Source organism: Muntiacus reevesi, chromosome 10 (assembly GCF_963930625.1).
Source record: "Muntiacus reevesi chromosome 10, mMunRee1.1, whole genome shotgun sequence".
NCBI classification, from domain to species: Eukaryota; Metazoa; Chordata; class Mammalia; order Artiodactyla; family Cervidae; genus Muntiacus; species Muntiacus reevesi.
In genome coordinates this window covers 75,771,996-75,916,174 of record NC_089258.1, presented here as the reverse complement: position 1 = coordinate 75,916,174, position 144,179 = coordinate 75,771,996, and the positions used below count along the sequence as shown (strand labels likewise).

The window sequence follows — 144,179 nt, the reverse complement described above, 5'->3', positions numbered from 1 at the left end:
CCTCAGAGCTATGTAAGTGGCTTGGGCTTAAATCCTCAGAAAGTCTGCCTAATAAAACATAATTCTCAACTTTTAGGTTGTGATTTTTTTTTTTTTACCAGTTGACAGAAGTATTCCTCATATTCTCATCAGCTTTGGGGATCCTTCTGTGCAAAATTTCGAGAGGTATTAGCCTAAGAGTAGAGGACAGACTCCCAGACACCGAAAACTGTGAATAAGGCGGTCTCAATATTCCTCTTGGAATTTTCTCCGCTACCCTTCTGAGTGAAATCTGATCACCAGCCGGCCATCCACCCGCTCACTGGATGTCACGTCATGCTCTACACATGCCTCGATCAGCGTTCTTCCCAGGACTCTCTTTCTTCTTCTTCACTTCAGGTTCTCCCAGTTCAGCCCCATTCCCTGGTGGCTCAGCGGTAAAGAATCTGCCTGCCGATGCAGGAGACACGCGTTCGATCCCTGGATTGGTAAGATAACCCTGGAGAATAAAATGGCAGCCCACTCTGATATTCTTGCCTGGGAAGTCCCATGGACAGAGGAGCCTGGTGGGGCTACAGTCCATGGAGCCACAGAGAGTCAGACAGGTAGTGATGAAAGTTGTTGCTGAACGATAAGACGCCAGGATTCTTGACCTCCAGAGGAGACAAATTCAATCCAGGGTCAGAGACGAGGCTGGATCGCTCAGAGCTTTTGTGTAATAAAGTTTTATTAAAGTATAAAGGAGATAGAGAAAGCTTCTGACATAGGCATCAGAAGGGGGCCGAAAGAGTACCCCTCTGCTAGTCTTCAGCTGTATGTTATATAGTCACTAGCAGTCTGTTAATGAAAAGAAAGGAATATCTTAAAATTCAGAATGGCACCAGGCCCCTCATCCATAAGATGCATTTTATGATAATTTTGGCACCAGATAATTCTTCCCAGGCCATAAAATGATTGACTAGAATCTTGTAGAAGGGCAGGTTACCACACAAATAGTTTCATTTACATAGATTAGGGGAACAATATCTGAGTATAACACACTGGTTTGTCAAGTAGTTTGAGCCATTTGGAGGAACTTAGAGTCTGGGGTAAATGCATAGCACATTAACATAGCTTTAAGACAAACATTTCCATAAGAAAAATGTTTTGGTTAAGTCAAGGTTTGAGAATAGTTAGCTTCAGGTGAAACCAGGTGTCATGGCAACACAGCATTTTAAGAGAAACCTCCTTTTAAATTTGTATAGAGAAGGAAAAAAAAATCTCTAGTTTGTTTCTTCCTGCCGCTTAAGAGAGATAAAAATGTCTGGCACTTGCAGCCTATTTCTTCTGTTTGGAGACCCCTGGCCTTCCTGCCTGTTACCCTCTCATTGACTAAACAGCAGCTCACAATCTCTTGGTTATCCTCTCTTCTACCCCGTGTTTATCTCTTGGTTATCCTCTCTTCTACCCCGTGTTTATGTACTTTTTTCCCCACATCATTTACCATTAGTGGCAAAATACGTTACCTAGGTAAAATACACACAGCTTCTCATTTTCATCCTATTTACTGTCTTCCCAGTTTAGCCTGAATATCCCCAGAGGGGAGGACTTTTAATATTCTTCCTGACTCCTGACACACCATCAAGCACTTTGGAACTTTGATGACAATACGTGGATAACATTTTAGGAATCATTAAACTGAGCTTCTCCTTTTATAGATTAGAAAATAGAGACCAAAGGTAGAGACAGATGAGAAGATCTGGAGGGTAAGATAGAAGAGTGATTTTCATTGAATGTTTCTCCTTTACTTCTGGTAGAGATTACTTTTACATGAAGTCCTATTACAACTGAGAGAAAGAGAGCGAGGTTTCACTACAGTCTGTGGCATATAGGTTAGGTCAGAAATATGGAATTTTGTCTAATAGAAAGATTGTCTCATTTTGGCCCCTGGGGACCTTTCCTGTAGCTCTGAAAGAAGTTCTGGTATTTCCTGAAAGCAGGAGGCACTGCATTCTTCACTCATCTCTCCCAAGCACTAGTCTGGCCTTTCATTTTTAGCATGGATTTATATCTGTCTGGAGTTCTACCTGTTCCAATGCAATACCATAAACCTCACACCCATCCTTTGAAACTTTCTCCACACTCATTTTCCGAGAGCCTTACATCACCACTAACTGTTTGTTCAGGTGTGCCAAGCCTCTTTAGTTAGGGTGATGTCATTTGAGAGGTCAGCGGAGGGTGAGCTTTGAGAGAAGTGAAGATGTTGGAGACTGGAAATGAGACCTGTAGTTACTGGTGCGCAGTTTGAGAGAGGGGGCAGGTGAAACGAGGGGAAAGAATTCCTTCCTCATTCTCTTTAGAAGAATAATTAGCATTGGTGTGCTATATTGGTGTATATAATAATAGCATTGGTATACATGCATATTAGTATATGCACCCTGTATTCTTCAGCTCATTGAATCCTCATAACAATTCTATGAGAGAAAAACTGGGGCCCAGAAAGGTTAGGACTCACCAAAGTAAGCCAGAGGAATAGCTGTCATCACCTGTATTTGGGTCCAGGAAGTCTGGACCTATGCTTCCATCCTTGATACTGTTCATGGTAAATCTGAGGTTCTTTCTTTATCATGAAGACATAAATAACATGAATAAATATAATCAATTTAGAAGTTTAAGATGTAAGAAAATTTGTAGTCAGTGAAGCTTAAAGTGGTAAAGGAAAACTTTTATTACTGATTTAAATTATTTCTGTGCTCTGAACTGGTCAACTTTGGAGAACTTTTGGAGAAGAAATTCATCAGCCAAAGCAATTCACAGTTGAAGCATTTACCCAAGTCAAAATTTGAATATCCCTGGCTCACCTAAGTAGACAGTATAAGAACCTTGTGGAAAGATAGACTATTCATCAATAAAAGAAGCCTCAGATGAAGGCTCATGAGTGAAGTTCCACCTGTACCGAACATCAAATATAAACTATACTCCTTAAATGACCCAGACTCACATACCGTGAGTTTACATTTCCTGCAAGAAAGAGATTCTCCAGGAAGGAGGAGCGGGAAACCTGATGAAAGTTGATGTTTTCTGACCTGTAAGATGGATAGGATGTGAGTGAGGCCAAGAACTAGAGAAGGAACAGCCCAGCAGAAGGCACTGCCAGGAATCCAGGGAAGACCTGGCGCTCAGAATAGATGGGAAAAAACACGGCCATGAAAGACTCATCGGAAATCTAGCACTGACCAGAAGTGAAAGTTGAAAAAAGGAGAAGTGGAAAATGACCCCAAGTTGGCAGCCAGGGATAGAGTGTCAGTGACAGGAATAAGCCAGCGTGGGGGTGCATGGACTGTGGGAGCTCTGAGGCTTGGAACTGTGACCAAGTGATCTTTGTATCCCAGTTCCCATCACTTAGTGACTTCCCAGTAAACACCGAGTATAAGAACCAAAGAATGAACTTGAAGTTTTCTTTCTTGAGAAAGAGGAATCACTTTTAGGGGAAGGTGATGTGCTCAGCTTCGTGAAACGACTTTGAGGCAAGAAGGATGTATTTCAGGCTTCAGCATATTTCAGGCTAAAGTACCACAGACTAGGCAGCTAAAAGGACAGACATCAATTTTCTTACAGTTCTCGAAGGCAGAACTCCAAGAGTCAGGCGTTGACAGGTTTGGTTTCTTCGGAAGCCTCTGTCCTTGGGTTCAGAGGGTCATCTTCTCTGTGTCTTCGCAAGGTCTTCCCTCTGTGTTAGTCTGTGTCCTAATTTCCTCTTTTTAAAGAATATCAGTCATACAGTATTAGAAAAACATCCACATGTGTAAGGACACCACCCTTAGGACTTCATTTTACCTTAATTATCACTTTAAATGCCCTGTCTCTAAATGCAGTCATATATTCTGAACGTATTTGATGTTAAGACTTTAACCTATGAATTTAGAGGGAGGCACAGTTCTGCCTATGGGAGATGGCTATCCCAACACATATTCCACAAGAATTTGGGAATTTAAGATTATAGTCTGGGGAAGAGGACCAAGCTGAAGAGTGATTTGAAGAACATAAGAGTGGGTTAATATATACAACGGAACACTACTCAGCCATGAAATAAAATGAAATAATGCCATTTGCAGCGATGTGGATGGACCCAGAGATTATTTATACCAAGTGATGTAAGTCAAAGAAAAATATAATATGACATCACTTACATATGGAATCTAAAAAATAAATGATACAAATGATTTTGTTACATGATAGAAAGGGTTTTATAATATAAATAAAATGTAATAATAAAGCTTATTTTATGTTTTACAAAACTGTCTATGATTTATGGACTTTAAAAGCATCTTTTTTCCTGCTATGCTGTGTAGCGTGAAGGATCTTAGTTCCCTGACCAGGGAGTGAACCTACTTTCACTGCAGTGGAAGCATGGAGCCCTAACCACTGGATATCCAAGTGAAAGTCACTCAGTAGTGTCTGACTCTTTGCGAAACCATGAACTATACAGTCCTTGGTATTCTCCCGGCCAGGATACTGGAGTGGGTAGCCTTTCCCTTCTCCAGGGGATCTTCCCAACCCAGGGATTGACCCCAGGTATCCCACATTGCAGGTGGATTCTTTACCAGCTAAGCCACAAAGGAAGCCCAAGAATACTGGAGAGGGTAGCCTATCCCTTCTCCAGTGTATCTTCCAGACCCAGGAATTGAACCGGGGTCTCCTGCATTGCAGGCAGATTCTTTACCAGCTGAGCTACCAGGGAAACCCAAGGAAGTCCCCAAACCATCTTTAAATCCATTTCTAGTTGCATTTTATTATAATCAGAAAAAATTTTCCACATGATGTTCTTTGAAATTCGTTGAGATTTTTCTTAAAGATAACATTATCTTCTTTTGTGAATGTTCTATATACTCTATAGCTTTGACTTGTAGTATTATAACCATGACAACTTCATCAGGTTTGCTAGTCATACTATTCAAATTTTCCATATGCTCACTGAACTTTTTCTTTTGCAGATTAATCAGTTACTGATAAAGTTATGTTTAACTTTCTAGCTATATTTAAAAAAGGGTGGATGACACCATGAGACGTATAGTCTTACATAGCAACATGCTTGTAATAGAAAATATATGTGTGTGTGTGTGTATAAATAAACATAGGAGTTTCTCAGATAAGATTTGGGATCCAGTGAATCTAGGTGGGTCCAGGAAATAACTCAGAGAATGAGCTAAGTCATTAGTAAACCCTCAATTTAAACAGCATCTATCAGAGGAGTTCCCAGCCTCTGCCCCACTGTGTGGGCTTCAGGACCATTACTCAATCAAGCTACACCATGTTTCCAGGAAAAGACTCATAAAGCAAACGGATGTGGTGAGTTCCTGGAGTACAAGAGAGATGTTAGGCATGTGACTGTCACCTGAAATCTTAGTGGAACAAGACTGGCACTACTTTCTCCTAAGACAGATGTGTGGGATTGTTGCATCTTGGAATCAAAGGCTTCCCAGGTTGTGCGAGTGGTAAAGAATCCATCTGCCAATACAGAAGACGTAGGAGATGCAGGTTCAATCTCTGGGTCTAGAAGGTGCCCTGGAGTAGAAAATGGCAACCCACTCCACTATTCTCACCTGGAAAATTCCATGGACAGAGGAACCTGGCAGGTTATGGTCCGCACAGTCACAAAGAGTCAGACTGAGTGACTGAGCACGCACATACACACAAAATCAAAGGAAGCTTGTAGTCGCTTCCATTCTGATATCTTTCACTCTCCTCTCTGTTCTAATATGGCATTTGCAGAATGCAATCTGGTAGAATTGTCCTAGCAGTGTTCTCCCAGCAACTAGCTCTCAGATTTGTGTCAGTCATGGCTATTATTATGATGCCAGTGTTACAAAGTTTAGTTCAGTGATTTCTAGATTGGCTTAGTGATGAGGAAGAAAGGGAAAAAAAGAAAAACAATAATGGCATGCTGCTACCAGGAGAAGTGATAATGTTGATTTTCCTGTTTGAAGCAGTGCTGTTCCTTGCTCATGGTCTCAGGAAGGTGTAGGAATTAAATGTAAAATAAATACTCTGTAAAGTCTTCTCCTTACACAAGAGACCTTAAACAAAGACCTACAGACATGGCTTTTGTTTTTTTTGTTGCATAATTTGGCCCTTGCTGACCTCTCCTGGACACCCCTGGTCTCTCAGCCCTAAATAGAGACGCTCCTGTCATCACCTGTCCCCCACCCCAGCCCATCCCATCTCACCAATTTCTATCATTCTGGATATTTCAGCTCCAATATGATGTCACATATACTATGAACTGAGTCCTTGGGAAAGACCCTGATTCTGGCAAAGATTGAAGGCAGGAGGAGAATGGGACGGCAGAGGATGAGATGGTTTGATGGCATCACTGACTCAATGCACATGAGTTTGAGCAAGCTCCAGGTGTTGGTGACGGACAGGGAGGCCTGTTGTGCTGCAGTCCATGGGGTTGCACAGTGTCAGATACAACTGAGCGACTGAACTGAATTGATGATGCCACAATTGAAAGTTATACCAAGTAAGGTCCTTCTGTTTATATCCTTTTAGAACCCAATGTTAATTTTCCTTCTTCAGTTCAGTTCAGTTCAGTCACTCAGTGATTCTTTGTGACCCCATGAATCACAGCACGCCAGGCCTCCCTGTCCATCACAAACTCCTGGAGCTTACTCAAACTCATGTCCATCGAGTCGGTGATGCCATCCAGCCATCTCATCCTCTGTTGTCCCCTTCTCCTCCTGCCCTCAATCCATCCCAGCATCAGGGTCTTTTCCAATGAGTCAATTCTTCACATGAGGTAGCCAAAGGATTGGAGTTTCAGCTTCAGCATCAGTCCTTCCAATGAACACCCAGGACTGATCTCCTTTAGGATGGACTGGTTGGATCTCCTTGCAGTCTAAGGAACTCTCAGAGTCTTCTCCAACACCACAGTTCAAAAGCATCAATTTTTTGGTGCTCAGCTTTCTTCACAGTCCAACTCTCACATCCATACATGACCACTGGAAAAACCATAGCCTTGACCAGACAGATCTTTGTTGGCAAAGTAATGTCTCTGCTTTTTAATATGCTATCTAGATTGATCATAACTTTCCTTCCAAGGAGTAAGTGTTTTTTAATTTCGTGGCTGCAGTCACCATCTACAGTGATTTTGGAAACCAGAAAAATAAAATCTGACACTGTTTCCACTGTCTCCTCATCTATTTCCCATGAGGTGATGGGACCAGATGCCATGATCTTAGTTTTCTGAATGTTAAGCTTTAAGTCAACTTTTTCACTCTCCTCTTTCACTTTCATCAAGAGGCTTCTTAGTTCCTCTTCACTTTCTGCCATTAGGGTGGTGTCATCTGCATATGTGAGGTTATTGATATTTCTCCTGGCAACCTTGATTCCAGCTTGTGCTTCTTCCAGCCCAGCGTTTCTCATGATGTACTCTGCATAGAAGTTAAATAAGCAGGGTGACAATACACAGCCTTGATGTACTCCTTTTCCTATTTGGAACCAGTCTGTTGTTCCATGTCCAGTTCTAACTGTTGCTTCCTGACCTGCATTAGCGCTTGTTAAATATGACTGTTTGTTTAATACTTAGCAACTTCACAAGACCAGAAGCTCCACAAAGGACAGACATCTACACTCCTGACCAATCTCTGCCCAGTGTCTAGATCATTGCAGAATCTAATGACCATGGAATAAACACATAATTAGTGCAACTATTTCTATGCCTGTAGGTATTTGACTTGTCTTTTTAGCATCTCAGGTTTGTGTATTTTAATAGAAAGTAGCATGGAATGGTGGAAAGACCACAGGCTATGGAACTAGACACACAAGTTTATATTGAAAAACTATATTTTATTTGTCTAGATTCAGATGAAAGAGATACCAGTAGTTGATAATCAGTTCTCATTCTCTTTGACCTTTTTGTTTTTTTAAAAAATGCAGTCTATTTTTAAAGAGCCATATACATACTTTTTAAAAGCATTCTGTTTTTTTTTCTAAGTCTTTATTGAATTTATTACAGTACTGCTTCTGTTTTATGTTTTTGGTTTTTTTGACCACGAGACTTGGGACATCTTAATCCCCCAACCAGGGATCGAACCCACATCGTCTGCATTGGAAGGTGACAGCTTAACCACTGGACCACAAGGGAAGGCCCTGATCTTTTGATTGAGCATTCACTTTTACTTGAAACTATCCCCTTGGCTTTGTGGTCTCACTGTCTTATATTCTCCTCCTAAATATCTAAAACATCCTCAGTTTTCTTTCTTTTGTCCCCAGAATTCCATTCTGTGTTGTCTTCACACTGGGCACCCTTTATACAGAGATCTCATTTTCCCTTGTAGTTTTAACATCCCTAATGTGAAATTTTCAGCTTCCTCATTGATACCTTCATGAGAACACAGTAGAAAATATTGCAGTTAACCCCAGAACAATGCTATATAGATATTTGCCCATCACTTGTAATTCTGGATAGTTTGAAGCTTTAGGTAATCTTTTAGTGAATTACTTGTAGTTTATTCCTAATTGCTATGGAAAATGCATTTTGCACAGTACTAGTTCAGGCTCACTTACTTTGTAACAAGAACAATTCCTGTGTGTTCAATGTAAAACATCTATTACAAAAAGAAACATCTGATGTTTTGCTGAATTATCTCAGAGATCACAGATTTCTTCTAAACCATCCATAGGACTTCTTCAGTGTAAATACTCTTCAATCGCATAGTTAGACAACTTTTCAGGGCACTCAAATCCATAGGGAGGGAGGGATGTATTCTAAAAATAACTCCAATATAAGAAATGTCATCTGGACATATTTATGTGTTACAGAAGACATCCCCAAACTTACTAAACTCTCTGAAATGGAATAGCCTTTTGTGATGGGGAGGATAAAGAATTGGCTGATAATGATCCAGCAAAAATCAAATATGCCATTCATCAAAGAGAAATGATTTTTATTTTGTTTGAATAACTTCTGCTAAGTCAAAGCATTTTCTTTGATAAAAAATGTGTTAGCTACACTTTGAGCTTCACATTGCAAGCTTTGCAGTGAGCCGCAAGTTATAAATAAATGTTTTTAAGTTATTCTATAGTCCTAGAGAGCAAGACAGACAACAAATAAGCAGGCCAGTGCTGTGGGGAGCACAGCTGGATATCTCAGGCATGGAGACTCGGCATCCAAGGTACTCTGTGTTCTGCTGTACTTGGTCGATCAGTCATGTCCGACTCTTTGTGACTCTATGGACTGTAGTCTGCCAAGCTCCTCTGTCCATGGGGACTCTCCAGACAAGAATACTGGAGAGGGTTGCCATGCCCTCCTGCAGGTGATCTTCCCAACCCAGGCCTCCCACATTGCAGGTGGATTTTTTTTTTACCATCAGAGCACCACCGAAGCCCAAGAATACTAGAATGGGTAGCCCATCCCTTCTCCAGATGAACTTCCTGACCCGGGAATCGAACAGGGGTCTCCTGCATAGCAGGTGGGTTCTTTACCAAGCTGAGCTATCAGGGAAGCCCCCAAGGTACCTGGCCCAACAATTTTCCCCTGTCATCTCTAAGATCAGCTGCATGGAGACACCCGGAGACCAGGTAAATAAGGAGGTAAAATTTTCACTGTGGCTCTTCTAACACCCACCCACCTAAAGGCATCAGACTAGACTTAGGCTAGACATATACTAGACAAGCAGCTGTCTTCAAGGTTAAAACCTAACTTTTTTTCTAAATAGAAAAAAAAAAGAAGGAAGGAAAAGAAAAGAGAGAAAGAAATACTGAAAACAAGTTATACTTAACACTATCCCAAGTCAGAAATCAGTTGTCCAACATAGTTACATGCTGAGAACTTGGAAGTAAAGCTCCTATGTAACTGTAAAGAATGGTGCCTCCACTGAGATTTAACCACTTGACTTGTACACAATTTACACAAAACTTTTGGGCATTTATTTAAGCCTATTTATTGTTATTTTATACCATATTAGATACATTTTCATATTTGAAAGCTGAGCCAATATCAGCTTAAAATACAGACCTTAGGATAAAGTCATGCCCCAGTTTCCACAATGACATAACTCATTTGAACCTATTTGACAGACAAAGGGAAAAACTACACAAATCAGTAGTATCTCAAATAACACAGAACATGTGATATTGGGCGACAGACAGGGATCTTATCCAGAAATATGGATGCTGAGGGAACAATGTGTTATAAATAGTATAAAACCCTGCCCATCATTAGGGAGGTCTGGCATAGTGCAGTTCATGGAGTCGCAAAGAGTCAGACACAACTGAGCGACTGAACTGAACTGAACTGCCCATCATAAGATACCAAGAAAAATTAGACTTAGAATCTTCTGTGAAAAAAGAGTGCAATTTAAAATTTTTATTTAAGATGGATACAATTCAAAGTTTGGTGTTCAAAGAAGTCTTCAATAGGTCATAAGTTTGTGCTATTTATTTGCTCTCATTTCCAAGCACATCCTCTCCCCTCCGGTCCATGATGTTGGAGCCAGGGTTTCCCTTGCCATTTTGCTTCTGATGAGGATCTGACAGTGGGAAGCACTGGGAGACAGAATGGAAGAGGGAAGGAAGAAGGCAATTCCTCCTGTTTCCAGTGCCCGTTAGCTTTGTTTAAGCAGCAATGATGGTTGTTTTCAGCCTACTGATGCTCTGAGCACTGCTGCGACCTGCCTCTGCTGGGGGTTCTTCCTCAATAGCCAATTCACAGACTAGCACAATTAAATGACTGCTGTCCTGTTTTGTTTGGGGATAACTTCTTGTGCAGCAATAGTAACCAGAACACCAGACTCTTTTCTTTCTTCCCTTCTTTTACTTCTTTCTTGCCTTTTTTCTCCTTTTGGCCACATCGTGCATGGCAAGTGGCATGTGGTTTCCCAACCAGGGATCAAACACACAGCGCCTGTAGAAGTATGGAGTCTTAACCATACGTGGACCATGAGGTAAGTCCCCCAGAACACCAGGCTTTCAAAATTTGTCCTCCACAGAAGGTGCTCAAGTAATATTTTATTGAATAAAAGAATAAAAAGCCGAGAAACTAGATGGCAGAATCTGGGGGCAGTACACCAATGGTATTCTCCACTTACTTCTGGAGTTTGCCTTACTTTTGCCCCAGAATGAACAATCAATCCAGGAAACAGTTCAGAAAGCAAATTCCACTACACAAAGTAAGTAGGTTTTATTTCCCCCTTTTCTTTTTAATGAAGAGGAAGGCATTTGTCTTATCTTATAATTGAGTATGCATACTTCTTGAATAATTCCCACATTTCTTATACTTTCTTATGCTATCACATCAAATTTCCTTTTATTCTCCTCCATTCCCAAGACTAGGCTTGACTTTCATGCTATTTGAAGAATTTCTAGAAATTGGTGTTAATGAACTGCTTATGCTATCTTATCGTCCTAGAATTAGTAGTCTTCTGAAGGATGATTATTAAACAAGTTTTCATTTTTAGTTGATTAGTGGCAATGTTCTAGATGTAACTCAGATTTTAAACGTTCACATGAATAACAATAGCAAGGGTCACACCTAGCACCCAGATCTTGTTTTATAATGTCTTTCTCCAGCCAAAGAAGCAAAAGATCCTTGGAGAGATGGCTGATTATTGGATTCAGGCAGGAAATGTACAAGATGAGTCTGGGTCATCTTACAGTTTCAGAAAGTAAAAAACTGCTCAGAAGTTAAAAATTCCAAACTGATGGAGGTATGTGGAAGGAAGTTGAGTGCCAAAGCAAAGAACTCCCAACCGTCAAAGCTAGAACAGTGTGAGCAGCAGAATAAATAATGTAGTGCGTGCGTGCTGTCATTCAGTCATGTCCTACTCTGTGCAACCCCATGGGCGATAGCCCGTCAGGCTCCTCTGTCCATGAAATTCTGCAAGCAAAGACTGGAGCGGGTTGCCATTTCCTCCTCTGGGGATCTTCCTGACCCTGGGGACTGAATCCACATCTCCTTTGTCTCTTGTGTTACAGACGGATTCTTTACCACTGAGCCATCGGGAAAACACCAAATAAAGTTGTATTGGATTATAGTCAAAAAAGTATAAAATAAATGTCCATGAGTTCATACTTATTTAAATAAGTGGGTGAATAAATAAATAAGTGGAGAGAATAGATGTTTCCTATGCAGAGAAATTCCAAACAGTAAGATAAATGCCCCACTAACAAGCAAGGTACTATACCTCCCAGCTCCTTAAGTGTGGTTTTCAAGAGCAATTTATTTCCAAGGAGGATAGTATAGAAAGAGATAGGAAAAAAAAAAAGAGTAACTTGACAATGATGAAAGAAATTTTAAAAAATTAGTAAATAGAAAGAGATCCTATGTTCATGGACTGGAAGAATTAATATTGTTAAAATGCCAACACTACCAAAAGCCATCTATAATTTCAATATGATCACTATCAGGCTTCCAGTGGCATTTTCAACAGAAATGAAAAATAAATAAATAAAAGCACTCCTAAAATCTATACCCTGAGCAGCTAAAGAAATCCTGAGAAAGAAGAACAAAGGAGGAGGCATCACGTTTCCTGATTTCAAGCTATACTACAAAGTTATATTAATTAAAACAGTGTGGTACTGACATAAAGCCTGACAAATAGACCAATAGAACAGAATTGAATGCCTAGAAATAAACCCAAGTATATACAATCAACTAATATTTTATGAGAGAGCCAAGAATATTCAGTGGGAAATGACAGTCCTTCAATAAATAGTACTGGGAAAATTGGATACTCACATGTAAAAGGATGAACCTTAAAACCTGCCTTATACCACTTGTGAAAAGATAATCTACAGAATAGAAAGGAGTATTTATAAACCATATATCTGATTTGTAAACCATATTTATAAATCATATATCTGATAAGTGGTTAATATCCAAAATATATAAAGAGTTCATACAACTTAATAGCAGAAAACAACAACAAAAAACACCTAATTAAAGACTGAGCAAAGGACCTGAATAGACATTTTTACATAGAAGATATACAAATGACCAATAGATACATGAAAGAATGATGCTCAGCATCACTAACTATTAGGGAACTGCAAATTAAAACCACAATAAGATATCACCTCCCGATTGTTAGAATGGCCATTATCTAAAAGACAAGAGATGATAAATGCTGACATGGATCTGGATAAAAGAGAGTCCTTGTACACTGTTGGTGGGAATGTAAGTTGTTGAAGCCACTGTGTAAGACATCATGGGTGTTCCTTAACAAATTAAAAATAGAGCTAGCATATGATCCAGCGATTCTCCTTCTGGGAATATATCTAAAGGAAAGACAAACACTGACTGGAAAAGATATGTGCACCCTCATATTTGCCACAATAGCTAAGACACAGAAATAATCCAAGTGTCCATCAATGAATGACTGGATAAAGAATATGTAATGTAGTATTTTTCAGTCATAAAAAAAATGAGAAAATCATACTGTTTGTGACAATGCAAATGAACCTTGAGAACATTATGCTAAATGAAATAAGTCAAATGGACAGAGATGAATATTGGTATGCTTGGACTTTTATGTGAATCTTAAACAAAAACATAGAAAAAGATATCAGATTTGTGATTACCAGAGGTGTGGGAGGAGTGAAGAAAGGGAGGGTTGAAGAAGGTGGTCAAAAACTACAAATTTCCAGCTATAAGGTAAGTACTAAGGGTGTAATATACCACATGATAACTACAGTTAACACTCCTGAATGATATGTAGAAAAGCTGTTAAGAGAGTAGATCCTAAAGTTCCTATAACACAGAGAAAAAAGTCTTCTTCTCTTTCCTTTGTATTGTGTCTACATGAGACAATGGATGCTAACTAAGCCTACTGAGATAGCATTTAATAATATATGCAAATCAAGCCATCATTCTGTACACTGGGACTTTATGCAGGGATAAATGTCAATTATTTCTCAATAAAACTGGAAGAGAAAAAGAAAAACTTTAGAACAAAGAAACTGGCAGCCACGACTTGTGTGCGTGTTAGTCACTCAGTCGTGTCCAACTCTGTGCGACCCCATGGACTATAGCCTGCCAGGGTCCTCTGTTCATGGAATTTTCCAGGCAAGGATACTGGAGTAGGTTTCCATTTCCTTCTCTGTGAGATCTTCCTGACCCAGGGATTGAATCTGGGTTCCTGCATTGCAGGTGCACGCTTTACCATCTGAGCTACTAGGGAAGTTCAGTTGATCAAGATTAACTTAACATCAACATCATATTCACTTGATAGTTTGTACCCTCAACATGACGTGATGAGAAGGGCACTTTTATCTCCATGATCTTTCCAGGAATTAGCCCAGTCTGTTGGAGACTGGACTAGTCAATACAATGAATATCCTGCATGAGATCCTGGAATAGTAAAAGAACATGAGGGAAAAACTGAGGATTTCTGAATTAAGCATTTTCCGTAATTAATAACAATGTATCAACATCAGCTCATTAATTGTGACAGAGGCACCATACCAATAAGATATCATAACCATAATGGAAAAGAGGTTGGAGTCTAGGGACCTGTCTGTACTACCATCATAATAATTTTGTAACTTTAAAACTGTTCTGAAATAAAAAGTTTATTTTAAAAAGGGTTCAAATAAAAAAATGTTGACAAAAGTTTTGATAACATAAAAAAAAGTGTTGGCAAAACTCAAAAGAGTATCTTCATCATGTGCACAACTGTCCTGTTGACTGTCTTCTCGATGACTAGGTTTACAATTTAGGAATCTATACGTGTCTACTTAGAAATGGTGACATTAAAATCCTGCCAGGTTTGGTGATGAATAGTCTGGAGGCTGCCATAGCCAGCCTGTTCCAAGTATTTAGAAAAAGGAACTTAGTTATCTGCCCACTCTTTTCTTCATTAAGTTTAATTTATGGACCATGGGTTTCAGTAGAGTGAAATTTTGAAAACAACAGCGAATTGTTCTACAGAAAAGGGATGGCAGGGGGCTACAGCCGCACCTCTTCCCACTTAGTCCAGCCCAAAAAGTAACTTGGAAGGTACTAGATTTTCTTGCTTGCATTAAGCTTTGTGAAACAAACAGCAATCAAAAAAAAAAAGGTTAAAGCAGAAACCTATCTTAACTGTATTCATGCAGTTGCAAGAATTCACATAATTTTTCTATTACAATATTTAAAATAAACTCCAGAAAGAAAGCATACTAAGTACTAACAGGAAAAGTATATGCCCCTTTCCAGAAGTGACCTTGAAGATCATTTTTGTATCACTTGAGCCATATGTCTATATTAGAGGACTGGAAAAATAAATGAAGACTCATAACTGAGGAGGGGTGAAAGTCAGCATTCAGGGCGACATTTTCATCATGGAGCTTTATGGCTTTACACTTACTCAGGTCAATTTGCTTAAAAGTCGGGTCCTGAGAATGAATCCAAGTGAATGATCAACTTATTCAACAAATCATTCAATTTAACAAATAATTTAATTAATTATTTAACAGTTAAAATGAATATTTAATAGTTAATTTAGCAGTTAACTATTCAATAAAGTATTTTTCAAAGTTTTCCTTTAACTTGAACCCTTGCCCCTGACTTCCGCAATCCTTTCCAGCAATGCTCACCTGCATCTGCTTCTACTCCAGCCTATTAATTTTTCATGAAGGTAGTGGGATTTTCCTTTAATCACTGGCACAGAAAAAGTTATGGCATAGTACCAGATCCTATACAAGTATAAGGTTTCTAAAAACCTCTTGGGCTAAGGTAAGTACAGAATCGAAGGCAGTGGCAGGACGTAAATCCACAAAAACAAGGAGACTAATAAGCACAAGAGGAAAGGCTCTCCATTGACAAATAAAACGACAAGAACAGGAACAAGAGACGATGCTGAGGCAAGTGCTGGATAGGGGCTGTATGTGAGTGTGCATGTGTGTGTGTGTGTGTGCACGCGTGTGTATGCTAAGGCACTCAGTCAGGTCTGACTCTTTGCAACTCCACAGACTGTTACTTGCCAGGCTCTTCTGTCCACGGAATTTTCCAGGCAACCACACTGAAGCAGGTTACCATGTCCTACCTCAAGGGATTGTCTGACTCAGGGATTGAACCCATATCTCTTGGGTCTCCTGCATTGGCAGGGGGATTCTTTACCACTGCTCCACCTGGGAAGCCCAGATAAGGGCTGGAACCATATCAAAACTTTGAAATACTCTTAATAACTGGCAAATAAGATTAAAAAAAAAAAAAACCCTGATCTATTGGCAAAATGACTTTTTGCAAATTGACCACTGAGTTCTCTTTTGACAACATCATGCAGTCTCATCATGAAACAAAACAGGACTCTCTGGGCTTTACCAAGAAGACATTAAGAATTCATTGGGAAATAAATGTTCAAACAGCCATGCACATAATCCTATTTCTGACTTTTCTTCCCAGCTTACCGTATGCCTTGAGTAAGAGCCCAGAGTTGGTAAGTTTCAACATTTCTGTCGATTTAAGGAAAGAAGAGGAGAGAGAGGACATTTTCTCAACTTCTAAGTAATACCACCTGACATGTAATTTGTGCCTGCTTTTGTTGCTGGAAATGAACCCACTCTGACCCCAGAAACCTCTTTAAAAGAATAATGGGACTAATTAGTTATCTATTTTGTTTATAGTCAGGTGTATATGTCAATCTCAACCTCCCAATTTATCCCTCCTCATTTTTTACCCCCTGGTAACCATAAGCATGCTTTCTGTATCTGTGACTTTACTTCTGTTTTGTAAAGAAGTTCACTTGTACTCTTTTAGATTCCACATATAAGCGATGTCATGATATTTGTCTTTTTCTGAGTTACTTCGCTCATTATTATAATCTCTAGACCCATCCATGTTGCTATAAATGGCATTCTTTTGTTCCTTTTATGGCTGAGTATTATTCCATGGTATTTATGTATGTATTCTTTACCGATTCCTCTGTTGATGGACATTTACATTGCTTCCATGTCCTGGCTATTGTGAATAGCACTGCAATGAACATTGGGGTGAGTATCTTTTCAAATTATGAATAAAACTAATAAGGACCTACTGTATAGCACAAGGAACTCTACTCCTCAATAACGGCCTATATGGGAAAAGAATCTAAAATAAGAGTGGGCATGTATATGTACAACTGATTCACTGTACTGTAGCCCTGAAAATAACAGAGCATTGTAAATCAACTATACTCCAGTAAAATATTTTTAAAAAAGAACAAGGAGATTCCTCAGTTATAAAATCATCCAGGAACTGATAAAGACAGCGAAGGGTATGTTAGGAATTTATGCATCACCATCCATACATTTTATAGGTTAAATTCCCACGTTTTTAGAATAGTAACGTGAAGGCTTATCTTATTCTACCAACAGGATTCTCTTGGAAAGGAGAAAATGCTGGAAGGAGGAGAGGCAGAAGCAAAAAAAGGGGATGGAAGGACGTTGTGTTACACTCTTGATATGGCCAGGGGGGGCCCAGGGTTGTGGCCGTGACAAGACATTTTCCCACTTTTTCCACACTAGTCTTCTCCAGGAATAACCTCATCACTGTTCCCTAAACACTGTCCTTCATCTGATCTCCTGCCGCAATTGCCTTTTCAGTCTAACTTTCTGAATTCCACCTATTTTCAGGGCCTAGTTGAATGGTCCCTTTCCAAACATTTCCCACCCACTCTAGTATCGTCTTCTCTAGTCCTTCCAAAAAGTGGGTTTAGGAAATAAACTTGTCTGAATTTTGACCCCTTTTAGTCTGCACAGGGGCTTCCCCAGTGGCTCAGTAGTCAAGGATTCACCTGCGATGCAGAGATGCAAGAGGCGCAAGGTCCATCTCTGGGCCGGGAAGTTCCTCTGGAGAGGAAATGGCAACCCACTCCAGTATTTATGCCTGGAAAATTCCATGGACAGAGGAGCCTCGCATGCTACAGTCAATGAGGTTGCAAAGAGTTAGACGCGACTGAAGCGACTGAGCATGCACAGTCTGCATAACTTACTTGAAAACTGAGGAGCAACAAATAGACGGGACATGATCTTTTCTGTGTGTGTTATGTAGATGTTCACGGAAGTACTATGGTTTTCCCAGTGGACATGTATGGAAGTGAGAGTCAGACTCTAAAGAAAGCCGAGCACCAAAGAATTGATGCCTTTGAACTGTGGTGTTGGAGAAGACTCTTGAGAGTCCCTTGGACTGCAAGGAGATCCAACTAGTCGCTCAGTCCTGGGTGGTCATTAGAAGGACTGATGCTGAAGCTGAAACTCCAATACTTTGGCCACCTGATGCGAAGAGCTGACTAATTTGAAAAGACCCTGATGCTGGGAAAGATTGAGGGCAGGAGGAGAAGGGGACAACAGAGGACAAGATGGTTGGATGGCATCACTGACTCAATGGACATGCATTTGGGTGAACTCCGGGAGTTGGTGATGGACAGGGAGGCCTGGTGTGCTGCAGTTCATGGAATCGCAAAGAGTCGGACATGACTGAGCGACTGAACTGAACTGAAAGTGCAATGTCTTGCAAGCCCTTTATGTTTCAACGTCTACAGCTGTGCTGGACCCCGTGCACACCTGCTCTGTGAACCCCTGCTGGGTGAACATATAGGTGAATGAATTAACGAACAGATGAAAGGGTGCCCTGAGCTAACAGTTGCACATAAAGGCAAGAAGCATGAGGATGCACAGCAAAGAATCTGAGCAGGAGCTTTTCCCTGGCCCAGCATGCTCCTTCCCACAGAGTGCTCAGCTTTCTTTAGAGATCAAAACTCAGGTTTTTTCTGGGGGGGAGAGGGGTGGGGAGTGGGGGGGTTCCCTGGTGACCAGTAGTTAAGAGTCCCCCTGCCAGTGCAGGGGACAGAGATGTGATCCCTGGTCCGGGGAGGTCCCATGGGCTGCAGAGCAACTAAGGTCATAACTACTGAGCCCCTGATCCTGGAGCCTATACTCTGCAACAGCAGAAACCACGGCAGTGAGAACCCAATGAAGCAGCACAACAGAGGGGAGACCCCACGCACCACAGTTAGAGAAAGCCCAGGTGCAGCAAAGACCCAGCAGCGCCGTAAAGAAATAGAATAAAAAAAAATTTTAATATACTTGAAAAACTCAGTTGTTTCGAACTCGTCATGGCCAAGAAAGTGAGAGGACTTCAAAGGAAATATGAATGATTCCATAAACATGGATCCTCACATTAACAGCCCTTTATGGACAATAGAAAAGTCACCGGAGGTGAATCTAAAATAAGTTTCTTTTCCCAGAGCCCAAGAGAAAAATAACTCTTGAACATCTTTCTTTAATTAAGTCTACATTCCTAGGAATGAGGAGCTCAAAGGACTCCATTTCCTGTTTGTGTAAAAATTTTTTGTCACTGGAAGCAGGGAAAAACATTCATCTTGTTGACCTTCTCATTAAAGGTATCACCCACTCACCAATGCCCTATTCTTTCAAAGTATAATTTGTTAATGTCACCACTGGTCACCCGAAGATCAGATGAGGCAAATCTCATGTTTTCTCTGTGTCTTGCAGTTTCACATGGGGAAAGATTGCACTTGCCTGATATTTCATCTTGTTCCGTGTCTAAGGGTTTTGGAAAACATACTGTAAAGTTCCGCCTGGCGTCTGTGTGAGTGATCCCTGGACTTGGGCAGGTACAGTCTGTTTGTTTTACTTTTTCGTCACACCCTGTGGCATTCAGGATCTTAGTTTCCTGACTTCACCCACCTGCATTGGAAGGGGAATCTTAACCACTGCAATGCCAGGGAAGACCCTGGACAGGTTGTTTTTTGAACCAAGTCTTCCTGCCTGGGTGCCCTGTTGTGACCTTCTTTGTTGTAAACTGAACCAAGATTAATAACTATTTACATGGCATTTGTTCATTGCCTGCTTTCAGCTGGCAAATGCCAAAACTATGCACTTGTTCAAACTATATTCTTGTTCTGCCAACGCACTGTAGAGATAGTATCATCTAAAGCTGGCTGTTGTTCCCACTGACTCCATCCTTCAGAGGATGGGGACAGTATGTAATTCTAGTAATTTGCTCAAGACAGGACATTTACAAGATGCATCCTTCTACTTTCTGTGCCCAGAGAGATTACACAATTCCTTATCAACAATGCATTTTTGAAGGAATTTGTCTTATCTGTTTTGTTTGGAAATAACTTTATACTTGCTCCATGTTTTATCATTCTCTCCCTCTTAATGTGTGTATGTAAATTCTTTTTTCAGCCATTTGAAAGTAAGTTGCAAAAACAATGCCCTTTTCCCTCAGGCTGTATTTCCTAAAAACAAGAGCATTCTCTTACAAAATCTAGAGTATGTACAGTTTTCCAAATCAGGAAATTTACATCAGTGCATCTCTGTTATATAATCTTCAGGCCTTCGGCAAGTTTTGTCATTTGTCTCACTACTTTATAGCACAAGGAGTTTATACTTTTTTTCTGGTCCAGGAGTCAAGGTACGATTAATGTTGTTTTTGGTTTCAGTTCAGTTCGGTCGCTCAGTTGTGTCTGACTCTTTGCGACCCCATGGACTGCAGCATGCCAGGCTTCCCTGTCCAGCACCTACTCCAGGAGCTTGCTCAAACTCATGTCCATCAAGTCTGTGATGTCATCCAACCATCTCATCCTCTGCTATCCCCATCTCTTCCCACTTTCAATCTTTCCCAGCATTAGAATCTTTTCCAGGGAGTCAGTTCTTCACATCAGGTGGCCAAAGTATTGGAGTTTCAGCTTTACCATCAGTCCTTCCAAAGAATATTCAGGACTGATTTCCTTTAGGATTGACTAATTTGATCTCCTTGCAGTCCAAGGGACTCTCAAGAATCTTCTCCAGCACCACAATTCAAAAACATCAATTCTTCAGTGCTCAGTTTTCTTTATGGTCCAACTCTCACATCCATACATGACTACTGGAAAAACCATAACTTTGACTAGACAGACCTTTGTTGGTAAAGTAATGTCTCTGCTTTTTAATATGATGTCTAGGTTGGTCATAACTTTTCTTCCAAGGAACAAGTGCCTTTTAATTTCATGGCTGCAGTCACCATGTGCAGTGACTTTGGAGCGGAGAAAAAATCTGTCACTGCATCCATTGTCTCCCCATCTATTTGCCATAGGGTGATGGGACCAGATGCCATGAGTTTAGTTTTCTGAATGTTGAGTTTTAAGCCAGCTTTTTCACTCGTCTTTCACTTTCATTAAGAGGCTCTTCAGTTCTTCTTCACTTTCTTCTGTAAGGATGGTGTCATCTGCATATCTGAAGTTATTGATATTTCTCCTGGCAATCTTGATTCATCTTTAATTCATCCAGCCAGGCATTTCGCATGGTGTACTCTGCATATCAGTTAAATAAGCAGGGTGACAACATACAGCCTTGATATACTACTTTCCCAATTTGGAACCAGTTCGTTGTTCCATGTCCGGTTCTAACTGCTGCTTCTTAACCTGCATATAGATTTCTCAGGAGGCAGGTAAGGTGGTCTGGTATTCCCATTTCTTTAAGAGTTTTCAAACTGGATTTAGGAACGGCTTTTGGTTTACTTGTGTCTTTATGCTCTATAATTCAAAATATTTTCTAGCCTTTCCTGGCCTTTCATGACTCTAATAGTTTTGAAGAGTAGTGGCTATTTACTTATTTACTGGGAATTTTCTGAAGCCTCTCTATGTTTAGACTGGCAGAACACCCATCAGCAGGTATCTACTTGTCTCATTAATGGTGATACTAATTTCATTCACCTTGTTAAGGTTTTTCATCAAATTTTCACCCACTGGCTTAGTATTCACTGATAAGTCTTGACTCAAACAATTATTACCATGGTGTCAGATAGGGGTTTTCTGACTTTATCATGCCGTCTGTATTTGTTATTTGCCTTTCTACTTTTAAGAAAGACTTTCCCGTCAACCTGGAACTATCAAAGCATTGTTAATCAGCTATGCTCCGATAAAAAATAAACAGTTAACAGAAGGCTTTCCCCTCTTGTTTGTGTATTACCAGTGTCCGTATTAACATTCATAGTTAATATGGATTTGTGACTTCCCATTTTTCGTGTCAAAACCGAATTATTATTTGACACCCAAATTATGTCAGATTTGGTTGGAATCTGTTCAAGCAGGCTCCTGAGTCCTTCTGATAATCCCATTATTCTTTGAGCACTTCCTACTTTTTGATATTGTTGACTTAAAAATTAGTCACAGCCTCAAAGTAGAGAGTGTTTTATTGGGTGGGAAAATCTTAGGACTTAGGTAGCCCTGAGAGACTGCTCTGAGGAGGTGGGAGAAGGAGTCAGGCTATGTGTGTGCTTAGTCATGTCCGATTCTTTGTGACCCTGTGGACTGCAGCCCACCAGGCTCCGCTGTCCATGGGGTTCTCCAGGCAAGAATACTGGAGTGGGTTGCCATGCCCTCCTCCAGAGGATCTTCCCAAGCCAGGGATCGAACCCATTTCTCCCGCATTGCCGGCAAATTCTTTACCATCTGAGCCACTAGGGAAGCCCAGGCTATATACAAGTTTGTAACAAAGCAGGCAGGCAGTCTGAACATCAAATGTTAGACAACCAGTTGTGTGTGACTCTCTTTCAGCCTCATGAATTGTAGTCTGCCAGGCTCTTCTGTCCATGGGATTCTCCAGGCCAGAATACTGGAGTGGGTTGCCGTTTTGGTAGAGGATCCTCCCAGTCTAGGTATCAAAACTGGGTTTTCTCACATTGCAGGTAGATTCATTACCATCTGAGCCACCAGGGACATCAAAAATTATTTTAAGTAAGGAAAGCCAGATATCAAGTTAAGGAATTTAGTGTTCTTCTATGTATGGGATAATACAAGAGTCTGGGATTATTGAAGTCATTCTTCTGATATGTATCTCAGCTATCTAAGGCCAGCATCCTGTTTTTTTTCATTTCTCACATACTCCCCCACCCCAAGCTCCTCAGCAATCACCATGGAGACAGGTGGTGTGGATTGGGGAGGCAGTGCCGTCTTCCAGATCCCAGGTACTGTTTTCCCTTTGAGGAGGCTCCATTCATTTCTGGACACCCAAAATCTCTGATGCCCATTACATCCTCACTCTCTGATATGGCAAGAGATTCCATTTCACAGTATAAAATACCAAACTTATTAAAGATGAGTTTGGAATATATTTTTATACCAAAAAGTAAGGAAGTGCTCAAAGAATAATAGATGTATTAGAAGGACACAGGAGCCTCTTGAACAGGTTCCAAAGGACCTCAGGGGCTTCTCAGGTGGCCCAGTTTTAAAGAATCCACCTATCAATGCAGGAGAAGCAAGAAACACAGCTTTGATCTCTGGGTCAGGAAGATCCCCTGGAGAAGGGAATGGCAACTCACTCCAATATTTTTGCCTGGAAAATTCTATGGACAGAAGCAACCTGAGGGGCTGCAATCCATGAGGCTGCAAAGAGTCGAACATGACCGAGTGACTGCACACAAATGCAACATAAGGGGACTTATTAGTAAGCAGTCCTTGAAATCCAAGATCTGGAGCTAAATGTGCTAATTGGCAATGTAACTGTTCTAAGAAACTCTCAATGGACAGGGTTAAGAAAGATACATGTGTGTGTATGCACAAATTTTCATCTATATTTATTTAAAAATCTATGTATTATACTTCAAAAACTGAGTTCTAACCAAAACCTCATTTTCAATCCAAAATATGAGTTCTCTAAATGAAAGTCCTAAAGAATCCGAAGCAAGATAAATGAAACATTCATTTTTTAAAATGTTCAATTCAATTCATATCAATTAGAATGGTTCAGCACATGAATTAGAAACTCAAAATGAAATTTGATACAATACTTGGAAAAATAAGAATATAATTAGATTTTAAAAAGAAGTTATTTGGGCTTGAAGTTCCATACCCAGAAAAGATATTTACTTTCAAAGTTAATAATATGAGCAAATCTTTGGCAACTGTGATAAAAAGAGAGGCAAAAATCATGAATAAAAGGGGAATTTTCATGGAACTTGGGACACTATTTCTAAAATTCAAGTGAAAGAAAAATGTGTAAGGATAATCAAGACAACTTTGAAAAAAAAAAGAGAGAGAGAGAGCGAGAGAGGATTTCTTGTCCTAACAAATATCATGATGTATTATAAGCTTTTAGATGGGGAAACAGTGGAAATAGTGGCTGACTTTATTTTTTCTGGGCTCCAAAATCACTGTGGATGGTGATTGTAGTCATGAGATTAAAAGACGCTTGCTCCTTGGAAGGAAAGCTATGACCAACCTAGACAGCATATTAAAAAGCAGAGACATTACTTTGCCAACAAAGGTCCGTCTAGTCAAGGCTATGGTTTTTCCAGTAATCATGTATGGATGTGAGAGTTGAACTACAAAGAAAGCTGAGCGCCAAAGAATTGATGCTTTTGAACTGTGGTGTTGGAGAAGACTCTTGAGTCCCTTGGACTGCAAGGAGATCCAACCAGTCCATCCTAAAGGAAGTCAGTCCTGAGTGTCTTTGGAGGGCCTGATGTTGAAGCTGAAACTCCAATACTTTGGCCACTTGATGCGAAGAGCTGACTCATTTGAAAAGACCCTGATGCTGGGAAAGATTGAGGGCAGGAGGAGGAGTGGACGACAGAGGATGAGATGGTTGGATGGTATCACTGACTCAATGGACATGGGTTTGGGTGAAATCTAGGAGTTGGTGCTGGACAGGGAGGCCTGGCGTGCTGTGGGTCATGGGGTTGCAAAGAGTCGGACAGGACTGAACGACTGAACTAAACTGAAGTATACGCTTTTAAATATCAAAGCAGTGTGTAAGTTGAACAAATAAACACAAATAGGCCAATAGAAAAAAAATATCAGAGAGTCCAGAAGCAGCAATTATGTATACAAGGGATTTTCTTACATGATAAATGCTATCTTTATATTGAAGAGAAATTCTAACATATTAGATGGTATTGTAAAAATTGGTTACACATCTGAGAAAATATTAATCAGTTATTTACAACATTCACAGAAATATATTTTATATGGATTTTAGACCTTCATGTAAGAAACTATGCAAATACAAGAAAAAAATGTGAAATAATATATTACCAACATAGGGCATGGTTGTCCTTAAACTGGGTACATAAAGCAGTTGATATAATGAAAACTATTTTATTTTATTTTTTCCCAATTATTTTCATTAGTTGGAGGCTAATTACTTTACAATATTGTAGTGGTTTTTGCCATACATTGACATGAATCAGTCATGGATTTACATGTGTTCCCCATCCTGAACACCCCTTCCACCTGAAAACTGTTGAGTTCAGTAAAACTTCAAGTTTTGTAAGATAAAACACAAGACAAAAATAAAAGAACTGTAAGTCATAGACTATAGGAAATATTGGTTGCAGTACTGTAATAAAAATTATTTTCTTACAAATACAAAAATCAAGCAATGTGCAATTCATAGGAAAACTAACAATCTATATTAAGAAGAAATTCAAAAGGAAAAAAACATAAATGGTCATTAAACACATAAAAACTAAAAAAAAGTTTAGCCTCTCTAGTAATCAAGAAAAAATGCAAATGAGAATAGAAATGAATATTTTCCATCCAACAGTATGACATATGAAGTTTGATAATATTGGGTTGGCTAAAAATTATCTTTGGGTTTTCCCATTTAGATGTTATGAAAAACTGAAACAAACTTCTTGACTAAATCAGCAGATCACATTGGCAGATCCTTGGAAACTGGTTGCCATAGGTGAGACACTGGCATGGCCTTTTTATTGAAAATTTAACAGTACTAAAAGAAGAAAATGTATATCTTAAGTCTCAGCAATTTCACTTTCAAGAGAATTATTTGCAATGGTTCGGTAACATATACAGTGATATCAATTGCAGATTTATTGTTGTAAGGAAATATCAGAAAAATCCAGTGTCCATCAATATGGGAATTGCTATCAAACACTATATACAGTTAATATGTATCTATGAGGTATATTGTTTAGTGAAAAAAATAAAAGCAAATTTCAGAATGAAATATGTAATAATCTACTTCAAGAAGAATTCAACCAATACAAATTTTATGGATAAAACAGATACATGTCAATATACAGAAACTTTTTTTAAGAATACATCTCACGCAGTTGTAAAACCTGGGAATAGATTAAGGTGTGCCTGTGTGTGTCTAGTCGCTCAGTTGTGTCTGACTTGTGTTTGCAACCCCATGGACTGAAGCCTGCTAGGCTCCTCTGTCCATGGGAATCTCTAGGCAAGAATACTGGAGTGGGTTGCCATTCCCTCTTCAGATCATTTTCCCAACCCAGGGATTGAATGCAGGCCTCTTGCATTGCAGGTGGATTCTCTATCATCTGAGCCACGAGGGAAGCCCCATAAATTAAGGTATTGTAAAGTTTCATTTACCATGTAGCAGGTTTTAGTGAAGGTCTGTATTCAAGAAGAAATGAGGGATGGCATAACCAGTAAGAAACTCAGTCGCCTCCATACCTCAGTTTAAATGTATTAGTTTTACAAGCTCTCTTGTATTTATGAGTCCCACACAAGTTTCCCTCCACGACCATCAACTTTCCAAGAATTATTTTGAAATCCATAAGATTTTTAAAAAGTAAAGCCAACAAAAAACAATGTATGCTTGCATATGATTTATTTTCCTTATCTAGATGCTGACAGCTTGCCTTCTCCCATCAGAGTTTAGGCGCCACAATGAAGACAGAGACATTTTTATTTTTACCAATTTATTCCCAAAGCCTGGAAGAGAGACAGGTGCACTCATAAAAGTTTGTCTCCCATTGAGGAAATTCAAAAGAGATAAACCTGATAAATCATTATTATTATAGTGATAGTCCATATTATAAGTGACCCTGCATCTCTGAGGGATGACAGAATTTCTTTTGTACCCATTTTTTTCAGATCATCTGGCTTCCCAAGATCACTTGGAAATGCCACTTCTCTCTAGAAATCAATGATAAATCTGTGTCATGGAAAAGAAGTTCCCTTCACACATATTTTAGGGGCTGTCACTGCCTCTTGTTGTTGATGGGTTGTTGAGGGCCAGATAAGGCCCATCAGGTGTTATTGGTAGAACAACAAGGAGTGAAATTATATATTTGAAGCCAATCCCAACATACCTTTTGAAAAGGGAAGAGATAATAAATGAAACCAGATATACAATTTGAAAGCAAGGGCAGTCAGAGTAAATAAAGTAAAATATATACATGAAGAGAAATTTTGATATCCATTTGAAAAAAAAAAGATGGTCCTAGTATAATATTCATTCAGAAAGATATATAAGAATGTGAAATTTAATATAGATAAAAGCATCCTTAGATTTATTCAAGGGGAAAAAACTCTGCAGTTTCTTTAATATTTATCTATTGATGACAGGTACACATAGCTGCAACCAGACACTCCATATTTAATGGAGCTTAGCACGGTTCTGAAAGCTCAAAACTCAATTGACAAAGCTCTAAAATGACTTTTGTTTGAATTTTATGGTCAAGAGACTCGTCTGCTTAGACTAAAGGAGACTGTGTCTATTCAGGTTTTTTTTGTTTGTTTGTTTATTTTAAATTTTATATTGGAGAAGGGAAAGGCTACCCACTCCAGTATCCTTGCCTGGAGAATTCCAAGGACAGAGGAACCTGGCGGGCTCCAGTTCATGGGGTTGCAGTGTCTGAAACCACTGAGTGACTAACACTTTCATTTTCATAGTTGATTTACAATGTTCTGTTAGTTTCAGGTGTATTGCAAAGTCATTCAGTTATACACATACATCTGTCCATTCTTTTTCAAATTCTTTTCCCATATAGATTTTTACAGAATATTGAGTGGAGTTCCCTGTGCTATAGAGTAGGTCCCTGTTGATTACCTTTTTTTAAAAAAAATATGCTGTTATCTTTGTTTTTCAATCACTCAGTCTGTCTGACTCTTTTGTAACCCCATGGACTGCAACCTGTCAGGTTCCTCTGTCCATGGGACTTTCCAGGCAAGAATACCAGAGGGGGTTGCCATCTCCTTCTTCAGGGGATCTTCCCGAAACAGAGATCAAAGCTGAGTGTCCTGCACTGCAGGTGGTCTCCTGCGTTGCAGATGGATTCTGTATCCTGAGTCACCAGTGAAGACTAGGGTTTAATATATAATAATGTGTATATGTTAATCCTCAACTGTCTGTTTGTTTTAAATTAACCCTTATACGATCCAGCAGTTTCTGGGCAAGAAGTGGAACCAAAACCAAAAAACTTCTCAGTCCCTAAAGAGGGTTGAATTCCCTAAGCTTTTTTCATTATCAATCAGAGAGAATAATGAAAACAAAACTTTTAGAGGACCACAGAGGACAAAGGTGAAGGGAGCCCAAGCTACTCCCTGGAACCTAATCAAGGAACATTCCAAACATTCCACACTCCCCAGATAGGGGACCTCTAAATATACTCTCCCCTTGGCATTTAGGAATTTCTGCAGACCTCTGCCAACTATATGTTTCCCATTTTTCCTCTCTCAGAAAAGCAGAACTTAGTCTGCTTTCCTGATCCTCTTCTTCTCCTGTATATTGGCTGCATGTGTTGAGAAAGGTCAGATGGGTTTGCTTTCTGCCTCCTAAATCTCTGCATCAAGAAATCCCCAATTTGGACCAGAGGATTTAGTGGCTTGATCTTTTTGCTGTCCAAGGGACTCTCAAGAATCTTCTCAATTCACTTCAGTCCCTCAGTCGTGTCTGAGTCTTTGCAACCCCATGGACTGCAGCACGCCAAGCTTCCCTGTCCATCACCAACTCCCGGAGTTGCTCAACTCATGTCCATTGAGTAGGTGATGCCATCCAACCATCTCATCCTCTCTCGTCCCCTTCTCCTGCTTCAATCTTTCCCAGCATCAGGGTCTTTCCCAATAAGTCAGTTCTTCACATCAGGTGGCCAAAATATTGGAGCTTCAGCTTCAGCATCAGTCCTTTCAGAGAATATTCAAGAATCTTCTACAGGACCACATAATTCAAGAGCATCACTTCCTTGGCATTCAGCCTTCTTTATGGTCCAGCTCTCACATCTGTACATGACTACTGGGAAAACAGTAGCTTTGACTATAAGGACCTCTGTTGGCAAAGTGACGTCTCTACTTTTTAATACACTGTATAGGTTTGTCATAGCTTTTTTCCCAAGGAGAAAGCATCTTTGAATTTCATGGCTGCAGTCACCATCTGCAGTGATTTTGGAACCCAAGAAAATAAAATTTGTCACTACTTCCATTGTCCTTCCATCTATTTGCCATGAAGTGATGGGACTGGATGCCATGATCTTAGTTTTATGAGTGTTGAGTTTCAAGCCAGCTTTTTCTCTTCTCTTTCACTGTCACCAAGAGGCTCTATAGTTCATCTTCACCTTCTGCCATTAGAGTGGTATCATCTTCATGTCTCAGGTTGTTGATATTTCTCCTGGCAATCTTGATTCCAGCTTGTGATTCATCCAACCTGGCATTTCACATGATATACTCTGCACAGAAAGTAAATGAGAAATTAAATTAAATATACAGCCTTGACTTACTCCTTCCCCAATTCTGAACCAGTCAATTTTCCATGTCCAGTTCTAACTGCTGCTTCTTGACCTGCATACAGGTTTCTCAGGAGACAGGTAAGATGGTCTGGTATTCCCAAGTCTTTAAGAATTTTCCACATTTGGTTGTATCCACACAGTCAAAGGCTTTAGCATAGCCAATGAAGCAGAAGTAGATGTTTTTCTGGAATTTCCTTGCTTTCCCTATGATCCAGCTAGTGTTGACAATTTGATCTCTGGTTCCTCTGCCTTTTCTAAACCCAGCTTGTACATCTAGAAGTTCTTGGTTCACATACTGCTAAAGCCTAGCTTGAAGGATTTTTAGTATATTCTTACTAGCATGTGAAATTAGTGCAATTGTACCATGGTTTGAACATTCTTTGGCATTGCCCTTCTTTGGGATTGGAATGAAAACTGGCTTTTTCCAGTTCTGTGGCCACTGCAGAATTTTCCAAATTTGCTGATATATTGAGTGCAGCATTTAACAGTACCATCTTTTAGGATTTGAAATAGCTCAGCTCGAGTTCCATCACCTCCACTAGCTTTGTCTGTATAATATCTCCTAAGGCCCACTTGACTTCACATTCCAGGATGCCTGACTCTATACCATTGTGCTTAGGTGGGGCATTAAGATTTTTCGCATAGCTCTTCTGTGTATTCTTGCCACCTTTTCTTAATCTCTTCTGCTTCTGTTAGATCCTTATTGTTCCTGTTCTTTATCATGCCCATCTTTGCATGACATATTCCTTTGATATCTCCAATTTCCATAAAGTGATCTCTTCTTTCCCATTCTATTGCTTTCTTCTTTTTCCCTTTCATGGATCATAATCTTGCCATCACAAAGGGCTTACATAATTGAATATTACCTATATGGTTATTTCTTTGATTAATTAATTTATTAAATATTTGCCTTTGCCTGTCTCAGGCTGTAGTTGCTGCATGCGGGCTTATCTCTAGCTGTATTCAGACTCTAGCTCTGACATGCCGGGGTGCACTGGGGCATGTGGGATCTTAGTTGCCCAACCAGGGATCAAACAGGTGTCCCCTGCATTGGAAATCAGATTCTTAACCACTGGATTACCAGCGACGTCCCTATAGTTACTTTTTCTTTTTTTTAAGAGAAGATTTGGAGAGATGTCTTGGGCTTCCCTGGTGGTGCTGGTGGTTAAGAATCCACCTGCCAGTGCAGGAGGCATAAGAGATGAGAGTCCGACCCCAGAGTTGGAAAGATCCCCTGGAGGAGGACATGGCAACCCACTCCAGTATTCTCGCCTGGAGAATTCCATGGACAGAGGAGCCCGGCGGGCTACGGTCCACAGGATTGCGCAGAGTGGGGTGTGATTGAAGTGATTTAGCCGGGGCACACACAGAGCGATGTCTAGGAGAAGTGAATTAGAAGGAGAAAATGCAGGTGACGGCTATCTGTGGGAGCTTGTCTAGGGAAGGAACTGGCAATGTGGGATTCAGCTCAAGCTGCTCTGTGACAGTTTCATGGTTATCCAAAAATAACTAACTTAGCCTTCTGTTCAGCAGTTCATGTGGACAGGGGCTTCCTATAACACACTGAGCTGGGAAGATGGGGAAAGCAAAACACTAGTCAACTCTCAAAACAACAAGGGTTAAGTTCCTGGATGTTTTTCGACTTAGCAAGTCTTTGTGGTTTAACATTAGAAAAATGGATTTTCTCTCTTTTCTCACTATCAGCAAAAATTTCTGGGAGACAGGAGTGAACAAAATCTTATTTTTACATTCCTCTACCAGTAATGTCAATAAATTGTTATTAAGTGGAAAAACAAATGTGAAAGGACTGATAATTGAATGAAATCTGTATCAATAGTTGGGACTAAAGACATACCATTCTGGAGTATGTGTAACTAAACTCATTTCTTGGTAGCCAAGTGGAGGATATCATGTACACACATACGCATAGGCATTTAGTTCTTTTCAGAGGCTACTGATTCCATCACTTACACACCTCACACTCACCTATTGTCCAATTCTGGGGGCTTAATTTGGAAACTCATTATCTTTTGCTTAGACAATGTCCATCGCTGGCTAATTGGACTACAAATCTGCTCCTTTATGTTGCAATCTGTCTGTTACAGCCCAATGCAGGCAAAGCAGACTAAGCTGCTTTCCTACTAAAAAAACATTTTAAGTTTCAGATAAATCAATCAACTTTGACTCCTCAGCAGGCTAAAGGAAACTTTATCCACGTCCACTTACATTGTTCGGGGATATTTTAACTCATTTTAACTCATTTAGGCCATGCATTAAATTTACTCCATCACTTACTGCTTTTTCTTCAGCATGTGATAAATGTGTGTGAATTCTGCCACTGGAAATACTGTTCCTTTAGCGAAGACCTATCCTAAAGTGTCCTGTGTGTGCTGTGTTCAGTTGTTTCAACCGTATCTGACCCTTTGCGACCCTACAGACTGTAGCCCCCAGGCCTCTCTGTCCATGGGGATTCTCCAGGCAAGAACATTGGAGTGCGTTGCCATGCCGTCCTCCAGAGGATCTTCTGGATCCAGGCATCAAACCCTAGTCTCATGTCTCCTGCACTGGCAGGTGGATTCTTTACCACTAGCACCACCTAGGACGCCTAGAAGGTAACCTACCTAGGACAAAACAGAACATCAGCTACTACAGCTATTTATTAAATGTCTACTATGTCCCAGGCAATGTGCTATACATACATACATACATACATATATACATATATATCCTATTTTTTAATTCCCACAACCTTCTGAGTCAACTATCATTAAGGGAATTGGACAGTGAAGAAACTGATGCTCAACTGATGCTGAGTTCAGTCGCTCAGTCGTGTCCGACTCTTTGCGACCCCATGAATTGCAACACCAGGCCTCCCTGTCCATCACAAACTCCTGGAGTTTACTCAAACTCATGCCCATTGAGTCGGTGATGCCATCCAGCCATCTCATCTTCTGTCGTCCCCTTCTCCTCCTGCCCCCAATCCCTCCCAGGATCAGAAATAAGGAAAACACTCACCTAGCATCACACAGCTATTAATATTTGAGACGTCACATAGACCCTCTGCTGACTCTAAGCCCTTTAACCGCTATGTGATGCTACCTCAGACCAAGCTCAGATGCTACCTCTTATCTCTGTACTGCCTTTCTTGGCACCTAGAGGCAAAGTTAACCATACACATTGACCAAAATTCTCTTATAGAGCATAATACATTATAGCTATTTGTTACACATCTCTCTCTCTATCTCTAAGTAGATTATGAGTTCTTGAAAGTAGGTAGTACATTATATTAAACTTTGAACTATCTTTTTGGACATCACCATTGAGTATAGTGGTTAGGCAAGAGAACATAACAATTGCTTGGGAAAAGAAAAGTGGAGAAAGTGTGAGGGCAGAAGTCTGTTTGCAACACACACAGAGAAAAAGAAATATGCACAATTTCAAAAAAAATTGTACAAGCACTCTAACTCTCTTTGGGTATGAAGATAATGTTTTATAGAAACACTGCATTCTCAAAGGAAGAAGATGTAATGTAGACACGAGAAATGACAATATAGGAAGCTACAGAGTTGACACACTTGGGCATTCTTTGACTTGGACTTTTTAAAAAAATATTTATTTTTATTTATTTTTCTGCACTGGGTCATAGGTAGAGCATGCAGGACCTTCAGTTGTGGCATGTGGAATCATTAGCTGCTGCATGTGGAATCTATTTATTGTCCCCTGACCAGGGTTTGAACCTGGGCCCCCTACATTGGGAGCATGGAGTCTTAGCACTGGATCCCACAAGGTCCAGTCTCTGGACTTTTTATAAATACATCTTTGCAGATATTATAGCCTTCAATGGTTGCCACTTTAATGGAGTTTTGGTAGTCAAAATCATAAGTAGATTCAAAACAGGTATAAGCAGAAGAGTCATGTAGTCATCCCAGTAGTTATGTATGGATGTGAAAATTGGACCATAAAGAAAGCCGAACACCAAAGAATTGATGCTTTTGAACTGTGGCATTGGAAAAGACTCTTGAGAGTCCCTTGGACTGCAGGGAGATCCACTAGTCAATCTTAAAGGAAATCAGTCCTGAATATTCATTGGAAGGACTGATGCTAAAGTTGAAGCTCCAATACTTTGGCCATCTGATGCGAAGAACTGACTTCATGGAAAAGATCCTGAAGCTGGAAAGATTGAAGGCAGGAGAAGAAGGGGATGACAGAGGACAAGATGGTTGGATGGCATCACCTACTCGATGGACATGAGTTTGAGCAAGCTCCGGGAGTTGGTGATGAACAGGGAGGCCTGGTGTGCTGCAGTCCATGGGGTCACAGAGAGTCAGACACGACTGAGCAACTGGCCTGAACTGAACTGAAACAGAAGAGATTTCCAATGAAGCAAGCCAAATAGGAGAACTTAAACTTAAGTTTCAGAACTAAGGGTACTAATGACTTGCAGAGGGAAATAATAATAACATATTGATTCTGAGCAAAGTTTCTTTGGATAAAGTCAAGAGAGCAATTCAAGTAATTTAAGGATGACATTAGATACTTCAGGAATGTCTGTGTGTGTGTGTGTTATTCAGTCAGTCATGTCCAACTCTTTGTGACCCCATGGACTAGCCCGCCAGGCTTCTCTGTCCATGGAATTCTCCAGGCAAGAATACTGGAGTGGATTGCCATTCCCTTCTCCAGAGGAACTTCCCAACCCAGGGACCAAACCCTGGTTTCCCAAGGAGTATTTTCACAACTGGAAGTCTTTCAATCATCGAATTGCTGTTGTTTATTTGCTAACTCACATCCAACTCTTTGCAGTCCCATGGACTGCAATGCACCAGGCTTCACTGTCCTTCACTGTGTCCTGCAGCTTGCTGAAATTCATGTTCATTCAAGTCAGTGAGGCCATCCAATCATCTCATCCTCTGCCTCCCCATCTCCTCCTGCCTTCAATCTTTCACAGCATCAGGGCCTTTTCCAATGAGTTGACTCTTTGCATCAGGTGGCCAAAAATTCAGCATCAGTTCTTCCAATTAATATTCAGGGTTGATTTCCTTAAGGATTGACAGGTTGGATCTCCTTGTTGTCCAAAGGACTCTCAAGAGTCTTCTCCAACATCACAGTTCAAAAGCATCAATTCTTCAGTGCTCAGCCTTCTTTGTGATCCAACTCTCACATCCATATATGATTACTGGAAAAATCATAGCTTTGACTATACAGACCTCTGTTGGCAAAATGATATCTCTGCTTTTTAATATGCTGTCTGTTTGTCAGAGATTTCCTTCCAAGGGGAGAGTCTTTGAATTTTATGGCTGCAGTGACCATCCACAGTGATTTTTGGAACTAAGAAAACAAAATCTCTCACTGTTTCCACTTTTTCCCCTTCTGTTTGCTATGAAATGACGGTACTGGATGCTATGATCTTAGTTTTTTGAATGCTGACTATTAAGCCAGCCTTTTCACTCTCCTCTTTCAGCCTCATCAAGAGGTTCTTTAGTTCTCTTGGCTTTCTGCCATAAGGGTGGTCTCATCTGCATAGCTGAGGTTTTGATATTTCTCCCAACAATCTTAATTCCAGCTTAGGATTGATCCAGCTTGTCATTTTGTATGGTGTACTCTGCGTGTAAGTTAAATAAGCAGGGTGACAACATACTGCCTTGATGTACTCCTCTCCCAGTTTTGAACCAGTCCATTGTTCCATGTCTGATTCTAACTGTTGCTTTTTGATTCGCATACAGGTCAAACATCAAGAAGAGAGACTAAATAGCATATTGATTAATTTAAAGATATCCTAGCAGTGAGAGTATGTACAAAAGCTCACCTGACATAAGCTAGGGCAGAGGTATTCTCTGTACAATTTGCTGAAAGACTCCAACTAGAAAGTTGGCACTTGCTGTAGGCATTTGCTTTCTGCCTCTACAAGAATTCAATCAGGTGCCTCTGAAGCTGCTGACCTTCAACACCCCCTGAAAGCAATTCAGGGTGGAGAGCAGAAATGAGGCATTCTGTGCTCTGGGAAAAACTGGCCAACAGGCCTTTAAATAGTCAGATATTTTCAGGAGCTGATTTTATGAGCTCAATCCTTGTATCTCCTCATATCTAGAAAAGCATTAAAATCCTTCACAGTGATGATTGTTCCTTGTGACTAACAGGGAGCCTCATGAGAAGAGCAGAAACTTTCTGCTTGATTGCATGTACTTGCCCTTCACCAAAATCACATATATACTATCCTTTCCCCCTGTCTCTTTGGAGCAGTTTCTCAGAGCTCTCTGCAGTGTCCTCTCTCAGGCTGCAGTCCTCATTTTGCCCCAGGGAAGACTTAAGCAGCAGTTCTCACATTGTGCACTTTTTTTAAGTTGAGAGACAAACCAACAATAAGGCCAGAATCATCTGGTGCATCCACATAATCTGGTTCCAGGAAATTAACCAAATGTGATAGAAACAGTGAAAAACAGGAAACATCTCCAATCCAAGTGTTTTCAACCCAGTTCATTTTCAAATAATCATGAATCTACAAGTGAAAAAGAGAAGCAGGAAGATGTCTTTGTTTTGTGCAGACTAGCTTCAGGGACCCTGGAATACCCTGAAGAAAGCAAATGGAATCTCTCTGAGGATCAGACAGCTACTGTAAACGGTAGGGACCATTTCAGAAGCCCTGGATTACTCTTGAAAAGGAAATTTGCTTTGTGGAATTCTCAGCAGGGGGAAGGGCATCCAAGGTCAGGCAGAGCTGGTTGGAGAGAAATATTAGCTCAGCGTGTGAGTCGAAGAGAACTGCCTAGAATCAGCAAACATCCTGGACTTTTCAAAGGAAGCTTTTTTAAAGCTCAATTTGCGCAAACTTTCTCATCCATCTTGCTACCAGGTAGAGTGAAAAGAGGGCTTCCCAGGTGGTGCTAGTGGTGAAGAACCTGTCTGCCAATGCAGGAGATATGAGACGCTGATTTGATCCCTGGGTCGGGAAGATCCCTTGAAGGAGGGCATGGAAACCCATCCAGTATTCTTGCCTGGAGATTCCCATGGACAGAGGAGCCTGGTGGGCTACACACCTCTAGGGTCACAAAGAGTCAGATATAACTGAGGTGACTCAGCACACACGCATGCAGGGTGAAATGAAGGCCACCAGCTTTCTTTTCCTAATGCAACACCCGGGAAATCAATTTTGTTACTAAAGGAACACCTCTTAGGCATTTTCTGAATTAATACAGTTTGATCTGGTTGATTATGCTTTAACACCAGATTGTAAATGGCTCAATAAAAAGTATTTACCGAAGAGAGCCCACAACGCACAATCAGTAGGTTCCTGCGGTAAGAACCGAAGTTTGATGTGCATGCTTAAGAATATGTTGTGGTGGGTAATTTTATCACATTACCGGGCGCATTAGATTTTATTCAGAAGAAGAAAAATGTGAACGTAAGTTGTGAAGGAACTTTTCTAGTTCTCAACCTCCTGCAGCCTCATTAAAAAACACACACAAACATTTCTCAAGTGTGTTTTTTTTTGCTGACTTTACTTGCTCATCTCCAACTTATTCTTTTTTTTCAACTTTACTTTTATTTTTATTTTATGATAGAGTATAGTTGATTTGGACCATCGCGGGTGGCTCAGTGGTAAAAAATCTGCCTGTTAATGCAGAAGACATAGGAGATGCATGTTCAATCCCTGGGTGGGGAAGATCCCCTGGAGGAGGGCATGGCAACCCACTCCAGTGTTCTTGCCTAGAAAATTCCAAGGACGAGGAGCTTGGCAGGTTACAGTCCATAGGGTCACAAAGAGTCATACATAACTGATCACGAACGTTTTTACTCAGTTTTTCCCTTAGTTTTTTTCTTCTGGAGTTCTAATTAGATACAATTACTTTTATTTTACCTGCCATGACGTCCCATCTTTATGCTTTACATATCCCACTGAGTTATTATTTCCTGTAGTAACTGCTGCAGACTATTTTTTCAGTTCACTGATTCTTTAATCATTTGTGTTCAAGATTCTTTATTTAATTGTGTTCAACATGATGTTTAACCAAAATTTTGGACATCTAATTTTGCTGATTGTATTTTTGTTTCCTAAAATTAGTTTTGTTTTTCTTTCAGAAAACATTATTTTTGAAATGTTGCCCTTTATTATAATTTTATTATATCTTTAAATCTTTAACAATTTTAAGCATACTTTATGGTTTTTCTATTTCTTGTAACTCTTGAAAATTTATTCCTAGTATTACTTTTTAAGCAGATTCCCCCTCAGGATAGATTATTTTCCTGAGTGGTTTGTAATTTTTGTGTGTTTCCTATTTATTTAGCTGAGATGTGTGTATGTATGTGTGTGTGTGTTCGCATATTCAGGCTGGGAGAAAAATCCTCCCAAATAACAGTCGGTTTAATTATCTGCTTTAGCTACCTTTTGGGGCCAAATGTAGCTCAGACGGTAAAGTGTCTTCCTACAATTCGGGAGACCTTGGTTCGATCCCGGGGTTGGGAAGATCCCCTGGAGAAGGAAATGGCAACCCACTCCAGTATTCTTGCCTGGAGAATCCCATGGACTGAGGAGCCTGGTGGACTATAGGCCATGGGGTCACAAAGAGTCGGACACGACTGAGGGACTTCACTTTCACTTTAATTATCTGCTTAAATCAAGATCTTAGTATATTTTTATGGGACCATTATTTATGCTAGCTTTTTCTCCTATTTTTTTCTAGAGCATAGATTAGGGCTTCCATTTCCCAAAGAGTATTTTTTTCCCAGTATTATCTTTCCAGGAAGTAGTCAGGATCCTTGTTCCTTTAAGGATGGATATGTTTTAGTTTTCCTTTCAGTCAGTGAGCAGTCAGTCAGTCCTCTCCTGTTCTGGACTTTATGCAGGAGTCTGAAAGACATACTGCTTTTTCAAACATGCCTGAAGTCAGGAACCCCTTGGCTGGTCAGGCACCATTGTCCCAGCGCCAAGATTAGCTCATCTCTGGATTCAGTTCCCTCCCAGCCACCGGAGCATCACTCACGTGCTTTGCCTTGCTGACACCACCCCCCAACACCAACTTCTCTTCTCCCCAGATTTACAGTAAGGCTGCTATTCTAATGCCACTCCAGTCTTCTTTTAGGTCCTCATGCTTTTTCCTTCCTCGTGGTCCTCAGGATGTGGGTTCCTGGGTCTGGAATGCTTTTCCCTCTTTCCTTTGCCCACTAACTCCCACTTAGTTCTCCAACACCCGCTTCACCACACCTTCCTCAGAGATGCCCTCTCCGATCTGATGAACGAACTATAAAATCTGTATCTTCATTGTGTATCACACAATGGGCAACTCTGTGTCTCCTTTCTTTTTAAAATGTCAGTCCCATTTATTAGGGGAAATGTCTACTTCATGCATCATTACTTACACAGAGCCCAACATGTATTAGGTAGTAAATAAATAATATGACCAGATGAATGGCAAAATAATTTAATACATAAGATAGCTGATTTCAAAAGTCAAGTTGAACCATTAAACTGCTGATTATCTAGCTTTTCATTTCTAGAAATCTTGCTTTCTCACCGTTACTTTTGAATCTGTCACCTTGACCTTTAATGATGGTCTGGGATGTGCACACCAGAATCCTTAATCTTGCGTTATTCTGATACATATTGTCCTAGAGAGAGCTCTCAGAGGAGCCTGGGGGATAACTTCCTGATTCCACGACTACTGCTGACCAAGGGTGAATCACATTATAAAACTGAAGAGCTGGAACGTCCCTGGTGGTCCAGTGGTTAAGACTCTGCCTTGCAAACAGGGGATGCAGATCGGATCCTTGGTCACGGAACTAAGGTCCCATGTGCCACGGGGCAACTAAGCTCGTGTACCCCAACTACTGAGCTTGAGGGCCACAGCTAGAGGTACAACATGCTGCAATGGAAGATCCCGCATGCTGCTACAAGGCCTGAAACAGCCAAATCAATTCAAAAAATAAACTGCTGAAAACCAAAAAAGCTTAAAAGATCACAATGAATTATACATTAGATCTGCAAGCCCAGGGAGGCTGTGCTGCTACTACCAACACCACCACCAACATTCTCACATCTTGAGTAGTACCCATGTATTAGTCATTTTATGTAGAATTTCATGCACTCCTTTTATTTCACCCACTTACTCCAGCTAACTGTGAGTTAAATAGGGTGCTGGATGTTTTTGTTTTCAGTGTTAACATCTGGAAAATGAGGAAAACAATACCAGATGAGACAGCTGAGCCTCAGAGCAGCTGATTGCATGGTGGGATTTGAACAGAGAGCGATCTGACTCAAAGGTTCATGACCCTTGACTTTAGGACGCTGCCCAGTATTCTAATCCAGGTCCTGCCCTAGCTGCCTACGCATTCACACAGTATATACACGTAGGACAAGCATCTACAAAAGGCTTGTAAAATAAAATTCATATCTTATGGCAAAACAAGCATAATTCAAACATATAAAAAGATCTCTGCCCTGAGGCCGCCTCTTTCACCCTACTGTACATAATGAATCCGTATTAAGCATCACCAAACCTCACCCTTTGGCAGAAATATTTGCTCACTCATAAAGAGCAACATTCTCCCGCCATCACCAAGATAACTCCTTAAAGATAACACTCCTTCTTGAGCTTGTAAGGAGGGGTCACATGACCCGCCACCACGACGCTTAGGTCTATGTGAACTGTCAATAATACATTGTTTGATGCACAGTCCTCTGTCTCAAAACACTTACATAATGGGCAGAATAGTTCTCAGAGCCTTCAGAGATGCTCTCCCTGGGTTATAATCCTCAAATTTGGCTCAAGTAAAATTTCTCATTTCTTTCTTAGATCAGCTGATTCATCTTTCATCCATGGGCTACAACCTCGGAGATATCATAAACTCTCTAACATATGACTTGTCACATCTGTTGCTAAAAGAAGCCTTATCTGGAATTGTGGGAAGAGAGAGTCATTTCCAAGTCTCACCACCCTTTGTTCTTCCTTACTTGGCTGTTTTTCAGAGCCTGGAACTATTGGCATGCGTCATTGCATGTTGTATATTGCTGTAATATATTACAATTCTGTGCTCAGAAGAGGGAATTTTGAGGGAACGGGGCATTTTCCTTTTTAAGACTTCAGGAAGATATCTGACATTCCTTTTCCCTTTCTAAGTGTCTCTACTGAGGTCTGGGAATGGAAAGCCCCATGCTTCCCTGAACGAATATCACAGTTAGCTGACCCTTCCTGAAGTGAAAGGCACTCTGGTGGAAGAATCGCCAGTCTGAGTCACCTGCTATTTGCACTTTCTAAAAGGAAGTAAGTGGCTGCAGACAAGTGCCTTCATTAGCAGAAACCTTTGATGTTTGTTTTGGAGACTGCTTGCTGTTGAAACTTTGAAGAAAATACGCCTTGGACTAAACACTCTAATCACCTGTTACAGTTTCTGGTACACTGACTTCTAGATTCCAGGGCTGTGGTTTTGATGTCTGGTTTTTTTTTTTTTTTTTTTTTTTAAGGTTGAAGTTGGAGTGACAAAGTGGCCACATGTTTCCACCTTGCAAAGTTATTTCCCAAGAGTTGAACAAAGCTCCCCTTGATTTGCTTCTTACCTTAGAGACTAAGATTTGCTAACCTTTAGAGAAAGTTCATAACCCACACATATTGGTTGTGTGATGGTGTTTTCTGGTTCCATCAAACACTGACAGAAAGTAGACAAATGTTTTCTAGAGCCTGAAAGTATTTTTAAACTATTATGGCATCGAGTTTGCAGGATGCCCATCTCCAATTAAAATCATGTATTTTATATTCTGACAACCAGGTACTATGGTTAAATGCTAGTGTCTGTACTGTGCCTCATTCCATGAAAGATTCAAGCCATTTGCCAAATTGCAAGGGATAGTTTTGATAGGAATATAAGATTGAGCTTGTGGGGAGAGTTAGAAGACAGTCTTGTGGATTATGGGGGAGGGGAATGTGTCTTAGCTAAAAAACCTGTACAGAAATGAGGCAGGATCTCTGAAAACCCCTCTCCCATAAGGCAGGACTATGGGAAGGGTCACCTTCTGTGTCTCTTCCTCTCCACCCCAAATATGTGTCCCAAACTAATGAGGTGACTTTGGGAGGCTGTGTGAGAAGGTGCCACATGAGTCCTGAGTCATCCGGACCTGGGTTGTGCCAGCAGCAAGGTGGGTGGGGTCCTCTTCCCAGCCGTGTTTTCTCTGCCTCAGGTCAGGAGGGTCAGAATGCCCCCAGCTGGCTCAGTCCTGACGTTCCAGCCGCCTTACTCATTTCCTTGCTGACCCCTACACTTGTGAATTCAAAATATCTCACTAAACGCCTATAAGATTAATAGTCACTATTTTTTTTAGCATCACTGTTTAGGTGTTGAGTTCCTAAGCTACGTTGGTTGTAAACACATTGTGTAATTTCTGTTGTGTATCTGTGCTGCCTGCTAAGCCACTCAGTCATGTCCGACTCTGTGTGATGCTATGGACTGTAGCCCACCAGGCTCCGCTGTCCATGGGATTCTCCAGACCAAAATACTGGAGTGGGTTGCCATGCCCTCCTCCAGGGGATCTTCCTGACCCAGGGATGGAACCAATGTCTTTTATGTCTCCTGTATTGGCAGGAGGGTTCTTGATCACTAGCACCACCTGGGAAACCCCAAGGTTAGTTACCGCCTCCTGATTTTAAGGAACGATAAGCTGAGACTTCCCTGGTGGCTCAGATGGTAAAAAATCTGCCTGCAATGCAGGAGATCCTGGTTCAATCCCTGGGTCCGGAAGATCCCCTGGAGAAGGGAATGGCAACCCACTCCAGTATTGCTGCCTGGAGAATTCCATGGACAGAGGAGCCGGGCAGGCTTCAGTCCATGTGGTCACACAGCGTTGGACAGGACAGAGTGACTAAGAACCTGAGACTTGAACAGTAAGATGATTTGCTTAGTTCTCTATACAGTTAATAAGTGGAAGCATTAGAACTGGAAGCAGGAGTCATCTACACTCTCCTTATTCTACATGCCTGCTGGAAAAACAGGATGGACAGGGGGTTTGATGATTACTCCCAACAGGAAGAGAAATCTGTCTACTTCGAGATTCTCCATACTCTCCAGTAAAGAAGAAAATATGTGCAATTGCACGTGGAAGCTGGTCAAAAATGACCAATGGCAAGAGATCAAGGCTTCAGAATTGAAAGCAGGGACTCAAAGAGATATTTGTACACCCATGTTCGCAGTGGCACCTTTCTCAGCCACCAAAGGTGAGAGCAAAAGCTGTCTCTGAACTGACGAATAAACAAATGGATAATCAAAACGTGGTCTGTGCACACAATGGGATGGTACTCAGCCTCTCTAAGGAGGGGAAGTTTGACAAGCGCTACAGCCATGGGCAAACCTTGCCATGCTAAGTGCAATAAATCAGTCATGAAGGAACAAATACTGGATGATTTCACCCATTGGAGTGATTAGAGTCATAAAGACAGAAAGGACCTGGGGGGGGGGGGCAGTAAACAGGGAGCTATTGTTTCATAGGTACAGTAAGTCCCCTACATACAAACCTTCAAGTTGTGAACTTTTGAAGGTGCGAACATGCGTTCCGTCAACATCGGGCATGAGTGAGATTCCAGCTTGCCCTCCTATTGCTGATCATCCATCAGCTGTACCATCTCCCATCTCCTTTCCCCTCCTCAAGTCCATAACTCTTCTTGCCTATTCATTTGATGCCAGGTCTGTATTCCAGCTGCTGTCCTGTACTACCGTCCTGGTGAAGGAACTGTACAGTAAGATTAAATTATTTTATTTTTTGCTTTCGTGTATTATTTGTGTGAAAAGTATTATAAACTTATCACAGTATAGTGCTATATAGCTGATTGTATTAGTTGGGTACCTAGGCTAAGTTGTTGGACTTACCAACAAGTTGACTTCTGTACCAAGGTGCTCTTGGCATAGAACTCAGTTGCATGTAGGGGACTTTCTGCAGAGAATTTCAGTTCTGCAAGATGAAAAGAGATCTATGGATTGATGGTGGTGATCGTTATACAATATACACTTAAAAATGGTTAAGATGGTAAACATGATGTGTGTGTTATACCATAATTAAAAAAAAAATTTGAGCTCATACAGGAAAGGCAAAGATCTGGGTTGTTGAGGGGGTTGTAGAGGCTGGAGGGGGCGGGGGCCCAATGTGGGAGGAGACCCTTGGCAGGAGATGGTTGTGGTCTGTGCTTCTCCAGTTCCAGTAGGGGCTTTGGTACAAAGCTCTAGGACCAGGACAGTCACATCCAGAATCAGCCTTTCCTTTGCCAGAAGCCAGGCTGACCTTTCTGCACTGCCAAACATGATCACACCTCCTCTCTCTAAAACATAACCTTGAGTCCCTATTCCCTCCAGATGAAGTCACAGCCCCTGACACATCTCCAAGATCTGTCGTTGGAACCCCAGGGATCTCTAATCCCTGCCTTTGCCACCCTGCATTCCCTAACTTCTCACTCCAGCCCTCCTGGACTGTGTTCAGATCCTCTGTCATTCCTCATTCATTTAGACCTCTGCTGGGCCTGTACCTCCTTCACACCCCTTTCTCCCCATGGCTCTGTATCAGCCCTTATTGAAACACTCCTCTCCCCATTCACCAGGTCGTCTGCACCGGGTCTGAGTGGCGTCAGCAGGGTCTCTATCTTCATTGCAGCATGTGGGTTCTTTCAGTTGTGGAATGTGAACTCTTCATTGTAGCATGTGGGAATGTAGTTCCTGACCAAGGATGAAACCCAGGTCCCCTGCACTGGGAGTGCAGTGTCTTAACCACCTGGGAAGTCCCAGCACCAGGCTAACCCTTTATCTTCCTCCAGGACTCTGCCTAGACATCACATCCTCCAGGAAGCCTTTCTTGAGCTCCCTTTAGTCAGTTCAGTTCAGTTCAGTCGCTCAGTCATGTCCGACTCTTTGCAACCCCACGGACCGCAGCACACCAGGCCTCCCTGTCCATCACCAACTTCTGGAGCTTACTAAAACCCATGTCTATTGAGTCGGTGATGCCATCCAACTATCTCATCCTCTGTCGTCCCCTTCTCCTCCTACCCTCAATCTTTCCCAGCATCAGGGTCTTTTCAAATGAGTCGGTTCTTCGCATCAGGTGGCCAAAGTATTGGAGTTTCAGCTTCAACATCAGTCCTTCCAGTGGACATTCAGAACTGATTTCTTAAGCCTCCTTTATGCTCCTATTTGCATTCCTATAGCACCTTGTACTTTATGGTGGCTATACTCCCACTATCACTACACTTCATTAAACTTCCTTTTTTTTTTTTCCTATATCCCTCAATAGACTACCAGCTCTGTGAGAACAGGAACATTACTGGTCTTATTCACTGTGCTATCTTTAATGCTTAACATAGGCCTTGATCTCCAGTATGCAGGCATCTGATAATGCTGGTGGAATAAAGAAATTCAATGTATAATACTCTTTTCATGTTAGTTTCTCAGTTGTGTCCGACCTTTTGCTATGGACTGCAGCCCGTCAGGCTTCTCTGTCCACGGGGTTTTCCAGGCAAGAATACTGGAGTGGACTGCCATGCCCTCTTCCAGGAGATCTTCCTGACCCAGAGGTCCTCCAGCATTGCAGTCAGATTCTTTACCATGAGCCAACATTTGGTTCTATGTAAATATCTGCATAAGCACTTTCTCATTTTGTTCTCTTTAAAACTTCTGCCAGCAAGATGGAACCGATCTTATAGATTTTGTTTCACAGATATGTAGATTGAGATCTCTAAAAATTCAGGCAATCGTGGAGGGCCATAAAGAAAGTGATGGGGTGACCTCTTGTTGGATCCTTTGTTGATGTCACAAGCCCCCACATCTTGGCTTCCTCTTTCATACAAAGACGATTCCTTTTCTCTAGGCATCTCTTCATTGATTTCTTTCCAAATGCAAACATTGTGTCCGCTGATTGCCCCTGACGTGGCTGACGCCCTGTCCCTTGTCCGCATGGCCCACCCCTGACTCTGCCTGTGGTGCCAATAGACAGCTTCCAGCACGTGGGGAACTTTCCACCTCAAGCCCCTCCAGGAGGCTGGGATGAATCGGGAGATCGGGATTGACGTGTATATACCGCTATGTATAAAACAGATTACTAATGAGAACCTACTGCACGGAACACGAAACTCTACTCAGTTCTCTGCAGGGACATACAAGGGAGGGAAATCCCCAAAGGAGGGGATATAAATATATGTATACGCTTCCCAAGTGGCTCTGGTGGTGAAGAACCTGTCTGCCAATGCAAGAGACATGGGAGACGTGCGTTCGACCCCTGGGTTGGGAAGAATCCCTGGAGGGGGCACGGCAACCCGCTCCAGCATTCTTGCCTGGAGAATCCCCGTGGACAGAGGAGCCTGGCGGGCTACAGTCTGTGGGGTTGCAAAGAGTCGGACACAACTGAGGCGACTTAGCGCTGCTCGGCATAGATATATATACTTCCTACTGATTCACATTGCTGTACTGCAGAAGCTAACACATTGTAGAGCAACCATACTGCAATAAAAAGTAATTTAAGAAGAGAAAAGCCCCTCCATGCCTCGTCTCCTCTGCTCTGGGTTTTCTCCGCACGACCTGTACCTGCTCCCCTGTACGCCAGGGCAACCCAGCAGTGTGCGGAGGGGGTTTCGATGACCTGGGAAGCAGTCCCCGATTAATGGGGATGGAGGCTGCTGGAGGAGTCACACCACGCTCTCTGGCAGCACAGGTATGGGGTAGGGTCCCTCCTCACGGCTCCTCGCAGGGTCTCCATCGCTGGGGTGGAGTCCCAGCTTCCTGCAGAGCTGGGCTGCTCAGGAGCACCCCTTGGGATGGATTTCCTCCCTGCCTGATCCGCTGTCATCACTCTCCTTTGTGCATGGAGAGACGACGTCACAGGTAAATTGCTCCCACCTGAGTCTTTGTCTCGGCAGCCTCTTTTGGAGAAGGTATTGACAAACCCATACATAACAAGGAGGAAAAACCAGGGAAAGGAAGTCACTCTCCTGCCCTGTTCCCCACCTGCCTCCTCACCCAATGACCCTTCAGGGTCCCTTTCCTCTCCAAGAAGTCACCGATGCTACCCCGGGCCCTCCCCACTTTGTCCACCAAATGCCAGCTTGGAAAAAACTGTCCTTCCCAGTGCCGAGTTCTTACAGCCGCTCAGGGACTTGACCTGCGGCAGCCTGGTAACTGGGACAGAGCAAGCGGTTTCCAACCTCTGTGCAGTTCGCTGTGTCCTTTGTTTATCAGAACTGGCTGGAATGACCGCCTAGAAGCCCCGAAGGGAGGATAGACATCGCAAACAACCTCGGCCATCGCTGGGGCAGACAGAGCCAGCAGCACAAGACAGCGTTAACTTCCAGATGCGCACGTGTAATTGCAGACAGTCTGTGAACAAGAGTGGAGACTGCAGGAGATAAAACAGTCCCACACAGCAAAACGCCCAGGAACGGCACGCCAACCGCCCCCGGTCAACTCTTGCACAACGGGCTTCTGAAACCCGTTCTCCCAGAGTTGCTGAAATGTTTGTTCAAGGGGCATGCCTCTAAATTCCAAAGGTCAGTTCCACTGGTGCATGTCAGTGCCACTTTGAGTCCTCTCAGCTCTCCCCCGGGAGAAGGGTGGTTGGGCATGACTTAACTCTTTTCCCCATTCTCTATGACCTTAGCCCCCCAGAATCCTCTCCCACCACCCCAATAGGAAGAACTCACACATGCCAAGAAGCAAACGTGTTTCACAGGCAATCGGTTACATTAGATCAGACTTTGGGCATCTGAGTAACTTTCTCTTATTTATCTTCATATCCCTTTCCTAAGTAGAGGGTCTGGCACTTAGGAGATGCTCATTAAATTCGCATTGAGTCTGTGGATGCACAAGGAATGGATTAATGAATGTACACCTAATTCTTTCAGTTTGAAGGATTGAGGCTAATGCGATGCATATCTTTCCTGAAAAATTAGCTTTGTGTGTACTGGATGCTCTATAAATGTGAATTAATGGATCAATAATGTGCCTAGAGAAGAATAAATCTCTATGGAAGCCAGAGGATCTGCCCCCCACCTTGTTGTTGGTAGATTTTATGCCGTAATCCCTAAGTGACTGTAGTCTCCTAGAAGTGATTTTTGTGGCAGTTTGCACTCTTGAGGCTGGTAAGGCATCATTTTAATTGTGCTTTTGCTTTTGGCATATGCCCTTTTCCCATATTCTGTTTTATATTAGTCTTTTGAGGCATCTAGGGAGAATTAGATACTGGGGGAGATCAGGGTTATAATTAGGTTCCAGACAAATTCCATAATTGAGTAAGAGTTTGTCTGTGATCTTAAGTGTAGGCAATTAGTCCCCATGGGCAAGTATCAGCTCTGTTATCTATAGTACACTGTGGGCACGCAATACATTTTATAAGACCATAATAGAGTAATAGGGACAATCAGTCATTGTTATCTTTATCCATTTAGAGCAGTTTCGAAGTGCTGCATCAAATAAAGCTTACTTTTTCACTTTAGAATTATGTTGTAGAACTGAGACAAATTTTTCTACTCTCATATAGCACTATATCCAGAAAGTTGTATAGCTTGAGTCAACATCTCTTATGTAATAATAATAATAATAATATAATAATAGTGAGAATAGCTGCCATCCTTCAACATTTTTTATCTGTTAGCATACATATGTGCAAGCATGCTCCATCATGTCAGACTCTTTGCCATCCAGTAGTCTATATATAGCCTGCCAGGCTTCTCTGTCCATGGGATTTCCCAGGCAAGAATATTGGAGTGGGTTGCCATTTCCTACTCCAGGAGATCTTCCCGGCCCAGGGATCGAACCCATGTCTCCTGCATTGGTAGGCAGATTCTTCACCACTTTACTACCTGGGAAGCCTTCTAAGTGTTAGACTCTGTACTAAATGCTTTATATGCATAACCTTATTTATTCCTTGAATTAAGTTTTTGAAGCATTTATTATTTTCAGTTTATGTCCAAAAAAGGGAATTTAGAGAGGTAAATAATTTGATCAGTATCTTATAGATGGTAAATAGAAGTCTGTTTGATTCACATCCTTTGCTCTTAATTACTTTACTAGCATGCATGAAAGAATACTCTATAGAAGGCTGAAATTAGGATCATCATTTTAAAAACTGAGACTTGGACTAATAGCAGCTATCTTAAGATACTGTGTTGTAATATAAGTTGTCTCATGTAAAATTTAGGCTGTGTACCTAATAAGTTAGGTATGCTAGCCCCTTTTATACAGATGAGAAAATCGGAGCTCCTAAAGGTCATGTGATTTGCTATAGACAATCAGAAATGATTGTCTATAGACAATCAGGTGGTAGAACTCTGACCAACACCCACTCTGTCTGAGCTTGCAGCTAGCTGCACAACACACTGCTAACACTCTATTGCATCTAATAAGGTGGAAACTGCCAAAGTGGCTGATTTAAGTCTACCATTACTTTGTCTGCATAGCATCTGGTTCCCCCTTCTTATCAACATCTTGATTTGGCATTATTTGGGGGGAGGGGTTGGGAGTGATTGCCTCTTCTCTTGTGTCTGGAATTGGGATAGTGAACTCCATGTTTCTACCTTTTACTAAAGAAACTACAGGGATCAGATTTTACCTTCAGTCGACTCATCTTGACAAAATGCGGACCAACCATCTAACTTGACAATTAGAGTACATTTATTCTTTTTCAGGAACTTGAATCCTTTTTTTTTTTAATTGGAGGATAATGGCTTTACAATATTGTGTTGGTTTTTTCCATATATAACATGAATCCACCATAAGTATTCATGCGCCCCCTCCCTCCTGGGCCTCCTTCCCACCCCCCCGCCCCATCTCCCTTCTCTAGCTTGTCACTTGAATGCTGACGATCTGAGGCAGGTGGAGGAGATATGATTGGAATCTGTAAATCTCAGTCTCTTCCATGAGGTTCCCTTGCTATGAAATTATTCTTGTAATTCCCACATCACTCTACCCTCACTCAGGCATAGTCCTGAAGCGTAATGAAGAAAGAAACTTCTTTCATGAGTCGAATTCTAAAGAGAGCATTTCACCACCTTTGCTTAGGAAAGACGATCAGAGACAAGACTTTGCCTTCATCCTGGGCAGCGGCAGATAGTCCGCTTAGAGGATGAGGATCTTAGAAGAGTCCTGATGAAGGAATTGATGACAAGGATGTTTAGAGAAGCATGTGGATGAATCCTGATGAATGGATCCTCATATATACATATTTAGGACTAGTTTCAGCTGACTACAACAGAAAACCCTGCAGAACAGTAACCAAACAAGGTGCAAAGTCGTTTTTTGGTTTGTTTTGTTTTCTGTTCACACATAAAAGAAGTTGTAGCTGTCTATCCAGGACTGATAGAACCACTCCATGGCTATCCTGGTTACTTCCTGGTCCAAGATATCTGCTGGAACTCCACCTATCATGTCAGGAAGACAGGAAGACAGAAGCAAAAAGGGGAGCACCTCTCAGCTAAGTCTGCAATCTTCCTGAACATTCCATATGGTACTTCCACTTACATCTCTTTGGCCAGAGTTTAGTTACATGGCTACGCTTAGACACAATGCCAGCTAGGAAGCAGAGCTTTATTTTTTTAGGTAGTTGATTTGATAGCTTAAATAAACTCAGCCTTCTATTTCATATACATTATCACCAGCAGTCCAAAAGGGAATCTTAATAATCAGGTGGACAAACATGCTTGGTACTAAAGTTACTTTGCTGGTCGCCCCAGTTTGCTCAATACACTCTTGAACAAACTCTAATTACTTGAAAAACATAAACCACCACAACTTATCCAACATAAAGTTTGTTTCAGGGATGATTGAATATAAATATTGAAGAAATCTAATTGCTACCAAAGACAACACCAAACCACTCAAATAGAAACATTAAGGCCCTGAAATTTTTACCAGATAATTCTATCAGATATTTAAAGATTTAATTTCTACCTGCTCTGCTCCAGAAAATCAAATAAGAGGGAACACTACTCAACTAATTTATAAAGCTAATATTAACCAATACGAAAACTAGACAAAGCCTATATTTAAAAAAAAAAAACAAAATCAAATCCCTCAAACTATAGAAACTGTACAAGGATGGTTCCTAGCAACTTTATTTGTAATAACCGAGAACTGGGAACAGTTAACATGTCCCACGATGAGTGGATGATTAAACAAACTGTGCTCCATCAGTATAATGAAATGTGTGTGTTAGTCGCTCAGTCGTGTCCGATTCTTTGTGATTCTGCCAGGCTCCTCTGCCCATGGGATTCTCCAGGCAAGTATACTGGAGTGGACTGCCGCACCCTTCTCTAGAGGATCTTCCCTACCCAGGGATCGAGCCCTGGTCTCTTGCATTGGAAGCAGATTCTTTGCCGTTTGAGCTACAGGGAAGTCCTTACATAATGGAACACTAGTCAGCAATCCAAATAAATAAGTTTTTGACAAACAGCGACTTTTGATGGATCTCAAGAGCATTATTCTGAGTGAAAAAGGCCATTCTTACAAAGTCACATGCTGTGTGATTCCATTTATATAGCAAGTTCTGAAAGACCAAATTACAGAGATGGAAGATAGGTAAGTGACTTCAGGGGACTAGGGATTTGGGGAGGGGGAAATGAATGGGATCATTAAAAAAATATAAAAGGGATGCCTTGATGGTGAGTGAATAGTTCTGTATTTTAATTGAAGAGATGGTTACTTTAATTTACATAGTATACACACTAATATGCCAATTTCAACTTTCTGTTTCACTATGTTGTGCTATTAATTACATAAAATATAACCACTGAGGGAAACAGGTTGTAGGTTACATAGACCCTTTCTGTACCACCTTTGCAACTTTATGCAAATCTGCAAGTATATAAATAAAGTTTTGACAGCGCTGGTTATCTACCCTTCCTTAGTTTCACAAGTTCATAACATCCTTTCAATAAATCCCTCTTCTGCTTAATATAGCATGCCTTGCTTTCGTCCAAACTATCCTGATATTCAAATTTATGTAAATGATCCATCTTACCCTTGGAAGAGAGGTAAGAAAAAGGTTTCTAAGAAGATATGCATTGGACAAAGGGATCAGAAATCCTCTTTCTTTCATGTCTTCTAAGCCAGGTTGTGTTAAGTTTGACTTGTGTTCTTTCTGCTGAATACAATGATACATTTTACACACACACCCTCACCATCAAATCCCATCAAGAGCCACACTTCTTCATCTGTTCTGAAAATCAGAGTCAACATTACATTTGGTAAGGAGACATATACTTTTTTTCCCCACTAATTTTATTGCACTTACTGAACATATGAATACATGTTTGCCCGGGGTAGAAAGTCACCAAGCCAGGTAAGCACCAGGAGTTTAATTGGGAATATTAATTTTTTTTGTGTAGAGTAGTTTGGGAAAAGGGCTTTCCATAATTATTCAAAATCAGGATCTACAAACTGCATGTTTTGACTCAAAGTGGTTTATCATGGACTGTCTTTGAAATAGTCCAGTGTTCCTCCTTTAGCCTGAGTCAACTGTTGAAAATGCAGGTGTTTCTCCCTGGTTTTTTTGCCGTCACCTGTTGGATCCTGGATCCCAAGAGGACAGAGTAACACAGTGTAAAACATGGCCCATTTGTAGAGGGGACGGTAGGTGGAGCAGATTTCCTTAGAAGGGAATGTGAACCGAGCAGGAAATGACCGACGTCGTGAACGTGGATTTGCCTGGCAGAGCCTGGGAAAGCTTCCAAATCTGCTGACCCATCTCATTGTCTGATATCTCATCTGCTCTCCTTTCCAGTGTAACACATCTTGGGTTTCAGAATGCAGACGTCTGGCTAATGTACTAATATAGACATATCCCTTCCATTAGGGTATTTTCTTTTCGAGGGTTACCTGATACACTGCATGGGGGTTCAATCCCATCTGTCTGTACAGATATGATCTGTGTGTTTTCAGGACAAGTAGGAAAAGCAAAGAAAATTAGGATGAGACAGAATGTGGATACACTGGTGGGCTTAAATGGGCTGAGGTCATGGGGACAAGTGAGACTGTAAAATTTACTTATGAAGAAAAATCAAAGCCAGGGGCATGGTCAGCAGGAGAATCCTGCTTACCACATGTTCAGTTCAGTTCAGTCACTCAGTCGTGTGCAGTTCTTTGCGGCCCCCTGGGCTACAGCACGCTAGGCTTTCATGTACATCACCAACTCCAGGAGCTTGCTCAAACTCATGTCCATGGAGTCGGTGATGCCACTCAGCCATCTCATCCTCTGTCGTTTCCTTCTCCTCCCACCTTCAGTCTTTCCCAGCATCAGGGTCTTTTCTAATGAGTCAGTTCTTTGCATCAGGTGGCCAAAGTAATAGACCTTCAGCATCAGTCGTTTAATGAATATTCCGGACTGATTTCCTTTAGGATTGACTGGTTGGATCTCCTTGCAGTCCAAGGGACTCTCAAGAGCCTTCTCCAACACCACAATTCAAAACCATCAATTCCTCGGTGCTCAGCTTTCTTTATGGTCCAACTCTCACATCTACACCTGACTACTGGAAAAACCATAGCTTTGACTAAATGGACCTTTGTTGGCAAAGCAATGTCTCTGCTTTTTAATATGTTGTCTAGGTTGGTCATAGCTTTTCTTCCAAGGAGCAAGTGTCTTTTAATTTCATGGCTGCAGTCACCGTCTGCAGTGATTTTGGAGCCCAATAAAAATAGAGTCTCTCACTGTTTCCATTGTTTCTGCATCTACCTGCCATGAAGAGATGGGACCGGATGCCATAATCTTAGTTTTCTGAATGTTGAGTTTTAAGTCAGCTTTTTCACTCTCCTCTTTCACCTTCATCAAGGGGCTCTTTAGTTCCTCTTCGCCTTCCACCAGGGAAGGTATAAAACCTTATCTGGAAATCTGTGAGGGTGAAATTCTGTTGAAAGATTTGAGGTCACATCTAGCCAGGTTCACATTCCAGAGCAGGTAACATGATGAGGGCAAATGGTCATAGACAACAGTTCATTGTGTCTAAGCTCTTTTTTTTTCTTTTAATTTAATGCAATTTATTGGCTTAGGTAACAGGAAAGCCCAATAGCAGAGCTTGCCTCAGTGGCTCTGTCTTGGAGGGTGTTTTCTGAGCTGGTTCTCTTGCCCTCCCCACTCTTCCACGCCCTGCCCCTCCCACTCTCAACTCCTCTCCCTGTTTCTGTTGGTTTTGTCCTCAGATTAGACTCTTTCCACAGTCATCCTTAAACAGACTTTCCCATGGATTTCTCTCAGCACCCAGATATCTGAAATAAGAGTCCATTGACCCTGTGGTCCCTTGTTTATCCCCGTGGCTAGGGTAACAAAGCACTCTGTTTAAATGTGATGATGTCACCTACGCACCTTGTGAGCAGAAGAATTGGAACTGGACCCACTGCAATATCTGAAATGGAAAAAAAGCCAGTCTCACCTTGACCCTAAAGGACTCAGAGGACTGGAAGGTACTCTTACAGGTAAGATGAGTTAGGCATGTGAGGAATTAGGACTTGGGCATAAAAGCATTTGCATGCTTGAAGGATGGCATAAAAGTGAACATAGATGCAGGAGGGTGGTGCAGACAAGAAGCATTTACTTCAGAGTTTTGTCAGAAAAGATGTGCCTGGGAGGAGACCACACATGGAACAATTTTAACATACAGATGCCACGTTGGCATAGCGACACAGAAGGTCAAAGGAGGGAACATGGGAGCTTCTGAATTTCCCTGTATCTACCCCAGGCTGTCTCTGCACTTAACAGTTGTCCCTAGGGAGTGCTTAAGTGGAGCAAAAGTCATGTAACTCAGGAAGAAATGGAAAATGGATATGCTAAGCCAGTCTGGAATCCTCCTCAGCACTTGAGTGAAAAAAATGGAAAATCTGAGCCCTGGGATTAGCTTTTGGTGTTGGTGGTTTAGTTGCTAAGTCATGTCAAATTCTTGAGAGCCCATGGACTGTAGCCTGCCAGGCTCTTCTGTCCATGGAATTCTCTAGGCAAGAATACTGGAGAGGGTAGCCATTTCCTTCTCTAGGGGATCTTCCCGACCCAGGAATCAAACCCGGGTCTCCTGCACTGCAGGCAGATGATTTACCAACTGAGCTACGAGGGAAGCCCCAATCCAGTACAGTTCAGTTGCTCAGTCGTGTCTGACTCTTTGTGACCCCATGGACTGCAGCACGCCAGACCTCCCTGTCCATCACCAACTCAAACCTGGGTCTCCTGCATTGCAGGCAGATGATTTACCAGCTGAGCTATGAGGGAAGCCCCAATAGCTTTTAGCTATGCTTAAAACATAAGGAGAAATAGCATAGCAACAGGCCAGGGATATAACTCATAAAGCAAGTCCTATTAAAATACTTAAGTATTATAGCTTGACGGATATTTTAAAGCTTTTCATCTGGTAGCAGCACCATAGGCTAAAATGTCATTTTATGCCTGAAACTCATGGTTTCTAGACACTAGGCGAAGGACAGAGTTAGTTCTTATGTTTTGAAAGGTGTCCCATAGCACTTGTAGTTGATCCACACTCTTCATCTGACTTTCTGGCAGGATCACAGTGCTTTGCAGACATGTCTTGAGACCATTGTGTATGTATAGAGTATAGAATGTACATAATCTAGTGCCTGACATATGAAATTTGTTCTAAAAATTATCATAAGATGGTTTGGAAGTGAATACTCTTTTAAAGGCAGGAGTCTGAAGTACGTCCTTGATTTGGAAGCATAAAATCTAGTGTCTATTGCTTTTATCCTGTTCTGAAGTCACTAAATGATTTTACTGGCTCTCTATGAAAGATTATATGCTGACTCTGATTCAGCCCCTTAGCTGTAAGCAGCGCCCCCATCAGACAGCTCTTTGACTGTGTTGCTGAGAATTCAGTCCAGGATCTATCCTTCTGTGCTCAGGACAGGAAATCGAGACGTTCTTTCCGCTTTGGACAAAAAAATCAAGGTATATAGCTTTTCAAAAACACTATTGCAAAGTATTTCAAAATATTAACGAATACATTAGGGTTTCAGAAATGAGCACTAAATGAAACCAAGCATGACCCTGTTGGGCTTCTGGGCACGAAAGCCTTTCAAGCTGTTGCTAATCAGGGAAGGGAGGGCGTCGATGCAGAGACAGAGGAGGGGCAGCCAAGGAACAACAGTGTGGCCTTGGAGGCAGGATCCTCGTTCCACCCAAGGGACACACATAATGGTATCTTTGAGTTTTTTAACAGAACTATCAAACCAGTCAATCCTCAAAGAAATCAATCCTGAATATTCATCGAAAGGGCTGATACTGAAGCTGAAGCTCCGATACTTTGGCCACCTGATTCAAAGAATGGACTCATTGGAAACGACCCTGATGCTGGGAAAGATTGAAGGCAGGAGGAGAAGGGAACAACAGAGGATGAGATGTTTGGATGGAATCACCAACTCGATGGACATGAGTTTGAGCAAGCTCTGGGAGTTGGTGATGGACAGGGAGGCATGGCGTGCTGCAGTCCATGGGGTCGCAAAGAGTCGGACATGACTGAGCAACTGAACTGAACTTAAAGGGTGTCCCTGGTGGCTCAGATGGTTAAGAATCTGCCTGCCACGAAGGAGATCTGGGTTCGATCCCTGGGTCGGGAAGATCCCCTGGAGGAGGGCAAGGAAACCCACTGCAGTATTCTTGCCTGAGGAATCCGTTGGATGGAGAAGCCTGGCAGCCACAATCCGTGGGATCACAAAGAGTTGGACATTACTGAAAACGAATGGAAGATGTTTTAGAGACAAGGTCATAGTTTGTTAACCTCAAGGGATGCTTCAGGAGGCCACCTGAGGCCAGATCCCTATCAGCAACCTGTCAGGCCTTGTATACACCCAGATTCCCTATCAGCAACCTGTCCTAGAACCATTGCTATTGTTGTATGTATCAGTGAAATCGTTTAGTCGGGTCCTACTCTTCTGCGACACCAGGAATGTAGCCCGCCAGGGTCCTCTGTCCATGGGATTTTCCAGACAAGAATACTGGAGTGAGCTGTCATTTCAATCTCCAGGGGATCTTCCTGACTCAGGGATCGAAGTCAAGTCTCCCGCATTGCTGGCAGACTCTTTACCATCTGAGTCACCATTGTTATAAATCTCACCAAATCCTCCTGGGGTTGGAGATACACGGTTTTGAGAGGCACCAGCCCACTGTGTCCCCCTTTGCCTGGCAAAGCCTTAGAACTCTTCTTTTCTGCTTCACCCAAAACTTTTGTCTCCAAGATTAAATTTGGCACTGGTGTGCAGAGGCTGAGTTTTTGGCATCATAAAGAAGCCCCAAACCAAATCCTCTCCTGCTTTCTCTACCCAGGGCAGCTCTGCTGAAAGCTGGGGAAGATATTTCAAAGCCACATCTGTGGAATTTCTCTGTCCCTGCTTCAATAAATGGTGATTGATGACGATCCCTGCCCCTGGGCACATCCAGAGCTAGGAGGACAGATTGCAAATGCATTTTGCATTATTCCCTCTCTCACCATCGAGGAGTCCTGGAGGTGACTATGAGGATGCGCATGATGGAGAAGGTGCTATATTAACGGTGATCTTCAGTGAGAACAAAAAGGGACCTCTGCATCCATTTCCTGTTCTCTTTTCTCTCTGTGAGGGGACTTCTGGCAATTGGTGCTGCCATTGCGCCTGGCTTTGCTCCTGCCATTGTTGCTGGCTTTTTAATGAAAAACTTCTGAAGTGACTGGCGCTGTTTATGGAGCATGAATTAGAGATGGAGTTGAGTGGCCTTACTCACTGATGACTCACTGCAGGGGACTCACTCCCCAAAGTGCTTAGTGCGGAGTCATCAATTAGGGCCATCATGTTGGGACCTGTGTCTTTGTGCTTCTGCAGCCAAAGCAGCAGACTCGCAGGGAAGGACACTGGGATAGGAGAAAGCTACAGAAAGCTGAGGCTAAAGGACTGAGTCTGGTGACCATTTGGGAAGGAAGGAGTCAGACTGGTTCACAGCTCACTCTTCCCTCAACCTTCCCAAACCCCCAGACAACATACATCCAGTTTTTGAAATAGCTTCTCTTCCATGAAAGAACCAGGAAAGAACTACTTCATGAAAGAACCATATAGAGACCATTGCATTTGGAGCCAGAAAACCTGGGTTGAGCTTCCGGTTCAATCAGAGCTTGAAAAGTGAAAATGTGAGTCGCCCAGTCATGTCCAGCTCTTTGTGACCCCATCAATTGTAGCCTGCCAGGCTCCTCTGTCCATGAGATTCTCCAGGTAAGAATACTGGAGTAGACTGACATTCCCTTCTCCAGCGGATCTTCCCAACCCAGGGACTGCCTAAGTCTCCTGCATTGCAGGCGGGTTCTTTACTCTGAGCCACCAAGGTAGCTTGATGAACTCCTTTGAGCAGCTTTTTCTTTACTACTCAAACTGGGAAAACAGTAGCATCCACCTTACTAGTCTGTGGTCAAAACTCAGTGAAAGAATATTTGTGAAGGCATCTCAGGAATCACACCCACGTTATCATCATTGTTGTACACCCTGAAGACTTCTAACCTAAGCCCTCACCTTGTTCAAAGCTTTCCTTGGTACAAATTCAAGTCAGATTTGATGGATTTGAACGTGTGTGGAGAGAAAGACTCACAGAGTAATTTGCCCCAAGATACAGATTCTAGAATGATAAGTGGACTCCTGTTTCTGGGAAGGGCAATTTTCGCCCTTAGACCAGATGTTCAGACTGTGTTTGCATCGCTGGCTGCCTCGTGTGGGCTCTCTCTACACCCTCTCTGAGCTTCTTCATTCATTCCTTCATTCATTCCAAGAGTAGGGGCTTGGTGGACACAGAGGTGAATTCCTGGAGCTCATAGTGGAGAGGAGGATATGATCTCAAGTGGCCTTGGCTTGAAGCAGGGCTTGGGTTCTCAGCCAGAGATTGAGAATCCAATCAATTTGGTGAGAACACCAAATCCTGGCCACTAGACCAGTGGTCAGTGACGAGCGCCAACCCTTGGGCTTTGCAGAAAAGAATTTTCATAAAGACAAAAGGTAGTGAAGTGAGTAAAGCATTTATTCAGAGGAGAAAGAGTGCAGTACCTGTGGACAGTCACATGGGCAGACTCAGAGGGAGAGTCCCTGAGTCACGCCCCGGTGGTAGTTTAAATCGCTTACCTGGGGTACATCTTCCAGGTTTCCTTTGGCCAATCATTTTGATTTGCCTGGTTCACAGTCTGTATTTAGCATCTCTTAGGACACTCCATGAGTGGGTGCTCATGTCTCTCTTAGCCAAGACGGATTCTACCACAAAGGGCTATGGGTAGTCTGGCATTAGTTAACATCACTCACCTTTGACCTCTGTGGAACTTTTCTGCGCATGTGTCTGACTTCAAGAATGTGAAACATGTGATCTAGGCAGGGCCCAACCTCCTCCCCCAATTGTCCTGCTATTCTCTTCTTGGAGTTTCAGTCACAGGGAACAAATCTCCAATCACTTTACCATGGGGGGCAGGGGGAAGGGGTCAGAATCTACCTCCTGCCTCAGAAGCAGCTGTAGCACAGAAAATTACAAGCAAATCCAGCATGGAGGCAAACCCAAGGGGTTAAGCAACACATAGGCTGGTGGTGCAGAGGAGGCAGGGGAATAAGGGCTGGTAGCTGATCAAGTCTCAGGGTTTGTAGGACCTTATCAGGAAGAGACAGAAGGGGAGGTATCCAGGGAATGCCAGGCTCACCCACTATGTGGAGCGGAATGAGTTTGTTAACCATCTTAAATTATGAGTTCGGATAACATGATTTAAAATAGCAATAACCACGCCGACATGCTCTGATATTGTTTGGAAAAGGTGGACAGCCATGGTCCAGGGAGGGCTTATTCCATGGAGCTGGTGGTTGTGGGGGTGGGCAATTTCAGGTAAGGAAAAAAAAAAAGGTTTCTCGGGCACCTTTTGCTGTTCAAATAGGATTAATTGGTCTATTATTTCACAGGCTATTTGTGATAGATATCGCCTGTGTTTATTGCAAACAGGCAGAGGCCGGCCCAAATAGCAGCAGCTTTGAATAGGTGCCGACTGATTGCAGAAAGAAAGTTAATTCCACGTGTACTCAGCACCGACTCATCAACTGCACACTCATCAGCGGATCACTGAAAGTTAGGAAAGAAAGAAACCTCTCAGAGCCTCCAGCCCAGCTCACTGTCTTCAAGACTGAAGATTCTGAGTTTCAGTGGGGAGGTGTGAACTGTCTGCGATGGGTAGGCAGAGGAAAGGAACGCAACCATCCCACCACTGCGTTTATATCTGTTTGCAGAAGAATCCAGATTTGTATGAAACATTTTTCCAGTGCGCTCTTTTCTCACAAACTTTTAAAAAAAAATTATTTGATGTTGGAGTATAGTTAATTGACAATGCTGCCTTTGTTTCAGGTGTTCTCCCTGGGGGCTCAGCTGCTAAAAAATCCACCTGCAATGCAGGAGACCTGGGTTTGATCCCTGGGTTGAGAAGATCCCCTGGAGAAGGGAACTGACTACCCACTCCTGTACTCTGGCCTGGAGAATTCCATGGACGGTGTAGTTCTCGGGACCACAAAGAGTTGAACGTGACTTTCACTTTTTTTCAAGTGTACAGCCAAGTGATTCAATTAGACATGTGAAAGTCAAAGTCACTCAGTTATGTCTGACTCTTTTTGATCCCATGGACTATACAGCCCATGGAATTCTCCAGGCCAGAATATTGGAGTGGGGAGCCTTTCCCTTCTCCAGGGGAATCTTCCCAACCCGGGAATCAAACCAGGTCTCCCGCATTGCAGGTGGATTCTTGACCGGCTGAGCCACTAGGGAAATCCCAATTAGACATATACATTTTTTTTTCTAGCTTATTTTCCCATATCGGTTATCACAGAGTATTGAGTAGAGTTCCCTGCGATCTACAGTATGTCCTTGAAGATTATTTTATATATAGCAGTGTGTACATATGTTAACTCCAATCTCCTAATTTATCCCTCCCTACCTTTCCTCTTCGGCAAGCATGAGTTTTTTTTCTGTGTCTGTGAGTCTTTTTCAGTTTTGTAAATAAGTTCATTTGTATAATTTTTTAGATGCCACATATGAGTGAAATCACATGCTCTTTGTCTTTGAACTTTTGAAGGAATATTTCACCCGTTAATGTTAGCATCACTTAGAAATATGCAAAACCACGCAACATAGTAAATCAACTATATTTCAATAAAAATTAAAAAGAAAAACAAAGCAAAAAAAACCACACCAAACTAGTTTCAAGTCCCAGAAACAGTCTCCCCTCAGATAAAATCCTGGTTAGTCAGCAGCCTGTTTGGAATTTTGCCATCTGTCTCCTTTCCTGTGTCTTTTGGCCCAAACTATCCTAAATTTTTAGTATGTCCTTTGTTTAATAGTAGTAATGTTGTTTTTTCTCCTAAAACCTGAATTTGTGTTCTATTTCAGTTGAAACTTACTGATGCCAGAGAATGATCAAAAAGAAGTATTTCCCTTTGTAATAAAGACAAATAATTTTACGCAAGTTTTTGGAGAGGGATGGGTAGGCAGGCCTTCAAAACAGCCTCAGTCTTTTTTTGCTTCATATTCAGATGATAATAAAGAGCTTAAGTTTTCCCCTCCAGAAAGCAAAGTTCTTTTTCATTGAATGCAAGGTGAATTATAGGTAACATCTCATGGAATCCTTGTTAATAAGAGAAAGAAGAAAATGCCATGAGCCAGTGGATCTCAACCTTTAGCTTGGAATGCCATCACCTGGGAACTTGCTAGAAAAGCAAATGTTCAGGTCGACCCTGAATTCTACAAATCGGAAATTCTGGGAGTCCTCCAACCTGTGTTTTATCAAAATCCAGATAATTCTGATTTAAGCGTGAAGTTTGAGATATAGATTGCTGGAAACTTAAGGAATGCAACCCATTTAAGAATTTACTACTGACTATGAGAACAGGTAGAATTTCTTCCAGTCTGAGAGCAGCTGTTTTTACCGAGGCAGGAATGTTTCCATATCACTGTGGCTGCAAGTTGAAGATAACATAGCATTTAGAGCAGGCTGTCCTGCACAAGGTGAGGAGTAAGTTGCCTGTGTGATGTGATCTTATAATCCGCTCCCATCAGCCTCTGCTCCCTGCATTTGCCTCTCTCCTGCTTGAAATTTCACTAATAATGCTTAATAACTATACTTAAGGATTTAATCCTATTATACTTCAAATGCCTTAGGCAGGTTAATACTTCCATCCTTTATCAATCTCTTATATAATGGACTGAGTTTTGGATTCCTTTTGGAGGAAAAGCTTTGAGAACCATAAAAGACACTGAGAAAATTAGACTATTTAAGGAAGGTACAATAAAAATTTGTTTTGTTGCCTATCTCAAAATGCATATATGGTCTTTTTGTTTGTTTGTTTGTTTGTTTTTTAACAGAACCCTATTTTTTGCTTGGGGCTTCCCTGGTTCCCTGGTGGCTCACAGGGTAAAGCATCTGCCTGCAATGTGGAAGACCCAGGTTCAATTCCTGGGTTGGGAAGAAGAGCCCCTGGCAACCCACTCCAGTACCCTTGCTGGGAAAATCCCATGGATGGAGAAGCCTAGTAGGCTACAGTCCATGGGGTCGCAAAGAGTCAGACACGACTGAGCGACTTCACTTTCACTTTCATGGCTATTCTGCCTCCATTGTAGCTAGGAAGGCTATGTGATTAAGATATAGTCAGTAGAAAGTAAAAGATATGCAGAAAATTTTTTGTAAGCCTTCTAAAATAAAAACAAAATTGTCTGTATTTCCCCTTATCTTCCCATCACCTGGAAGGCAGATATAAAGGCTGGTGCTCCAGCAGCCATATTAAGTCATGAGGTAGAAGAAACTTACTGAGATGTCAGGGCTGAGAGAGAGAACAACTTGAGTCATTAATGACTGATGGGAACCACCTTTCTATTCTCAGACATTTTAAAATATGAGAGAGAAACAAGCATCTTTCTTTGGCATTTTCTTTTTTTATTATATAAAGTGCATCATTCTCCTGATAGAAGAGATGGCACCAAGATGGGGTGGAAAGCACAGAAAGAGGAGACCAGAAGTGTGGGAGCTAAACCTTCCCCACTTTACAGCTTAACCAATCTTGTTAAGTAGCAGGATAATACAGCTTTCTTTCAGAGAGTTACCCCGCTTCCCAACGCACTTATGAGTCTTTAGCGAGTCTTTAGTTCCAGTTTTTTTCTGAAATCTATAGTATCTCCATTTCCTTCAAAGAGTATTATAAAGTTTCACAACAACAATGATATGATTTTAGTTATATATTTTAAAACTGGTCATTTTATAGTGTTTAGAATCTAGAATTGGAGGTTTTTTTGTTTTGTTTTGTTTTGTTTAGTGAACAAGATAGTAGTCAGGCAAAGTCAGAAAAATATTTCTCTAAGAAGATGATCATGTAATACCAAAGAAATTTCTCGGTTTTCCCCATGGCCTTCCTCTGGGGTTCTTAGAGCATAAATTCCCTTCTAGGTGAAGCCTGAGAGGACAGAAATGAGCCGAACTCTTCTTGACTCTATGCCTTAGGTTTACAAATGCATGACTGAAATTTCATGCATTACTATGTGTAAAAAAGATAACTAATGAAAATCTAATCTACAGCACAGGGGACTCTATTCAGTGCTCTGTGTTGACCTACATGGGGAGGTCACCTCTATGCCCAAAGAGAGGGCATAGATAGATAGATAGATACACACACACACATTCACTTTGCTGTATAGCAGAACCTAACACAACATGTAAAGCAACTATACTTCAATAAAAAAAAAAAAAAAGAAAGAAATTTCCTTCCACACTGTCCAATTGTGTTTCTACCAGTCTCTGGAAATTACCGATAGCAACCATCACAGCAGTAAATAGTTGCATAGTGTTTGATCTTTGTAGTTACTGGTCTAAATGATGTATATATTTTTACATTAGCTCATGTAATCATCATATACTGTAAGGTGAGTATCATTATCACACTGAAAATGACCCACAGAAATGTCACAAGTGTATTGACTAGAAGAACTGGGATTTGTACCCAGACCAGTGACACAGAAAAGAGGGTGCTATGAGTAGATTTCTGCGGGCTTCATGCTCTGTGTTGAGAGTACTAATCCCGAAAGTGTATAATACGTGGCTACAAGGCATTTTTGCAATGTAGAGTCTACATTTATTGTTTTCATTTGTTTCATATTGGGGGTTTTTTATTCTCTGTTTTAATTTCTGTATCGGAAATTAACAGACTAGGGAGATGATATATAAGGATGCTTTATGTTTGTTTTCTTTTCGGGCTTGTTTTGTATCTTAGAAGGTTGAAAGTGGTGATGTTGAGCAGATGGTCACATTGCCTGTTCTTTCTCATGCCTCCGTTCACCAGAACGCTCCCCTTCCAATTTTGAATATGACTTCAGTGGTTGCCCTGGTAGGACATCTTTATGCGGACCATCTATTTGTAAGTATGGACTCCACCACTAACCTCTTCCCATGGTAGGTGTTCCATGGGAGTCACACCGGTGAGGATGCAGTAGCTCTGAATGGAGGTGCAGGGGGCAATGAGGACAGAACTATTTATCAGTGATGACCTCTGTCTTTTCTTCTAGGTGAAGCCCCAGCTAATGTCTTCCTAAGCCCAAGGCAGTGTTTGTCCTTTCCTGTTTGTAGTATTTATGTGCTCTTTCTTTTCGATCTTAAGTTCTGTTACCAATCTTCCTTTCACAATTGGCCAGCATTTAAGCTTCCCTGACAGTAAAGATTCCCAGATAACACTGGTCATTGAGGCAGGAGGAAGAATTCCTCTCCAACTTTTTAGAACAACAAGGATCAGTGTTTTTCTTTTTGATAATGAAAGCTCTGAAGAAGAGGAATACAAGTTATCCACAGCTCTACCATCCAAAATATCCTTATTAACATTTACAAGTAAAACAGAATTTGCTTTTGCACACAGACAGATCTATCAGGATGGATTACTGTGATTCTGTCTGGAGGAAGAGTGATAACCTCTTCCTGGGTGATAACCTCCCAACATTCCTCAGTCCTACCACAAAGAAAGAGACAATTATATTTCTTTTACTCACCAAAATACTTTTATTAATACTGTCGTTTATGTAGAAAAGTTCGACATTTCTCCCAAGGAAGCAATCAGTAATTCCCCAGCAGTCCAGTGGCTAGGGCTCTGTACTTTCACTGCTGAGGCCCCCATGTTCAATCCTTGGTAAAAGAACCAAGATCCTGTAAGCCAAGTGGTGCAACCAAATAAAATTAAATTAAATTTTTAAAAATGAGCAGGAATCACACCACTAGAGAGATAATTCTGGAAAACAGAAAAATCATTTCACCTGGGAGATGATTGGGAACCTACATCTTGCTTCTGTTCAATTCACTTCAGTTCAGTCGCTCAGTCATGTCCGACTATTTGCGACTCCATGAATCGCAGCACGCCAGGCCTCCCTGTCCATCACGAACTCCCGGAGTTTACTCAAACTCATGCCCATCGAGTCAGTGATGCCATCCAGTCATCTCATCCTCTGTCATCCCCTTCTCCTCCTGCCCCCAATCCCTCCCAGCATCAGGGTCTTTTCCAATGAGTCAGCTCTTCTCATGAGGTGGCCAAAGTATTGAAGTTTCAACTTCAGCATCAGTCCTTCCAATGAACAGCCAGGACTGATCTCCTTTGGGATGGACTGGTTGGATCTCCTTGCAGTCCAAGGGACTCTCAAGTCTTCTCCAACACCACAGTTCAAAAGCATCAATTTTTCAGCACTCAGCTTTCTTCACAGTCCAAGTCTCACATTCATACATGACCACTGGAAAAACCATAGCCTTGACTAGACGGACCTTTGTTGGCAAAGTAATGTCTCTGCTTTTTAATATGCTGTCTAGGTTGGTCATAACTTTCCTTCCAAGGAGTAAAGCGTCTTTTAACTTCATGGCTGCAGTCACCATCTGCAGTGATTTTGCTTAGGCGGGAGCTATCTTGCAGGTCACTGTTACCCTCTAGTGTTGACAGAGCAGACTTGCAAGCTAAGGTAAAACATGAAAAAGAAGTGTTCTGCAATACAACTTTTCTTTTTATGATATGCTATTTAAGGTATTGTGTATCATGAAAATTCATGAGTCTGCTCAAATTATGACCCCTCCTCTCCAGAAAAAAGATATGTCCTCTTATGTAAATTCTGCAAATAATTTTAGGAGATTCACTGATGCCCGGTCACTCAATCATGAACTCTAAGTTATAGTCTCATGATATTCTTGATTGGGAGAGTGAGAAAAAAACAAAAAGATTACAGGTGAAGAAATAAAGAAAGCAAAACAGCAAAAAAAAAAAAAAAAAAAAAAACAACTTCAGGTCTGAAGCAATCCCTACCCCCTGATTCTGCCAGGGCCATTCCTTGTAAATGGACATCCACTTGCCATGTCTACATATATTTAAAAGCGATAAATCAACATAGCAAATTACTAAATATAAAGGTGCTCCGTCATCCCACCTAGGAAAAAAAAAAAAACTTTTGTAATAACCTGGAAGCCCATCTTCAGGTTAAAATTCCCAGACCCCTGAGAATCTTGTATGAAAGTGGAGGCCTGGAAACAGAGGGATTCAGACATAGCTCTCAATTTCCAGGTCTGCTCTGTTGCACACCTCCAGGGATCATGCTCTCCTTCCCACAACACCCCAGCCTCCTGGCAGAGCACCAGCAGCGTTCCGGCTCTGCAACAACAAGCCCCTGCTCCCCACATACTCGCTGTGGGCCCAGGGAATAAACAGCGCTAGCTCCAGGAGCGACTCCAGGAGAGAGGGCTGTGTAGGTTTCAGAAGCCATCTTGTGACCATTTATGCTAGGATTCCAGGCTCCGAGTACCCAGAGCAAGATCTAGAAGGTGGTGGTGGTGGAGGTGGTGTGGGCTCTTGTTTGGGGGTTAGTTAGGGTGGCCCCCCTGGGTTGCTGCATTCTGTCCTGCTCTCAGCAAAGGACAAGTTCCATGTCTTGGGAAACCCTTCATTAGGACATAAAAGACCTCACTTTTCAATCGTGTGTTCATAGATGACTAGAAAAGTGCAAAACCCTCGTGGCAGAACCCCAAACAGGAGCTGAAAGTAACAGTGTTTTCAATGTCAAATGGATGTGAAACAGGATTTCCCGAGTGGTCCGCTTGTTAAAACTCTGCCTTCCAAAGCAAGAGGCGTGGGTTGGATCCCTGAATGCGGTACTAAGATTACATACACCTCGGGGTGTGGCCACCCTTTTTAAAAAAAATAGATCTAATCTAATAGATTACCTCTCTTCCATAGTCATGGCCACTAGTCGCCGATGTTGGCAACTGTGGTTTGTGGTTCACAGGAACGGGTCCCCCACTGATGCTCACCCCAAGGACTGCCTTTTACTCCCAAGTTCGCAATCTCTCCAACTTTACCTGTGGGTTGACTATGGTGATTTCTTTGTATGGAGATGGTGAGAGTTTGATTTTTCTCCTTGTGCCTACTGCGATCATGTTAACCTTCACCTTGTGACTATTGCGATCATGTTAACCGACCCCTTTTGAAAAGTTCAGATAATTAGATTGAAGAGAAGTACACAGTATTGGTTTATTTAGTCCTGTTCTTAACCACTACTAATGCCAGGGTTAACTAGTCAATGGTTTTATTGAAATAATAGCATTTGTGTAACAGAAAAGTAAAGCCAAATATAAAACTATAATTTCAAGTAGAGATTTATGTTTTAATATTTCAGTGATAAATTAATAACACTATGTGGATAATTATTATTTATTTTCATTATTAGTTTTTTTTTTTTTTAATCACTGTTGTTATCTTGCCTGATGAAACACCATAAATCAAACACCATAAATCATGGCAAGGAATGGAATCTAGCTTTCTGAATGACTGTCAATGGGCTGGAAGTTAGTTTGAATTTGGCCCCATGGGAAACAAAGATAATAGAGAGCCAGGAAGAAAAATGTACCCTCCTCTCTCTAGTACATGGAGAGAGGGCTGTGCATGTTTCAGAGGCCATCTTGGGACCATTTATGCAAGAATTCTGGGCTCCAACTACTCAGAGCATGATCTAGAAGGTGGCTGTCAGGTATATGGTGGTGGGTTCTTGGGGTGCAACTAGGGTGACCCGAATGGGTTGCCCATTTGATTCTCTAGGTATTTGGTTACCCTGAAGGCCAAACATGCTTATTCCAGTTCTCATTTCTTGTGAGGCGGGAGGCGGCCTGTGAAGGGTCAAAGTGAAGTCTCATGTTATACTGAAAATGCTTCCCCAAAAGACGGCAGCCCAATCTCTGACTGATACCTTTAGGAAGAAAAAAAAGAAAACTAGTTATAGACAATGAAAGGAAAATACATAATTGAGTTTGATTTGGAATCTATACACAGCTATAGAACCATGTGAACCAACAGATTTGTGAGTTTACAAAGGAAATGACCTTGCAAAAAAACAAAATCATTTATTTTTGACGATGCTCGTATTCAAGAACTCAGTTTTTTAATGTTGCTGGCAAACAGATGCTAAACTGCAAAAATTAACTAGCAAAGGCATTTCAGAAAGCGATGATATCCAACTTCTTTATTAAGTTTACTGTTAAGTGAACAAAGAAAGAGAAAAACATTTCTTCCATTAGCAAAGCAAAGAGAACATCTGTGCGCAAGGAAATGAAACACAATTTGGTGGGTGCAATCCAGAGTCATGGAAGGAATAATTGGTTTGTAGGTACAGAAAGTTTTCTGTCCCAAATCTTAAATTGGATAAGATCTCATAGGTTTTAAGCATGCTTTTGTTGTGGTGGTTTAGTTTCATTTTGACTTTAACCCTGGTTTGTAAACGACAGAAAGTGAAATACAGACTAATAGTGAGAAAAGGGGAACTCCGTCTCTGAGCTCCTGTATGGTTGATGTCGTATAAACTCAGAGGTCTTTGTGTCTAGGTTTGACCAGAAGGCAGTTTGGGAATCAGGATGGTGTGAGGCTTGCGAGCCTACAGAGAGAGCATGACACGTTAGCTCTGCAATCTCCAGGCTTTTCCTTTGCACTTTTTGTTTGTCTTCTTTTAAAATCATCCAAGTTTTCAAATCCTCCCCAACTTTTAAGGCACTGTTGCAGCTCTTTCTTCTGTAGAAGGTGAAGAAAACTAAGTCTTGCCCCGGGTAAATGCATCATTTTGAGCAAAACAGTGACTAATCCCTCAAGATCCAATTGTGCTCAGTCGCTCAGTCCTGGCCAACTCTTCATGACCCCGTGGACCATATAGCCAGTCAGGCTCCTCTGTCCATGGGGATTCTCTAGGCAAGAATACCAGAGTGGGAATCCTTTCCTTTCTCAAGGGGCTCTTCCCAGCCCAGGGATCAAACCCAGGCCTCCCTCATAGCAGGCGGTTTCTTAACCATCTGGGCCAGCAGGGAAGCCCTAAGGCCTTGTCTAAATAAAGACACTCATTTTTCAAAAATAAAAATAAAACTGTCAAGACAAAAATAAATAAATAACCAACTTTTAAAAATCTTTTTCTGGGAGATAAAACTTCCTGTAGTCTGAAAGCCTGAATCTTTAAATTCTTGGAAAAATTACTAAATTCATCCTAGCTGGACAAGAGCAGAGAATAGGAAGGACTCCATGCTTCCTTGTCACCAACAGGGGTGGGTGGTTGGGGGACCCCCAAGGAGAAGGTGAGTCTACAGGGTTTCAGACCTAACACCTTGTTCCTCCTTAGAAGGAGGAGGGACTTCTTCCTTGGTAAAGAAACCAGTGTAGGATGGAAGACTTGTCCTACATTCTTGGCCTCAGAGCAGTGGAGTTTGATTGCTATTAACAGAGACACAGTGGTTCCTTTGCACATGGATCCCCAACATAATGAGCTTTCAGATGTGAACGAGGCCAGCTTTTTCTGGGTGGGGCTCCTTGATTTTCCTGGTGGCATCTGCTCACTCCACTACTGTACGCCTTCCCTGCCTCTCTTAGACGATGGCTCAACCTTGTGCCATTTTTTTTTTTATCTCCTCTCCATCATTACAAAGGAAAATTCTTCTGCTAGTACGGAGCATGGGGAGAGTGGGTGTTAGACTCCATAATTTCTCAAGGAAGTTTGGGATGACTAATTTAATTGATCCCCTTGGCCAGATGCCCAGATATTTGGTCAAACACTATTTTATGGATGTTTCTGTGAGGGCATTGGGGATGAAATTAACATTTAAGTCTGTGGACTTTGAATAAAACCGATTGCCCCACCCTAGGTGAGGGTGGGCATGTGCTCAGTTGCCTCCTTGTGACCCCATGCACTGTAACCCACTAGGCTCCTCTGTCCATGGGATTCTCCAGGCAAGGATACTGGAGTGAGTTGCCATGCCCTCCTCCAGGGGATCTTCCCAACGCAGGGACTGAACCCGTGTCTTTTACATCTCCTGCATTGGCAGGCAGGTTCTTTGCCACTAGTGCCACCTAGGAAGCCCCACCTTAGGTGGGTGGGTCTCATCTAGTCAGGTGAAGGCCTGAATAGAACCAAAAGGCTCATCCTCCCCTGAGAAGGAAAGAATTCTCCAGCAGACAGCTTTCAGACTTGAGCCACAGCATTGGCTCTCCCTGGGTCTTCCTCTTGGGATAGGTATGGATGTAGATGTAGATATAGACATAAGTATAGGTACATACAGACACAGAGAGAGTTTCTGAGCCTACATGTCAAGCCTATGCTTTTACTTTTTATTCAAGCTTGTGCTAACATCCTCATACCACCACCATCACATCATTTCAACCATACAGTAAGTCATTCTCCCCCACTGATGTGTACACCCTTTATCGCTAGAATTCTTGGGGGGAAATGTGGTTGTTGTTTTTTTGTTGTTGTTGTTGTTGTTATGGAAGCTTTGTTTTCCCTACTCTGCCATAAAGTTGAAAATGGAACTCACTTGGCCCTAGAAATCAAACCTTGGACATGAATTGGGAGTTGGTTCCTTGGCAAAGAAACTCTGGTTTGCACTGATTTCATCCTTTTATAATGAAAACAAAAAAACATTCTGAAAGCTTTGAGAGGCCACACTTTGCTCACTTCCCTTCCAGCTTCCTTCAGTCTTCCTGGTTTTCTAGTTATTCAACCTTTATTGAAAACCTGCTCAGAGTCAATCCCTGTGGTCTCTTTGTGTGGGCTTGGATCTGTTGAAAGGATTCCAGGGAAGACGATTCTTTGTGAATCTGGTCACTTTCAGTGGAAAAAACATTTTTTCTTTGATATAAGCCTAGATTTAAAACCTAGACTGAACTGGCATTCTTTTTTAAGTTCTCAAAGCCCTTCATTATTCCCCACTCAGGCCTACTTATTTCAAGAAAATTCCAGGTTCTGTCTCACTTTGCTTGCCTGTTTTGAGGCCATGTACCTGTTTTCTTTACCAAGTGCAGGATAGAGACAGGTCCAACTTTCCTTCTAGTTCTCAGGAAGTCATGGCTTCCTGAGATCTAGACACTGCTCCCCCTAGTTAAAGGTCACGTAATAAAATACCATAACCATCAGTTTTTCACTCACTCTCTAGTTTAGCTCCCCTCAAGTGAGTGAACTATGGTTCTGAAAGATTAAATAATTTGCCTGTCATGAAATGTGACAAAACTGGAATATGGACCCAGGATTTTCCTCTCTTTAAATCCACACTTTGGTCACTTTCTACTTCCTAGGATCCCCAAATGATAAATGATAAATGGTCAGTTTTTATTGCCAAGCAGGCTCCGTGAATCCAAGAAGTTGGAGGAATACAGTGTTCTCTCTTGTACTGGTGTCTGTACGATGCTCTGAGCCTCACCCCAAAACCAAACTTTCATTAATGTTTCCTCCATGACAAGAACTATAACGTTTGTGACTTATAACCACCCTGAGACCAATCTTGATTATGAAAGGTCATCTTGACTGTAAGAAACAGAAATTGAGTCTATTTACAACAGCTAGGATACGGAAGCAACTTAGATGTCCATCAGCAAATGAGTGAATAAGGAAGTTGTGGTGCTTATACACAGTGGACTATATTACTCAGCTGTAAAAAGGAACACATTTGAGTCAGTTCTAATGAGGTGGATGAACCTAGCGCCTGTTATACAGAATGAAGTAAGTGAGAAAGACAAATACTACACATTAATGCATATATATGAAACCTAGAAAGATGGTACCAATGGTCCTACACGCAGGGCAGCAAAGGAGACAGACTTAAAGGACAGACTTCTGGACTCCATGGGAGAAGGAGAGGGTGGGATGATTTGAGAGAAAAGCACTGTAACATATAATTACCATATGTAAAATAGATCGCCAGTGGGAGTTTGATGTATGATGCAGGGAACCCAAAGCCAGTGCTCTGTGACAACCTAGAGGGATGGGGTGGGGAGAGGGTTGGAGGGGGCTTCAGGATGAGGGGAACACATGCATGCCTATGGCTGATTCATGATGATGTATGGCAAAAGCCATCACAATTTTGGAAAGCAAGTATCTTCCAATTAAAATAAATAAATAATTTTTTTTAAGGAAAGAAAGTGCATTAAAAAAAAACAGGAAATAGGAAGCTGAGAATAAAAGATATTCTGAATTTGCTCAATGTATCTATATTCATCCATAGCTATATGTATAACAAAATCGCATTGTTGTACACCTGAAACTAACACAATATTACAAATCAACTCTACGTCAATTAAGCAAAATAAATTTTCAAAATGGAGAAGTCAGAATTCAAACATATTTTAAATGTTATGTTCTTTTTGAACAAGAATGAGAGCAATGATGGGCGATGTTTTGAATCACCAGCTCTGGTGTTTCTACTTGATCCGCCTCCTTGGACCCTGTGTACAAGCGGTCTGGGTTTATTGATACCAAGTTAGAGCAGTTAGGAGAGCAAATCAAAGAGAAATAAATATATCCAAGCACATTTCTTAAGTTTTACAATTGACTTGTCAAACACAAGGATGGTATATGGAGAGAAAACGCTTTATGAGTCATGAGAGCCTCTGCCTTCTGAGCTGAGACTCTGACCTAAACTGTAGACAGAGAGGACACCATCAGAGTTTTTCTTGATCCACTCAGACCACGTGCTCTTGGCTGCATCCTCCACACCTTCCCTTTTTTTTTCTTTTTTGGCAAGACCAAGTCCTCAGAGGATGTAGGGCCTTCCTAGCACCCCAAGAATTGTACTGGTTTCTTATCACGGGTCTTGGGCATTGAGGAGAGTCCAGAAAGATCAATTCATCCATTTTACAAATACAGACTTTCAGCATAAGAAGGAAGAATCATTCTTCTAAAAATAAAGAAGGAAACTGAAATAGAAATTACAAACTTCTGAACTGTGTGGCTATGCCTCATCTGTTCCCATAACATTAACTACCCGTTTCCACGCTGGTGATCTGAGTGTCTTGTCCTCCACTTCCTCTTCCCTCCTCACCTCCCCTGGAGCGTTTCCAACTTTCTGCCCCCAAGTTCCGCACATGCAGGGGGAGAGTGGTAGCCTGGGGCCTGGAAAAGCCTTTCTGCAACCACCAAAGCCAGACTTCCCTTGTAGCTCAGCTGGTAAAGAATCTGCCTGCAATGCAGGAGACCCCGGCTTGATTCCTGGGTTGGGAAGATCCCCTGGAGAAGGGAATGGCTACCCACTGTAGTATTAATGGGCTTTCCTGGTGGCTCAGATGGTAAAGAATCTGCTCATAATGTGAGAGACCTGGGTGCGATCCCTGGGTTGGGAAGATCCCCTGCAGGAGGGCATGGCAACCCACTCCAGTATTCTTGCCTGGAGAATCCCATGGACAGAGGAGCCTGGGGGGCTGCAGTCTGTGGCCTTCCAGAGAGTTGGACACGACTGAGCGGCTAAGCGCTGCACAGCACAGCCCCCTAAGCCAGGACTCAGTGGGAACTTAGTAAGTTGATGAGTACATGAATGGAGGCAGGAAAGTTTTGATTTTGTTTTTTGAGAAATCAGCAAGGTGATCCATGCATAAGCAATTTTATTTGATTAGTGAAATGTAGACTGGGTTTCTATAGTTGGACAAACAGAATAGGAGTACACTTGCTCCGGTTTGGGGGGAGTGGGGCGGGGTGGTGGTTGGTTCTAAAGGGGTAATCCAGAGCTGTTTGCTATAAAACAGTAACTAGGGAGGGAAAGATAAGTTTCAGGCCATGAAAACTCGCTTCTGAGAACAGGTCTCGGTAAAGGAGAAGGCGGTGTTCTGGGGAGCAAGGGCATGAACAACGGCACTGAGGTTCCTTTCAGACTATCCCAGACGGAGCCTTGGCGCCATTCTCCGGGCCCGCCCGCTGTGCCGCCTGAGGAGGCCACGGGCAGACCTCCCGCCATTGCTGGTCTGGCGTTTCCGGGGAGGGGGCGGGTCTTAGCCGCTCGGGTGGAGCCGCGCCGCCAGCGTCTGATCCCTGACGCTCTTCAGGAAGCTCACGACGGCCGTGCCCCCGGTGCCCCTCGCCTCGAGGGCCCGAGGGGGCCTGGGGAGGGGGCTCGTCCCCCGGGCCTTTGTTTTGGATGCGGCCGTGATGAGGTACTTGGTCACCAGGGCCAGGTGGTGGGTGCGCAGCGCTGCCAGGCTCTCCACACACTGGTTATAGGCCGTCAGCAGCTGGCCGCTCCCAGAGGACAGGACGTGGGCCCTCACGGAAGGAGCCACGCGGATTTCCTCTACGAAGGCCCGGTGCGAAGGAGGCATGTAATCCCTCATCCTGTGCAGAAACTCAGCTGAAAGAAAGATGGCGGAACACGGCTGTAGCTCCCCGTGGAAAGACGAGCAAACCTGTCTGCCTGTCAAGACACTATGGCGCCCTGATCCTCACTGCTCATCCTAACAGTATCCAGTCCATTTGGCCGGCTCCTTTGCTTACAGACATCACATCCTCCAAAGCTTTTTCTCTTTTTAATTTATTTTTTAATACTTTGGCTCCCTCACTCATCGTGTGAGAACTTAGTTCCTTGACTGAAGCTCCACCCGCCCTATAGGAAGCACAGGGTCTTAATCACTGGACCACCAGGGAATTCCCAGAGCCTCCAAATGTTGATTGGAAACCAGGAAGGGAAAAGAAGCAAGCCCCATTTCAGATAACTAACCTGAAACCAGTTCTACCAGCCAATGTATAAATAGTTATCATCTCTGAAATGTGGGCAGAATATCTCACTAGTCACATGAGGTGTATCCACAAAGGTAAGGCACGGACCCTTAAACGGAGGAGCTAAGTATTCCGCTGAATTTTGTTTCTCAAGTGCTTCATTTTAGGCGGAGTGCTAAGGAAGAGGACAGTGATAAAAGTTTCTGAGGGCAAGAAGATAAAGAATGAATAATTGTTTTAGTAATAGCCTCGAAGTCAAACTGCTGAAAAATCAGGTCAATAGATATTTATGGGAAATATAGATAGAAGAGAGATCATTTATAGGAAATTCATTATGGGATTAATATTAATCATGGTACATGATCAACATCATCAAATCAGAAGCCTGTGGAATATTACTCAGTCATGAAAAAGAAACAATATTAGATCATTTGCAGAGATGTGGATGGGCTCTGAGTCTGTCACACAGAGTGAAATAAGTCAGAATGAGAAAAACAATAGCATATATTAACACATATATATGGAATCTAGAAAAATGGTACAGACGAGCCTGTTTTCAGCGCAGGAGGGGAGACACAGACATGTGGACACATTGGGAGGGCAGGACTGACATATGTAGATTACTGGGTACAAAATAGATAGCTAATGGGCACCTGCTGTAGCACAGGGGGCTCAGCTCAGTGCTCTGTGATGACCTAGAGGTGGGATGGGGCAGGGGATGGGGAAGTCCAAGAGGAAGTGGATATTTGTGTGTATGTGCCTGATTCATTTCATTGTACAGCTGAAACTAACATGACATTGTAAAGCAATTGTACTCCCCCCCCCCCCCCCAAAGAAAGAAACCCATGAAGATTGATCATAGTTCTAGAGAATTGCCTTTTGTGGGTGAGACTAGATTCTATGACCAAATTCTAGTTGGTTTTTTCTTGTTCTTTTTTCTTAATTCAGTTTAGAAACTTCATGCTAGGAAATGTCTTTTTGCAGCTGTTGAGCATTTGGCTTGATGATGGCAGGTAAGGAAAGGCACCTTTTCAAGCTTGCAAGATGGCAGAACCCTGTCCTGGTCTAAAGGGACGTGGGTTGTAGCTGCACTGTTTTTATGGGACAGGCTTCAGTGGAGGAACCCATTTCTGTCAGTAGCTACATCCTGACTTGGCAGCAAGTGTCTGGTCCTCAGTCTCCAGAACACTCCCCCACTCTAGTAAAAGCAATCTACTGCCTAAGTATCCAAATAAAGTGACAGGAGACTGCAGGAAATTCAGCAATGTTTTAAAGTTTGGAAGTAAAATCCAACATTCCGCTGAGCTCTGATACCAACTGGCTTGATACAATCACAGATGGTAGGCACACAGTCTCCTGGTTAGTCGGGAGGAGTATAGACTTTCTGACTTATAGTTGGACTTATCAGTTGATGAAAACAGCTCCGCTCTTCCTCTCTGATAAGGGAAAAAAAAAAAAAACAAGAAAAAATAAAAATGTCTGATTTACCACTCTGCTTGCTGTGACGGATGCCCAAGAACTCATCAAAGGCATGCAGTATCGTGCTCTGAGCAGCGCTTCCACCAGAGTAACTCAGGGGTTCTTTGGAGACACCTTCGTATACCAAGCCCACAGGCAGTGCTGGGTTATCCTTCCATCTAGGTAAGAACAAAAGTCAGATGGAAGTGCATACTAGGATTTAAGAGTGTCTTTTCTGATCAGGATACAGATCAAGCAAGAAAGAGAACACACGTTCCTCTCCTATCTTTTCTCTCCTCTTCTGTCACCCCTGATTCAATGCCTTCATCTTTTTGTCTGAGTCTTCCTCATTCTGAGTCCCCCAACCATCTTACTCATTTCACTGTCTGATATTTTAGAGGGTCTTGAACGCTCTCAGGGTGTATGTGGGTAACTCCACAATGAGACAGAATCAGCAACCCCAAGAATACACCGTGTGTGTGTGTGTATGTGTGTGTGTGTGTGTGTGTGGTTAGTTGCTCAGGCATGTCCAACTCTGCAACTCCATGGTATGTAGCCTGCCAGCCTCCTTTTTCCATGGAATTCTCCAGGGGAGAATATAGTTTGTATATCACATTCACCTACATTTTCTCATTTATTCTTCCTGGAGTAGATCCAGGCAGGCAATTTAAAACCCATTTAATAGAGAAACAGTCTCAAGAGGCTGTCTCCAGGACTACCATTCTTAGTGAAGCAACTAGAACTTGACCCCTAAATTTGTAAATCTCTAGTTTCACTTCCCAAGACCCCACCCACCCACATGTTAATTTCTTTTGCTGACAACAAAATATTCTTCTCTTATTGCTGGGAACCCTGTTGTTAATGCTTTAAATAGCAGATAGCAGACTTACGTTGATGTCTCCTGTCCTTCCGGTAATTGTAAAGATCATTTTGCTCAAGAGAAGGGAAGCACACACATCATGCACATACAGAAACCTCAGACAGATGGCCTCAGCTGGCATCCATGACCTTTTTCAAATACCTCCTTGAGCAGGAAATGCTCTTATTTTCTTTGGGGGCCGTTTTGCATTGGCTGTTCTGCAGTTTTGCTGGATGAATATCACAGTGGCCTTTGCAGTTGGAGAAATATCACCACACAAGGAGATGACACAAAGACAGAAGAGCTGGGTGTGAACAGGAGGAGCCCAGGGAGGCTCTGAGTCTAAGACCAAAACCTGCTGTGGCTCTTAGGAGAGAGGACTCTGTCTTAGGCAGATGTGGAATTGAATCTCAACTTTGATATTTAGTAACTCTGAGCCTTGGCTGAGTTAATTCACTTAACAAAGCCTCAGTTTCTTCATCGGAATAATATTAATATCAATCTTATGGGGTTGTTGGGAGAACTAATTAAAATAATACCTGCTCGGTGTCTGAAAAATATTGTGTTCTATAAATATTAGGCATTTTATCATACTATTCACACTGAATTGTAAGCTCAGCTCCCCCCTTTCATTTTTTGGTAACTTTATACAAGCCCTTCTCAGTTCTCCTGACCTGTGCATACGAGTTCAGTCACTCAGTGTTGAACTCTTTATGACCCCATGGACTGTAGCCTACCCAGCTCCTCAGTTCATGGAATTTTCCAGGCAAGAATACTGGAGTGGGTTGCCATTTCCTCCTCCAGAGGATCTTCCTGATATAAGGATGGAACCCGAATCTCCTGCGTCTCCTGCCTTGGCCGGTGGATTCTTTACCACTCAGCCACCTGTGAAGTCCCTCCTGACTTGTGTACCTAATACCTAGAGCTGATGAAAGCATCAAGTGCATTCCAGAAAGTTCTGATGACTCATCAGAGTTTGGGACACTGGTCCAATAAAACTTCTAAACAACACTTAATGGACAGAAATGTTGAAGACCAGACTGCTATTGTGTGATAAGTGGACCAAACATTGGCAGTATGGGTTTGGATTGTTCTCTGTAATCCTGCTGATGGTCTCATTTGGTCATTCTGGGCTCCTTCCCTAGCCCCCTCCCTTAATGACTGCTTCTAAGTTCTGGACACTCTCAGGACTTAGTCGTTGCATCTCTCACTATTCTCACTCCCTCATCATCTCATCTCACCTCGTGGATTTCAAAGCCAGCTATACTGGGACTATTGACAAATGTGCACCTGGACCTCAGCCTCTTCCTTATATTCCAGATACATGTATTCAACTGCCTACTAGACATCTCCATAGGAAGGGCTTCACCGCAAACTGACCTTTCCATTCCCCCTTCCTTTTGCCAGGTTGGCTCCTCCCATGTCTCGACCCTTGGAGAAAAGCCAGTGGTAGCTCCATTCTTTCCATGGGTCCAGCCATAAACCTAGAGTCCTCTCTGATGGACCTCTTTCTCTTCCATTCTATGTGCAATCCAAGAGCAAGTCCTGTCAACCTTACCTTCAATCCATATCCATTCAGAACTGACCATTTCTCAGTGTCTCTACTGCTCCCATCCAAGCCCAGGCCACCACCCTATCTTGCGGTCAGAGCTTCTTAGGTGCTTTCCTGGGTCCATTCTATTCCCCCACTCAGAAGATAAGAGTGATGACCCAAACTTAAGACAGCTCATGCCACTCTTCTCAGAAGTTGCCCGTGCTATTCATCACACTCAGAAAGGATATCAAGGAACCTCTACAAGGTCTGCCCCCCCACATCACTTGTATTCCTCATTCTCCCCTCCTTTCCTCCTTGAGAGCACTTCTGGGCTCAGGGTGCCTCTTCTTTCAAAAGTCTTCCCATGTCTGGGCCACTGTGACGTTGCTCCTTTTGCATGGAGCAGGTACCTGAGTAGCTTACTCCTCACTTCCTTTGCATATCTTCTTAAACACCCTTTAGGAACATGGCATTCACAGACCACAATAAATAAATAAGAACTTCGGCCACCACTCATAACATTCCGTAATGCTCTTATTCTACTTTAAATTTTTCTATAGCTTTTATTGTAACATATAGAGTATGATACTTGCCTTCCTTATATTTATTTATTCATTAATTTATATTAAAAAAATAAAATATGCTTATTTTATTCATCAAATATAAATTTATTTATAATTATAATAAATTATAATTTATCTGTTCATTAATTATTCATATATTAATAAGTATGTGCTATGATTAACGTGTAAGCTCCAGAGGAATGAACTGGTTTTTTTACTGCTTCATTCCCAGCACCTATTAATAGAACTGTACCTGGCATTGACTTAGCCCTCACTAAGTATTTGATTAATGAAGGGATGAAAAAATAACTTTATATAATTAAGCATTAAATATCTAGAATATGTAAAATGTTATTCACTCAGTTGTGTTTGACTCTGTGATCCCATGGACTATACAGCCCAGCCCACCAGGCTCCTCTGTCCATGGGATTCTCCAGGCAAGAATACTGGAGTGGGTTGCCATTCCCTTCTCCAGGGGATCTTCCCGACACAGGGATTGAACCTGGGTCTCCTGCACTGCAGGCAGATTCTTTATCTTATGAACCATGAGGGAAGCCCCAGAATATGTAAATCCAAGTGTACTTCTTGAAAGGACCTGGCCAGCTTAACAGAAGATAATAGAGAAAAGAAAAACAGTGTGAAAGTTAAAAATAAATAAAAAGAAGGCATCTATTTTCAAAACCCATATTCCCCATCTATGATGAGATTAATCTGAGGAAGAAAAATTGGGTTCCTCTCAATAGCCCAAGAATTGCTCCCATGCATTCTTAGGCCCAAATTGTTCTTTGTGAAGGAAAGGAATTATTTTCCTTTTAAGTCTCTATAGGTAAGTTTGTTTTTAGCCTTTTTTGTAGCATATTTCTAGTAAACCTCAGAAAGGGGGATGTTTAAACAGAAAAAGAAAAAAAGAAATGTGATGACATTTTTTTTCAAGGGGTCTGATAACATCCCTGAGAAATTTAAAGTGAATGAGAAATAAAGGGAACTGTTTCATTTACAGATGGAATCTCTCAAAACTCATAAGTAAAAAAATTTTTTTAAGGCAACAGAAATAATAAATCATGCATAGGACAAATCAAGAACACAGGGACAGATTTAGATTTTTCAAGACAAGTCTACTGGGAACGTTCAACAATCCAGATGTTCTTGGCCACCAACATGTTTAGGTATGGCTACTGGCCACTTGGTTTATTTAGCTATGTGGGAAATAATTTCGAGGCTCAGAAACAGAAAGCAGGTATTTATGTAGATCAGAGATAAAGTATATCACCGGCCCAGAAACTTATTTTAATGAAAATGAAGTTACCCTCTGGTGTCCATTTAATCATGACACAGGAAGTCCCCAGCATAGGAACCTTCCAGTTACAAACTTTCAAAGATGCTACAGCTTGCCCTCTGTTTCCTATTTGCTGATGACCCTTCAGCTCTACCATCCCCTACTTCCTCTCTTTCCCCCAGTCAGTAACTCTTCTTACCTGTTCACTGGATGCTAGCCCCTGGATGCCAACTGTACTACTGTATTTTTCAAGGTACTGTACTGTAAGATTGAAATTTTTTTTTAAAAATTTTGTGTGTGTGTTTGTTATGTATTATCTGTGTGAAAAGTATTATAAACCTATTCGGTATGGTAACATATATTGGATGGTGTTAATTGGGTACCTAGGTAAACTTTGTTGGACTTAGGAACAAATTGGACTCTCAGAATGGACTCATTCATATATAGGGGACTTACTGGAGATGGAATTCTAAAAACGTTGCCCCAAGATTCCCATTCTAACTCCAAGAACTGTTAATATTATAAGACAGCATGCCTGTGGATATGATACATGGCAAGCAAAAGGGACCTTGAATGTGTAATTAAGGTCACTAATTAGTGATCTTAATATAGGTTGTTATCCTGTATTACCTAGAGGAAATTAATCACACAAGACCTTAAAAGCAGGGAGTTTTCTCTGACTGGTGGCAGAAGGAGACCTTTAAGAGGTCTGAATTATGAGAAGAGTCAGGAGTGCCATTGCTGAATAGCAGGGGTCTTTTGCCACTTCTGAAAGAGATGGGCCTATCAGACCACCTGACCCACCTCTTGAGAAACCTGTATGCAGGTCAGGAAGCAACAGTTAGAACTGGACGTGGAATAACAGACTGGTTCCAAATAGAAAAAGGAGTACGTCAAGGCTCTATATTGTCACCCTGCTTGTTTAACTTATGTGCAGAGTATATCATGAGAAGTGCTGGGCTGGAAGAAGCACAAGCTGGAATCAAGATTGCCAGGAGAAATATCAATAACCTCACATATGCAGATGACACCACCCTTAGGCAGAAAGTGAAGAGGAACTAAAAAGTCTCTTGATGAAAGTGAAAGAGGAGAATGAAAAAGTTGACTTAAAGCTCAACATTCAGAAAACTAAGATCATGGTATCTGGTCCCATCACTTCACGGGAAATAGATGGGGAAACAGTGGAAACAGTGACAGACTTTACTTTTCTGGACTCCAAAATCACTGCAGATGGTGACTTCAGCCATGAAACTAAAAGACACTTACTCCTTGGAAGGAAAGTTATGACCAACCTAGACAGCATAGTAAAAAACAGAGACATTACTTTGCCAACAAAGGTCCATCTAGTCAAGGCTATGGTTTTTCCAGTAGTTATATATGGATGTGGGAGTTGGACTGTGAAGAAAGCTGAGCACTGAAAAGTTGATGCTTTTGAACTGTGGTGTTGGAGAAGACTCTTGAGAGTCCCTTGGACTGCAAGGAGATTCAACCAGTCCATCCTAAAGGAGATCAGTCCTGGGTGTTCATTGGAAGGACTGATGCTGAAGCTGAAACTCCAATCCTTTGGCCACCTCATTCAAAGAGTTGACTCGTTGGAAAAGACCCTGATGCTGGGAGGGATTAGGGGCAGGAGGAGAAGGGGATGACAGTGGATGAGTTGGCTGGATGGCATCATCGAGTCGATGGGCATGAGTTTGAGTAAGCTCCAGGAGTTGGTGATGGACAGGGAGGCCTGGCGTGCTGTGATTCATGGGGTTACAAAGAGTTGGACACGTCTGAGTGGCTGAACTGAACTGAACTTTGCCACTTCCCAGGAGGCACAGTCGTAAAGAATCCGCCTGTTGATACAGGAGATGTAGGAGATGAGGGTTCAATCCCTGGGTCGGGAAGATTCCCCTGAAGAAGGAAATGGCAATCCAATCCAGTATTCTGGCCTGGAAAATTCAGTGGACAGAAGAGCCCAGCAGGATACAGTCCGTGGGGTTGCAAAGAGTCAGACACAACTGAGTGACTGAGCAGGCAGAAAAACAGACGTGTGTGACAAGGGACTCTGGCGACTTCTAGAAGCTGATAGCAGAGTCTGCCAGGAAAGAAAGAGACCTCAGTTCCCAAGCCACCATGAGCTATTCTGCTGAACACTGGAATGAGTTTGGAAGTGAATCTTCCCCAGGTTCTTAGGATCAGGGCTCAAGCCCAGCAGACCCTCTGACTTTTGAGGTCCCTAGCAGAGAAGCAAGCCGAGCCTACCTGGCCGTGTGACCCATAGGAAGGTGAGATCATAAGTGAGCCTTGCTCAGTTGTGATAATTTGTTAGGGAATGGTGGAGACTAACAGAAACTCAAAGGGAAAAAAGCACAAAGAGATTTTGCAACTTCCTAAATCCCAGGCTATTTCAATTTTATTTTTAATGGCCCTTTCTTCTCCCTTCTAATCCTACCGACACTTCTCTACATGTTTTGCTTAATATTTGTTGTTAGAAGCTATTCTACAATCAGATCTTTGTCTTAACCTTTGTGCGTGTGTACTTGGTCACTCAGTCATGTCCGACTCTTCACAACTTCATAGAATTAACCTACCAGGCTTCTCTGCTTATAGGATTTTCCAGGCAAGAATACTGGAGTGGGTTGCCATTTCCTACTCCAGGGGATCTTCCCGATCCAGAGATCAAACCTGAGTCTCTTCCTACATTGGCAGGTGACTTCTTAACCACAAGTGCCACCCGGGAAGCCTCCCTGAGGATGCTATATGCTAAAGATGGAGAGCAAGAAGAGTCTTCAGCTGTTAACCAAAAGATTGGTGGTTTGAGCCCACCCAGGGCCGACTGCCCTTGTGACCTCTTTAGGACGTAGTTGAGAGGGTAACAGGCAGGAAGGCCAGGGATCTCCAAATGGAGGAAATGCAAGTGTCAGACATTTTTATCTCTTTTAAGCAGCAGGAGGAAACAAACTAGCGATATTTTTTTCTTTCCCTATGCAAATTTAAAAGGAGGTTTCTCTTAAAATACTGTGTTGCCATAATGACACCTGGTTTCACCTGAAGCTAACTACTCTCAGACCTTGAGTTAACCAATACATTTCTCTTATGGAAATGTTTGTCTTAATGCTATGTTAATGTGCTATGCATTTTCCCCAGACTCTGTCTTCAAGTTGGTTCCACCTAATGGCTCAGAACCTACTCGACAAACTAGTATGTTGTACTCAGATATTGTTCCCCTAATCTATGTAAACAAAACTATTTATATGGTAATCTGCCCTTCTACAAGCTTCAGGTCAATCATTTTATGGCCTGGGATGAATCGTCTGGTGCCAAGATTAGCCCAAAATTCGTCTTATGGATGAGGGGCCTGGTGCCATTCTGAGTTTTAAGACATTCCTTTCTTTTCATTAACAGACTTCTAGTGACTATGTAACATCCAGCTGAAGACTAGCAGAGGGGTATTCTTTTGGCCCCCTTCTGATGCCTATGTCAGAAGCTTTCTCTATCTCCTTTACACTTTAATACAACTTTATTACACAAAAGCTCTGAGTGATCCAGCCTCGTCTCTGGCCCTGGATTGAATTTGTCTCCTCCGGAGGCCAAGAATCCTGGCGTCTTATCGTTCAGCAACAACCTTTCATAGTTTAAGGGTTTGCAGTGGCTCAGATGGTAAAGAATCTGACTGCAATACGGGAGACCTGGGTTTGATCCCTGGGTTGGGATGATCCCCTGGAGAATGAAATGGCAATCTGCTCCAGTATTCTGGCCTGGAGAATCCCATGGACAGTGGAGCCTGGCTACAATCCATGGGGTCACTAAAAGTTAGACACGACTGAGCAGCTAACACTTTCACAGGATGGATAATCCCTTTGTGGGGGTTTCAGGAGTGAAGGGTGCACAGGAAAAGTCTAAATTCTGAAATACACTCTCAATTTCATTCCTTTGCTCTTCCCCTGGCCTTCTCTTTCCCCCATAATCCAGGTACCCGTTATTCTCAAGTTATTCTCTAGAAAAGCTGTTCCCACTCTCTGTCCCTACAGTGAGGGGTCCGCACCCAGGCTGACCTTCCCTGAAACTGTCTCACACCACACACTCACACGATCTAGAGAAAATACTTAATACACATGGTGACTCCATGCACTAAAGCTATTGATGAATCAGTACATCTATTATTAGGTATGACTCTTGCTACATCTAGACACAGCTTAACATACTTTCTACCAACAGTGCTTCAAGCACCTTCTAGTTATCAAGATGGTCTCTCAGTTCAGTTCAGTTCAGTTGCTCAGTCGTGTCTGACTCTTTGCGACCCCATGAATCGCAGCACACCAGGCCTCCCTGTCCATCACCAACTACTGGAGTTTACTCAAACTCATGCCCATCGAGTCAGTGATGCCAACCAGTCATCTCATCCTCTGTCGTCCCCTTTTCCTCCTACCTCCAATTCCTCCCACCATCAGGGTCTTTTCCAATGAGTTAACTTTTCACCTGAAGTGGTCAAAGTATTGGAGTTTCACCTTTAGCATCAGTCCTTCCAATGAACACCCAGGACTGATCTCCTTTAGGATGGACTGGTTGCTAGGTGATGACTATTTCACGTTCACCTCTTTCATCCACTGTTCCCATCTTTCACTCTTCATCCTTAAAACAAAATCTTCATTCCTCTCAGTTGATGTGAATAGGAAGCCATCTCATTAAAATGTCAAATTATGGCTGATATATTATAAATAAGAAATGTATCTAATCTTGAAGAATACCAGGAATATGAAAAGCCTGTCATGGGGTAGCTATTCCAGGAATGTTAGAAGAAAGCTTTTCAGCTAAGGCCTTTGCCTTCACCAGCTAGGATAATGGGGGGATGGGGGGCGGCGGGAAAAGGGATATAAGGGTGGCACATTGAGCTTTTTCTCCCTCCTTCCTCCAGGTGGTTTTCTAGGAAAGGTGAATACAAATCAAATCTAAAGGGATGGCCTCAAGATAATTACTCTAAATAGTCACCCTTCAGTGTCATTTGTCACGCAGATGGCACCCCATTGCTTTGACCCGAGGGTGGATCCCCGGGTGATTCTTTTGTTACAGAGAGTTACTTGGTGGCTTTCTTTCTCTGGCAAGTTTCTACCTGTTTCTCCCCCTCATAAGTCTGGGAAAGGCTACAGATGTCTCAAGCCAGAGAGGAGCTGAACTGTACTCACCCAGAGAGGAAGATCCGGATGACCGCATAAAATATGTCTGGATCTACGTAATCTAGAGAAGAATCAAAATGTGAACTTTACTACGGGCAACAAAAGCAATAGGTTCCATGTGCTCGGGCTCCGAAGCCCTCCCGGGCCCCTCCGCTATCTGATCTGCAGAGAAATCTGGAAGGAGCCCCGCAGCGGGAGCGAGAGGAATGTCCCCTTCTGTCGCCCCCTCGCTGGTGCTTCCGGGAGTGTTAAACAGCTGCACAACTGGCCTTTTCCATCTGTGGTTCTTCCCTGTTCTGGACAACAACCAAAAAGGGAGGTCAAGCCCATCTTTAAAAAATTCAGTGTCATATTTTTAAAGAGACATGATATTTGAGAGAACATGGGAAGCGGAAAGGAGAAAAGCAGAGAGGATCTGCTCTCTGACCCCTCGGTGTCCGGGCAGAGCGTGGAGGGTGTTCCAACCAGGCTCCGCCGCACCTGGCCGGACACAGGCTTGCTGACCTATATTCACTAGTCTATGCAGTTTGCTCTGAACCTAAGTGAGGGAGTGGGGCTCACTGATTTAACTAGTTCATTAACTGGTATGCAAGGAAGTGCATCCTCACATTTGTACTGAGCTCCTTCGGGTTTCTTTTTTATCCACTTAATTTTTATGTGGACCATTTTTAAAGTCTGTGCGGATTGCTGCAATATTGCTTCTGGTTTATGCATTGTTTTTTTTTTGTTTGTTTGTTTTTTGGCCGAGAGAGACGTATGAGATCTTAGCTCCCTAACCAGGGCACCTGCACCTGCTGCACTGGAAAGCGAAGTCTTAGCCACTAGACTGCCAGGGAAGTCCGCTTTGTCCATCCTCTTTTGACCCTTACTCTCTCTTCTTCATGCTTGTGACCCTCTGGGATCTGACTTGTTTCTTTCTCTGTTTCTGTTATCCAGATTCCTGTCTATGTTTCTTTGTTTCTGAGCAAAAAAAAAAAAAAAAAAAAAAAAAAACCACCAGAAATAATGCCATCAATTTGGGTCATCTGTATATCAATGACATCTCTATATCATCAATTTACCTTTTCCAATGTCACACCTGGTCTCTGGTCCTCTATCTCCGTTTTCTCTGAAGCCCCTTGGGCCCAGGTTACTCATGTCTTGCATCAGCCTCGGGGCTTCCCAGGGCCTCGGAGGGCTGCCACAGTCTCCCTGCTCATCTGCAGCAAGGTTCCATGTGCTGGACTTTTCTCTGGGCCCTATTTCTGGGTCTTCTCCATTTGGTGCTCTGTTCCCACAGATCCTCTGAGTACTATGCACAATTTTTTGCTGAGGCAATAATGACTGGAGGTAGTTTAATGTGTTACCCATCTTATCATATTTAAGAAGGGAAAGTCAAATGAGTATTTCAATAACCTGAGATAATTTGTTTTTCTGTTTCTGACTATGCCCCGCAGCTTGTAAAATCTTAGTTCCTAGACCAGGGATGGAACGTATGTCCTCTGCTGTGAAAACACAGAGACCTAGCCACTGGATCACTAGGTAAATTCAAATGTGAGATAATTTTAATATTAACATTTTCAATAGATATAAATAGTCCCTTCATGATTAAAACAAACCAAAAAATTAGCTACTTTGGAATAGGCAGGAAAGTCCTCCTTAAACTGATGAAAGGAATCCACAGAAAGCCTTCAGGACATACTATACTTAATAGTGAGATATTAAAAATGTCTTTTAAAATGTGAGATAAAACCAAGTACAGTACTTCCATTCAACACTATGTTAGGCAACACCTCGCCTGAAGAATAAGAACAAAAATTAAAATAAAGAAAGGTTATGAGGATGGTAAATGAAATAACAAAACAATGTTATTCTCAAATAATGTGATTTCTACATAGAAAACCCAGGTAGTCAACATATCATTATTAGAGTTAATGAGTGGTTATCAAAGTGCTAGATTCAAGCTTCATATTAAATATCAATTTCATCTGAAACCAGGAACAAAGAGAGATCCAACAATACTATCAGTTCAGTTTAGTTCAGTTGCTCAGCCGTGTCTGGCTCTTTGCAACCCCATGACCCACAGCACGCCAGACCTCACTGTTCATCACCAACTCCCGGAGTCCACCCAAGCCTATGTCCAGTGAGTTGGTGATGCCATCCAAACATCTCATCCTCTGTCGTCCCCTTCTCCTCCTGCCCCTAATCCCTCCCAGCATCAGGGTCTTTTCAAATGAGTCAGCTCTTTGCATCAGGTGGCCAAAGTACTGGAGTTTCAGCTTCAGCATCAGTTCTTCCAATGAACACCCAGGACTGATCTCCTTTAGGATGGACTGGTTGCATCTCCTTGCATTCCAAGGGACTCTCAAGAGTCTTCTCCAACACCACAATTCAAAAGTATCCATTCTTCTGCGCTCACCTTTCTTTATAGTCCAACTCTCACATCCACACATGACCACTGGAAAAACCATAGCCTTGACTAGACGGACCTTTGTTTACAAAGAAATGTCTCTGCTTTTAAATATGCTGTCTAGGTTGGTCATAACTTTCCTTCCAAGGATTAAGTGTCTTTTAATTTCATGGCTACAATCACCATCTGCAGTGATTTTGGAAACCAGAAAAATAAAGTCTGTCACTGTTTCCACTGTTTCCCCATCTATTTCCCATGAAGTGATGGGACCGGATGCCATGATCTTACTTTCCTGAAAGTTGAGCTTTAAGCCCACTTTTTCACTCTCCTCTTTCACTTTTGTCAAGAGGTTCTTTAGTTCTTCTTCACTTTCTGCCATAAGGGTGGTGTCATCTGCATATGTGAGGTTATTGATATTTCTCCTGGCAATCTTGATTCCAGCTTGTGCTTCTTCCAGCCCAGCATTTCTCATGATGTACTCTGCATATAAGTTAAATAAGCAGGGTGACAATATACAGTCTTTATATACTCCTTTTCCTACTTGGAACCAGTCTATTGTTCCATGTCCAGTTCTAACTGTTGCTTCCTGACCTGCATATAGGTTTCTCAAGAGGCAGGTCAGGTTGGTCTGGTATTCCCATCTCTTTCAGAATTTTCCACAATTCATTGTGATCTACACAGTCAAAGGCTTTGGCATAGTCAATGAAGCAGAAATAGATGTTTTTCTGGAACTCTTGCTTTTCTGATGATCCAGCAGATGTTGGCAATTTGATCTCTGGTTCCTCTGCCTTTTCTAAATCCAGCTGGAACATCTGGAATTTCCCAGTTCATGTATTGCTGAAGCCTGACTTGGAGAATTTTGAGCTTTACTTTACTAGCGTGTGAGATGAGTGCAATTGTGTGGTAGTTTGAGCCTTCCTTGGCATTGCCTTTCTTTAGGATTGGAATGAAAACTACTGACCTTTTCCAGTCTTGTGGCCACTACTGAGTTTTCCAAATTTGCTGGCATATTGAGTGCAACACTTTCATAGCATCATCTTTCAGGATTTGAAATAGCTCAACTGGAATTCCATCACCTCCACTAGCTTTGCTCGTAGTGATGATTCCGAAGGCCCACTTGACTTCACATTCCTGGATGTCTGGCTCTAGGTGAGTGTGATTGATAACACCATTGTGTTTATCTGGGTCGTGAAGATCTTTCTAGTACAGTTCTTCTGTGTATTCTTGCCACCTCTTCTTAACATCTTATGCTTCTGTTAAGTCCCTACCATTTCTGTCCTTTATTGAGCCCATCTTTCCATGAAATATTTCCTTAATATCTCTAATTTTCTTGAAGAGAACTCTAGTCTTTCCCATTCTATTGTTTTCCTCTATTTCTTTGCATTGTTCCCTGAGGAGGGTTTTCTTATCTCTCCTTGCTATTGTTTGGAACTCTGCATTCAAATGGGTATATCTTTCCTTTTCTCCTTTGCTTTTTGCTTCTCTTCTTTTCACAGCTATTTATAAGGTCTCCTCAGACAACCATTTTGGTTTTTTGCATTTCTTTTTCTTGGGGATGGTCTTGATTCCTGTTTCCTGTACAGTGTCATGAACCTCCATCCATAGTTGATCAGGCACTTTGTCTATTACATTTAGTCACTTAAATCTATTTCTCACTTCCACTGTATAGTCATAAAGGATTTGATCTAGGTCATACCTGAATGGTCTAGTGGTTTTCCCCACTTTCTTCAATTTAAGTCTGAATTTGACAATAAGGAGTTCATGATCTGAGCCACAGTCAGCTCCTTGTCTTTGCTGAGTGTATAGAGCTTCTCCATCTTTGGCTGCAAAAAATATAATCAATCTTATTTTGGTGTTGGCCATCTGGTGATGTCCATGTGTAGCGTCTTCTGTTGTGTTGTTGGAAGAGGGTGTTTACTATGACCAGTGCATTCTCTAGGCAGAACTCTAGTATCCTTTGTCCTGCTTCATTCTGTACTCCAAGGCCAAATTTGCCTGTTTCTCCACGTGTTTCTTGACTTCCTACTTTTGCATTCCAGTCCCCTACAATGAAAAGGACATCTTTTTTGGGTGTTAGTTCTAGAAGGTCTTATAGGTCTTCATAGAACCATTGAACTTCAGTTTCTTCCCTGTTATTGGTTGGGACATAGACTTGGATTACCATGATATTGAATGGTTTGCCTTGGAAATGAATAGAGATCATTCTGTCTTTTTTGAGACTGCATCCAAGTACTGCATTTCAGACTCTTTTGTTGACTATGATGGCTACTCCATTTCTTCTAAGGGACTCCTGCCCACAGTAGTAGATATAATGGACTATATTATACCTAATTCAAAGATAATATTCACTAGAAACAAAAACATAGAGTAACTATGGATAAGGTAGAAGATATCTAAATCTCTTATATCATGAAAGAAATCAAAAAAGTCTAAGAAATGTCTTTGTTGATGGGAAATAAAACTCTAGAAGAAGTTTCTAAAGAAAATTTTTCTAAAGAAAAATCTAGAAGAAGAAATGTATCTGAAGAAGAGTTCTCTGTGTAAATTTTAGGCCCTGTGACAATAGAGGAATACCCAGCAATATAAAGATATGATTTGGGGAGCACGTTAATGCAGGGGTCCCCAACCGCTGAGCCACGGGTGCAGGTCGGTGCACTGTTGGGAACCGAGCTCCGTAGTAGGAGGTAAGTGGCAGGTGATCAGTGAAGCTTCACCTGTATTTATGGCCACTCCTCATTGCTAGCATCTCCCCGGCCTGTGTAAAAACTGTCTTCCATGAACCAGTTCCTGATGCCAAAATGGTTGGGACTGCTGACATCGTGTGTCCAGTCTCCATCTCTCCACTTGCCCTGATCAGAAGGACCAGAGAGAACATCAAAATCATGTCATTTTCCTCCAAATTATAGAATATAGATTTAATGCAATTTGAGCAAGGTTCTTAACAGATTTTTTTTTTTTTTTTTTTAAATTGGAATCTGACAAGCTGATTCTACAATTATATGAAAGGCAAAGTGTCAAAGGTAAGACAAGCATCCCTGGAGAAGAAGAGCAGAGGTGTGTGTGGGGGGCAGTTCTTTACCTGATAAGGAGAAATACTGTGAAGCTACAGTTCTCTTATGACAGATGGTTTGGATATGGGGAAAGACAAAGAAACAATGAAACAGAATAGGGAGCCTGGAAAGAGATCTACTCGTTTAAGAAAATCTGGTGTAAGACGATGCTAATACTGCAGATTAGTGATGATTCACAGAAGGGAAATTGAATGTATTTCCTATGTCATGCTCTATAGAGATAATCATTAAATGTATATTAAGGGCTGAAGGGTGAAAGATCAACAATTTCAGAAGAAAACATAGAAAAATATATTTATGACCTCTGATTATGAAATTTATATCTTACATAAGACTTCTTAAAAATAGACTGCTGTAAAAGAAATGGCAAATACTCTGGCTATATTTAAACAAAGAATGTTGGCTTTCAAAAGGCAGAATAAGACAATCCAAGGCATTTGCAGCACGTAACTAACAGCAATCACCCTCCAGAGTATACCAAAAAGCTGACTAAAAGCACTAAGTTAAAGATAAAAGTCACTTCCAAAATTAAGGAAAGCCATGCATTTCACAAAACAGGGACATGCTCAGTAAACGCAAGAACATGGGCCTCTCCACTCCTCCGCCCCAGATACACAGAGAGTTAACTCATTACAAATCGGGGAAATGCAAGAGTGATGCCATCCTCATGGCCGAATAAGAGTTTTCTTCTCTTTTACCCACAAAGAACGTTGATTTAGACAGTCATCCATGGATAAGATGGGCTTACCAAGTGGCTCGGTGGGTAAAGGATCCCACTGTAATGCAGGAGACCCAGATTTGATCCCTGGGTGAGGAAGATTCCCTGGAGAAGGAAATGGCAACACACTCCAGCATCCTTGCCTGGAAAATCCCATGGACAGAGGAGCCTGGCAGGCTACAGTCCATGGGACTGCAGAGTGTCGGACACAACTGAACCACCGAGGGAACACACGCATAGAGGGAACCTAGAGAAGAATATCAGCTCCAGGCCTGTCTTTGGGAGATCAAAAGAAGGCAGGCACAATGTTTAAAGGAATTCTGCCACAAGAGGGAGCAAGAAGACTGGAGCAGGTGTATCCATAGCCAGTGTGGAAAAGCCTTAGAATCTCTACCAAGGCTGATGGATGGTATTTCTCTCTAAACCAGATAGAGAGCATCTATTAACACGGGACTGGTGAGGGACGAAAGCCATGTAAATAGTCTTACTTCTGGATCATATGTGTGTACATTTGCACTAGGAAGGGCAGTTACGGAAAGCCAGTGACATTATCCTACAGGGAGCACAGAAGCTCCAAGGACACAGCTTAGTTAAGCCTCCCCCATGTCCTTCCCTCTGTCTTCCTAGTAGAGCAGAGAATGACCCTTGGACGGCAACTTCTGCCTGATGGCCAAGCTCAGGTATGTTTAGTGAATGGGGGTCATGTCTTTCAAAGTTTTCCTTGTTGTTGTGCTGAAAAACACAAACCATTTTGGTTGAGTATCTTGTTCTTTTGCATTTAAGTGAATCTGAAGAGAAATGCAATGTCTGTTCTTGATTAGTTCACGCTCATTTCGTGAAAATTTTATCCTATTTTTGTTTTGCTTGGAAAACCAAAGGAGACTTGCTATTTCTATGTTTCAGAGGTAGAATATTTGAGTTTTATACTGAGAAGTGGCCTTTAAACAAAACAAAATTCAGCAAATCCTTGCTTTGCGTCAGTACTAAAGCCACAGACCCAGAATCACTGCAGCATTTTCACATGACATTATTAATGCTCATGCTGGTCCCATGCAGGTCAGTAAGGGGCTTCCCAGGTGGCACTAGTGGTAAAGAACTCGCCTGCCAATGCAGGACACATAGGCATAAGAGACATAGACCCAAGAGTCATGGGTTCAATCCCAGGGTCAGGAAGATCCCCTGGAGGAGGACATGGTAATTCACTCCAGTATTCTAGCCTGGAGAATCCCATGGACAGAGGAGCCTGGCAGGCTACAGTCCAGAGGGTTGCAGAGAGTCAGACACGACTGAAACAACTTAGAAAAGAAAGGACCTGTTACCGACATCCAAAACAAAGCCTTGTAGATACATAACTGAACTATCCATCCGAACTGAATCTTTTTTTGTGTGTGTGTAATTCCCACAGGGATCGAACTCACGTCTCCTGCATTGGCAGGTGGAATCTTTATCACTGAACTACCTGGGAAGCCTGATGGATACATTCAGTTTAAAATTTTCTACTAGAGATATTTGGAAAGGTTAAAAAAAAAAAAAAGGAAAAATTAACAATATCATGTTTTAGTTAACTCCAAATATCCAAAATATTATCATTTCAAATGTGCCCAACACAAAATTATTAATGAGGTTTCTAAAAATAATTATTTGAAATTCTGTGTACATTCTTATAGACTTAAAATTTTATTTTATACTTAGAGTGTATTTTAATTTGGATGCTGAGTTTTCAACAATTAAGTGAAAGTGAATCTTTCTAACATTAAAATTGTGTCTAACAGAAAAGTAATTATACTGACTCAGTTTTTTTTTTTTTTTAATTTCAATTGCATTGAATTAAAATTAAATGCAGCTAAAACTGTAACTCCTCAGTCGCACCGGCCATGTAGCAAGTGTTCAGCGGCCATGGGTGGCTAGAGGCTGCCATGTTGGTCTGTGCTTGGAGAGAAACTGAAGAGTTTTCACAACTAAAGTGACACAATCTGATTTGCACTCCTAAACATCAATTCAGGCTGAGTGTGGATTAGACTGGAAAAAAGGCAGCTGAGAGAGAGGATGCAGAAGGCTACTGCAGGAGTCCTGGCAAGAGATGATGACAGCCAGGTGCAGAGGAAGTGATGGGAGAAACACAAGGGAAGGAAGAGATACAAACAGTACTCCTAAAAGAGACTTCCCTTTGTGGTAACAGAATGTTGTTTTACTTGGACCTATCCTTCCATGGAAAACAAACAAACAAACAGGAAAAGCTGGATAAATGTGAAAGCATCCTAAAGACAATTAAAGAGCCAAAAAACCAGCAAGGAGTCACTAAGCGAAAATGCAAAGAAAGGAGAAACTCAGGGATGCAGAAAACCGAACTGGAGAGTCACTTTTCCCTCAAAACATTTGTCAATTCAGGTTCACCCGGGCTCTGCTTTAGTGGCTTGGTAGGAGCCCTGGGTCCAGCCGTGGTGAGAAATTTTACCCCACACTCTCCTCATCTTATCCAGGGAGACCCAGATGCTGTACCCTGAAATTCTGTATGAGTCAGGCCCTCAATTCACCCCTGCTTGCCACAGGAGAAAGCATTAGAGCTAACTTTTGCACCAAGCAAAAGAGGACTTAAAAAAAAAAAAAGAAAACTCTGTTCCTGAGAAGCTGGGACCATAGTTTTTGCATATTTTTAGCCCAGGTTCAGCTGACAGATTGACACATGGGTCTTTACTTGCTCAAATTGATCTAAGATGATGATCCAGAATTTTAGTTTTCCCAAGAGCCAGAAAGAACCAAATACAAATATTTCTCTATCCTAGTCCCAAAAGCCTGCCTACAAATGATATTTCAAGAACAATGAACATTACAAAGTAGAAAAACAAAACAAACAGGTCACGCATAGAAAAAAACAGACCTGACAACCACTGTGAGAACAAAGGAAACAGAAACAAGTGCCAAACATTAAAATTATCACACTTACCATACCTATTGATTATAAAGAACCACACTCACCCACATTTAAGCAAGCTTGAAAGCATTTATAGGAAACAGAAAATTACAAAAAGAAAACAGAGTTGAAAAGAATAACAGCTTCTGGAAATGAAAAATCAAACAACCTATTCAGGGTTTGTGTTTAGTAGTAGGTCAGAAGCAGTTTGAAGAGTAAAGAATCTAATTAGATGGAAAGAAGTAGTCCAAAATGCAGCCCAGAGAAAGAAAGAAATGGAAAACAACAGCAAGATTTTTAGGAAAATGGAAGACAAAGAGGAATGGTCTAACACCCGGAATTAAAGTTCCAGTAGGAAGTAGATGTAGAGAATAGACTTGTGGACACAGGGATGGAATGGGACAATGGAAGAAGTAGCATCAACAGAGACACTCTATCAGGGAAGATGGCTGACAGGAAGTTACTGCGTAACACAGGAAGCCCAGTCTGGTGCTCTGTGAGGACCTGAAGAGATGAGACGGGTGGTGGGGGAGGTTAGGGAGGGAGGGAGGGGATGTATGTATTAATATAATTGTAGGTGATTTGCATTGTTGTAGGGCAGAAACAACACAACGTTTAAAAATTGTTTAGATATATTAAAAAAAAAAAGAAAGAAAGAAAAGTTTCAGTAGGAAGCAGAAAGGGAGTGAGGTGGGCAGTTTGTGAGGGTTTCATGGCTGAGAATTTTCTAGGGTAATGAATCCTATCAAGTACAAAAGCATACTATTGTGAAGGGGTAATAAACTGAACAGCACAGGAAATAGGCAGACAAAAGAAGACAAGTAGGCAGGGAGAAAGGCTTCCCTGGTGGTTCAGTGGAAAAGAATCTGCCTGCCAAGCAGAAGACACGGGTTCAATCCCTGGGTCAGGAAGATCCCCTGAGGAGGAAATGGCAACCCACTCCAGTACTCTTGCCTGGAGAATTCCATGGACAGAGGAGCCTGGCGGTCTGTGGTCTGTGGGATCCTAAAAAGAGTTGGACGTGACTGAGTGACTAAATGACAAGACAGGTAAGAAGACAGGAGACAGCCTTCTCAGAAGCAGCAAAGGAAACTAGTACTGATGTACTCAACACCGAAGAATATTGAAATAAAAAAAAAAAGAAATTAAGTCGCTCAGTCGTGTCCGACTCTTTGCGACCCCATGAACTGCAGCCTACCAGGCTTTTCTGTCCATGGGATTTTCCCAGCAAGAACACTGGAATGGGTTGCCATTTCCTTTAGCAAAAATCCAAGCTATAAATAAGCATAAAATAATAAAATATAAATAAATAAATGGAAAAATAAGGCAATATTTAGATGAATTTACCAGCAACAGAGACTCTCACTAGAGCAAATCTTACAGGCAAAATAAATAAATAAATAAATATATACAAAGGAGTGAAGAGCAAGGGTTATAAATATACAGTCAAGTGTTTAAGGCTCTGAACTCCAATGCAGAGGCCTCGGATTCAGTCCCTGGTCGGGGAGCTGAGATTCCACATGCATTGCAGCGAAAAAAAATTTTTTTTTCTTTTAATTTAAAATGTATATATAAGCAAATCTGAGTGAGCCTTCACCATATAAAACAGTAATGATCACTGCAGATTTTTAGACATCTTCAATGTGTGATGTGCAATGCATATTTCTGCTTACAGCCCTAAGAAATCTTCTGTGAAGATTTGTAAAACTCTTCAGTATCCTGTGTATATATGTGTGTGCTTGCCTTAAGATGTGCTGCACTCACAGGATGAAATTAGATTTCAGGGAAGAGATGATGGCTCAGATAATTTGGATTTACTCAGATCACTGTGTGTCACTAGTCCATGAGCGAAAACAACTTTAGAAACATGAACTTGGTCCCTTGGTCATATAATTGTATGCTATTTGAAGAGACGATTTCCAGTGTAAATTCCCTTCCACCTGGATTTAGACAAAGTAAGTTCACAAGTTGAAGACCTAGAGGACTAGGATGGGAGGGGAGAGGGAGCCTCAAGAGAGAGAGGATATATATACATGGTTGCTTTTGCAGCTTCCCAGGTGGCGCTAGTGGTAAAGAAAAAGTGAAAGAACATGTGATATCATTGACAGTGAAAATCGCTCAGGGTCCGACTCTTTGCCAGCCCATGCACTATACAGTCCCTGGGATTCTCCAGGCCAGAGTACTGGAATGGTTTGCCATGCCCTCCTCCAGGGGATATTCCCAACCCAGGGATCGAACCCAGGTCTCCAGCATTGCAGATGGATTCTTTACCAACTGAGCTATCAGGGAAGCCCAAGTGGTAAAGAACCCACCTGCTAATGCAAGAGACATAAGAGACACTGGTTCAGTCCCTGGGTTGGGAAGATCCCCTGGAGGAGGGCATGGCAACCCACTCCAGTATTTTGCCTGGAGAATCCCCATGGACAGTGGAACCTGGTGGGCTACAGTCCATAGGGTTGCACAGAGTCAGACACAACTGAAGCGACTTAGTATGCATGCACACTGTTGTTGTTTAGCTGTTAGGTCGTGCCTGACTCTTCTGCAACCCCATGGACTGTAGCTGTGGGATTTTCCAGGCAAGAATACTGGAGTGGGCTACCATTTCCTCCTCCAGGGAATCTTTCTGACCCAGGGTTTGAACCCACATCTCCTGCATTGCAGGTGGATTCTCTACAGCTAAGCCACCGGGGAAGCCCATATCTATATATAAATAATTATGAATGATTGGTGGTGTTGTACAGCAGAGACCAACATGACACACTCTAAAGCAATTATCCTCTAATTTAAATAGTAAGAAAAAATTTAAAGTATAAAAACTTAAAAAATAAGTTCAGAAGTTAAGAAGGAAGATATCTTAGACAGAGCTAAGTGAAGTAATCAGAAGTAATCAGTAGTGTGAAGGGCATTCACACTTACCAAACTGTCAGAAGCAAACATTTTGACCCCCTCATCACTAATCAAAGAACAATCCCTACAGCTATAAAAGTGTGGACTAAAAAAAAATGTACAACTAAAAAGAAAAAAATGTACAACTAGAGAGTTGTGAGTTAAGTTTTATTTGGGGCAAAGTGAGGAATGTAGCTGGGGAGGCAGCACTTCAGATACCTGAGAGACTGTTTTAAAGCGGCAGTGGGGGAAAGTCAATATATAAGGTTTTGGTGAAGGGGGAATTCAATGCCACGAAGCACCCATTTTACAAAAGGTTTTTGTTAGTCATGAGGATCTGATGTCATCATGAAGGGATTTAGTGTTTCTCTAGATATGAGGAGACACAAGGATTTAGATCATAAAATCTGTTCCTAAAAACATCCAACTATCTAAAGCCCTGTTCCACCGGATTCCCCGGAGCACAGAGGGCCTCACTCCACCCTGAACTCCCTCTGGGGTTGTTGAAGGTCAACAGCTATAGCAGCTTGGGGTTCAATCTCTGTGGAGGCAGATGGAAAATGCCTTTATTGTTCACTTGTTGGCAACGCTCTTGGTAAGCGCCAATTTGCAGTTGACAAAGGGTAAGCTGGGAATGGTGTTGTGTCAGAAGAAAATACAAGGCAACAGTTTCCACGGCTGTTATCCCTCTGCTTTTCTGAGAGAATAAACTCGGAGAACAAGGGCCATTAACAACCACACGAGCTTGAGATCCAGACTTACTCATATTTTGGAAGCCTGGAAATCAGAGCATAGCTTCCGCATCCAATAGAGCCCAAAGCTCTGACCTGGTTGATTTGCTTGTTCACCACCAGAACAGGAGAGCTGAACCTGGGTCCTGCGAGTGTGCAGTGTGAAGGTCCATGAGTGTGACGTGGTGATGGACTTCTGTCTTGGGGAGAGTCAGGCTATGGAAATAGAATTGTCTGGGTTTGATTTCCAATCAGCAATGAGAACTGGGTAAAATGGTGAAGGGAAAACCCTGTGTGTGTTGGAAGGAGACTGCTGACAAAGGTCACCGCAGGGCGGTTCTCATATGCCAACTGCAGCCCTAGAGCAAAGTACCTCTGCCTTGGCCCTGCCTCCTCCCCTGCCTTGGGCACTGCTTCAGGCGTGACTCCAGGTCAGAAAATTCCTTGAAAAGAGGACTTTGTGGAGAAAAGGAAGAAGCAACTTGTGCTAAAACTGAGCTCAGAAAAAAGGAATCTTGGAAAGCTCCCTTTGGGGAGGAAAGCAGTGAAGCTGAGCTCTACTTATCAGGCAGATGCAATCCAACTGCAAAAGAAATTCAACCAATGCCTAAAACATTCATGTGATTCCTTACACCGTGCACTTTCTATTATCGATTATTTTTACAATATCACTTTTCTGATTACCATGGTTAAGTAACAAATCACTCAGACTCAGTGGCACAGAATAACCACTGTATTGTGTTCACGGCCCTGCAGGGCAGGAATCAGGGCCAGACCCAGCAGAGATGGCTATCTGCTTCACAGTGCTTGGGTCCTCAGCCGAGGAGATGGAGCTGAAGGTGCCTGGGCAGTGGGAACTTAAGACTCTCCCAGGGGCTTATTCACCCCTGGGCCAGGTGCCCAGTGGGGTACACTTGGCCTCTCTGTGTGCTCTGACATCCTCTTCAATGCCCCGGTGACCCAGTGGGCTTTTTATTCGTCATGACTCAGTGCGCTCCATGACAGCTGCATCACACTTTCTAACCCTGCCTGGGAGGTCATGCCGTGTCACTTCTGCTGAGTTCTACTGGCCACAGGCATGTCACAAGCCCACATACATCACACAGGCTTCACCCCTTGATGAGAGGAGAATCCAGGCCACACGTTTCAGGAGCGTAGAGGGTGGAAGATGCTGTTGGGGTTGCTTTTGAGACCATCATGTCTCTCACTGCAGTGACTAGTAGTCACCTTTTATAGTAGACACCTGTATAGGATGTCTGTGTGGGCAAATTTGCCTTGGAGTGACCCAAAAGAAATCATCCCATCACTTTCCCAGGCCATTAGACCTCCTGCAGAGGGTGATGAAGAAAGCTAAAAGTTGGCCCAGGCTGTAGAAGTGACTTTGAGAATGAGAACTAGGGAAGTGTGAGAGAGCCAGATAGGGCTAAGGACACCTTGCTGGGACATATCCATGACAGGGTGGAGGGCCTCTCATGACCTTCCGAACCACTCACTCCAGCTCATTCGTATGATCTGGGCACCTGCGATGTCTCGTTAGTTGTCCCGACATGCTGAGTAATACACTCAGGGCACCCTGGCAAAACTAAAATCCATCTCACTAAGCTTGGAGAGCTGGTTTGGCAAGAGACCTACTGATGTGATCGGGAGGCCTTTAAAATTAAAATTCGGAGAAATGGGGAGATGTGACTCTGACATGTAAAAAGAGACCTTTGAATGGAAAGAGTATGTACTCAGATGAATTTCGCAGAGTCTGCAAGGACAATCTATCCTTTTAATGAAAAGCTAAAACTGAGCTGCATCTGGTTTCCATCTCCCTTCCTCCTGCTCCATTTCCTATAAACACTCTCTTTTACTAGAATCTATTTTGTTTTGCAGAAGGAACAGATACTCAGTTGTTTTTCCTTTATTAAAAAGATCACACCCTCTTCCATTTTAATTTTGGAGTTTTGCGGGGAGCGGCTTGAAAGAGCTGACTCTGGGAGTTGCCTTGATTGATTATCAAGGGTCCCTTCAAGGACATAGCTCTCTGTCCCGCCACCCCTCTCCTGGAATCCAAAGTTAATCAGAACACTAGTAAGCCTTGAATGCACACATAATGCAGATAGATAAGCCTTTCACAACCACCCTTAAGATAAACGGGATGCCCTTCTTATCCCTTGACGTTATCAGAGAGTTCTGGTGATTGTTATCTCAAAGTGATAGTTATGGAAAAATATTTTCTCTTCTTAAGATTCTCTTCTTGGTTTAGTATAAATGTAACCCTGAGAAATAAAGAATCATCGCTGACTGCAGCGATCCTCTCGACCCCATCTGTTCTGTGTCTTTATTTCTTAGCCTAAAGGAATGCGTCGTGTTGCTTGCTGAAATCTTCCGGCTGGTTCCGGCAGAGTTTCTCCTGAGAGAGGAAGCTAAATAGCTGCCAAGAAATTGCCGAGTGATGTGATCACCAGAATAATATTTAACCAGGTGGTGAAGGGTGTGACCTTTAAGTGACCACTCCTAGGATAACCTATCCCTTCGCTGGCCACAGAAAAGGAGACCTGAAGAAGCCAAGATCAGTTATGTTCTCTAGGACCAGGGTCATTGCTGGTTAAAGCAGGTATAAGCCATATGTGTGCTCCTTCCCTTTTCCCAAGCTTCACGTGAGACCTCAACGCACAAAAATGTGACCGCCCAAGATAAGAAATCACCCTAATTGCAAGCAAATGGAAAGGAGGCCAAAAGCACGGAGATATCCCTGCCAACTGAGAGGTCATTTTCCAACAGTCTGAAAGGCAGTTATCTTAAAGCCAGGCTAACACAGCAGCACCATCCCCTGGATGCTTCCCAGCCTTCAGGCCCTTTTCCCCACCAGGAGAGCCCTCAGGCATCAGGCGCATGTACCGTGCATTTGTCCCAAGGCTCCGGTGATGTCCTGGATGGAGACTCTCAGTTGCTGCAAGGCTTGAAGCAAGGAGTCTGGGCTGGGCTGCAAGATGGCGTTGACGGCCTGAACCAGGGCCTGGAGACGAGATTCAGTCCCTCAGCACACGAGCATTCACTTACGGTCCACTGAGGTGGGGAGTCCAGGGAGGGCAGCCCTCTGCCTGCTGGACCGCGTGGCGAGGCTCCCCTGGGGAGTGGTCCTCAACCAGATTGGCCATGAGGTCCTCTCTGGTCACCTGCTGGATCGACCTGGTTAGGTCTTTCTGGATCTTTCCCCTGGCTGCTCCTACTTGTCCCTCTCAGGGGCCTCCCTCCCTCATTTCCCTCCTTCCTTCTTCTGCAGTTATCACACATGAGCATCCTTCCTACTTCTACGTCTTGAATCAGGACACTTTCACTCCTCAGCTCTTGTCTGATGGAAAATCAGAATGTGTGGACTGCTCAGTTCTAGAGTCCCGTCATTAGCAGCCTCCACTTTATCTGAACCCCTTACCAGTATCTGATTCTGTTTCCATAATAAACACACAGAATAAACACATGGATGAGGAGTAAAATGACCACATAGTTTCACAGTGAAGAAGGGCGTGGTGGCCCAATCTGGTAGCCCAATAACCCCACTCTAGATACGGAAGGCACCCAAAATATGTTTATCAGGGAAGGTGGTGAGGAAGGACAGAAATCTAACTCCAACATCTCTAGGCAAGACATGGATGCTCTGTGGACACCTGACCTTCCTGGGACCTGCCTGAGCCTTAAAGGGATACAAGTTTACAACTCCCAAGGGCTAGGTGACCTCAGGGATGATACATTTTTAGTTTAGCTAGTTTTTTTTTTAAACTTTTCATTTTCTATTGAAGGTATAGCTAATTAACAATGTTGTGATAGTTTCAGGTGGACAGCAAAGGGATTCAACCACACATACACATGGATCTATTAACCCCTCAAACTCCCCTTCCATCCAGGCAGCCACATAAGACTGAGCAGAGTTCCCTGTGCTACACAGGGGGTCTTCGTTGGTTCTCAAGGACGGTTCATTTGAACTCAGAGCCTTTGTATGGCATCTCCTCCTGCCAGAGATCAGCCTCTGTCTCTCTGTCTACATTACTCAGCTTTCACACCTGTCATTTCCCGTGGGGAGTTTTGCCCAACCTGTTGAGTCTGAATTAGATTTTAGATGTCTTTGCATGAAACTCAGCACTCGTGTTCTCGTTACACCCGATATCAACCCACCTTCCCCCACTGGATCCTGAGCCTCAGTTGGCGGCCAGAGCAATGTTTTCTTATTCCTCTAGATCTCCCATTGCTTAGAACAATACTTCTTTGTTTTGACCATGGGCAAATGGTCAATTCTAAGCTTTATGGTGGTTGAGGAACGGGAGCTAGAACTTCAATCTCTTTGCTTAACTAACCAAAATAGGAGTCTACATTGATTCGGTCACTGCAGAGAAAGGGTGTGGGTGGGAAGGAAAGCTCAGATGGATTTCTCATTTAGGAGAAAAAAAAAAAAAAAAAGGTGCTTTGGGTGGAAAGATACCTTAATCCCAGGCACGGCTGCTTTCTCCACCAAAACAGTCACCAGTATAAAACCACGCAGGCTTTCTCCCCCAGGGAATGAGACAATGGTGTCCAAGTTCCTTGGGAAGGAGAGATGACCACGTGGTTAGAGGTTTGGGCACAGTGAGTATGCAGGGCCCAGGGGTGGCCTCGAGTCAGGTAACTGCTAGTCCAAGGTGGAACCAGCGGCCAAGGATAAACGTCTCTTCAGCAGCATACAGGAAGGAAAGGGACACATCTGCTCCAGCCCAAGTTCACCTAAGCTGAACTCCCAAAGTCTGGCACAGCCTTGATGGTCCCAGACCACCACTCCCCCCTCAGGAAACCCCTACAGCACGGGTGGACAAGAAGGGTTGATTCTTCACACACCCTTCCTGTCGGGAACAGAGTCATAGAGCTACAGGGAGCATAAGATGACAGTTGCTCTGTCATGTCTGAATCTTTGGGACTCTATGAACTGTGGCCTGCTGGGCTCCACTGTCTATGGGATTTCCCAGGCAAGAATACTGGATTAGGTCGCCGTGCCCTTCTCCAGGGGATCTTCCCAATCCAGGGACTGAACTGAACCTGAGTCTCCCACACTGCAGGCAGATTCTTTACCATCTGAGCCACCTGGAAGGCCCAGGCCATGGCTAACTCCACGCCCCTTTTCTACAGACAGAAAAGTATAACCCAAAGAAGCAAAGTCACTTCCCCAAGTTCATCGAGTTCCTTAGTCACTGGACCTGCTTGAGAGCCGTTTCATAAATTCAGGCTGGGACTCTCTCTAATCAGTCTCTCCCCCCATCCCCTACCAAATTCTGTATTATAGTAGTGAAAGCTGAAGACTGTAATAGAGGATCATTCTTAAATGATCTGTTATCACATGGATTCAAATACCCCAGAGCTGAATCCAGTCTATGAAGCATGCAAGCTTCATTCCATAAATCACCTCTGCCTCTAACATTTTAAAAACAAGAAGAAATGAAAAACACAAAAGCGAAGTAAGTCGGGACCCCCATAATTTCAGCAGAGTCACATTTCTGTGCAAAATGGGGTCTTCACCCTTCATCTCTCCATCTTCCAAGCCAAAGCTTTTATGCTGAACCCCTTACTGAGCTGAGGTTTGTTGATTAGAGAGGCAATGTCAACTTAGAGGTAAACTGCGCTCTCTAGTGAAAGAGGAGTCTAAAAACTTCTCAACCAGATTTGCCCCGCAAGCTCCAGTCTCTGTAATATTTCAAAGGGATTCTGTAGCTGTAGCAGCCACAGCCTGCCCTGTGTCCTTTCATAGAAGTTATGGTGAGACCAGAGATCTTTTTCAGATTTTGCATGCATGTGCTAAGTCAGTTCAGTTGTGTTCAACTCTCTGCAACCCCATGGACTGTAGCCCACCAATCTCCTCTGTCTGTGGATTTCTCCAGGCAAGAGTACTGGAGTGGGTTGCCATGCGCTCCTCCAGGGAATCTTCCTGGCCCAGGGATCAAACCCACGTCTCTTACTTCTCCTGAATTACTGCATTGGAGGCGGGTTCTTTACCACTAGATCATTAGACTTGAAAAAAATCACAGAGAATTAGAGAACTGGTGAAGCTTTGGTGAGGAGTGGTTTGTTTGTTTGCTCTTATTGCATTGGCTTTTACTTTTTTTTTATGTACAAATTGGAAAATGTAGCAAAGAAAAATAATTCCTTAATTTACACATAGCAGAGACAACTACTGTTAACTTTGGGGCTGTTGATTTGAAGTATATGTTCTTCTAGTCTTTTTTGTGTGTGTGCATTTCTATAATTTATATATTATACATGCAATATGGGATGCTTTCTTTTTGTGTGTTTATTTTATTGTAAATTTTTACAGTTAGTGAGAATCCTAAAGTGAGTATGGGGTCGCAAAGAGTCAGATACAACTGAGTGACTGAACTGAACTAAAGTGAGTGAAGGATTTCTGATAGCTTACCTGATTTCCAGGGGTCTAGTCCAATTTCAGTGATTGACAGAAGAAAAAGAAAAGAAAGGAACAAATCAGTTTGCAAACTTAATATGTACATCCAGGGTGTACACAAGGCATGTGCATCTGTGAGCAAATGAACCTGCAGACACACACACAGTTTGGATGTCAGGGACTGTTACTAGACTATGGGCCTGAGGGCAGCAGAATACACCATCCCAAGTATATCACTTTGGTGGATTATTTTGAATTAAAGGTACTTGAGAAACAGTGGTTGCCAAAAGGACACGCTGACCTCTTTGCGCCCCTGAAAGTAGGAAATAAATCTTCCACGTGAAGGGCGTCCTCTCTGTACCAGGCGGTAGAGAAAGAGTCTTATCTCCAGAGAGAGGAATGTGGGTCTGAGGAGCTTGTACAAACAAACCTTGCTACCTCTCCCCTAATTAGCTACCCCAAGCCTAAACCCCAGTGTCTTGTCAAGTTTTTACAAATGTACTGTTTCCTTGTCTAGAAGGTATAAAAGCCACCTGCTTCAGTCACATCTTCAACTTCATATTTTTATGGAGTTCCAACATGTACAAAATTAAATTTGTTTTTCTTCTGTTCATCTGTGCATGCATGAGTGCTAAGTCGTTTCAGGCATGTCTCTCTGTTTGTAACCCTATGGACCATAGTCGGCCAGGCTCCTCTGCCCACGGGATTCTCCAGGCAAGAATACTGGAGTGGGTTGCCATGCCCTCCTCCAGGGGATCTTCCCAACCCAGGGGACTGAATTCCCATCCCTTACATCTCCCGCACAGGCAGGCAGGTTCTTTACCACCAGCACCATCTGGGAAGCCCCCTCTGTTCATCTGTCTTAAGTCAGTTTGATGATTAGACTAGCCAAGGAGCCTAGATGTGAAGAAGGGCAAAGTTTTCTTCCCTACAGGTCTTGGTGTAACAAAGAGTAAGCCAAGTCTCAACATACATAGCAGACCCAAAACACTGAGCATGTGGCCATCCAGACAATTTATCTTGTTCCTTTTATATCTTTGTAACAATCTGTCCCAGCATGTTCAGAGTGGGTTGAGAGGAAACTCCTGCGAATTGTGAATTTTGAACCTGGGTTTAAGTTCACCCTTTCTTTGACACCACAACTGTGTTAGTTGCTCAGTCATGTCCGGCTCTTTGCAACCACATGGATGGTAGCCTGCCAGGCCCCTCTGTTTATAAAATTTCCTAAGTTAGAATACTGAAGTGGAGTGCCATTTCCTTCTCCAGGGGATCTTCCAGACCCAGGGATTGAACTTGGGTCTCCCACATCGCAGGCAGATTCTTTACTATCTGAGCCACCAGGGATGGCCCCAGGTAATAAATATGAGCATCTCTCAACCAAAAGAGCTGACAAAGTTTGGACATTTCCTGTAGCAAGAGAAATCACAAACCTCTCCCTTACCCGGTTTTCATTTGTTCAGATCCCAAGCACCCTCTCCTGGTCTTACCCTCCTGGGTTCCTAGTAGCCCAGTTGGCCAGCACCAAGTCCGAGTGAACGAGGATAGGAGGGAGCCCCAGTTTCCTGGACACCTCGACAAACGGCAGGGCAAGGTTTCTTGGCAGAATCTTGCGGATATAAATGCAGACAGTACATTATAGAAATAATGCAATGGAGGAAGCAATCTTGTCTTTTTTTTATTATTGGCATATATTTGTTTTTCAATGCTGTGTTAGCTTCTGTGTAATTAGTTCCTGTGTAGTTAGTATGGGGAAGTGAACCAGCTACACGTATATGTATATCCTCTCTTTGTTGGATTTCCTCCCCATTTAGGTCACCACAGAGCACTGAGTAGAATTCCCTGTGCTATAGAGTAGGTTCTGATTTGTTATCTATTTTATACATAGTATCAATAGTGTGTGAGCTTCCCAGGTGGTGCTAGGGGCAAAGAGCCTGCCTGCCAATGCAGGAGGCATAAGATATGTGGGTTTGATCCCTGGGTCAGGAAGATCCCCTGGAGGAGGGCATGACAACTCACTCCAGTATCCTTGCCCGGAGCATCCCCTGGACAAAGGAGCCTGACAGAGCCCCAGTTCATGCGGTCTCAAAGAGTTGGACATGACTGAGCATCTATGTCAATTGATTTTTTATTCCTAAAAATTGTGTGGTAAAGAAACAACCTGAGAATAAAAATGGAATTATATGAGTGGGGTTCCCTGGTGGCTCAGATGGTAAAGTGCCTGCCCGCGATGTGGGAGACCCGGGTCCAATCCCTGGGTCGGGAAGATCCCCTGGAGAAGGAAATGGCACCCCACTCCAGTACTCTTGCCTAGAAAATTCCATGGATGGAGTAGCCTGGTGGGCTACAGTCCATGGGGTCACAAAGAGTCAGACACGACTGAGTGACTTCACTCACTCACTCATACGAGTCATCATATAATTAATACATTTAATTAATATATACCATTAATTAACATATATCCATACAATTAATATGAATATAATACACACCTCACTCTCATATTTATTCTTTAACAACCTAGTGGATATATTATTTATGAGTATGGTCTGAAATATATGTGAAAAGTACAAAATTGGACCATGCATGTACATATATAGTATAAAATAATCTCTAAAAATTGTACAATTAAGAGTATGAACAAATGTTGAGGCATAAGTGGGGACTGAGTTGATGAGCTGTGAGAAAATATCCCTCTGTGTGTGTGTGTGTGTGTATATCTACATATATATATATATACCTATATATATCCAGACAGATAATGTAGATACCTGCATACAAGTGTTTTCTGCATAGTCTTAGTTTTAGGAACAAATATGTGTATGTGTTTGTGTATATATGTGTGTGTGTGTCCTTTTCTCAGGGAGACAGATGGGAAGACTAGAACATTTCATCACACCCAATAGCAACTTCAAGTAAGTCACCTCAGGACAGTCCCCATTCAATCCCTGAGTAATCTGAGGACCTCTCTAAAGAACCCTATTTGTCCAAATATCTAGAAAAATTACCAGGACCCATGGGGATGGGAATGGGGGACTCTAACCATCAACAAGGCTAAATAGTTTCAAAAGAATATTCTTATGCCTCCTTTCTCCCACTTCCAACTTCCTTCCCCCTTAATGTAAAAATATCTATTCACAGAAAGTGGAGAGTAGCTAAAGAGCCTCTTGATGAGGATGAAAGAGAGCTGGCTTAAAACTCAGCATTCATAAAACTAAGATCATGACATCTGGTTCCATCACTTCATGGCAAATAGATGGGGAAAAAGTGGAAGCAGTGACAGATTTTCTTTTCTTGGGCTCCAAAATCACTGCAGTGGCTTCAGCCACAAAATTAAAAAGACATTTGCTCCTTGGAAGGAAAGCTATGACAAGGCTAGACAGCGTATTAAAAATCTGAGACAAAGGTCCATATAGTCAAAGATATGGTTTTTCAGTAGTCATATATGGGTGTGAAAGTTGGACAATAAAGAAGGCTGAGCACAGAAGAATTGATGCTTTTGAACTGTGGTGTTGGAGAAGACTCTTGAGAGTCCCCTGGACTGCAAGGAGATCCAACCAGTCCATCCTAAAGGAGATCAGTCCTGAATATTCATTGGAAAGACTGATGCTGAAGCTGAAGTTCCAGTCCTTTGGCCACCTGATGTGAAGAGCTGACTCACTGGAAAAGACCCTGATTCTGGGAAAGGTGGAGGGCAGGATGAGAAGGGAGGGACAGAAGACCAGACGGTTGGATGGCATCACCGACACAATGGACATGAGCTTGAGCAAACTCCTGGAGATGGTGAAGGACAGGGAAGCCTGGGGTGCTGGAGTCCATGGGGTCACAGAGAGTCAGATGTGGCAGCGACTCAACAACAATAGTTTTCAAATTTAAGCCTAAGGCCAGCTTCCCTTGGGAAGCAGGGATGAGGAGGGCAGTGCAGAAATGAGGTGTCTCCACAGTAGAAAAGTTAAAGAAGGAAATACAGGGAAAGTAGAGATGGTTTGAGGTGGTGTGTGGGAATGGGTGTAGGGAGCTCAGTGGTGATCTGGAAGGTCAAAGACCCACTGGAAACTGGTGTCTCCCTCCCTTGTCACCTACTTCATCCCTTCCCCAATCGAGGATGCTGGTCTGGAGAACAGAAAGAGGAGGAAAAATCCATTGGGATGTTCCATCATGTGTGCCTAGACTTCAAACTTTCCCACATCAGACACATGACTCTTTAAAGTTAGACGACCTGACATTTAAACAGTCTGCAGTAGCTCTCTGCTTCCTTCCTGTCTCTTATCTCACTTAGCCTTGCTTTCATCACTGGGAGTCTCCTCTATTTACTTGATAGACAAATTGTAGAATAAACCTAGGCAAACAAAGTAAGAACAGGTTGCTCACTCAAGTTTGCAGAAGCAAAACAAGGGTAACATCCTGATTTCTGTAAAAGGTCCATTTATAAAAAAGTGAAACGAATAGTAATTTATATGTGGTAAGTGAAGCTCAAAGACTTCATGTTCTGAGGTTCAGATCGAAACCGTAAAAAGTTATGCAAGGAGTCAGAAGAGATTTGCATGAAATGTTAAGAGACAGACCAGCATTTGGTAGATAACAAGCAACATCAAAAAAATAAGCACAGTGTTATAAATGGTAATGTGTGTCTCTGGGGAATGAAGGCTGCATTAGTGAAATCAGAAGGTCTGGGTTGTGACCCTGGATTTTCCACAAAGTTGCTACCTAGCCTTGGGCCAGAAATTTAGCTTCTGTAGTCCTTGACTGTCTGTAAAATGGGTACAGTATTACTATACTTAGCATATGAGACTGTGTGGTTACTGATGTGAGGAAGAGCACAAAATGTTGTAAAACGGAAGTCATTCAGGGTTTCATGATATCTTATGACTCGCCTTCAAATGCAACAGTTTAACATTCCTAGAAGAAAGTGCCGGTCAGAAAGAAAAAAAGAAAAACAATTCAAAAACAAATGAAAGGGCTCCCAGTGCTAAAGAAAATTAACTTCCAGGCCAGGTGGGGAGAAATGGTCTTTCATTTAAAGGGGCCTTTTGCACTTCATTTTACTGCTGCTGCTGGGTAATAGCTAAGTCATGTCTGACTCTTTGAGACCCCCATGGACTATAGGCCCCCAGCCTCCTCTGTTCATGGGCTTTCTCAGGCAAAAATACTGGGGTGGGTTGCCATTTCCTTCTCCAGGAGATCCTCCCTACCCAGGGATTGAACTCATCTCTCCTGTATTGCAGGCAGATTCTTTACCACTGACCCACCCGGGAAGCCTTTGTGTTTGCTTCATCTCAAACCCAAAAGAAGACCATGAAAGGAGCCACTTTCCAGGAAAACAGTGTAGACAGTGTTCTTCAGGTACAGAGAACCTGCCAGATGAGAAGACAAGAGCCCCTTCGTTCCTACCTCTTTGGGCTGCGTCTCCCCATCCTGCCAGACATACCCCATGGTGATAAAGCTCAGGACTAGGCGTGCCAGGCGCCACTCTCGGTAACCTGTGAGGAACTGGCAGTTCAAGAGCGGCATCTGTTCAGGAGAAATGTCCGGAGGTTACCAGTTGCGGGGGTGTAATGGCCGTGGGAGTTTTGTGGCTTGAAGGGTCCTGTGGGTGTAACTGGTGGGTTATGTTTTAGTTAAGGCAATCCTCACACACTCATTTCTGCCCTAATCTCAGGATACTGCAGTAAGAGAGGTCTTTCACATGACATTGTTCATGAAATGCCAACACCTACATCCCATGCAAGCCCCCAGATTGTCTCCATGGTAGTGTCTGGACACTGGTGGCCATTATTGAAGTGGCAACTTGATTGGAGTGTTATATTAACAGAATAACGTAGTCCCAAGGCTGATATCATGTATCAAACGGGGAGTCTCCCAGGGCGACTTTTACAACCCTGCCTTATCAAACACCTTCTGCTTAATGGGTACCACTGAACACCAGTAGCAGCCCACCTGCTGTGGGCGTGACTCTCTCGGTATAATTCCTAGGTGAAAAGGTAAACGAAGTCCAACGGAATTAGGAATTCACCCAACAAACTCCCTGGGAGGGAGTGGTTGCGGGGAGCCCAAAGGCTGTTCAGTCCTTGTCCGAACTCTCCCGGTGAAACTGGGTGGGTCTTTTCACTTCTCCACCGGCTTCCTCCTCAAGATGAGTCATAGGGAACTGTGGAGGCCACAGTTGCTATTGAAAGCAACACCCTGAACACAAATATTTTATTCCTGACAGCTCTGCCTATGCAAATAGTACCAGTTTCTCAGTTTAGTTCAGGCTAGCCCTGTCTGTTTCAGATGACACCTTTGAACTCTAATTTCCCTGCATATCCCGGCTGGGTGTTCTCCCCGCCACCCCCCACTCTGCCATCCTGCCCCCAGTTCTAGATACAGTCTGATCTAGATCCTTCCAGGCGCCCCTCTCTGGGGTCCCAAGCGCCAGAAGGGTGGCCGTGAACATGGCATGTATCTCTTTGAGAGAGGAGTGGGATGGGACCAGGGGTCCTATCGCCCTCGCAGAAGCTTCTGCCTTCGGGATGGGACTCCTTCCTACGCGGTCCGCTACAGACAGCCTTTCCTTGTCTTCTGCTTTGTACCAGATTCCACATTTTGCTCTAAAAACTGGCTGAGATACAATCTTGAAAGTTCTGTGCGTTAGGGGGGTGTGGGCAGGGAAGGGAGGGAAGAGGGGAAAGGCGGGATTGGGAGGACCACTGACATTGCATTTTAATAAGAACCAGCCTGAAAATTACAACCAGAGTTATTTATTCAGTACTTATTCTAAGGCAGTTACTAAAGTGTCCAAGCCTTGATGCTAAAAGCTTCTCACTCAGGTTGGTATCCCATCTTCTCCCAAGATCCATAGGCAAGAATCAGCAAGGATAAGATATTTGCCCAAGGTCGCAGAGCCAGGAGGCACTGAGCCAGGGTTATAGTTCAGTTCTGCTGGCCACTGCCCTGCACTATAAAGTCCTCTCTGCCAGATGAAAATCTGAAAGCCATATGTGTCATTTTACATTTTCTATTAGCCACATTTTAGAAAGAAAACAAGAAAACACTGAGGTGGAATTAGTTTTAATAATATTTTATCGAGATTAATAGATGCAAAATGTTAACACACGATCAATATTAAAATTATCGAGATATTTTACACTCTCCTTTTACAGTAAGTCTTCAAAATCCAATGGATATCTGACATACTAATTTGTCCCCAGTCATATTTCAAGGGCTCAGTGGCCATGAGTGGCTACCGGCTACCTACCCTGCAGCCTCAAGGTGAAGGAATAAAGTCCCAAGATGTTCTGGGGTCACCTTCTATTTTTCCTAGCTCAGGATTTATAATCAACTCTTTCTCCAAGGAGCCCTACTTCCATTGATTGGAAAAGAGCTCAAATAAATGGGCACTGGGTTTGCTCTTTGCTAGTGGAATGCCACTGTTTCTAGATCCTCACAGTGGGCCAAGTTAGGAAATAGTTCATGTGTATGGGGGGTGGGGGTATGCCCTGGTGGGTCAGGGGTAAAGAATCTGCCTGCAATGCAAGAGACCCTGGTTCGGGAAGATCCCCTGGAGGAGGGCATGGGAATATTCTTGCCTAGAGAATCCAATGGACAGAGTAGTCTTGCGGGCTACAGTCCACGTGGTCGCAGAGAATCTGACACGGCTGGATGAATAAGCAGCAGGATGTGTGTGTGTACGCCTGTTATGCTGCCGCTGCTGGTTAGTCCCTAAGCCATGTCCAACCCTCTTGCAACCCCATGCCCGCCAAGCTCCTTTGTCGATGGGATTTCTCAGGCAAGAATACTGAAGTAGGCTGCCACTTCCTTACCTAGGGATAGAACTCGCATCTCCTGGTTGGCAGGCAGATTCTTTACCACTGAGCTACCTGGCAAGCCCATACACCTATTATATACACTGTTTATCCACATAAATTTGTTTTTCCGTCTATGTATCAGTGTGCATGTATGTGTATATAAGGGCATCTCAGGTGGTGCTAGTGGAAAAGAACCCACATGGTGGTGATGGTTTAGTCACTAAGTCATGTCCGACTCGTGTGACCCCATGGACTGTAGCCTGCCAGGTGCCTCTGTCTGTGGGATTCTCCAGGCAACAATATGGGAGTGTTTTGCCATTTCATTCTCCAAAGAACCCACATAAATGATGCTAAAATGCTAAACATATCAGATGTCTCCAACTCTAACCTGGTGTCCCAGGTTGATCTTATTTTCCTCCCTTGCTAATGTATAACTAACATCTCTGACAGTGGAATATCATCCACAATTCATTTATTTATTTGTTTCAGCCTAGTGTGTGTACACACACACACAGTGGTTTCAGAATTGTTCAACTGTACTGCTTTGCAAAGCAAATTCACCAGCTTGAGCGCAGTGATTGCAAATGGTTCTTTGTTAATCCAGCACCAGTCACAGCATCACTTTTCTGAGTAACCTAGGTCACCTCCCTTTCCCTACCCTCTTTCCTAAAGTGATGTCATGCATCTGTAGGACAGCTGGATTCACCTAGGTATTATTGTCTGCATTCCATTCCAACATCTCCCAACATTCTGGTTAATATTTTAAAATTTGCAAACCCTTCACAATGTGACATAAAAGTCTATGGGTTTCACAAAGGCATAGAATCACGTATCCACCGCCAGAATACCATAGATAGCAGTTATGTTATCCTAAAACATAGTAATCATTTAGTAATCATTTCTCTTCAGTCCCTCATCACCATTGACCTGTTCTGTCCTTATAATGCTCGCCTTCTCTGCAATGTCGCATGAATGGAATCGGGATATGTAGCCTTTCGGTTCTGACATGTTTCATTTAGCAAAATGTACATAAAGTTTATCCATATTGTTGAATAAACCAATAGCTTATTCATTTTTGCCACTGAATAGCATTCCTTCATATGAAGACAGCTCAGTGTCTTCCAGACTGCTGTAACAAAGTACCACAGGCTAGAGGGCTTATGAACAATGGAAATTTAATTATTTTGGTTTTGGAAGCTGGCAGTCCAAGACCAGGGTGCCGGCACGATGGGGCTCCATTGAGAACCGTCTTGCTGTCTTCTTGCTGTATCTTCCCATGACAGCGACAGAGTGTCATAGAGTCCTGGGTCACCTTGATAAGGGCACTCATCCCATTTATGACTATCCCCTTCTTCTCTCACGACTCGATTACCTTGGGTGTTGGTTGATTTGAGGTGTCAGTTTGATTAGGCTAAGAGAAGCCCAGATGGCTGGTAAATATTTTGGGGTGTGTCTCTGAGATTCTGGAAGAGGTTCTGGAAGAGATGTGGGGACTGAGTAAGGACCCTCACCTCACCAGCTCAGGTGGAATCACTGCCCCGTGTAGGGCCCGAAAAGAACAAAATAGTGGAGAAAGGGAGACATTGCTCTGTTCAGGCTGGGACAGCCACTTCCCCTGACCCGTAGCATTAGCACTCCTAGTTCTTAGATCTTCAGACTCAGACTGGAACTTGCACCACTGGCTCCTGGGTTCTCAGCTTTCCCGGGCCTCCTCCAACTTGCAGGTGGCAGGCTGTGGGGCCTCTCAGCCTCAGTAATCAGGTGTGTCAATCCCTCCTACTAAATCTCTTCCTATATAGATAGGAAAAAATAAGTCTGTTTCTCAGGAGATCTCTGACTAATCACTTCCAAAGGCTCCGCCTCCTAACCATCACATTGGGGATGAGGATTTCAATGTATGAATTTGGGAACCACACAAATGTTCAGGCCTTTGTACTCAGTTTAAAATTCCCCTGTTAAAAAATAAACAAATAAAATTCCCCTGTTGAGGGACATCTTGGTGGTTTCTGGTTTAGATAATCACTTACACACCTGCTTTTCCATGAACACAAAATTTCGGTTTACTTGGGTAAATATTTAGTAATGTGATTGCTGGGTCGTATAGTAATTCTTTATTTGAATCTGCCACTTGGATGGAAGGGGAGTTTGGGAATGAACACATGTATGTGTATGGTTAAGTCTCTGCTGTTAACCGGAAACTATGATAACATTGTTAATTGGCTATGAGTGAAAGTGAAAGTGTTAGTCACTCAGTTGTGTCTGACTCTTTGAGACCCCTTGGACTGTACCCTGACAGGCTTCTCTGTCCATATAATTCTCTAGGCAAGAAAACTGGGAGTGGGTAGCTATTCCCTTCTTCAGAGGCTCTTCCCAACTCAGGGATAAAATTTGGGCCTCCCCCATTGCAGGCAGAGGTCTTTCTGAGCAGAGCCACCAGAGCTCTACCCTAATACAAAATTATACTTTTTTTTTTTTTTTAAAGAACTTGTCAAGGTAGCTGTGATATTTTGCAGGCCCTCTTCCAGGGTAGCTGTGACATTTTGCATTCCCATCAGCAATGTGAATGAGAGTCTCTTTGTATCATCACCAGTGTTTGCTATTGCCAGATTAAAAAAAAAAAAATTAGCTGTTCAAATAGGTGTTAAATTACCCTTTAGTACTTATTATCATAGATAAATAGTCCTATATTTCTCTGTAAGTCTCCTAGTTTCATTGTTATTCCTTCCTGATTAAGGTTTATCAACAATTTCTAAAGAATCTGCTAACACTGGCTGTAAAACTGAGAAAGTCTCTTGGCTCAACTCTTTTATAGGACTCCAACAATAAATCAGTGTGACTTCACCCAGAGGGAGGGGAACCCTGACCGTGGGGCTTGACATGAGGACACTGAGAATTCCATGCCTATCCTGACCCAGATGCAACTTATCCATCAATTTCCTGACAATTCTCAACCAGATTGCCTTCTTTTTTAAAAAAAAAAAAATTATTGAGTGCTTAATATAATATAGTCCAGGAATTGTTCTGTGTATGCTCTGGAAATTTTAGGGAAACACACATCATACCAGAAGCAAGTGTTATTCCACTCATCACCAAGAGTGAGATTGTTTCAGTTCTGTGGATAAAGTCACCACCTTCAGTGAGTGGTCAGCTGACCCATGTCTACAATGTGGAGAAAGAAAAGTGGTGAGAGGATGAAAATAGGGTCGTGAGAAAGGGTCAGGGAGAACACAAGGTGTTATACCTCATTTACTTGAGCTCGAAGCTGATGGTTCTCAATCAACTGGGGAAGTCTGCTGGCAATTTCCATCCAAGGATGATAGTGACCAGGGAGTTCTCTCTGCATCCAAAAGATACAAATGTCTCAGTATTTTAGACCTCTCTGGGAAGCAGCCTCAATGCTACTTTCAGATTTCAACCTTAAGGCAGAATTCAGGTCAATTCTATTCAACAAATATTGAGAATTCGCTGAATCCTATGTGAGGCACTCCAGATACACAGGTGACTAAAATACAGGACTTGTGATTAGGAGCATGTAACTACTAAGGGATAAGTATAGTGTCATCAGACATAACTCTTGCAGTATAATATATTCGATTATAGATGTGTGTAAGCTTAAGAAAGGGCTTCCCCGGGGGCTTAGCAGTAAAAAATCCGCCTACAATGCAGGAGCTGCAGGAGACATGGGTTTGATCCCTGGGTCGGGAAGATCCCTTGGAGAAAGACATCACAACCCACTCCAATATTCTTGTCTGGAGAATTTCCGCAGACAGGGGAGCCTGGAGGTTACAGTCCATGGGGTCACGAAGAGTTGGACACTGCTAAAGTGACTTAGCATGGCACAGTATCCTTAAGAACTAGCAGAGGAGGGAGTGGTTAATTCTAGGGGATCAAAGGGAAATGGTCATAGAAACATGACATTTGGGGCCAGCTTTAGGGTCTGAAAGTGACTTTTCAGGATGGCAATTTGAAGATGAGAAGGCAGTGAAACAGATCAGATGATGGATAAATCATCTGTTCTTGGGATTACAGATCATTCAGTGTTACTCAAATCTAAAGTTTAAGAGAAATGACAGATTAATGACAAATGACTCATAACAAATGTGAGTCACTCACTCATTAGTGAGGTGGATGAACCTAGAGCCTATTATACAGAATGAGGTAAGTCAGAAAGAGAAAAAGAGATACCATATATTAACGCATATATAAGAAATCTAAAAAGGTGGTACTGATGAACCCATTTGCAGGGCAGGAATCGAGATACAGAGAATGGACTTGTAGACACAGCAGGGGAAGGAAGGGGTGGGATGAACTGAGAGAGTAGCACTGATATTTATACATTACTCTGCATAAAATAGAAAGCTCATGGGAAGATTCTGTATAACACAGGAAGCGCAGCCCGGCACGCTGTGATGACCTAGGGGTGGGATTGGGGGAGGTGGGAGGGAGACTCAGGAGAGAGGGGATAAATGTATGCTTATGGCCGATTCACATTGCTCTACAGTTGAAACCAACTCAATATTGTGAAGCAATTATCCTCCGATTTAAAAGAAATTGGGGGAAAAAAGGTAGAGGCAGTGAGGATGATTTCCATGTTTATGAATCAAGTGACTGGATGAATTGGTGAGAACACCATGAACTGAAGCAGAAATACAGGTGAAGTCACAGACAGGGCACATAATACGGAATTTATTGTTAGATCTGTCTAAAAAACCCATGGAATGTCACCTAAAATATTCATGGAATGTCAAGATATGGCTGTATACTGGGCAACTGGATATACAATTGGGAGTTCAGGAGAAAATTTACCTTACAAATGTGCAACTGGGAGTATCACTGTAGAGCAAATTCTACTTTGTGGTTAAAAGGAAAAGAGTATACAAAGGTAGTTCAGGAGAAGTTGCAAAGTGAAAAGAGAAGGCTTAGATCAGTGCACTCGGGGATCTTACAAGGCGGGCAGAGGAAACAAATCCAGCAATTCAGATTATGAAGACATGCACAGATGCTCAATGAGCCATAAAAGAACCACCCTATGGAAGTCAAGACATTAGAGGGTTTTCTTGGAGAGCCAGACATCTTTTAAGACTTCTTAAGTGAACAATGCAAAGACATAGAGGAAAACAATAGAACGGGAAAGACTAGAGATCTCTTCAATAAAATTAGAGATACCAAGGGAACATTTCATGCTCATTTCATGCAAAGGTGGGCACAATAAAGGACAGAAACTGTATGGACGTAACAGAAGCAGAGGATATTAAGAAGAGGTGGCAAGAATATACAGAAGAACTACACAAAAAAGATCTTTATGATCCAGACAGCCACAGTGGCATGAGCGCTCACCTAGAACCAGACATCCTGGAGTGTGAAGTCAAGTGTGCAGGTCTTAGGAAGCATCACTATGAACAAAGCTAGTGGAGATGATGGAATTCCAGCTGAGCTATTTGAAATCCTAAAAGATGATGCTGTTCAAATGCTGCACTGAACATGCCAGCAAATTTGGAAACCTCAGCAGTGGCCATAGACTGGAAAAGGTCAATTTTCATTCCAATCCCAAAGAATATTCAGACTACCTTACAATTGTGCTTATTTCACAGGCTAGCAAGGTAATGCTCAATATCCTTCAAGCTAGGCTTCAACAGTACACAAACTGAGAACTTTCAGAGGTACAAGCTGGATTCAGGAAAGGCAGAGGAACCAGAGGTCAAATGTCAACATCTGTTTCCTCACTGAAGAAGCAAGGGAATTTTTTTAAAAAGCACCTATTTTTGCTTCATTGATTATGCAAAAGCCTTTGACTCTGTGGATGGCAACAAACTCTGGAAAATTCTTAAAAGAGATGGGACTATCAGACCAACTTACCAGCTTCCTGAGAAATTTGCATGCAGGTCAAGAAGCAAAAATTAGAACCAGACATGGAGCACCCGGTTCCAAATTGGGAAAGAAGTATGTCAAGGCTGAATATTGTCACCCTGCTTATTTAACTTATATGCAGGATACATCAAGCGAAATGCTGGGCTCGATAAAGCACAAGCTGGAATCAAGATTGCTGGGAGAAACGTCAATAACCTCAGATATGCAGGTGACACCACCTTATGACAGAAAGCAAAGAGGAACTAAAGAGCCTTTTGATGAAAGTGAAAGAGAGTGAAAAAGCTGGCTTAAAACTCAACATTCAAAAACTAAGATCATGGCATCCAGTTCCACCACTTCACGGCAAATAGATGGGGAAACAATGGAAACAATGACAGACTTTATTTTTGGGGGCTCCAAAATCACTGTAGATGGTGACTGCAAGCATGAAATTAAAAGACACTTGCTTGTTGGAAGAAAAGCTATATAACTTTTATATGTTATATGTCTATAACTTAGACAGCATATTAAAGGCAGAGGCATTGGTTTGCCAACAAAGGTCTGTATAGTCAAAGCTATGACTTTTCCAGTAGTCAGGCTTTTCTAGATGTGAGAGTTGGACCATAAAGAAGGCTGCGAGCCAAAGAATTGATGCTTTTGAACTAGTTGCTAGTTCTCTTCTTCTGAGAGTCCCTTGGATTGCAAAGAGATCAAACAGGTCAGTCCTAAAGTAAATCAACCTGAAAATAGCCATTGGAAGGCCTCATGCTGAAGCTGAAGCTCCAATACTTTGGGCACCTGGTGTGAACAACTGACTCATTGGAAAAGACCCTGATGCTGGGAAAGACTAAAGGCAGGAGGTAAAGGGGGCAACAGAGGATGAGGTGGTTGCATAGTATCATTGACTCAATGGACATGAGTTTGAGCAAACTCTGGGAGATGGTTAAGGACAGGGATTGCGTGCAGTCCAAAGAGTCAGACATGACTGAGTGAGTGAACAACAACAGGGATTTATTTATCAAATGGCCAAATGCATCATTTTAAGTAAGGTTACCTCTTTAAAATAAAAACTGAATCATCAATAACACATATACAGCAGTTAGATTGGGGTCATGGAAACAGGGTTTGAAATATAGTGTGCTGAAGAGGTAAGAGTGTAGAGATTGAATATGTGACTTACTTTTTTGGGAGCACCATAAGGCATTCAGGCTTCCCAGATGGCTCAGTGGTAAAGAATCCTCCTGCCAGTACAGGAGATGTAGGTTCGATCCCTGGGTCAGGAAGATCCCCTCGGGAAGGAAATGGCAACCCACTCCAGTATTCTTGCCTGGAATATCCCATGAATAGAGGAGTCAGGTGGGCTACAGTCCATGGGGTTGCAAAAGACTCAGACATGACTTAGTGGTGAAACAACAAGAAAAGGCATTAACAAGGGGAAAGTTGGTGTTTGAGAGCTGTTTCCACTGAAGAATAAAAGATTTGAGTGGTTTACAGTCTGCTACTCAAGAGGCAGAGACTGAAGAAAAAGGAGAGAGGAAACAAAAAAGAAAAGAATCATGAGGAAGGGGAGGAGGAGAGAAAGAGCCACGATGGAACACATTTAAAGAAATAGGAGGGCTACCCCGGTGGCTTAGTGGTAAAGAATCTGCCTGCCAATGCAGGAGACAGTTCCATCCCTGGTCTGGGAAGATCCCATACGCCTCACAGCAACTAAGTCCATGTGTTGAGTCTGTGCTCCAGAGCCGGGGAGCCAGAACTACTGAGCCACACGTCTTAGAGCCCGCGCTCCACAACCAGAGAAGTCGCCGCAATGAGAAGCCTGTGCAGCACAAGGAGATAGTAGGCCCTGCTCGCAGCAACTAGGAAGATCCCGGGCAGCATTGAAGACCCGGCACAGCCAAAAGTAAAAATACATATATATGTATATATATATACATATATATATATATTTTTTTTTTTAATAAAGAGAACAAGAAAGTCTGGAGTATGAAGGAATTCATTTCTTATGAACTTAATTTCTCAGCAAATGGTAGTGAAGAGTCAGGTAGTATGATTTGAGGAGAGAGGTGAGTGTTAACTTCGTTATAGGAGAAGGAACAGGAAATGAAACACAAAAGGCAAATATATCACAATGCATATTAGGTATATTATAACACATTATCATGACTTAGAAAACCCAGGGAAGTTTGAAAGCAATTAGTTTGGAGAGCTGTAGGTCTATAAGTTACCAATAAGTCACTTATTTCTTAGAACGTAAAATAAAACTGGGTGAATCTAACACCCAATGCACAACCTGTGAAAATTATAAACTCTATTTAATCCTCTGCTTTCTATCATCTATCAATTCAGGACAAATTGGGGCACCCTTTTGTAGCTTTCTTAAATTATACCAGATTATTATAATTTCATAATTTAATATTTTTAATATAGATATTGTCAGGGGGGGTGGATTTTCCCCTCTACCTTTCCTAAGTTCTTGAGTCTGGACTTATAATAAATTAACACAAAACAGATTAACAGGAGAAAAGGAAAGGAATGTTACTAATAGTTAACAGACTATACAGACTATTAGAAATGTGACCTAAGAAATGGGACCTGAGAAGTGACCATAGCAGGCAACTTTTGTTCTTTTTAGACAAAGAAACAATAAATCTGTGATGAATGGACAAGATGATGAAACTTGGGTTTCATGTATTTGAAGAATCTATGCAGTCTTGTCCTGGGGTCATCAATTAAAGAACTAACAGGGTTTTATTTATTCAGGCTTCTCGGCTCAAATTCCCTACCTATGGTGATAAGGGTGTCTTCCTATCTCCATGTGCAAGGAGGACATCTTTCATAGGAGAGATTTATTTCCCTGCTTCTAGGAAGACAGAAAAGAGGGTCAAAGTTCCTTTTGAATTCACTGTTCTCTTTCTGTTTTTAAATGGTCGTTTTATTTTATTTTTTTAAATTTATTTATTTTTAATTGGAGGATAATTGCTTTACAATATTGTGTTAGTTTCTGCCATATGTCAACATGAATCAGCCATAGGTATATATATATGTCCCATCCCTCTTGAACCTCCCTCCCGCTTTCCACCCTGATTGTTTCTTTAGTAACTTTAGTTCAATATAATCAATGTGAAGGACTTCCCTGCTGGTCCAGTGGTTGGGATTTTGCCTTCCGATGCAGGTGGTATGGGTTCAATCGCTTGTTGGGAAACGAAGATCCTACATGCCTTGTAGTCAAAGAGTCAAAACATAAAACAGAAGCAATATGGTAACAAAGTTAAGGAAAGAGTTTAAAAGTAGTACTCATCAAAAAAAAAAAAAAATTAAAAAAAAAGAAAGAACATAAAGAACAGAAGACAAAATAATCAATATGATTGAGGCATATTCAGGGTTAACTTGCCCAGGGCCCCAACAGTATGGGTATTTACAAAGAAGAAACCATGCCATTTTCTCCTCATATATTCTTCACCTAGTCCCGCAATTTCTCAAAGGTAGAGTCCACTACACTCCCCTATTCTCCCAGGGTAAAAAACATTTATAAGCATTAATGGTCATTTTCTCTAGCAGAGATGCAGAGTTGAAGAAAGCTGATAACTGACCCAAGTTTGCGGATTTACAGAATGGTGGCAGAGTTAAGAATGCTCGCACTCACAGAGGCAGAGAGATTTACAGTTAACTGACTCTGAACCGGCAACTTGTTTTTCTCCTGTTTTACAAACAGCAATTGAATGCAGCAACAGAGACAAGGGAAAACAGTATTTTCAAAGAAAATCACAGAAGGAGACTCAGTATTCAGGAGGTCTTTTTAAAATGGGTTTGAGAAAAAGCTGTAAGTAAGTCATCACCTCTGGCTTTCTTTCTTTGGTACCTAGAAAAGGGATCGTATTTTGAGAACTAAAGCACCCGGGGGAATTCTCTGTAGTTAGGACTTGGTACTTTCACACTGGTGGCCTGAGTTCAATGCCTGGTATGGGAAATACAGTCCCACAAACCACGTGGCACAACCAAATATATATATATATATATATATATATACATACAGCATCCTGGATTTTTGTTTCTGGGCTTGCATGGAGATCTTTAAATACTCCATTGTTCCTCAACCTAAGCCACCCTCTATTCTTTAATACCTCCTTTCCCCTTATACTCCTCAATGCTTCTTACCCTTCTTCCTCTTTCTCATCCTCTCCCTTCTTTAAACAGCTCAAGTGTGTGGACTCCGATATCACCCCGCGAATATAAGAAAACAGTGAGCTTTGAGAACCTCTGGGTTCTCCAAGTGCAGTCCCCATCTGGCAGCATTGGAATGATGTGAAAACTTGTTAGATATGCAAATCTAGGGGGCTCCTCCCTAGACACATTGAACCCCAAGCTCAGGGCTGGGGCCCAGCTTCTATGTTTTAGCAAGCCCTGTAGCTGAAGCTAATGTAACCAAAAGTTTGAAAACCACTGGTGTGGGGACCTCAAAAGTGAAGGGAGAAAGGATTTTGTAGCCAGTTCACAATCCATTTGAAACGTATCCACCAAGGTTTCCTTGGTGGTCTCCTGGTGGAGAATCCACCTGTCAATGCAGGGGGCACGGGTTTGATTCCTGATCCGGCAATATTCCACATGCTGGTATTCCACCGCATCTGAGCTGGTGCCCTGTGACTGCTGAAGCCCGGGGTGCCTAGAATCTGTGCTCTGCAACACATAGAAGCCACCGCAGTAGAAAGCCAGCACCCTGCAGGGAAGGATAGTTCCCCACTCCCTGTAACTAGAGAAAGCCCACACACAGCAGTGAAGACCCAGAGCAACCAAAAATAAAACTTAAATAAACAAATGACTCTTTTTTTTTTAAAAAAAAAAAAAACCACCCACCCTTCCTGTGGGCTTTTCCTCTAGCAACTGAATAAAATAATGAATCATGTTCATTACTTTCTGACTGCCAGATTCTTTTTTAAGTTACAGTGTGGGGGGCAGGACCAACTGATGAGTATTTCTCTACACAACATCCCTTTCGGTGTTACTTAATACTTCTCTATCTCATCTGTTTCAAAACCTGCAGACAATCCTAATGTGCTGTGAATGAATATCGGTAATTGCTTACAATTTTTGGCTATCATTAACAAATCTGAAACAGTCATTCTTCTACATGCACTTTTAGGTGTTGTCTCATTAGCAGGACAAATTTATAAATACAGATTTTACTGAATGAAAGATTTTTGCACCTGGAATGGTTGAGAGCCTCTTCTTGATTTTCTTACAGAAAAGTTACATGAAATGATAGTTGCATTTATATAATATATAATGGGAGTGCCAGTTTATTTATGATTCTAACAAGGTTGAGCATTACCAAGCTTTTTTGTTGTTATTTTTAAAGGTACATACATTGGATTCTTTGCACTAAAATTCTATAGCTATTTTAATATTCAATAATAAGATAAACATCCAAAAATATTCCTTTCTCAAAAATGATGATTAAAATAAAGCAGTCAATGTTGATGGCAAGACAGTCAAAAAGCACAGAATTTAGAAGGTAGAAAGTAAAATTACTCTTGTTCTCATCCTCTCTTCTAGCAGTAATGACCCTTGGACATTTCTGTGGTTTTCCAGAAATTTTGTATGTTACCATTGTATTGTTTACATTTCTGTGATAACTGATGAGTTTGAATATCTTGTCTTATGCTTTTGTCATATTGCATTTTGGGTGCAGGTGTGAAACTGCCATTCATATCAGGGTAGTCAAATGAGTCAGTATTTTCACTTATACATTGGGTTTTTGGTTATACTTAGAAAGTTCTTCTTGTCCCAATATTACTTCTTTTTAGAATATTTCTAGTTTAACTGTTGATGATTACTTCTTTAATCTATCTACACTTGTGTCGTGAGTTAGGATAGGTTATCTCATTAGTGCCCTTTCAAAATAGAGGAAGTTCAAGCCAGAGAAATTAAGTAACTTTCCCAAGGTTATGCATATCACCGGCGGTCAGGTCAAACCACTTCTGACTCAAAGTTCAGTGTACTTTCCAGCTTCTCCTGAGAGTAAACACACAGAATGATGAGTGGGGAGATATTTAGTGCAAGGGGATAAGAAGTCCAGAGAAGCTTGACATGTTTTTCTTCCCCTTATTCCACTGATCAGAAGACCATTGGATGGACAGAAACAATAAAATCTGTGGCCTTCTTTTCTATTTTTTTCCCCCAGTTTCCTATTTGATATTATTCTTTTTCTGGACTTTTATATCTGTCAAAGTCTAGTTTTCAAAAGTTGAAAAATGACTCATGCAAATATGGAGTGCATGTCCAAAATTAATTTAGTTTATTAATGAGGAACTCAACAGGATGGCCGAGTTGGCTCAAAAGCACTTGATAGACTGAAGTGTTTATAGAGTTTTTAAAAAACGAATGCTAAAAAATTAATTGCTAAGTTAAAAACATGGTAATGGGTTAATGTCCTATGTGGCACAACCGTCAAAAACTTTAGGGTTATCTTTTCTACTCAACAGAAATCACTTGCAGCTCTTTTGAACAAAATTTTGCAAGTTAACATGTAGTTTCAGAGATTCAGTCCAACTCAATAGTAAGCAGCATGTCAAAAAAGGAGCATCGTTCTTAAGGAAGGTAATTAAGTAATCCTAAAGTGAGACTGCTAATTAGACAGGGCTCCAGGTGATAGTGACTAAAACTCAGCCCTCCTTTTGCTCTGCTTTGGATAGTTCTTCTCAATTTATTTATAATCTAAGAAGGAACAGATTTTATAGAAATCATGTATTTTATAGAAACACCAAACTGTATTATATTGGTTCACAAAATCAACTTCTGGTTAAGAAAATAGTACAGAAAGCTAAAAAAAAAAAAAAATTAAAAGTTTAAGTGAAATTAACACCAGTCAAATGTCAATAAGGAAAAGCTGGGTGATAATGTTAGTATCATAAAAATTAGAATGTGATCTATTGGACTGAGTAGAATTTGAAAGAGATGATTTTTAGGGAAGTAAAAGACTGGAAAAATGGAAAGGGGCTGGTGTGACATAGCTGCCAAGTAAAGAGGAGACAAAAATACTAGATGACTTTGAAGAGATGGGTAACCAGCATGAGTGGCCTCTGAGGCTACACCAAAGTATAGGATTTTTTTCTAAAGAGAGGAGTTATGTGGTTTGATTTTTTTAATTTAAGGGTTACTCTGATTGCCATGCAGGAGTGTATTATAGTTGGGCAAGAGGGGAAATAAAGACAGTTTACAAAACAACAGTCCAGGAAGAAATGGTGGTGGATTGCACTAGGGTGAAAAAGAGAAAGGTGGGCAGCTAAGAGATAGATTTCAGAGACAGGGATGAATTCATTCATTATCACAGGAGTCATTAGAGAATAATAAAGATTATTGCAAGACTCAATTACAAAATATGTAGTTAAGGGTAACACAGGTCAAGAACAAAATGAACACTGACTAAATAATAGTTCAGTTCAGTCGCTCAACTACTATAAAATAACTATATATTATAAAGGGGTTATTGTAGGAACTAAAAAAATATTCCATTCTTAATGAAATATAGAAGAATGATATTAATAAATTTTGCTAATACTTTGAAAATCTGAATTGAAACCCCGACTGAAAAACTGAATTGGAACCCCAATTGAAAAAGAACAAACAACAACAACAACAAAAAAAAACTTTTGTTTTTTCGCCTAGAAGTATTAAATCTAAATAGACCAAAAGCATAGAGGAAATGAAAAATATAATTAAAAACTTATCATCTAAAATCTGTCTTAAGAATTATGATATATTATCTCTTCCAGAGCATAGATGAAGATGAGAAAGCAATTAATGCAATTTGTGAAGATAACAGACCCTCAGGACTAACCCCTGAAATAATAACACTACTGTGGTGTATGAATACAAAAAGGTACTTCTTAAATAAAATATTATCAAGCTGAATTCATTAGTATAAAAGACCAACCCATGTTTGGCATTACTGTGAGTATATTTTGACATTGAAATGTTGTTGTTTGGTTGTCCTTTAGTTGCTAAGAAGTATCCAACTCTTTTGCGACCCCATGAACTGGAGCCCGCCAAGTTCCTTTGTCTGTGGTATTTCCCAGGCAAGAAGACTAGAGTGGAGTATCATTTCCTCTTCCACGGGATCCTCCCCACCCAGGGACTGAAATGGCATCTCCTGCATTGCAGGTGGATTCTTTACCATTGAGCTGCCAAGGAGGCCCTTGGAAAGTTGTTATGAAACATAAAATCAGAAAGGCCAAGAAAAAGTACAGAAAAGGTTTAGAAAGAATATTTTGATAAGTTGTTTGAGGGCATGCCAAAGTAATAATGTGCTGTACTGAGTTGCTCAGTCATGTCCAACTCTTTGCAACCCCATGGACTGCAGCCCACCAGGCTCTTCTGGCCATGGGAATTCTCCAGGCAAGAATACTGGAGTGGGTTGTCATTCCCTTCTCCAGGGGATCTTCCCAACCCAGGAATCAAAACTAGGTCTCACACACTGCAGGTGGATTCTTTACCATCTGTGTTACCAGGGAAGCCCCAAAGTAACAATAAATGGATGTCAAAATGCCCTCCAAGGTGGAACTTGGCAATGATAAATTTTCTTTTTTTCTTTCTAACTGTTTCGTTTTGCTTGTCTTTTTTCCTGGAGGATGTAAACAGATTTGAGACTGAGGTTCTGTAGCTTTGGACAGCAGCTGCTACAGAGAAGTGTTCACCATCTCTGCCCACCTGTCTCCATTTGGAATAAGAGCTCAGGCATTTCTATGATGAAGATTGGACAAGCATTAAAAAATTTCATTGATGACAAATTGATTCATCCACATAGGGGAACTACATCATTTGCTCTGGTATCATCCTCTATCAATATTGTTTTCTAGGCTGGGAGCAGAGAGTTCACATTAATTCACATCTGTAAACTAAGTGTTCTGAAACATTAAAAGCAGTGCAAAATTATGCAGTGGGCTGAAATGATAAAAAAATTCCACCAAAAAATATTGAAGAAATCGTGAATCAGAGGAGGTACATTATTCTGACACTAGAGAGAGTGACCTGCCTTTTGAGAAACCTGTATGCAGGGCAGGAAGCAATAGTTAGAACTGGACATGGAACAACAGACTGGTTCCAAACAGGAAAAGGAGTATGTCAAGGCTGTATATTGTCACCCTGCTTATTTAACTTAGATGCAGAGTACATCATGAGAAACGCTGGGCTGGAGGAACCACAGGCTGGAATCAAGATTGCCAGGAGAAATATCAATAACCTCAGATATGCAGATGACACTAGTCTTATGGAAGAAAGTGAAGAAGAACTAAAAAGCCTCTTGATGAAAGTGAAGGAGGAGAGTGAAAAAGCTGGCTTAAAGCTCAACATTCAGAAAACTAAGATCATGGCATCTGGTCCCATCACTTCATGAGAAATAGATGGGGAAACAGGGGAAACAATGACAGACTTTATATTTTTGGGCTCCAAAATCACTGCAGATGGTGATTGCAGCCATGGAATTAAAAGACACTTACTCCTTGGAAGGGAAGTTATGACCAACCTGGATAGCATATTTAAAAGCAGAGACATTACTTTGCCAACAAAGGTCCTTCTAGTTAAGGGTATGGTTTTACAAGTAGTCCTGTATGGATAGGAGAGTTGGACAGTGAAGAAAGCTGAACACCAAAAATTTGATGCTTTTGAACTGTGGTGTTGGAGAAGACTCTTGAGAGTCCCTTGGACTGCAAGGAGATCCAACCAGTCCATCCTAAAGGAGCTCAGTCCTGGGTGTTCATTGGAAGGACTGATGTTAAAGCTGAAACTTCAATTCTTTGGCCACCTCATGCGAAGAGTTGACTCATTGGAAAAGACCCTGATGCTGGGAAGGATTGGGGGCAGATGGAGAAGGGGACGACAGAGGATGAGATGGCTGGATGGCATCACCACCTCAATGGACATGGGTTTGGGTAAACTCTGGGAGTTCGTGATGGACAGGGAGGCCTCACGTGCTGCAGTTCATGGGGTCACAAATAGTAGGACCCGAATGAGCGACTGAACTGAACCGAAATGAGAGAGAATGAATGCCCGTAGGTTAGAATGAAGAATGGGGAAGCATTCTAAGCAAACGTCCTCAAAATTACAAGTGATTTTACAAGTATAATCTTCGTGATTATAAATTAATTTTAGGAACAAGATAAACAATTTTTGTGGGAATGACCTGGTTTGAATTAAACCATCAGAAGTTTCATACATTGGTTTTATTTATAGAGGGAAAATTAACCAATATGTCTAATGCCATTAAATTGCAATGTTTTATCATGCAAATAGGATTTAATGGAACCATTAAAATTATATTGTTTAGAGTGACTAATTTTAGGCAGTTTTATTTTACAGCATTGAGTTAAAAACACACAATGCAGGTTTGGATATGCAATAGAATTACAACTTTGCAGCTTTGCAAACACATAGACACACATATATACATATATACATATACGTATACATATGTATATGTATACATACTTATACATATATACAGACAAATAGGTAGCTAAACATATACACCCTTAGATAAATTATTCCCAGATACCTAAGGTATATTGATTTTATGGTAGAGTTGTGAATAATCAATTTCCTACTTTTAAGAATCTTCCAATGTGAACTTGATGTGAATTTATTAAGTTGGTAACAAAATAGTAACATTTAGATTTTTTTTCATAAAAAATCTTGTCACTAATGATGTGCCACTGAATTTTAGCAGTCTCCTAATTTCTAAAGATTAATAATAAAATAAATATTCAATAAAAGGAGTTTGTGGTAAGATTTCAAGCAGAGGATGGTCAATTTAAAGTACACATTAACCTGATATTATATATAATTGAAAGAATTTTTTAATCAATAGTGGGGTCTTAAGTTGTGATTAAAAGCAGTTGAGAGATAATTATGGCAATTATATGATTCAAAATCAAATTAGAACATAATTTGATAAATATTGACATAATGATGGCATGAAATGTGATAAGATACTCCTTCTCAAATTGGTCATGATTTAGAAAATCTATATTACATAGAAATAATTTATCCTGTTGTCAACTGGGCCTGGAGCTGGGCCTGGCTTAATCTTTAGTTTCAGACTGAAATCACAGAGTATCAGAATTATGAGGGGTTTTCTCAATTTGATTCTCCTCATATGCCCGTGACATGTTGTCCTCACACTAGTAAAGGAGGCAAAAAGAGAGCAAATATGACTTGCTAATTTTAAAACTAGTAACAGATTTATCTAGACTTCAAATTCAAATCAATATGACTGTTACAGTGTTGTCGGTGCTGTTAACCAGAATTTGTAATGTTAATCATCTACTGTTTCTCAACTAGAGGAATGTACAAAATTGCCTTTGAGGAATAATTTTCATGAATCCCAGAGAATAATTTCCCAAAGATTCAAAGACCTGAGTTGGAAAAAAGAAAGAAACTAAAATCTTTTTTATGGTACATGTGTTTTCACTGCAAATTATCTCTGTGATATAAAACATTTCTTTCTATATCTAGTCAGAGATTAAAAACACAACACTAAGCATCTCAGCACTTATGCATCCTTAGGAGCATATCTTTACTCCTCTTCTATCTCCCTACTCCACAACCCACAGTTTCAGAAACATGATTCTAGATTATCCTTTTAGATTTATACAGGTCAATAGCAGAAAAACAAAACAACCCAACTAAAAAATGAGTGGAAGACCTAAACAGACATTGCTCCAAAGAAGACATAGAGTTGGCCAACAAAAACATGAAAAGATGTATACTGCTCATTATGAGAAATGCGAACAACTACAATGATGTATCACCTCACACTGGTCAGAATGACCATCATCAAAAAAACTGCAAACCGTAAATGCTGGAGAGCGTGTGGAGAAGAGGGAGCCCTCTTGCACTGTTGGTGGGAATGTAAATTGATACTGTCAATATGCAGAACAGTATGGAGGTTCCTTAAAAAACTAGGAATAAAACAACTGTATGATCCAGCAATCCCATTACTCAACATATACCCTGAGAAAATCATAATTCAAAAAGACATATGTACCCCTGCCGGGGTCCAGCCCCAGCAGGATCCAGGGGAACCCTCAGGATGAACGGCGTCGGCAAATGAGAGAGAGAGGGAGACAAAGCTCAGGGCTAAGTCTGAAGTTTATTTTTGCATGCTACTGATTAACTTATTTGCAGGGAAGGAATAGAGATACAGATGCAGATAATGGACTTATGGGCACAGCAGGGGAAAGAGAGGATGGGACAAACTGAGGAAGTACGACTGACATATATATATTACTACGTGTAAAACAGATAGCTAGTGGAAAGTGCTCTATAGCACAGGGTGCCTAACCCAGTGTTCTGTGATGACCTAGAGAGGTGAGATGGGGGCATGCGAGGGAAGCTCAAAGGAATGGGATATATATGTATATACAAACACATACGTATATATATATATATATATATACATACATACATATATATGTGCATATATATGGCAAATTTGCATTTTTGTACTGCAGAAACTAACACAACATTGCAATGCAATTATATTCCAATATAATATTTATACAGGACAGTTCAGTTCAGTCACTCAGTCATATCCCCATGCGACCCCATGGACTGTAGCACCCCAGGCCTCCCTGTCCATCACGAACTCCCAGAGTTTACCCAAACTCATGTCTATTGAGTCAGTGATGCTATCTAACCATCTCATCCTCTGTCATCCCCTTCTCCTCCTGCCTTCAATCTTTCCCAACATCAGGGTCTTTTCAAATGAGTCAACTCTTCGCATTAGGTGGCCAAAATATTGTAGTTTCAGCTTTAACATCAGTCCTTCCAATGAACACCAGGACTGAGCTCCTTTAGGATGGACTGGTTGGATCTCCTTGCAGTCCAAGGGACTCTCAAGAGTCTTCTCCAACACCACAGTTCAAAAGCATCAATTTTTCGGTGCTCAGCTTTCTTCACTGTCCAACTCTCCTATCCATACATGACTACTCGAAAAACCATAGCCTTAACTAGAAGGACCTTTGTTGGCAAAGTAATGTCTCTGCTTTTAAATATGCTATCCAGGTTGGTCATAACTTCCCTTCCAAGGAGTAAGTGTCTTTTAATTCCATGGCTGCAATCACCATCTGCAGTGATTTTGGAGCCCAAAAATATAAAGTCTGTCATTGTTTCCCCTGTTTCCCCATCTATTTCTCATGAAACGATGGGACCAGATGCCATAATCTTAGTTTTCTGACTGTTAAGCTTTAAGCCAGCTTTTTCACTCTCCTCCTTCACTTTCATCAAGAGGCTTTTTAGTTCTTCTTCACTTTCTTCCATAAGACTAGTGTCATCTGCATATCTGAGGTTATTGATATTTCTCCTGGCAATCTTGATTCCAGCCTGTGGTTCCTCCAGCCCAGCGTTTCTCATGATGTACTCTGCATCTAAGTTAAATAAGCAGGGTGACAATATAGAGCCTTGACATACTCCTTTTCCTATTTGGAACCAGTCTGTTGTTCCATGTCCAGTTCTAACTATTGCTTCCTGACCTGCATACAGGTTTCTCAAGAGGCAGGTCAGGTGGTCTGGTATTCCCATCTCCTTCAGAATTTTCCACAGTTTCTTGTGATCCACACAGTCAAAGGCTTTGGCATAGTCAATGAAGCAGAAATAGATGTTTTTCTAGAACTCTCTTGCTTTTTTGATGATCCAATAGATGTTAGCAATTTGATCTCTGTTTCCTCTGCCTTTTATAAAACCAGTTTGAACATCTGAAAGCTCATGGTTCACATATTGCTGAGGCCTGGCTTGGAGAATTTTGAGCATTACTTTACTAGCGTGTTAGATGAGTGCAATTGTGCGGTAGTCTGAGCATCCTTTGGCATTGCCTTTCTTTGGCATTGGAATGAAAACTGACCTTTTCCAGTCCTGTGGCTGCTGCTGAGTTTTCCAAATTTGCTGACATGGAGACTGCTTTCCCATATAACTGGTCATGTAATTACTGTGCTCACAGTTGAAAAACAAGGCTGGACTTTGAGCTCATGTGGGCTAGCTCAGCTGTCTACCCTTTGCTCATAAGGTGTTTTCTCATATTCCAGCTTTTCTCTGATCTTAAAGCTACAATTTTCAGCAGGGCCTGTGAATATTCTTCAGTCTTTTTCAGCACTTTGAGATCATAGAGTGGGGAACACGAGTTAATAATATGCTGACAAAACCGGTCAATATTTAACAGTCCCTTCGTGCTTCCTTGGTCATTTCGTGTTTTGCACCCTCACATTTTGTTGCCCTTTACCCTCCTGTCTGGTCAGCTCTGGGGATCTCAGGGCAAAACATAGCTTTGGGGCTTCCCTGGTGGCTCAGTGGTAAAGAATCCAACCTGCCAATGCGGGAGACGTGTGTTCAATCCTTGGTCTGGGAAGATCCCACATGCCGTGACACAGTTAAGCCTGTGCTCCACAACTGTTGAGCCTGGACTCTAGATGCTGTGGGCTGCAACTACTGAAGCCTGAGCACCCTAGAGCCTGCGTTCCACAACAAGAGCGGCCGCCACAAGGAGAAACCCACTTGCCACAGCTAAAAAAAAACTCTGACAGCAGTGAAGACTCACCGCAGCCAAAAAAAAAAAAAAAAAAAAAAAAAAATCAATCAATAATTATTAAAAAAAAAAAAAATTAAGGCTTTGGTTTCCATTGCCCAGGATCTCCCTTTCTCTAGCTGTTCATCTTTCTGCCTCACTTCCTATAGTGAGCCGAATGGCTTGTGCCAACCCTTTTCTCCCCAAAAGACATGTCCGCTTGGAAACTGTGAATGTGACCTTAATTGGAAATGGGTCTCTGATGATACCATTTAGTTAGTCACCACAAGATAAGAACACCGTGGATTAGCATGGTTGTGATGATGTGTGCTAAGTCGCTTCAGTTGTGTCTGACTCTTTTTGCGACGCTGTGGATGGTAGCCCGCCAGGCTCCTCTGTCCATGAGATTCTTCAGGTAAGAACACTGGAGTGTGCAGACTGCCATGCCCTCCTCCAGGGGATCTTCCAGACCCAGGGGATCAAACCCACATCTCTTATGTCTCCTGCATTGGCAGGCAGGTTCTCTACCACTAACGCCACCTGGGAAGCCTGGATGTGATGACATGTGCCCTTATAAGAGAAGACAGAGGGAGAGGGAGGAAGATTGCAGGGCAGTTATGAAGGCCATGTGAAGATGGAGTAGAGAGTGGAGTCCTTCTGCTGGGGCAAGGATGCCAGGAGCCATAGGAAGGTGGAAGAAGCCAAGAAGGATTCTCCCCGAGAGACTTTGTGGGGGGAGGAGTGTGCTGCCAACACCCTGATTCCAGACTTCTTCCCTCCAGAAGTCTAAGAAAGTACATTTCTCTTGCTTTAAGCCACCAACATATTTTTGGTAATTTTGACACCAGCCCTAGGAAACTAATTCACTTCCAGATCCTCATTTTGACCGAGAGTAGCAGATATGTAATTTCCCTGTTGCATGATTTGTCATCCTTTCTTAGATCACTCAGCTCAGCTCTCCCCATGTTGTCTTAAGCTTTTCTACAGCTTCGGTATCCTGAGGGTGAAAAACTCTGAGTGGTTTCATTGTTTCAGATTCCAGTTTCTAGGACCATGTTGGCCGCTTTTTCCCCATTGTTATCCTCATTGTCCAACCACTTCCCCATCAGCTTGCCTCACCTTTTTCTTGGTTTCTTAACTTTGGCACGGAAATCCATATCCTGTCCAGCCCTCCCCAGCTCCGAACTCACCTTTCTTTATTAATCTACACTCAGTATTCTGAAATCTGATCTCTTTGGGTGTATCTCTGCAAATGTAGTAGATGTATTAATAATAATATATCTATTGGTAATATAACCATTTATATGGCTATATAGTATATAATAAACCATGTATATGTATGCAATATAATATGTAATAAATAAAATAAAGCATGGACATGTGTTTGAGCAAGCTTTGGGAATTGGTGATGGACAGGGAAGCCTGGCATGCTGCAGTCCATAGGGTCACAAAGAGTCGGACATGACTGAGCGACTGAACTAAACTAAATATAACCATCATTGCCTCAAATCTCATTTGACATAGTCAGGCATATAGCTCAGATACTAGCAGATATGGTAACTTTTTCTCAAGGAAATATTAGGTTTCTTTCTACCTCTACTTTCCATTCGAAAACTATAGTCTTCTGTGTTAATTATTTTTCTATCCTTCCTTCAGAACAGCTGGAGTCCAGTGCTTCTCACAAGTGCTTTAAATTTTCACAGGAGAGTATATGTATATTTATTTTTCCTAAGAGACCCAGGTTTGGTCTGTGGGTCGGGAAGAGCCCCTGGAGAAGGGCAGGGCAACCCACTCCAGTATTCTTGTCTGGAGAACTGCCATGGACAGAGGAGCCTGGTGGGTTGCAGTCCATGGGGCCTCAAAGAGTCAGACACGACTGAAGTGACTTAGGATGCACACAAGCCCGTCTCACTGTTTCTCATAGTTAGGAACACATTTCCTTCCAAAAACAACCTTCAGAAACCCTCATTGCTCATGTGAACCTCCACTGTCTTTTATAGATTCTGTCAGGTACGGACCTAATTAGCCTAGAGGTTCCTGTTCCACTCCTGGCTGGGTTTCTGGCATCAGTATTTATTTAGGTTCCCCAGCTAATTTTGGTACACAATCCAGGAACCCCTGTCAGAAGCTTGCCTGCACTTAACTTTCTGCTAGGAATACAGTCACATGCCAGTGCATAAGTGGTTTACCAGATGTGTGAAATCCAAATTCCTGAGCCTGACATTTGAGTTCCCTTGGTCCCACCCCAATCTAATCTGCTATCATCTATCTTGGTCCCTCCTTTTCCTACCCAGCTGATTTGCTTATATTCTTTAAAGAAAAATTTCTCCCCACCCATCCACCCAAACACAGGCATGCACAGATTACATGATTGGCAAGTGATTTGGGGGGGGGCTTCCCTGTGGGACTAAAAGAGACACATTTTCCTGAATGCAATGTTAGACCCTACAGATGTTTGAAAGGTTATAGAAACAGTAGGGTAGCGTATGTCAAACCAAGTCAGCCCTTTCCTGCAGAGCCAGAATGCTTGCTTGTTCATTAGTTTGACTGTGCTTTCTTCTCTTCTTTGTTATCGATAAAAATCAGAACCATTTCTTGTATTTATTAGCTTAACATAAAAATGCTATTAGAAATCCCACATAGATGGGTCCAATATCCATAAAATCATTGGAGCATAATGTGATATTTACTACCTGTGGTACATAATTATACTCACATGCTCTAAGTATTTGTGGTAAACAACCAAGCTTGCTGGAAGGACATCCTTGGTCTGACTGACATAACGGAATAGCCACCCCATCACTTCCCTAAAAGCAAAAAAAGCCCTTAGCAAAACCAGGCTGATGTTTCTCAGTTTGTGATCTGTTGTGACACCACTGCTATTTGAGGATGGGTGAAGATCACACCATGGGTGATGGGTGATCTTCTGATCAGCTGGGTAATCTGAGACAGATTGTGGTGTCAACAGCCTTCCCCTACCTCTTCCCAGAAAAGGAGGTGTTTAGGAGGGAACACTAAAAGTGAAACAAAGACTTGCAATCTTTAGAACTTTGGCAAATGACTGTGAGAACAGATCCAGTTTGCCAGGAAATTTCTATCTGAGCTCCAGAATGGAAATTTCCTCTAAGGAGTATGCATGAGCCAGACCACAGGGCAGATGGGGTCTTGTATTGTCTCAGAAAGTCACAGCCACTTGATGTTGTTACTATTTCTCATCTGGTTTTCTTATTTATAAGAAAGGAAACAACAAAGAAGGGAACACAATCATGGTGGCCCCACCCAGTGTTCACACACAAAATGTTATCGAAAAATCCGAAAAATCTTTTCGGCCAGCCCAATAATTTTAATACTATTTTTCTCAGTTCAGTGTATATATTTAATCCCAATAAGAGAGTGTTGGCCTGTAGATTGACTCTTTCTTGTGAATTAGAAATGATCTGAGTATGCCTGAATCAAGTTATATACACAGAATGAAATTTTGAATAAGCTCTGGACTGAGGCTCAGGCAAATTGGCTTCTAGTCTTCCACTGGATTTATGAAAGTGCTTCCGTGCTCCATAGCAGTCCAGTAAGGGTGGGGCTAAATCTCTTTCAGTGCCTGTGAAAACTGAGGGTCAGGCAATGCTGATGATTCATTCTAGGTCACAAGAGTTAGTAAGTAAAACTTTGGATGACTCAAGTATTCTGGTGTGCTCAGGACTTTCCTGACTTAGCATAGAAAATCCTGCATCTTGGAATCCCCTTTGGCCTCTAGCAAATGGACATTCTTTGTCACCCTACTGGCAGGGTCAGAGAATACAGTCCAGTGTTCTGGGCCACAATGGTCGTCTGTTATAACACCCTGGAGTCATTACTGTTAATGCTCAAGTTTCTTGCAGATCTGTGACTTGATTTCAAAACTAAAAGCTCTACAGAGTAGCACTGGGGATCAGCAAATAGATCCTATCTTCATCTGTATTCCTCTATCACACTCAGAAGTAGGAATTCCATAAAAGTTCATTAAATTCTAGGTCAATCATTAATCATGATTAAATCACCAATTAGGTCCATAGAAGGGAAAATTGAATCTAATAAAAGATTGCAGTGATTATAACATTGGATCTCTAGATTTTTAGCTGAGTCGTCTTGGCCCTTATTTATAACATAGTAGAAAAAAAAAATCAAGAGTCCTGAGTACTACTTCTGCTTTTTTTAGTAATATGACTTTGGGCAAGCCACTTCTGGTCTTCAGTTTCTAAGAACTCTTGCAGTTTTAACATTTTTGATCTTAACCATATTCAAAGATTAAACAGTGTTGAAAAGGAACTGCATTAAGAACAATCAAGAAATAGTTGCAGTTTGTTCTCAAAGATTCTTTCCTCTTCACAGCAATATCTGTGAACATCTAATCCCTCCTACTATCCTCAAGCACACCTGAGGTCCACTGTGTTCTCTTTTCTCTACCTCTAGCCAGGCAAGATAAACGGAATTTCTTGCTTTAGTGCTTACTTGGTCGTGTCTGACTCTGTGTGACCCCATGAACTGGGGTAGCCCACCAGGCTCTTCTGTCCACTGGACTCTCCAGGCAAGGACACTGGAGGGATAGCCATTCCCTTCTCCAGGGGATCTTCCAGACCCAGGGATCATATAATTGATCTTTATCTAATTCCCCCTTTCTCCTTTTGATAACTGCACATTTGCTCACAAATTCGGTGGAATGATGGGCAATACATTTAAAAAACAAACAAACAAAAAACCTGACATTAAAACATTTCACTTGCTTTCTCCCTGGGGTAGCTGTCACTTGCCTTTGCTGGTAATCACCCTGTGCCTCATTTGTATTGTTGGTAAAGAATCTGCCTGCGATGTAGGAGACCCTGGTTCAATCCCTGAGTCAGGAAGGCCCAATGGAGTAGGGATAGCCTACCCACTCCACTATTCTTGGGCTTCTGTGGTGGCTCAGCTGGTAAAGAATCCACCTGCAGTGTGGGAGACCTGGGTTTGATCCCTGGGTTGGGAAGATCCCCCAGAAAAGGGATAGGCTACCCACTCCAGTATTCTGGCCTAGAGAATTCCATGGACTGTATAGTCCATGGGGTCACAAAGAGTCGGACATTACTGAGCAACTTGCACTTATTTGTATTATCCATCCCACATCACAGACGTGGCATTTATATTGCATCTCTCTTAATGACTACATCATTAAAGAAACAAACACACAAACCAGCATCTCAAGAAAACTATACTGACCTGCTCTATAACCCTAGCCTTACCAGAGGATTTGGGAGAAGAAAGCCATAATCTTCAGAAATGTGAAATCTTCCTAAAGTCAAGAATGGTGCTGTCTTCAAATTCTGACTTTGAGGCTCCATAATGTTGTTTGAAGTATCTGTGCCGAGACTGCTACCAAAGAGACAACTGCTCCAAATATGTCAAAGACACAGAGAGCTTCAGAATAACATCTCTTCCTCACAGCTAGCTGTCCAGTGTCTCAGGAATAGGGGAGTACCTTGCTCTGAGGTTGAATTCCACACTACCATGGACTTTCTCTGACACAAAGCTGAGTAAACAGTTCAAGACTGCTGGTTAAAACAAACAGGCAAACAAAACCACGTCACACACACATACACACAAACAAATTTCTTTTCATACATGTGAATACAAGAAGGTTGATTTTAAACCCAGAGACAAACCCGCTCTTCTTTAGAAAAAGAGAAATAAACAAGAGTTTTTGTTGATCCCAAACACTCTGACAGAACCTGGTCCCTGAGGAAATTTGACAACTGGGTCTTGGGCATAAACTATTAAAACTAGAAGTTAGTTACTTTCAGACAGATGTGTCAATGATTGCCATGAGTAGAGTGGGGGCAAGGACTCTGTGGGCATATCAGAAGGGTTCTGTGTGTAGTTTGAACAGCATATTCCAAGATTATAATTACTTTGAGTGACATTAAGAAATACTGTTTAATTTTTTAAAAACTTCAATGACCCTCAGAGAAGATATATTTAGTGAAGTTTGACAAACAAGGTAGCAGATATTAACAAATTCAAGAAAAACCTAATGTATCATTTGTTTAACCCTCTATGTTTATTAAACATATTTTGAAAATTGACCTCTAAAATGGGTGACTTTACTTATGAACCATGTACTACCAGATCTACTTTACAGATAAGTAAACTGAAGTACACACATGTAAATAACCCTGTCCATTGCCTCTCCACTAATTATGAACTAAAGCTGAGGTATCTTTATCTCCAAGCTATTTCTCTGTTCACTTGATCAGGCTGCAAGGCTGTCTGTTAAAGGTGTCATGATGGTTTGAATTCACTGAACCCTGGAGCCCAGTGATAAGTGCCAGATGCACTGTGAAAATTTCAAAGATTCTAACTTTTTGGTCCAGTTGGACCCTGAACTTAGGTCGCCAGGTTGTCAACAAACTTATTTGGAGGCTGACTTGTCCTTACACATCTTTCCTCCCTCTCTTTCTCTAAGATAAATCCAAAAGCTGAGAGTAGGAAGTACTCTGATAATTCATGTACCAATTCCCACAGAGGGTTCAAATTTTGAAGGTAGTGTGCAAAAGTAGCCGAATTGATTTATGTTTCATTAGACCCTAAGAGTCATTCTCAACTATCCACGTCTGGGACTTCCCTGGTGGTGCAGTGGATTAAGCATCTGCCTGCCAATGCTGGGGACATGGGTTCGATCCCTGGTCTGGGAAAATTCCACGTGCCTCAGAGCAGTTAAGCCCGTGAGCCACAACTACTGAGCCTGAATGCTGCAATTACTGAAGCCTGCATATCCGACAGCCTGCACTCTGCAATGAGAGAAGCACCTGCAATGAGAAGCCTGCACAACACAGCAAAGAGTAGCTCCTGCTGGCAGCAATTAGAGAAAGCCCACAAGCAGCAATGAAGACCCACCACAGTAAAAAAAAAAAAAAAAAAAATTAGATGAATAAATAAAGTAATTTTTAAAAACTATCCACTTCCTCTTAGACCAATGTCCAACCAGTTTTGAAAATTAGTTTCTTATGCCTCCTAAATGCAATTTGCCAAATTATATGTGTTGAATGATCTTTTTTGTTCTTTCATTCAATCTCAGATTAAAAAGAAGGGGTAGGCTTTTGTTTGTTTGTTTGTTTTTTATGCTGGTCTAGCTATTTTTCATCCATTCTCTCTGCATTCTCATAAGAATTTATTGTAACATTATTAAAGCTTGGCATCAAAATACCCAAAATGAAAAGAACATTACAGAATACATAATCTAATTCAAACTCTCAGGAAACATAAGAAAATCCTGAGGTTGGTGGGAGGGAAGTACTTAGCAAATGTCATTCTGATGGGGTTGCCATCAGAATTGGTCTAGAATTTGGACTTGCTGCCTCTCAGCCCAGAATTTTCCACTCTGCCCAATCACCAGGCTTCCCTGAGTGGGAATTTCTATCTCATCTCCTATTAGCTTATGTGGCTATTTTAACAAGTGACTTAAAATTCCGAGCTTCTGTTTCTACATCTGCAAGAAACAGTAATGTTTACCTCAGTAGATAAATGAGGAACATTAAGTGAAGGACTTATCAGATAGGTAACAGTAAATGCTATTTTCCTTATGTTCTCCCCCCTTGCTAGAAATACATTTTTAATATGATATTTTTTTCTGGCTTTCTTCCCTCTTTTCCTGACTGGATCTTTCCTTTTTCCATCTCTGACTTCTTTTCACACTTCAGACCTAAGTGTATAGATATTTGCAGTATGACTGTAACCACTTCCCCCCCTCAGTGTTCTTATGTATTTCCACCTGATCTTAACCATCAGTTCTGTGTGCATGTTCAATCTTGACCTTTCTTACTTCCAAGGTGTAGGCCCATGGAAACTGTGGGTCACTGAACACCTCAGGTTCTGCCGCAAAAATCGTTAAGAACTCCTCATTTTAAGTTAAAGTTCAAATGTCCTTGGCCTGGCATTCAAGGATGTCCTTCACCTGACCTCTAAACACCCTCTAGCTGTTCAAAATTCTACTATCACCTTGAACCTCTTTTACACCATGTTTCAAGCATCATGTCAAACCTGGTTTGACAGCTACTAACATTCAAACCTTGTATTTATCTAATCTTTTCTATTAGATTGTAAGTTCCTTGACTAAGCCATATTTAACTCAACTTTGTATTTTCCTTTAGCAGCAAGCCCAGTGTCTAGAGTTCAATAAATGTTTATGAAATGAATGATCTCTCCTGGCATCTCATTTTTAGATTTGGTGTCTTGGTGCCAAGTAGAAGTTTGTGCTGTTCTGTTGTTGGTCCTTTAATGGACCGGAACCTCATGGTCCGGAGTCAACAATAAGGAAGTAAGAGAGAGAAAGAGGCTGATATCCCCTGGTTTACGCAGAAAGCCAATAAAGCCCTGTTCTTAGAGCTTACACGGCTGCACGTAGTCACCAGGCACCCTCTCGAGTGGCTGAAGGCACAGTGTGCCTTCTCGAGAGGGTCTTAGAAGCCCAGGCAAGAAAATGAGCTCAATGGGCCTCTGTGCTCCAAGGAATTAGCCTGAAAGAGAGAGAGAAGAAAAGACAGACAGACAGACAGACACGGGGACCCAAGCTCTGATGGAGCAAAGGTGTTTTAATCAACATGGTGTGGGGATATATACTGTCTTACAAGGTAGTTATTCTCAGCAAAGATAAAGATTAAAATTCCAGACTTACAAAAAAACATAAGACGATCCCTATCAAATAGAGAGTTGCAAACAATCACCTTTTACCGTATGGTTCATAAAAAGGAAGAGAATGAGAAATGCCTGGATTCCTCAGCCCCGGGAAAGGGATGTCTCTCCTCTTAATTCCTGAATATTCAGGAATTAACAAGGGCCAGAGGGTTCCTGACCGATCCAAGACAGCACACAGGAAGCCTCTTGTTAAATGCTTCCTGACATTCTGTAACTCCACTGTAGCTCCAGACCAGAGGTATACTCTGAAGTAGGGAACACAGTAACCTTATGAAGATTTGTTTGATATCTTTCTTATTTACCAAGAGGAAACTGTGTTCAAGAACTTCCTCACCTAATAGTAAGGCTTGTCATTTCAGAGTCCTGGGTTCTTTAATCAGCTTTTGGGTGAATTATTATAATTTCAGTATACAACAAATTTCCCCTTTTCTTAAACTGGGTATTAGGGTCCTTTGGAAATGCACCAAGAAATATTCAGAAAAAGAAGAAAAGCATTCACAGTGGAAGTATTTAGGATATCATTTACATGTTTTCTGGTACAATTTCAATTATACATAGTTTTAGTTTCAAGTTGATTAAGTCCAAAACCTGAGTTATCAAACTCAATCAGCCCAAACAGCAGTACACCAAGGTTATTCTGTACAGCTCATTAATTACTCCTTTGTTCATAAGTTCAATGGAACTTCCTAGTCCTTTCTGATTAATAGTTCAAGCAACTGGCATTTTGCTTTACTAATTTTTTAAAACTTTCTTTTCCTTTTGACCTTTCCTATGAAATGCTTGCTCCTTGGGAAAAAAGCTATGACCAACCTAGACAACATATTAAAAACTAGAGAGATTACTATGCCAACAAAGTTCCATCTAGTCAAAGTTATGGTTTTTCCAGTAGTCATATATGGATGTGAGAGTTGGACTATAAAGAAAGTTGAGCACTGAAGAATTGATGCTTTTGAACTGTGGTGTTAGAGAAGACTCTTGAGAGTCCCTTGAACTGCAGGGAGATCAAACCAGTCTATCCTAAAGGAAATCAGTCCTGAATATCCATTGGAAGGACTGATGGTGAAGCTGAAACTCCAATACTTTGGCCACCTGATGTGAAGAACTGATTCATTGGAAAAGACCCTGATGCTGGGAAAGATTGAAGGCAGGAGGAGAAGGGGATGACAGAGAATGAGATGGTTGGATGGCATCACTGATACAATGGACATGAGTTTGAGTAGGCTCCGGGATTTGCTGATGGACAGTGTAGCCTGGCATGCTGGACTCCACAGGGTTGCAAAGAGTCGGACACGACTATGCAACTGAACTGAACTGAATGAAACGTATTCCTTCTGGTTGGACTGTATTTAAAACTAAAAAGAAAAAACCTGACAGTTAACACTCACTGATTGTTTTTGTCTCTTCTAAGCCCTTAGGTAAGCATCTTCCCTAGAGTTTCTGATTTAACCCTCCCAAACAGCCCTGTGAGTGAGCCAATATTACTCCCATCATTCAGGTGAGGAAACCACAGCATGGGAAAGCTAAGTAAGAGCCTGAGGTCATACTTCTTTGTAAGTGTTAGTAGCAGGGCTGGAGCCATCTGGAGCCAAAATCGTTGCTGTTAACCATGAAGGTATGGCTTCCTTTTTTGGGTTTTTCTCTCTGTTGTTCTAGTTACAGTTTACCACTAGTGATCTCCCTTGCTCAGGTCCTGATTTCCCTCTCCTTGGGTGGTCATCTGTCTTCAGACTTCAACCATCATCTCCAGCTGAGGACTCCCAACATTTCATTTCTAGTTGGATCTCTCCTGTCATCTACTAGACATCTTTACTGGACTGCTGTAGAAGTTTCCTAAGAAACACCTTAACACATCCAACATTTGCTGTATACTTTTCTTGAAGACCTGAGCAAATACTTAGAAAACCTGCATCAAGTTTCAAGGTCTTGAGAAGAGAGTCTACTGCCAAGAGATATATTCAAGGCTTACTTATTACTTATACTCTGATGATAAGAACCAGGCTCATCTTTCCCTCCTATATTCCATGTCTTGGTGAATGGTATCTTTCAGAACTGGTGGTATAATTTGTGGGGCCCAGAGAAGAACAAAAACATAAGGACCCTTGTTCAAAATTATTCAGAATTCCAAAAGAGTAACAGTTGAGCATGAAGTCAAGAGTGAACCCTTCTGCAGACAAGACCCTATCTGACAACATGGGCTGAAGGTCCATGAGGCTGGCTCTAGCTGACCAGTTGGAGACCTGAAAGTCGTCTCTCCATCTCATCCAACAGAACTCTGGTCTTGCCCCTCCTACTGCCATAATATTTCCCTTATCTCCAATCCCACTGCCATCATATTCAATAGCCATTTACTACTGAAATATTATATATTCTAATCCTTAAACTGATATTTTCCCCAAATCTAAGCCCATAATACTTTACCATCATTGCAGCCTTGGATGACTTTTACAAGCTCCAACCTCATCACCCTGCCTTTATGATCATACCCCATTGTATCCCACCCCTGCAATTTTTTCCTCAACTACTACCAAAGTCATTTAAATACTTATTTCTTTACAATGGGCTTCGCTTGTGGCTCAGGTGGTAAAGAATCTGCCTGCAATTCAGGAGACCTGGGTTTGATCCCTGAGTTGGGAAGATATCCTGCGGAAGGGAAAGGCTATCCACTCCAGTATTCGGGCCTGGAGAATTCCATGGCCTATATAGTCCATGAGGTTGCAATAAGTCAGACATGACTGAGTGACATTCACTTTCCTTTACAGTGGGCAATGCTTTACTTAAATATAATTCAAATATACAAATATAATAAAGTCATTTCTCTGCTTAAAAGCATTCTTTTCATTTTCACAATAAATTGAAATTCCTTTATTGTATGGCCCTGGAAGCCAATCATGATTTAGCTTAATCAACCCATCACCATTTTTCTTCTTTTATGCTTCAGTCATATTGAACTGTGTGGGCTTCCTAAGTAGA

At 41.9% G+C, this 144,179-nt stretch overlaps 1 protein-coding gene across 3 annotated transcripts; it reads right to left on the bottom strand.

Moving 5' to 3' along the window:
- Window positions 1–65,756: 65,756 nt before the first annotated feature.
- On the bottom strand, window positions 65,757–138,002 carry IDO2 (indoleamine 2,3-dioxygenase 2). 3 transcript variants are annotated; one of them, XM_065946834.1, is made up of 10 exons: window positions 137,762–138,002; window positions 115,353–115,448; window positions 109,716–109,835; window positions 105,815–105,933; window positions 104,343–104,357; window positions 102,387–102,486; window positions 100,811–100,928; window positions 85,231–85,282; window positions 75,861–76,009; window positions 65,757–67,613 (listed from the first exon to the last, which is right to left on the bottom strand). In XM_065946834.1, the coding sequence occupies exons 1-10, from the start codon at window positions 137,858–137,860 to the stop codon at window positions 67,474–67,476; spliced, it is 1,008 nt and encodes a 335-aa protein (XP_065802906.1). In that variant the 5' UTR covers window positions 137,861–138,002; the 3' UTR covers window positions 65,757–67,473. The 3 variants fall into 3 exon arrangements, with proteins under 3 accessions (XP_065802906.1, XP_065802905.1, XP_065802907.1); XM_065946835.1 differs by lacking the exon at window positions 65,757–67,613 and adding an exon at window positions 73,154–74,007 and having other exon boundaries at window positions 137,762–137,918; XM_065946833.1 differs by lacking the exons at window positions 65,757–67,613; window positions 109,716–109,835 and adding an exon at window positions 73,145–74,007.
- Window positions 138,003–144,179: the final 6,177 nt, after the last annotated feature.

What these genes read in the sequence shown, in the direction of transcription:
- IDO2 (XM_065946835.1), bottom strand. Translation starts at nt 137,860, where the DNA reads ATGGAGCCTCAAAGTCAGAATTTGAAGACAGCACCATTCTTGACTTTA. An exon ending in ATCCGGATCTTCCTCTCTGG is followed by an intron (nt 76,010 to 85,230) that starts GTGAGTACAGTT and finishes GTTCTTACCTAG; the next exon opens with ATGGAAGGATAACCCAGCAC. An exon ending in CCGTCACAGCAAGCAGAGTG is followed by an intron (nt 74,008 to 75,860) that starts GTAAATCAGACA and finishes TCTTTCTTTCAG; the next exon opens with CTGAGTTTCTGCACAGGATG.